This window comes from Clarias gariepinus, chromosome 16 (genome assembly GCF_024256425.1).
Source record: "Clarias gariepinus isolate MV-2021 ecotype Netherlands chromosome 16, CGAR_prim_01v2, whole genome shotgun sequence".
In the NCBI taxonomy this organism is placed as follows: Eukaryota; Metazoa; Chordata; class Actinopteri; order Siluriformes; family Clariidae; genus Clarias; species Clarias gariepinus.
The window spans coordinates 23,997,746-24,141,924 of NC_071115.1; the positions used below are offsets into that span (position 1 = coordinate 23,997,746).

Here is a 144,179-nt window from a genome sequence, read left to right on the forward strand (position 1 = left end):
GTGTTTCATTGCTTACTTATACAATTGCGAGGTAGGGTGCTCGAACCTGATTGGCTCAAAGGTTGTGCTGTATTTTTTGATATAACAACAAAGCCTGTTCTGTCCATAACTTAATTATTAATCGTGTATGCATACCCCTTTATCCTGTACATTCTATAATACTTGTGGCACGAGGCAGTGTACGGGGTGCCGGGACAGGGCACACACTATGGGCAATTTTGGAACACCAATTAGACTAATGGGCATGTCTTTGGACTATGGGAGAAAACAGGAATACCCAGGGGAAACCCACTATGCAACATGCCAAGACCATACACGCAGACTCAAACCCAGATTTTGTAATTACAAAGCAACAGTTCTGACCACAAAGCCACCGTGCCACCTTTCTGGCCATAACACGAACTTTAATATTAAATGATGTATAATTCTTTCTGTTGCAATGTGTCATGCATAAGGGCTAGTTCAGCAGTTAAAAAAAAATTAAGATTAATAACAAGCATATTTTAAAATATATTGCAGCATATATATATATATATATATATATATATATATATATATATAGACTATATATATATATATATATATATATATATATATATATATATACATTCGCTAATGTTTTGTTGTTGTTGATTTTGCTTAGATTTATTATGTTATTGCTAACAGTGCCAGAGGAGAGCAGATTAGAATTTTTTTTTTTCATTTTGTCCTTGATTCAATATTTATCTGGCAGCATCGGCTCGCGCAGTCCCTTGGGGCGGAAATACTTTCGGCGGCGGAAATGACGGAGGTCGTAATAACTCTTCGCCTGCTGCTGACAGCAATGCCACGAATGTAAAAACAAACCAAAAAAAGACAATCGGTGCAAACGCTATTTTATGTGCCCAACCACCAGTGTCATGAATGACGCGTGCACATGTTCAGATCCGAAAACGTGATTTAAAAAAAATGATAAAATAAAAATGCAGCGGTGCGAAACCAAGTAAACAGAGCAGGCGGAGAGACCGGAAGCTCCGGGAGCGACAGGGTTAAAGCGAGCGCTGTGGTGAATGTGTAGAGCTCTACTGTAGTGCACCACACACAGCCAATGGGATGCGCGCGCTGCATGACTCGAGCGCGGATCTTTGGCGTGGATTCACGGGAATAAATCCGACACGAGTACGTTAGTACGCGGTATAAAACGCGATGGAGCTGCGCGCGGCGACTGATGGAGGAAAGGAGCTGCTGGAAAGGTTTGTGTTTTATACCGAGTGTGTGTGTGCGCGCGCGCGCGATGGGAGGGAGGGAGGAAAGGGAATTCGACATGGCGGCATTTGGCGCAAACAAAGACCGTATGTGTGTGTGTGTGTGTGAGAGAGAGAGAGAGAGAGACCCCAGAAATGTGCGTGTAATTCTGCCGGAAATCTTGGTGCTCGCGCGCTCTTGTCACGACAGGTTGCTTGTGTTGTGTTGTGTTGGTGCTCTGATGTGACATGACCATAGTGCACTCAGCTGTAATGCATTACAAGTCTTAAGCCAAGTTTTACTCCCCCAGGTAATTAATTATGTCACCAATTGTATGTGAGCAATACATTTATTAGTAATGCAATATTTCTCTTAGACTTGTTCGTGGATGTCACTGTACTTGTGTTCCTGGGTTTGGATTGAATGATGTAGTAATAATATCAGTTGGAATTATTGATAACAGCATTCAATTATACCACAGTTTTTGTAGTTGATGCATCCAATTCAGAAACTATGGCAGTAATGGTCAACTATGTACACCATACACAAGGATGAATGTTTCATAGGCGTGTTTATGTGGAAAGCACAAACCTTGATTTGTATAATAATAATTATTATTATAATAATATATTATATTTAATCAGCAAGTAATGAATTCATTGACCAAATAAAGGAATAATTCAGTCAAGTTACCAAACTGTACTTTGTACTCAAACGGTACTACTACTACTTTGGAGATGGAATCGCCAAAGATGTTATTCAATTAAATGTATTTATAAAGGGCTTTAAACTGTGGTTACTATCACAGCTTTATGGAATCAAAAAGAAAATTATGGAAATGAGTATGAAATATGTAAATCAAAATGATCAATTGTCTCGATAAACAAGCAGTGGGCGACGACATAAAAGAAAAGGGAAAGGAAAAACTCCCTGAGATGGCAACATGAGGAAACATTGAGAGGAATCAACAGGGAACCCATCCTCATTTGGGTGATATCAGATAGCAGAGATTGAGCTTATACTTTTGAGTCATACTTTGATGCTTTTTTGGTAAAGGACAATAATTAATATAGTTGCAAAGCAATGATGATCGAGCCCAAGCATCTGAGCCATCGCCGCCCAGGCGCACCAGAAAGACTGTTTGAATTCTTGTTGTAAGAAAATCAGCACACATGCTGCACATGTAATTTGTAATTATATATAATTGAGATTTTTTTGCCACTTTTTGCCATAGGTTTAAGGCCTGGTCACCGCTAAACCATTTAAGCTATCAGAAATCCCTTTGCAATTTAGCATCCTCAGGGACTAAGATCATAATAGCCCGGTTTGGTGATGATCGTAGGGCTGGGCGATATGGCTGAAAACTGTATCACGATATTAGTGTTTCATATCGGTCGATACCGATAATTATTGATTTTTATGACCCATTTAAAATAAGGACCAGGAGAAAAATATATTACATTTAAATGTTTTATATTAAACTTAACCTTCCCCTTATCATAGTGCCCTCAGTTAATAAGACAGAAATGTCAATAACCATGGAAAACTCAAATCACGGCAAGATCACGGGCAACCGAAAGCGGACCAGAAGACTAGCAGTTAGCCTTTGTAGCGTGGACGGTAAATCCAAATGCATAAATAGCGCGAACAGGCAGGATAACCACGCGAGTCATTCACAGAACTCTCACGCTGAGAGCAAGAGTTTACACAATTATACACGCTGTTGCGGGAGAGAGGTTGATTTTACGGCAGCTGCTTACGGGAGTGTAGTCCAGTGCGATACCATGCGGCAATGCTTTGTGCGTAATGCAGTGCAATGTGCGTGAGCGCGGAAATGTGAGATGAGCTGGAATATAGAGCCTGAACCTGTTTCCTTTTGTAGTTTTTGGTTTGATTTAAGTACGGATTCCAACCGGAAGTTTGTAATATCGCCTGACAACGTAGAAAATACTCGTTTGTCTTTCTCATCACTGCATGGGTATGAATTAATGGGCTGTTGTGCAGCCGCGAGAAACGACAAAATAAAGCGGAGAAGCTAACACCGCGTTTTAGCAGCACACACTCAATCAGGAATTGGACCCAAAATCAAAGCAAGCACCGGCGAAGCGTCGGAAACGACATGGACAGACTCAATGACTGAGCGAAGTGAAGTGCCATCTTGTCTCCTTTTATACTTCCTGAATCGTGACCATACTACTTCAGGGTCCTAGTGCCGGTCGCGGAGCGAGTGCGCATGACAGCAACCAAAGTAGCTTAGCAACCTCTGTTTTCTTTCGACAGAGAATAAAAAATTATCGAACGTTTTATTGAACACATTTTTTATTGATATCAATCACGTGTCTATCGCGATACATATCGTTATAGTTTTATCGCCCAGCCCTTGATGATCGTAAAATTCCCCAGGAGGAGCATATATCAAAGTTCATTGCGTGTGTTTTGCAAACAGCCCAAAATAACTGAGTTCATGTTGATTAGAGCCCATGACGTGCATAGCGAAAGTTGTTTACCGCAATGAGATCTAAATGTGTACCGAGTTTTACATGTATTTGCGTGTGTTTGAGCTGTGCACTCAATCATCCTAATGGCCGTAGATTCTAGAACTTGTGTGCTGATTCTCATGACTTTTTGAACATGTTAAGATCTTCAAATTGAATTTTTTTTATTTATTTTTTTTTTATTTAGGGCCCAAGCACCCTGCGCCATCGCCACCCAGGTGCACTATACAACCTGTGTTATTTGCACTTCACACACCATATAGGGCTGATATCAGCTTGGGCCCTAAATATTTCTCACGTCAAGTGTGTGTGTGTGTGTGGCATAGGGGCAATTTTTTATTTTAAGACCTCCAAAAAGCTGGTGTGTGTGTGTGTGTCACATGTGAGAGTCAGAGATGTCTTTCTGTGTGTGTTAACATTTGTGATGTATGAGTGTGTTTGTGTGTGTGAGGGAGTGAGAGCTGTGAGTGTGTATGTGTGTGATATGTAGAATAGGGTTGGGTATTGATTGGGGTTTTTTCGATACCGGTGCCAACTTGATACTTTTAAAACGGTACCAGTGCCAAAACGGTGCCTGAACCGATACTTTACAAAAGCCACAAAATGATGGTGGATGACTCAAGAATACATTTTTATTGAACAGAAAATAAAAAAAATTCTTCTTAGTCAAATTAGCCTTCTTTGCAATGGTAAATGGGGTCACTGTTGTAGTACTAGCTGGAAAGCCATAATTATAAACAGAATTAGCATTTTGCGATTTTACATTAGCCTACTACTAACCTGCGGAAAGGCTGCTGTCGTAATCATAATCTATGGACTCCTTTTTGCTACGGTTGGTATGACTGGGACTGGGGTCATCCACACCGATAGTCCCAGCTGTTGTCCGCAGGCTGTCAAACACGGTTTATCTTGCTGCTTTTAAGTTTATTCCGTGTGCCCTCAAATGTTTCATTGGATTTGACGTGTTTCCCCCTTTACACGTAACGGCTGTAAATCATTTGCTGCACGTCGCAGTGTCGGAATCCTTTCTTGTGAAATATAGCCACACTTTCGACCGTTTAGTTTTAGGCATTTTAACGAAAGTTGTTTAATTTAGCAAGCTAAGCTACCGGTAGACTTCCTGCTCCCGTCAGAGCAAGTGTAACGTTAGTTGCGGCATTCATGCGCATCTCGGATGGTCTCATTTCCTGATGATTTGTGCTTTTAATTTTTTTATCTAATCTAATAAACTTTTAATCTACAAAAATAACATGGACAGTAACATTACTGCAACAATGTTTTGGATTTGGATTATCAAAATTTTCCGAAGTTCTCAAGATTTTTCGAATTAAGGAAATAATTTATTTTTCCGATCATTTCTGACACCCCATGAATGCAGTATTTAAATTTTACTAGCCATCATGTGTGTTGATGAATCTGATACTTCTTAAAACTGCGTCATTCAATCGACAATTCAGGCATTTAAGTGGCACCGACATTTGCGTTCTGTTTCGGTCCGGTACATACCGGTTATATACAGTGGGGTGTGAAAAACTATTAGCCCCCTTCCTGATTTCTTATTCTTTTGCATGTTTGTCACACAAAATGTTTCTGATCATCAAACACATTTAACTATTAGTCAAAGGTAACACAAGTAAACACAAAATGCAGTTTTTAAATGATGGTTTTTATTATTTAGGGAGAAAAAAAATCCAAACCTACATGGCCCTGTGTGAAAAAGTAATTGCCCCCTGAACCTAATAACTGGTTGGGCCACCCTTAGCACCAATAACTGCAATCAAGCGTTTGCGATAACTTGCAACGAGTCTTTTACAGCGCTCTGGAGGAATTTTGGCCCACTCATCTTTGCAGAATTGTTGTAATTCAGCTTTATTTGAGGGTTTTCTAGCATGAACCGCCTTTGTAAGGTCATGCCACAACATCTCAATAGGATTCAGGTCAGGACTTTGACTAGGCCACTCCAAAGTCTTCATTTTGTTTTTCTTCAGCCATTCAGAGGTGGATTTGCTGGTGTGTTTTGGGTCATTGTCCTGCTGCAGCACCCAAGATCACTTCAGCTTGAGTTGACGAGCAGATGGCCGGTCATTCTCCTTCAGGATTTTTTGGTAGACAGTAGAATTCATGGTTCCATCTATCACAGCAAGCCTTCCAGGTCCTGAAGCAGCAAAACAACCCCAGACCATCACACTACCACCACCATATTTTACTGTTGGTATGGTGTTCTTTTTCTGAAATGCTGTGTTACTTTTACGCCAGATGTAACGGGACACGCACCTTCCAATAAGTTCAAATTTTGTCTCGTCGGTCCACAAGGTATTTTCCCAAAAGTCTTGGCAATCATTGAGATGTTTTTTAGCAAAATTAAGACGAGCCTTAATGTTCTTTTTGCTTAAAAGTGTTTTGCGCCTTGGAAATCTGCCATGCAGGCCGTTTTTGCCCAGTCTCTTTCTTATGGTGGAGTCGTGAACACTGACCTTAATTGAGGCAAGTGAGGCCTGCAGTTGTTTAGATGTTGTCCTGGGGTCTTTTGTGGCCTCTCGGATGAGTTGTCTCTGCGCTCTTGGGGTAATTTTGGTCGGCCGGCCACTCCTGGGAAGGTTCACCACTGTTCCATGTTTTTGCCATTTGTGGATAATGGCTCTCACTGTGGTTCGCTAGAGTCCCAAAGCTTTAGAAATGGCTTTATAACCTTTACCAGACTGATAGATCTCAATTACTTTTGTTCTCATTTGTTCCTGAATTTTTTTGGATCTTGGCATGATGTCTAGCTTTTGAGGTGCTTTCGGTCTACTTCTCTGTGTCCGGTAGCTCCTATTTAAGTGATTTCTTGATTGAAACAGGTGTGGCAGTAATCAGGCCTGGGGGTGACTACAGAAATTGATAAACCACAGTTAAGTTATTTTTTAACAAGAGGGGCAATCACTTTTTCACACAGGGCCGTATTGGCACCAGTTTTCGGTACCCAACCCTAGTGTAGAATCGGCCGCAGATGCTGGAAAATAAGCATCAGACCATGATGTTACTCAATGTGATGTCACTGAACGTGATGTCACTGAAGATGTTACTGAATATAATCCCACTTAATATAATGCTGCACAGAAAGGTATTAATCACTTTTTAGCGTGAGTGTAGACAACGTCATGGCTGACCTGTTTGAGATATCCAAAATCCCTCTACAACTTTGCATCCTCAGTGTCTTTAGATCGCACAAACCTGCTTCGTCCAGCGATCGTATAAATCCTCTAGGGGAAGTTCATTAAATCCATTGTGTGAATTTTGAAAACAACCCAAAATAACTGATATCTGTTGAGTAGAGTCCATGGCATGCATAGTGAAAGTTGTTCCTTTCAATGAGATCTAAAAGTGTACCAAGTTTTACATGTATATGTGCATGTATGAGCTGTGCAGCAAAATCTCCCATGAGATAAGCACGATAAGACCCTCCCCCAAAAGCCCAGATACTGGGAAAAAAATCCTTAGAAAAACAATAGGTGCCTTTACACACTACGACGTCATAGGGCTATTGTCATAGTGCTTGGACCCTTAAAAAAAATAAATAGTTGCAAAGCACAATGATCAGGCCCATGCACCTGTGCCATCGCCACCCAGGCACACCACACAACCTATGTGCTTTTTGAGCATGTTAAGGCCTTCAAAATGCCCCGGTTCTTGAAAAAAAGCATCTGTGATGTGACTCATTGTGATGTGACTCATTGTGATGTGACTCATTGTGATGTGACTCATTGTGATGTGACTCATTGTGATGTAATTCAGGAAGCTATTAGCCGCTTCCGGGATGTTTAAGGCATTGCCATGGCTAAACGCTTGAGATATCAAAAATCCCTTCGCAATTTTGCATTCTTAATGTCTTGAGATCATACTAGCCCAGTTTGGTGCCGATTGTATAAATGCCCGAGGAGGAGTATATTAAAATCTATTGGGTGCACTTTGCCAACATCCTGAAAAAAATGGACTTTCTTTTGAATAGAGCCCGTGGTATGCATAGCGAAAGATGTTCAGCTCAATGAGATCTGCTGTTTGGGGTGGGGGGAGCATTGGATGACTGGGCCCAAGCACCTGCGGCAAATGCATTTAAGGGTATACACAATACCGTTATGATAAAATATATTAAATAACTATATAATTATATATAACTAAGGAGGTAAGTTTAAGGCATTGCCATGGCTGAACCATTTGAGATTCCTTCCAAATTTTGAATCATCAATATCTTTATCATAGTGGCCCGGTTAAGTGGCAGTCGTAAAAATTCCCTAGGATCAATTCTTCCCTGTGTAGCAGTAAAGTTATAAAAAGCAGTAATGTGTAACACCAACATAAGACAAAACACGAGAAGATGGGTGGGTTGGGTTAATTTGTAAATAATGGAAGTAGATCGCACCATCAGCAACTTTTATGTCATAATGTGGGCATGTCGTAGGTGTTTCTCACTGACTCCAACAGTGGGCACCATCATTGCCTGGTGTAGCAGTGTATGTAAAGCTAAAATAAGTGAAATGATGGAGCTGAAGTCATTCGACAAGGAACTACTGTGACACGATCCTAGTATGACATCACATTATGCATCACCTTACAGTCTCTAATGGAGCGAAGGTACAGACTCAACATACAAGCACCATCTGTGACACAGAAAATCGCCACCTCCCAGTCTCTACTATGATGTAACTATGATGTAACAGTATAGGGTCTGTGTATAAAAACCTGTGTGTAAGAGACTGCAGTAACATGTGAGACAGGGAAGCGCATCAGCTGCTGGTCATCTCAGGGACACTGATGGTATGATGATACCGCTCTTTACTTATACGCAGGACTGATCACTTAAATCGGAGTTACTTGATGTTTGATTTAATTACGTAGTCAGTACAAGAGAAAAGCAGTAACTTATGTTATGCTATAATTGCTATGTAAGTGTTTGCATGTTTTCTCAATAAATGTAATATGATGTTGTGTATTGCATGTTTCCTAAATGGTTTATGGAATAGTATGTGTTAAGCTTAGTTAAATAATTTTGTTGTATTTGTTTACCTTTTATTTAATTTTTTTTTTAGAAGTAGTGATTTAACTATTATTTATCTGAAATAGTGATGTACCTTTTTTGTGGTTTTACATTTAGTTGAATCCACTTTGAACAATTGTTGTGTAACCTGCAAAGCTGTCAGACACAAGAATTAAAAAGTGATTCCAGAGTTGATCCTCATGCCCCCTGTAATTGGCTAATAGCTTTTTTCGAGTTTTAAACAGATGCTGATGTGAAAATTTCCAGATAACTCGACTATTCCCATTTTTTAATGAATTTCTTTTATTTTTGTGAAGCTGCTTTGAGACAATGACTATTGTTAAAAGCGCTATATAAATAAAATTGAATTGAATTGAATAACTCGGTGTAGCGGGCGTCCCTCACTGTGTATCAGTAGGCGTTGTCATCAAATGTAAGAGTAGACCACATCATCACCTTGCTTGTCATACTGTGCAGTAATATCATGACCATTAGTAATATCAAGTACATCATGACCAGGTTACCATGAAAAAGGTCAAGGCAGTAAACAGCATCATCAACTATTATGTCATACTGTGAATGTGTTATAGGTGTTTCTCAATGACTGTAACAGTAGGCAACGTCATTGACAACTGGAGTCAGGATCTGCATGCAGACAGAGCAACAAATACCAATCTGCTGTGTCAGTAAAGACTTGAGAACAAAGTACTTTGTGATTCCTGGTTTTCTACAACGTGCTATTATTAACTTTAAAATGAAGTCTGTTCGTTTACTTTCCTGGGTCACTGATTATGGAAGAAAGTATTAATGACATTTATAAGGAAGATTGGCCTGGAAAATGGAATGGGCTTTTTTTTAAAGATCCAGGATGTCAGGAAGAAGGGGTACAGTGACACCAATAGTTGGTTGTAATGCAAGTTCCTGGATGCCACATGCTATAAAACAAGAAACAAAAACCAAGAATAAATATTGTTGTAAGCAACGATGAGCGGGCCCAAGCATCCTTCTGCATTGCCACCCCGGTGCTCCAGAAAGAAAATGGGCACACATGGCACATGCATTTAAAGGGGACATACAAATACCATTATGACACAAGTTTAGAAAAGGGGGAATCCTATTTTTTTATGGTTAGATCTCCAAAAAGCCCAAGATGATAGAAAAAGGCCATACTGATTTTTCTCAATGTGATGTCACTTAATATAATGTCACTCAATATAATGCCACACAGAAAGTTATTAACTCTTTTTCAGCATAAGTTTGAGGCATCGTCAAAGCTGACCGATTTGAAAAAGCAAAAATCCCTTTACAATTTTGTATCCTCAATGTCTTTAAATCGCAAAGATAATAGGTTTATAATTTCTGAAGCAAAAATAACTGACTTCCTGTTGAGTTGAGCCCATGACGTGCAATGCGGAAGTTATTTGGCTCAATGAGCTCTAAATCGTGTATTGGAATTTGCGTGCATACATGCAAGTGTGTATGATCTATACAGCAAAATCTCTCAGGCATCCTAATGGCAGCAGATTCCAATCTGTCTGCTAATTTTCATAGTTTTTGAGCATGTTAAGACCCCTTGTAAAAGCCTCAAATGAAGAAAAAAGGAAAACAATAGGGCCCATCACACACTATGATAACATAGGGCTGATGTCATAGTGTTTGGACCATAATAATCATTTGCCGCAAGATTGGAGCAGTGTGAGGAGTGGCGGTGGTTTGACCGCACACACCATACGCGGGCGGAGCCGGAGCCCTAGTTTCTAATACTGTAATATTAACGCGTGCATATTTGACTAGTGAATCCCAATCATGTAGAGGGTATGGTAATTGTAAGATAATGACACAGAGTCAATTAAGAGCTAGCCATCCCCTCAAAAGATCTTAGTTCTTTTGCTTAGGCTCACAAAATTATGCACAACCGTATGCAAATAAAGTGCACAATGTATGTTAAAAAATGCTAGTTTTATCTGAAATGACCTGATTTAATTTTTAACCCTATTTCTGTTTTTTTTTTTTCTGTTTGTAGAAAGCTGAGAAAGTGATTAGAATCCTGAATATACACTTTTGATTTCATCGGAAGGAAGATGTTGCTGTAGTTTGATTTTAACAGAGATATCAAATCCTGTAAAATAAATTTCAATGAATTACTTCAGTGGAGAAGCTTAAAGTTGACAACTCATAGTTACCATAGTGTGAATGAACGAAGCTAGTATTGACGTGCACATGAAGAAATGCTTTGTGTTGTCTAGCAATGCCTAGCCCTGTGCGAGTTCAATAGCTAAGTCAGTCAACAGGAATAGGGTTCAGCATGGAAAATGAACATGCAAAGAGAAAAATGCATGTTGTGTTGGTTATATAAATTTCTTGCAACGTTATGAACCAGACTTGACCCGAACAGATAAAGAGACAAAGTAGTCATTACAAAATAGCAGCATAGCTAACAACAGGATTGTAGAAATGTATCACCACTTTTATGGGTTATACTTGGCATAAGCGACAATTGTTTTGCAAAATTTGCTCAATCTAAATTAGCACGCTAAGGAACGTATCAAATTTGAGTGAAGAGTGTGCAGAAAGCCACAATGCATTGTAATCTACCCTGAAACTATACTATGATATATTTAAATCTTTAATTCCCACTCTTAGTGCTGATTCATATTATGCTTCACTATTGTGTTTCATAGTTTGAACTAAATCTCTATGTGAATAGGTTCAGGTTTGTTTTGCAACCACTGGAAGAGCTTGTTTAATGATAATAGGCTAATCCATTATCCAGAACAGTATACAAAGCGTGACAACTGACGTATCTCAAAAAAGCAGAAACCAAACAGAGAAGCGCACTTCTGATTTTTAAAGGCTGATTGAATTCGGAGCTGATTTAATTTTAGATACTTCAGCATAATGAAACGGTGTCTTTATTTGTAGTTTAAAACTTACTAAAAGTTACTAAAATAAATACCTAATGGTTATTACAGCACAGGCAGACCTGGGTATCATGCAAATTCCCAAAGTCAGACAAACAAATGTAAAGCCTGTACATGTAGAACACTTGTGGAAATTGTGTGGGAAACAAATTAGGATCACCGGCACTAGGAAGTCAGGGCCAGTGGTAAAAAGTCTCTGTACAGCAGCACTAACATGCAATCTCACAGAAAAGCAATGATTTTCAAGGGAATATTTACTGTATGTAAAGACAGGGATGACGGCACAATTGAGCCAAACCAGACATGAGGAGACAAAACATGATTAGATAAGGCAACAGGAGCCTTAACAAGGTCAGGGACTGATGTCTGGGGTGTTCAAGTTCATCACCTTGGTCGAGATGCTGGAACAAGTTGATTAATTTATACATTATTTATATTAGACTTATCCAAAATGTGTATATATACTTATATAATTTTCTTACTAGGGCTGGACCAGAATATTTGAATATTTGTTTGGCGGGATGGCATTCGATTTTTTGTTTTGAGATTCGAATATTTGGAAAAAGAGAAAAAAACCTAATTTAACCCGTGACTTCGATCCCTGCAAAACGGTTCTTATTCGCGCTTAAATGACTAGCTCTTGCGGCAAACTTGTGTCATGCACACTCGGTCCGCGACCGGCACTAGGACCCGGAAATAATACAAACAGAAAGCATGAAAGGAGACAAGATGGCGCGGCACATCGCTCAGTCATTGAGTTTGCCCATGTCGCTTCGGACACTTTTGCCGAGTGTGTGTTAATAGGACGCAGGTTAAATTGTGTTTATCCCTTGCTCCCTATTCGAGAGACTCCTTAAAACAATTGCGTGGTTATCCTGCCTACTCATGTTACTCCGCGTTTGGGTTTACCATCCACGCTACAAAGGGCTAACCGCTAAAGCTACTTCTTCTGGTCTACTCAGGTTAGTTCATGACAACTTGCCTGTATCCATATTACACAAAAATGCACTCCCTTGCGTCCGCAGCAGTTGGATGAACTGTTCTCGACATAAAAATGCAACAGACAGACACACAGAGATTCCTGCCTAAGAATATATTCAGCCCCCTCCCACCGAAGCTTCGAGTATTCGATGTTGATCACTACCGAATACTCGAAGCTCAAAAAATGGTATTCGGACCAGCCCTATTTCTTACCATTATTTATGTTTTATGGTTGGTTGTAAAATATTGCAGTTCCGCTTTAATCCTACAGGTGGTGCACTCTAAGCTAGTCACTCATTGGCAGGCAGCACAGCATCCTGTGTGGAAGTTTAAGCTAAGTTTGTTTAGAATTGTAACGAAATCTAAAAAATATAATATTGAGTCTGGATATTTACAAAATTGTAATACTTATAGAATCATATTACAAATCGAATCAGCACATGGATTCTTATTGTTTTTTTAGATAAAAATCAGGAAATCCACCAAATTTAAAGGTGTGTCCAAGTTATCTTTGAAATTTAATGTCTTTTGTTTAGTTTGTGTTTTGGCTTTAGCAGTAATGTTGCAGCACTGTCATTGTCAAGTGTGTGCCATAGTATTGAAGGACCCCAAAGAGCCCATAAAGGAAAAGAAGACGACTGTCTGCACAATAAAATGTATTGGCAGTTTATTAGAATCTTTATATGCAATAGCATTTGACTTTTTGAGCATGTTGTACTACCGTTGAAAAAAGGAAATGAAAAAGAACGTACTACCAAAGCGTCATGACTTTGAAGCTGAATAAACTCACATTCAACAGCAATTCACCACATTTGTTGTACTAGCAACATCAGCCCAATGTAGAGAGTCATTCTATATGCGTTCAACCGTCATAGAACAGCAGCAGGGAAATCGGAGCGCGCGCTTTAGGTTTGGGGCGTTCAATTTGCACATTGTCTTGTTCATGACTGGACGTGGTTTCTATGTCCCAATTCCATTGCAATTCCATTTTATTTTATTGTATTTAAATTTTTGTTATTTGTAATTAATGTAAATTTATTACAGCTAAAAGTTTTATATGTATATTTTTATATTTTTATATTTGTAAAATCTGTTTTTTTATTTCATAATTTATATTCCTATTGAAAACTCTTTTATTTTTCCTATTTTTTTAGGTCATCGGCGGTCATATAAGCATTTCATTGCATATCATACTGTGCATGACTGTGTATGTGACAAATAAAATTTTTATTTAAAGTTTTTCTATGTATATTTTTATATATTAAGGAGTAGATAAGAGTTCTGTTCTTGTTGTACTCTGGGGTAGTATCAAGAATTAGTATTTTCAATGGTATCAGCAGGTATCTGTACTGTAGAACTTGGGGGAAAAAATTGGATCCCTGTTTGAGAGTAAGGCAACCCTAACTACGTAAATCCATCACTGTTAATAGTAACTAAGAGAGTCTAAATGACAGTCTCACTAGATGTTGCGTTTAATACAAACCAACCAAAAGTAAAAAAGTAGGTAATTATTTTTAACAAAGTTGGACAATTACCTTAAATGAATCATGACTTTTTTTTCTTTTTTTCCTCATTGTTTAGGTCTGTTACAGCTGTCTACTCCCACAAATGGATCATTCATCTACTTTAAAAGCACTGACTATAAAAGTGTTTTGGCTTTTTTCTGCATAAAGGTTCTAACCATGAATTCAAGTAGCTTACAACAAAATTTCATCTTGTTCCTTGAAAAAGCAAAAGAGTTTAAAGATGCATCCAAAAACATTAATGAGCGTCTCTGTTGTGACAAATGCCGCTTTTCAACCAAAGACACTGCCCTGTTTGAAAGGCATGTATCTCAACACAAGGAAGTGACCTTTTCCTGTACTATCTGCAACCACATCTCATACTCAAGAGTTGAATCACAGCGACACCTTGTTAAACACAAAGGCTCGTTTCCCTACAAGTGTAACTGGTGCCCTTATGGAGCAGTCAGGAGGGACTACATGGTAAAACACATTCAGAGGATACACGGGAAGTCTGCAGATGGGATCTTCATGGCTGATTGTACTAAAACAATTGAAGGGACTAAAGGTCCTTGCCTGTCCACTCCAAGAACTTTGGGCGGACCTTCGAATGATGCAAAGGTTGTAAGCCATTCATCAGGAAATATGCCCAGTCTACTTTGCAGTGCAGGTAAGACGAGACCTAGTGCACCATATCATGTTACAAGTACAACTTGCAGTCTACCCATCAAGCCTCAACCTTGCATTGTACCCAGCACTACTAACACAGTATGTACACAAGGAATTTTTAATCCACCAAGCATCACTGTTAAAGAAGTATTGTGTCTATCTACTCCAAGAACTTTGGGCGGAACTTCTAATGATGTAAAGGTTGTGAGCCATTCGGCAGGACATATGCCCAGCACTACTAACACAGTATGTACACAAGGAATTTTTAATCCACCAAGCATGACTGTTAAAGAAGTACTGTGCCTGTCTACTCCAAGAACTGTAGGTGGACCTTCAAATGATGTAACGATTGTGAGCCATTCATCAGGAAATATGCCCAGCACTACAAACACAATATGTACACAAGGAATTTTTAATCCACCAGCCATGACTGTTAAAGAACTATTTCCAACAGTGGGTAAAACGATAGAGTATATTCAAAAAATGACTGAAAAATCTTCATTGGGAAAAAATGCTGTAACAAGTGCACTTCCCAGAGTTCACGTTGGCATAGCCGGAGATCGTGCAGTTCAACAAAAGTTACCGCTACAGAGTCAAGTGGTAGGTTCTACAGAGAAGACGGTAGTTCAGTCCAAAATAATTCCAAAAATTCAAGTTGGACTTCCAGTCAGTAATAATAACCATCTGAAAACACTTCTCAGCAACCAGCGTGAAGCTCCTGTAGCGCAAAAGTCAGTTACTTCTGCAACTGTACAAAATATTCCCGTGGCACATGTAGTACAGAGGTCTGCTCCATCTTCAGCAAATACCACTACCCCTGTTGAACGATTTCGACAGGTAGTACCAACCATAAATCGTGGGGCTCAAGCAACAGGAAAAAAAAGTCAACACAAGACGAGACCCAATATCCTTGTCAGGACACCACATATGACTCTTGAATCAAGTGCAAAGTCAGGTGTTCAACCAGGATTGTTGGCACCCTCAAACCAGCCTATCCAACACAACAGACCCTTGATGATACCAGGTTCAGAAGAGAGAAACCCTCCCCGGTCCAGTGTTCAAGTGGAATTGCTAGCACCTTTAAACCAGCCCATACAGCACAACAAACCCTTAACTGTATCGTGTCCCGAAGAGATTACAATTCCTGCTGGATGCCTTGTTGAATTGGTGGAAGTAAAAAATGTCAATGGCACGCGAGAATTGGAGCTTCGGCTAGTACCGCAGCAGCTCCCTGGTCCTCAGCCGGAAGACTTAAAAAACTCCACTATAGCTGCTACGGCAAGCAGATTGTCATTTAAATGTAGGGTTGCTACAGATGATAATCAACAGACAAATGTGAACCAGGAAATGGTGCCTAAGGCAAATGCCATTTCTGAGCATCTGGTACAGGAATCACATATAAAGAAATTTTCCTCAGATAACAAGTTAAATGTAAAAAATGAAGCTGAGGTGAACGAGAGAGTGCAATGTTCTAGGAAGAATGGGGCACCAGCATCAGGATCTTTAAGTAAATGGTTGCATGCTCCTATCTCAAAATCTATGGTATCTAACCCTTCAGAAGCATACAAGTTTACGCAACAACTGTGTTCCGGACACAAAAGTGTTGCAACAGACCCTGTTAAGCCACTGTCGCACATGCACTGCACAGTTAAAAACATTTCTCCAAATGGAAGTAACAAGAACCTTACAGTTGAAAGTCTTAAATATGAGCTTAGAGCTGCTGAACCATCATCCAACAAAATGGAAGATGCAGAATTGAGTCATCAAGGTCTCCCTGTCATTTCATCTGTATTTTCATTATGCCCCATTCCTCAAAATACTTCAAACCATATTCACACCAGAGAGGCAGAGGCAAGGATATCAGTAGTTCCAGCATCAAGTGAAAGCATAAAAACCGCAGGCAACCCAAAATTCTGTAGACCTACAATGAAAACAGAGGATGATGCAAGATTGTTGCCTGAAAGTGTTCAGAAATGTGGTCAATCTACCAAGCGGAATGATGATATTTTAGAAGAACCCAAGGCACCTGAAAGTATAGTGAAAGAGAAGTTTAATGCTATGGGCATGAAGACATTGACAAATGATGAGCAGGAAAAAATGACACCAGAATCTTTAACCAATGCTCTCCAGACAGATCCATCATCAAATGTGAGCACTTCATCAGTGAGCAAGAATGACTGTTCCTCAAAACCTGAAAAAATAGAGAAAACACAGTTGGATTCAGAGAAGAGCTTGCCCACAAAGAGCGACAGTCCTGTCACTTCGTCCATGAATCCCATAGTATCTTTGATCCGAATCCCGAACTTGGAATTATTTTCCGTCTCTGAATCTGTGAATAAAGTTCAAGAGAAACGGGATGGCGAGGAAAGCGTAACAGCTCGTCCTGTTATGTGCTGCACATCAAACCAGCAAAACCTACAAGAAAAAACCATTAAGTTGGTTTTAAAAAGAAAATGGTCTGAAACAAAAACTGATGAAGACCCAAGGTTAGACTTAGTATGCAATGATCTACCACCCACAAACAAAAAAGCTAAGAAAGTTAAGAGGGCAAAAAAACACAAGTCCTCCAAAGAACAGCAGTTGTTGGGGAATGGAACAATGTTCTTAATGCCTCTAAAAGATGATCAACTAGTCAAACTTCCAGGACCGAATCAACCTGTGGTTGTCCTGAACCATCCAAATCCACTAGTTCATGTGTTCAGTGTAGAAGGTCAGACTTTAAATGATCAGCACCCCAGGAAATCAGTTTCTGACCTCAGTAATCCAGATGGAGTCACTCTGTGCAAACCTGAGAGGACGTGTCCTGCGTTTAAACTGACACTGAAAAAAGTCCAAGGACAGATGTACCAGGTTACCGAGCTTCTTGTCAAAGGCGTCTCTGAAAGGACAATGTCTGACAAATTTTAGCAGACTGTTCATTTTGTGTTTCTCTTCAATCTGCACATCATTTGTAGTGTTTTACGTACCCACTCTGAAGGCTAGATGGAGATGCTACAGTTGGAGCAATGTCGGGCTGTAATTGGGTTTTCCAAAAACAGTATTGAAATTCAGTGAAATACTTTTTGCAGTATTTTTACATAATACACTCTCATTGAATTTTTTTATAATGGGGAGATGACACTTTTCCTGACATATCAGTTGTTATTTAATGTTATTCAAAATCTACTCCAAGGATTTAAAATTCCTAATCTGGATCTAAAGTAACTTGTACAGAACAATCTTTTTTGTATGTATAAAGGTTTAAAAAATGTTTTTGTACATTTTTACCAGTGTTCAACATCAGATATTAATCCAACAACACTTTTTTTTTTAACCTGGAGACTTGCCTCATCTTAGATGTTTAAGCACTCCCTAAATGCTTTATATGTATAAAAGACGTATGAATCCTATTTTGTCCAATGTGCCAACATTAATATTGATTGAATAGAATTAATTGAATTTTTCATTGATGTCAGTGTGTCATCAGAGCGTTTCGAAACCTCTTGGACAGTAGTAAATGCTATAGCAAACTGCCGTATCGCCATTTCCAGATCTTATTCTCACTGCATACTTTTTAATGAACCTAATGCTACATTAATGGATGCGTGTTTTTTTATTATGATTGCTAAACACCTCCCTAAACACATTACACGTTACACCAGTAACACTTGAGTTTTTTGTTAGTGATGCACCAATATCTTTACACAGTGAAATTGATCAGCCAAATCCACACTATACTATTAAATAGCAGAATAATCTCAATAATATCATTGAAATATGGAAGTAAAACTATTAGATTTTTTACACAGACATTGTTTCCCAAGGACTTTTGCACTAAGCTTTGAATAATCACTTCTAAACATTCTGATTAATATGTAGACATGTAATAATAAATTATTTTTATCTTTTTTTTATTAGTTTTATTGTATGTCCTGTCGTGTGGAGGCATTTCTTGGATAAACCTGTGATTTTTCCTTAACTTGTATTTTTTTAAATAATTGCTATTAATTCGTTATTAAACAGTACCATGCAGAAGATGACAGTTTTCCTATGACAGCATATCTGTTTTTTTTTTCTTACTCTTACCACAGTAGTTTGCCAGTGCTAATTGATTTTGCGTCAGTTATCACCAGCAAATTTCTCACCAGCCTCTTGAGCTTTTTTCCCTCTTGAAGTTATTTGCCTTAAAATGTCTGACCAATCATATTTGATTTGATAAATCAGCCAAGTTGTAGTATAAATTGTATCGAATTACATCTCGGAGATATTGTCGCCATGAATGAAATATCTCAAATCGGAGTCTGTGAGGCCTCAAAAACTTTCTAAAGTCTGCAAGTCAGTGGTTAGATGTTAAGTCATCAAATAAAGCATAAAGTATGCTAAATTTTATGTTTGGTATTTATGTATTTTTTTTTTTTTAACACAGGTCTAAATTTTGAAAGGATTTGTTGGCATAGTTATCTCAGAATTTAAACCAGTATCTGATTTAAATGAAAGTTGTCATCATGTCTCATGTGTCAGCTGCGCATAATGAAAAATGGAGGACTGCAGCAGTGCAATGCAAGTATGAATGAAACACTAACTTTATGTTCATCATAAGTAGATATAAGTGTAAGAAACTTTTTTCCATCCACACTTGTAAATGGTAATGGTTGATAAACAGTAAATGGGCAAGAATTTGCTTCATTACCATTTTTTTTTTTTTTTTTTATTAAAAATTTTAAACTATTTAAAAATAAAAGCTACCAGGGTTGTTTACTGGTAAACACTGTTTTGGGGGGAAAATGTAACCATGAAGCAACTTTATTTTTGTAAAATAATGTCAATAATGTAATTAAAATATGTAAGTAAAAGTATTTGAATTTTTTGATACAAATACACGTGTTACAAAATGCCCCATGACCGAGTGTGTCTGTAAAATCCAGCATGTCCAGTTTAAAGGGCTAATAAATGATTTGTGCATTTTCCATCCGTGCATTGACTGATCTGTATATACTGTATGTATATAGAATGTCAGATAAACAGCTCAAAACCTGAAGCAATCCTTGTTGGCATGCCCTCACCAAGTCCATCAATCTCATATAACCCACATCACCTCCTCTGGACATAGCGTACCTTTATTCTCCTCAGTGTCTAATTTGTTATCAGTCGAGGCAGGCAGCTGCTTGGGTTCCCTAAGAGCTGACAAACTTATTTATTATTTATAAGAATGGTAGTGAACACTGGTTGGAGACGCCCCCTGCAATTTTTTGCCTGAGACTGTAAAAAAACTTTAAAATAACCTCTACCTGAACATTTCATAACCACCTTCGTAAAACCTGCTTTTATCACCTCGAGAACATAGAGAAGCTTTGTTCAACTCTAAAACCTTTGCCTTTATCTAACCACTTTGACTCTATGCCCTTTGAAATTGGTCTAGAAATAATAATAACTGTTTAGGCTTTTTTTAATCAAATGTTCTACACGACTACACGATCAAATGTACCTGCTGTTTTTTTTTTATAATCACTGGTGCTAAGCCTTATTACTATAAGGATAAAAGTCAGTGGTCTTTATAGCAGTTCCCACCAGAATTTCTCTTCATGAAACTGTGTAAAATATAAAATGATCGGCCTTAAGGTTAAAACCACTTTATGGCAAAGTGAATAATGTTAAATAATATGGCGAGATAGTCATTTGTGGTCAAAGCATCTCCAAAACAGAAGGTCTTGGAGCAGCAGGTTTTTCTTGTATGCAGTGATTAGTACCTACCAAAAACAACCAGGGAACAGGATCGGTGGTGATGCCAGATATCACAGCAGACCATCCAGTGTCTTGCAGTGTACAGATCAGACCTGCACCATATTAGGCAGGTGCTTATAATATCATGAGTGAGACAATTCAATAGAAAACCTACAGTACACATTTATACAATTACATTTATACATCAGGTCAGCCAATAATAAGCCGGCAGTGCATGAAAATGTGACCTCAGTAAGTATGACCATGATAATATGGGTGGTGTTGTCAGACAGACTTGTTTAAGAACTGTTGATATGCAATTTTCACATGCATAAGTCTCAAGAGTTTGCACGGCGCACTGGGATAAACAGGAAATATGGTGGTTTTGGGGTGAAAACCTTGTAGCTGGGAAGGGTTAGGAGTTTCCGGCGGAAACCCACCAAGCAGGGAGAACATGCAAACTCCACACACACACAGACTCACAGACTCAAAATGTGAATCAAACCCTCAACGCTGTAGGTGCCACAGTGCTAACCACAACGCCACTCAGAATGTTTTAATGTCACCTGAACTACATTAAAAACCTACATTAAAAACTACAGCTCAAAAAAAAACTACATTACTAGTTTAACGAATAGTATAGCTAAAAATCTTGATGTTCATGAACCATGATGAGCTTAATTGATTAAAATGACTACAAGCTACTGTCTGTGGCTTCATCGTAAAATATAAGCTACAGTTCTAAATAGAATTAATATATTATACAAATTTTGAATTTCGAAGAGCTAGACATACATAATTTTTTTTTTATATATATAGTTTCCACCCAGTGTACACTTTTCCATATCACTTATTCTGTGTGGGGTTGTTGGGGGTCAGAGATCTCAGGGCACAATTCAGGGGAGATCCTGGATGGGGTGCCAAACCCATCCCTGGAAACAGGCACAAACACTCCCGTCTCTGAATCCGTGAATAAAGTTCAAGAGAAACGGGATGGCGAGGAAAGCGTAACAGCTCGTCCTGTTATGTGCTGCACATCGAACCAGCAAAACCTACAAGAAAAAACCATTAAGTTGGTTTTAAAAAGAAAATGGTCTGAAACAAAAACTGATGAAGACCCAAGGTTAGACTTAGTATGCAATGATCTACCACCCACAAACAAAAAAGCTAAGAAAGTTAAGAGGGCAAAAAAACACAAGTCCTCCAAAGAACAGCAGTTGTTGGGGAATGGAACAATGTTCTTAATGCCTCTAAAAGATGATCAACTAGTCAAACTTCCAGGACCGAATCAACCTGTGGTTGTCCTGAACCATCCAAATCCACTAGTTCATGTGGTCAGTGTAGAAGGTCAGACTTTAAATGATCAGCACCCCTGGAAATCAGTTTCTGACCTCAGTAATCCAAATGGAGTCACTCTGTGCAAACCTAAAAGGACGTGTCCTGCGTTTAAACTGACACTGAAAAAAGTCCAAGGACAGATGTACCAGGTTACCGAGCTTCTTGTCAAAGGTGTCTCTGAAAGGACAATGTCTGACAAATTTTAGCAGACTGTTCATTTTGTGTTTCTCTTCATCTGCACATCATTTGTAGTGTTTTACGTACCCACTCTGAAGGCTAGATGGAGATGCTACAGTTGGAGCAACGTCGGGCTGTAATTGGGTTTTCCAAAAACAGTATTGAAATTCAGTGAAATACTTTTTACAGTATTTTTACATAATACACTCTCATTGAATTTTTTTATAATAGGGAGATGACACTTTTCCTGACATATCAGTTGTTATTTAATGTTATTCAAAATCTACTCCAAGGATTTAAAATTTCTAATCTGGATCTAAAGTAACTTGTACAGAACAATCTTTTTTGTATGTATAAAGGTTTAAAAAATGTTTTTGTACATTTTTACCAGTGTTCAACATCAGATATTAATCCAACAACACTTTTTTTTTTTAACCTGGAGACTTGCCTCATCTTAGATGTTTAAGCGCTCCCTAAATGCTTTATATGTATAAAAGACGTATGAATCCTATTTTGTCCAATGTGCCAACATTAATATTGATTGAATAGAATTAATTGAATTTTTCATTGATGTCAATGTGTCATCAGAGCGTTTCGAAACCTCTTGGACAGTAGTAAATGCTATAGCAAACTGCCGTATCGCCATTTCCAGATCTTATTCTCACTGCATACTTTTTAATGAATCTAATGCTACATTAATGGATGCGTGTTTTTTTATTATGATTGCTAAACACCTCCCTAAACACATTACACGTTACACCAGTAACACTTGAGTTTTTTGTTAGTGATGCACCAATATCTTTACACAGTGAAATTGATCAGCCAAAACCACACTATACTATTAAATAGCAGAATAATCTCAATAATATCATTGAAATATGGAAGTAAAACTATTAGATTTTTTACACAGACATTGTTTCCCAAGGACTTTTGCACTAAGCTTTGAATAATCACTTCTAAACATTCTGATTAATATGTAGACATGTAATAATAAATTATTTTTATCTTTTTTTTTAATTAGTTTTATTGTATGTCCTGTCGTGTGGAGGCATTTCTTGGATAAACCTGTGATTTTTCCTTAACTTGTATTTTTTTAAAATAATTGCTATTAATTCGTTATTAAACACTTTTCCAGCGTTTGACAAATAGTACCATGCAGAAGATGACAGTTTTCCTATGACAGCATATCTCAGTTTTTTTTCTTACTCTTACTACAGTAGTTTGCCAGTGCTAATTGATTTTGCATCAGTTATTAGCAAGTTTCTCACCAGCCTCTTGAGCTTTTTTCCCTCTTGAAGTTATTTGCCTTAAAATGCCTGACCAATCATATCTGATTTGATAAATCAGCCAAGTTGTAGTATAAATTGTATCGAATTACATCTCGGAGATATTGTCGCCATGAATGAAATATCTCAAATCGGAGTCTGTGAGGCCTCAAAAACTTTCTAAAGTCTGCAAGTCAGTGGTTAGATGTTAAGTCATCAAATGAAGCATAAAGTATGCTAAATTTTATGTTTGGTATTTATGTATGTTTTTTTTTAACGCAGGTCTAAATTTTGCAAGGATTTGTTGGCATAGTTATCTCAGAATTTAAACCAGTAAAATGAAAGTTGTCATCATGTCTCGTGTGTCAGCTGCGCATAATGAAAAATGGAGGACTGCAGCAGTGCAATGCAAGTATGAATGAAACACTAACTTTATGTTCATCATAAGTAGATATAAGTGTAAGAAACTTTTTTCCATCCACACTTGTAAATGGTAATGGTTGATAAACAGTAAATGGGCAAGAATTTGCATCATTACCTTTTTTTTTTTTTTTGCTTTTAAAATTTTTTAACTATTTAAAAATAAAAGCTACCAGGGTTGTTTACTGGTAAACACTGTTTTGGGAGGAAAATGTAACCATGAAGCAACTTTATTTTTGTAAAATAATGTCAATAATGTAATTAAAATATGTAAGTAAAAGTATTTGAATTTTTTGATACAAATACACGTTACAAAATGCCCCATGACCGAGTGTGTCTATGTAAAATCCAGCATGTCCAGTTTAAAGGGCTAATAAATGATTTGTGCATTTTCCTTCCGTGCATTGACTGATCTGTATATACTGTATGTATATAGAATGTCAGCTAAACAGCTTAAAACCTGAAGCAATCCTTGTTGGCATGCCCTCACCAAGTCCATCAATCTCATATAACCCACATCACCTCCTCTGGACATAGCGTACCTTTATTCTCCTCAGTGTCTAATTTGTTATCAGTCGAGGCAGGCAGCTGCTTGGGTTCCCTAAGAGCTGACAAACTTATTTATTATTTATAAGAATGGTAGTGAACACTGGTTGAAGACGCCCCCTGCAATTTTTTGCCTGAGATTGTAAAAAAAAAAACTTTAAAATAACCTCTACCTGAACATTTCATAACCACCCTCGTAAAACCTGCACCTCGAGAACATAGAGAAGCTTTGTTCAACTCTAAAACCTTTGCCTTTATCTAACCACTTTGACTCTATGCCCTTTGAAATTGGTCTAGAAATAATAATAACTGTTTAGGCTTTTTTTAATCAAATGTTCTACACGACTTAATGATTCTGATTTCTGTGATCAAATGTACCTGCTGTTTTTTTTTTATAATCACTGGTGCTAAGCCTTATTACTATAAGGATAAAAGTCAGTGGTCTTTATAGCAGTTCCCACCAGAATTTCTCTTCATGAAACTGTGTAAAATATAAAATGATCGGCCTTAAGGTTAAAACCACTTTATGGCAAAGTGAATAATGTTAAATAATATGGCGAGATAGTCATTTGTGGTCAAAGCATCTCCAAAACAGAAGGTCTTGGAGCAGCAGGTTTTTCTTGTATGCAGTGATTAGTACCTACCAAAAACAACCAGGGAACAGGATCGGTGGTGATGCCAGATATCACAGCAGACCATCCAGTGTCTTGCTGTGTACAGATCAGACCTGCACCATATCAGGCAGGTGCTTATAATATCATGAGTGAGACAATTCAATAGAAAACCTACAGTACACATTTATACAATTACATTTATACATCAGGTCAGCCAATAATAAGCCGGCAGTGCATGAAAATGTGACCTCAGTAAGTATGACCATGATAATATGGTTGGTGTTGTCAGACAGACTTGTTTAAGAACTGTTGATATGCAATTTTCACTTGCATAAGTCTCAAGAGTTTGCACGGCGCACTGGGATAAACAGGAAATATGGTGGTTTTGGGGTGAAAACCTTGTAGCTGGGAAGGGTTAGGAGTTTCCGGTGGAAACCCACCAAGCAGGGAGAACATGTAAACTCCACACACACACACACACACACACACACAGACTCAAGATGTGAATCAAACCCTCAACGCTGTAGGTGCCACAGTGCTAACCACAACGCCAGGCAGAATGTTTTAATGTCCTTTATATCACTAGGTTTGTGCGAATGGACTTTGTGCTTCAGGTAGCACTACAGGATTTGTGTAATAGATCTTTCTCTTTCTCTCTCAAAACAGATCTCTCTCTGGCTCTCTTATAATTGTATACTGTATATTACCAAGGAACTACATCTAATAAAATATTTTTAAACCATCCATGTTGATTTGGTTGTACATTTGGCTTATCACCTTACATTATATCCATGACCAAGTTATGACCTCCTGTCCAAAGCAATCAAAACCTGATTTTGAGAAAAATGACCACAAAGTATTATCATACATTCTCTTCAGGTATTTTATGATGGGTCTTACATAACATTTCTTGTATAAATTTTTATTATTATTATTGGTTCTTGCCCAAAATGTTAATCAGACCATAAACACAGTTGTCAGTCTAATGATGGCTGGGGAAGTTCAGGTGAAATTTGCTTCTTGCTTCCAGACAGCTTGTTTTTATGAAAGTGGTGTTTATTAGATTGCTTTTGGTACTGAACAATGACTGCAATCAAAACCTTTAAAGAATCAAAATACAGTAAACCTCTGTGGTCCTTTGGCTGTTAACATCACCATCCTCACCGATGACGAGGACAGTGTGCCCATGGATCCGTTTCTGCTGCTTCACTTCTCACAAAAGTCTTCGTTGAAGAAGAAAGTACTTCGGAGGCTTTCGAGTACTGTAGGTGAACCCAATTTAACTTTAGAAGCACTTGCTTGTTCCTCCAGAAACTTTTAACTCGCACTGCGTTACAATAATTACATAATGTGCATGACTTCATGTTTTTTGAAAACTCTATTGTGTGTGTATTTTCTTTATTTATTATACAGTATTCCAAACAACAGATGGAACATATCTAGTTCTTCAGTATGAATTGTTTTGTTGTCATTTAGTTCAGAAGTCTCTTCATGTCCTCTGCTGTGACTGGGTACATGAGGACACACTGTCTTTTCGAACCAGATATAGCTGATGGGTTTCGTCCATCAATAAGCAGGATGGGGAATATGGAGTGGAATTTGATGATTTCAGCCACTGAGTCAAATGCCTGAAAGATAATGCAAACACTTTAAAATAACAGTGTAATATAAAATCAAGGAAAGAAATGTGATCAAGAAAACACACACACACACAGACACATACTTATGACCTGCTTCTCAAGCAATTATATTTATGATTATGCCCAAAAACTACATTACTAGTTTAACGAATAGTATAGCTAAAAATCTTGATGTTCATGAACCATGATGAGCTTAATTGATTAAAATGACTACAAGCTACTGTCTGTGGCTTCATCGTAAAATATAAGCTACAGTTCTAAATAGAATTAATATATTATACAAATTTTTAATTTCGAAGAGCTAGACATAGATAATTTTTTATTTTTTTATAGTTTCCACCCAGTGTACACTTTTCCATATCACTTATTCTGTGTGGGGTTGTTGGGGGTCAGAGATCTCAGGGCACAATTCAGGGGAGATCCTGGATGGGGTGCCAAACCCATCTCTGGAAACAGGCACAAACACTCCCAAACATTCATTCTGGTTATATTTATTATGAAAGATAAGTTATATTCGCCAGTCAGTTTGAAAATTTGAGAACACTAATTTACAATGTCTTTGGAATGTGGGAGGAAAGCTCTAAAGCCACATACAGACCAAAGGCCAGCTTCAAACCCACAGCTGTAAGGTGACAGTGTTAACCTTAGAGATTACAATGCTTGCAAAATGGTATTTTCTATTGTACATGTCTACCTTAACATATTAGATGGGGAGTTCAAGTCAAACTTGACTTTTGATGACATTTCTCGTGAGTGAATGCGAAAAAACTAATTGACATTTGGAAAATACTTTAAGCACAGTATGTTGATGAGACTCTTAGCTGCAGTAAAACATTTAAATGGTGCAAACATTTTAAAGACTGCATTTTTGTCCCACTGTAGTTCCCATGAGCCCACCATAGTCGTTTACTTGATACTACTTGAACATTCACCGAGTGGAACGCCTGATCCTTGAAAATTGACGGTTAACTTGCGGCCAACTTGCGTAAGAGATGCAGCGGTCTGTGCAAACTGTACACGCAATAAATCACGTCCTCCACTACACTGAACATTACAGAAACTTGGCTGCAACATCTCCTTTATAGTCCTGACCTAGCTCTAAGCCATTTCCATATGTTTAAATCATTACAGCATTACTGAGAGAACTGTCTACCTTAATGGTATCCAAGTGCTAGTGAAATGCTGGGATAAGTGTATTAGTGTAGCAGGGTATTAAATAGGAAAATGAAGGGAGTTTTTACTCTCATAAATGTTTAATTCTGACTTGAACACCCCTTGTTACAGGGTAGAATTGCCCTTTAGGACACAGCTAAGAAGACATACTTGCTGGACATATAATGCCATTCTGACTAGCATATCAGTGGTGTTTACCATTATCGTAAGTCACTGTGATTTAATAGTAATTTGCATTATTAAGTTATCTGGCTAACTAGGAAAAAATATATTAACATATATTTGTATATTAACATATACTTTAACACATTTATTACTGTGATTTGTTTGGTAGCTGTAACACCACTCACATCATCAGTCTTGATTCTGGTTCCCAGTCTGTACTTGCAGGTCTCCTTACAAAAACGAATCTGCACATTAAAGACTCGGTTGTCATGAAATACAGCCAGAACAAATGGCTCCTGTGTAGTGTTCCTGGAGCAGTCGCGCACTAGAAAAGCTCCCTCCTGCCAAGAAAGAGCACAGAATGCAATGAAGCATGAGGTAGGTGCTTCTCATTTTATATCAATAATAATAATAATAACCAATGAAGTGACCAAACGGTACATGTAAGTTTCTTAGGTTTAATGAAAAATCATAGGCACCGTCCAGACTATCGATGGCGACATCTGTGTGCCACTTAAAGTTGTGCAGACAAATTCTAATCGAGATTATTGATCTTGAAGGAGTGGAACTCCACGTGTTTAGTGTCGAGCACTAATATGCAAGGTCAGATGGACTCTTATAATAACCTGGTTACAATTTAATATAGTATTGACACACTAAAGGCTTAACTGATCTATTGAATGTACTGGAGTTGCAGCTGTTATACTCCAGATGTGGTCATTGAAAGTCTTGAAGGCCACCACAGCTTGTGATTTCTCCTTCCACTAAACAAACAATTTAAAATTTTGAAAAAATTCAACAGTAAAAATCATAGATTTATTTAAAAGTGAAAGTAAGAGCATTGCCATACACACACTGTGATGAAAACTTAGAAGATTAGGACTCAACAGCTGTGCCTGTTTTTTTTTTTAAACCACTAAAAATACAGTGCATCCTGGAGGAGTCAATTTTGAGCTTTATGGCAAAGGCTGTGAATACTTATGTGCATGTGCTTTCTTAATTTTTTTATTTTTAATAAATTTGAAAAAATCTAAGTAAACTTTGTTGTCGTCATGGGTGTTGTGTGTAGAATTCTGAGCAAACACTTAATTTAATCCATTTTAGAATAAGGCTTTGACAGACAAAATGTGGAAAAAGTGATGCGCTGTAAATACTTTCCGGATGCACGGTATGCTTCACTCAAAACCTTAGCTAGCAAAACAGAGTTCCTAATGTTGTTGTTTTCTTTTCTCATAAAAATTCAACTACATTTACGTTCTATCCACCATATTTGGGAAAAAGTTGAAGTTCTGTCTAGAGAACCGAATACAGTGGCCAACTAGTACTACATCTTACACATTAGCTATCCAATGCAATACTGTGTGTGTGTGTGTGTGTGTTTCTGTGTGTGTGTGTGTGTATGTGTCTGTGTGTGTTTGGAGTGGGAGTTTACCCGGTTCACCAGATGAAGTGCATGTTCTGCTTCCACTCTAGTAAATGTTCCTACATACCATTCCTGCTCAGCAGACACCTGAAACAGAGACACTAAATCATCTTTGAGGAACACAAAGCCACACTGCATCCACTCTATGGTGCTTTTCACAATGCAATTGTAGTAAGAAATTTACTAATTTACCTAAAAACCTAACACCGATCTATGAACCTGCCATTTTGTGTGTTTGTGTGTGTTACCTCTACTGGTTTGCTGTGTCCTGTGTAGCTGGCCTGCTCTGTGTCTGCTTTAACCTGAGGCCACTCATGATGCATATGTCTGGCTGGATCTGTAACGATGATGAACACAGCGTGGTGAGCAGAGAAAAAACAACAACAACACCCTACTGAATTTCCCACAGAGTGTATACTGAACTCACACACCTCGTTCGTCCGTCCCATCTGTCATGTGTCTGTAAGGGAAAGAAGGTTAAATACACCATTCTAAACAATTACACCACATGTAGGGTTTAGGTGATAGTATGTGCTGTGGAATTTAAACAGGGTTTGTTTTAGTGTTTATTAAATCATAGCAGTGTTGGATTCTTCATTCTGATGGGGAAGAAGGGGTTTGTTTATCCTGTTTGTAATGCAAGTCATAAATGTATACTAATGTGCATGATCTAAAGGAATATGGGATGGTAAAGGGATGTTGTCATTATTAATATAATATGCACATGGAGAGGGTTGGTGGTCCAAATGTGTTTGTGTGTGTGTGTGTGTGTGTGTGTGTGTGTGTGTGTGTGTGTGTTTGTGTGTAGAGTTTGCATGTTCTCCCCATGATTGATGGGTTTCCTCTGGGTACTTTGGACTCCTCCATAGTCCAGAGACATAGATTCTAGACTGATTGGATTTCTGTTTTGGCCATTTGTGTGTGTGTGGTGAGAGTGTGACAATTGGTTGCCACCTCATTCACGGAATTAATTAATATAATAATAATAATATAATATTATTATTATATAATAATTAGTACATTAATTTTAAAAAATGTAACTTGATGTTTAAAAAAAACTAACTAACTTTAGACATGCTGTTATACAAGTTTAATCAACACCTTCCAACCAATCCAATTTGAGAACTCAGCAGTGTTGTAGTATATAAATAACTGACACATTTCTTTTTATTTTGTGTGTCCAAATTTCATTATGAGCCTAGATAGTAATAGCAAGATTGTTAGTATTAATTATTCTAAGGTCTAGATACATTATTTTAATTAATGAATGTAATTGTAACAAAAAATCAGTACAATAACTATCATCTTTATCAGTACCTTCGTTCATGTTCATGTGTCTCCAGATCCAGCGAGTGTCGTTGACTCGAGCCACTTCGGAGACCTAAGGAGGGGGGAACAAGGGGCGTTCGGTCAGGGGTAGCTCAGTGGTTAAGGCATTGGACTACGGTTCGGAAGATCCCAGGTTCAAACCCCACAACCACCAAGTTGCCACTGTTGGGCCCTTGAGCAAGGCCCTTAACCCTCAACTGCTCAGATGTGCAATGAGATAAAAATGTAAGTCGCTCTGGATAAGAGCATCTGCAAATGCCTAAATGTTCAATTCAAACCGGGACTTTTCCATGAAATTTCTTTTTTATTATTATTATTTTTTTTTTTTCCAATTTTCTCCCTAATTTAGTCGTGGCCAATTCCTCCCCGTCACTAGGGGGCTCCCACATTAAGGCTACTACCACTCAGTCGGGAGGGCGAAAACTATCCCGTGTTTCCTTCGAACCGCGTGACGTCAGCCGACCGCATCTTTTCGAATTGCTTGCTCACGCACCGTTAGGGGCGGAGTAACACACTTGGAGGAAAGCGCTAGCCGCTCCTTCCGCGCGCAAGCTTACAGACGCCCCTGATTAGCTGTAGAGCCATGATTAATGTGGGAGCACAAGTACCTCTCATCCTTCCCCCCTGAGAGAGCTCGGCCAATCAGCTCTCTCTCCGGCTGTAAGAAGAAAACAGCATCACCCAGGGTTCGAACCAGCGATGAGACTCTTAAGGTAAACGTTAAACCATGTGATTGTTGTAAACGGTCTAAAGAAGGCTGAATGTCTGTGAATTACGATCCTGGCTGAGGTGGCTTGGTGCCCATTGCACTCATTCCTGTAATTTAAAAATTGTAACAATCAATAAAAAAACAGACTGTCATCAACTTGCGGAGGAGACGCATTTGTCTGTGGGAACCGTACACACTGTGCTGAACAATCAGTACTGAGAAATCTTTCTACCTTGATGGAATCCAAGCACTAGTGAAGTGCTTTAGTGTAGCAGGGGATTATATAGAGAAATAAAGGGAGAAGAGTGACAGGAAGTAGAGTGACTCAGCACTTACCTGTTAGTCTGCTGTTACTCAGCTGTGAGAGAAGAAGACTTTATTAAACACTGGACAGAGTGGAATACCACAGACGGTAACAATTTATAGGGAAATCATGACTTTTTTATTATAGTTTTGAGTGTAAGTGATAAAGGTGACTCACGCCCTCGCCGTCTGTCCGACTCGCACCACTGCTGACCAAAAAACAACACGACTCTTACTGGAGGGTTACGATCTATAATGTGTGTGTGTTTAGGTCAGTTATTGTACATGTTTCTGGTTAATGTGTTAAAGCTGTAGAGCTGTAGATGTTAGGCTGTGTGTGTGTGTGTGTGTGTGTGTGTATTTTCTTTTAGCCTACATAAGGTTTAACATTTTGAGGAAATAGGTGTGTGTGTGTGTGTGTGTGTGTGTGTGTGTGTGTGTGTGTGTATTTTCCTTAAGTATGAGTAAATGCATATCCTTAGGTGTGTAACTGTGTACTTTATGTGAGTCATTTAATGAATTGTGCATGAGTGTATTGCATGTGGCATAAGTCTGTGTGTGTGTGTGTGTGTGTGTGTGTGTGTGTGTGTGTGTGTGTGTGTGTGTGTACGTGCTTGTAAAGTGATTCTGTTAATACAAGTGCAGTATATGTGTATGGATGTGTGTCTTTATTTATGCATATACACAAAGGTGTGTGTGTGTGTGTGTGTGTGTGTGTGTGTTTGTGCATGTTTGCTTTTATCCTATGTCAGGTGTATGTAAATCATAACAGAGTTTGTGTGTATTTGCACATGTGCCTATGAAAAATGTATGTTGGTTTAAAAAGGTGTGTGTGTGTGTGTGTGTGTGTATACAGTATGTGTGTACTCACTCTGCTGCAGTGCGTGTCTGTATGTTTGGTGTGCGCACTGGAGCACAGGGTGGAGCTCTGGATGGAGGAGCATCGTCATTGTGATCATAACCATCCCGTGGCAGTGATTTCACTGGCCTAGCATGCCAACACACACACACACACACACACACACACACAGACATTAAAAAAATAAAAAACATGGCTGTGCCAAAATATGTGCATACTGATGCAGTGTCCTATTTAGGAGTCCACTACATCCTCCCTCACTCACTTATTCACACTAGCATGCCTGTGCTATACGTACACAAGTTGTGTACAATCTGATCCAAATGTAATTTTATGTGTGCATTAATTAAAGTCTACTGTGTTTATACATGGCATATATGAAAGACACCCAGATGTCTCCAATATCTGACAGGTTTAATTTTTTGGGGACCTTTGGCTGGTCCTCACAAATTGGATCTTTGATTAAAAAAATGAGCGACCTGTGCTTAGATGTTCAGGTGGGTCTCGAGAAAAAAGATGAGAAAAAATGCATTTCCTGTATGATGTTCTTTCCCCATTTTTGCCTTTGTATCTGGACTTAAACAAGGCAGTTAGATTTACCCCCCAGTGTGACCTCTGACCTTTGTGCTATAAAACAGTATTTTCCTCCTCCTAATAATTTTTTTTTTTTTTTTTTTGTGGGGGGGGGCATATTTTACACACTTCAGATCATCAAACAAATTTTTTTAATTTAAAACTACAATAACAAACCTGAGTAAATGTAAAATGCATTCATGCAGAAAACCAGTCCGAACCCGCCTGGTCCTATGTGAAACAGTTATTGCCCCTAAACCTAATAACTGGTTGTGCCACCCTTGATTGCAACAACTGCATTCAAGCTTTTGCAATAAGTGGCGATGAGTCTGTTTAATGACTTTGTTTCTAATATGCTCTTAATATTAGAATATATTTAGATTGCTGCATGATGTGTTGCTTTTTCACATCTTTTAGCATGCTTCACTTTGTCAGACAGGTTCTATTTAAGTGATTTCTTGATTCAGAAGGTCTGGCAGTAGAGCATGAAATATAACTAAGGAAATAAGTTTCCAAAAAAATGCGATTAATCCTGTAAAGTTCATTCAGGCTTTAGCAAGGAAGGGAGGCGATTAGGTTTTCACATAGCATCAGGCAGGATTGGACAGTTTTTTCTCCTTAATGAATGAAATCATCATTAAAAAACTACTAATCATCACAAAAAAAAAAAAAAGTATTTAGGTTATCTTTAATCTGTAACACTGCATCACAGCCATTACCTTGGTGGGATCTTTGTAGTCTGGAATAAAGAAGGAAGAATAACACACAATTATGTGTTTATTTATATACATAATAAACGAAATTATTTTAAAGAATATGCTCATTTTGTTTACCGGTTCGTTACAGCCTAAAGTCTTTGATTTTCGCTCTGCAAAAGTAACAGAAATGTCATTATTATCTTATTATTATTATTATTATGATTATTATTATTATGATTATTATTATTATTATTATTATTAGTAGTAGTAGTAGTAGTCAATATTTTTTTTAGATACTTTGTGTGTGTGTGTGTGTGTAATTTTGTGTGTGAAACAAAGAGAGACCTTGTGTAACCTTCGTCTGTCTTCCTGGTTTTAGATCACGGTTTACAATTGGCGCTGCACTTCCTGTGTAAGAAGACGTGTGTGTTAAATCTTTGAGGAACACAAAGCCACAAAGTCTGTGTTTTGCTGCATCTGCTGTTTCCACAATAATATTTAGCTGCAGTGATTACCTGGGGGCCTCCTTGGTAGTCGTGGAGGAGTATCCAGAATGTTCTACACACACACACACACACACACACACACACACACACACACACACACATTCACACACACACACACACACACACAGAATTCAAGGTGAGGTTATGCATAGTATTACTCTCTCTCTTACTCGCTCGCTCGTTTGCTCACACATACACACACACACACACACACACACACACACACAAGCACGCACACAGTGTACTGACCTTAAAATCTCTGGATCCGACAGCAAAAGGTCGTTCTCTTGGAGGACATTTGTCTACGTACAACACACATAACATCACAGTTTGTGAACATTCTGAAAAATACTTTACACAGAGAGAACATGAAACTCCACGCACACAGATCTGAGAAGGGAACTGCACCCTTGTCCCTGGAGGTGTGAGGGCCACTGTGCCACCATTTTTGAGCAATACAGAATTAAAAGCTGTATTTACCATGAATGGTCCCACAGGGATACACACTTGCCCAGTGTATGCCCTTGCATTGACTTGCTCCTTATTCCTCCTGCTATAATCATAACCTTTAAAGACTGTTCGGTGTTCATCCCAGGACTTCACTTCATCATGACATATTTATAACTGCTTATAATAAAATACCCAATAGCATCTCCACTTCCTGTGCCAACTCAGGAACTCCCCCTCTCCTCTGCACCACATTCTACACAGACGACCTGACCACAGGCTACATCACTCATCTGATACAGGAACTGAAGTATGTCAGACCACAAGACATGTGCAGCTGATATTAAACAGAACATCACAGGGGCTGACATATGACATCAACCACAAGTGCTGCCTCAGTAAAGCCACCGATATAGTAGCTGATGCCCCAGAACATGCTGGCACAGGCTTGAATGGTGGAACATAGCTGCCAACTTTTCAGTGAGATTGGTCCTGCACATACATGCGCATGAAGTCACTATTGTGCAAGCCCGTCCATTTTGTCTAGCACCAACCAAACATCTTACCCTCCATGACTCAGGTTCTGAATATTTTAGCACTGCAGTGTTAAAATGAAACAACAGATGCATGTACTTGTATTTATTCCATTCGGTACAACTGGCATTTTAATTATTCACCCACTTCCCCCAAAAAAACAAGATAAGAGAAATAGGGTCTACCCTACCCAACAGCCCAATGGCCTACAGGCTTTAGAGCAGACCCATGTAGGGCAGCCGGGGCGTGGCACAGAACTCTGGGCCCTGTAAGCGCTCTCATTGGGGCCCCCTTCCTTTCTTGATCCATATCTCTCACTTTTCCTTCCTGACTTAAGAGTCCCTCCCATGACTGGAACCCTGGGTAGTTAGGCGCAATCACACCTCACTATGACACCCCTGAGGCCGATAACATTATTTGTGCACATGGCAGAGAAAATTACAATACATGCATTGAGTTTAAATGTGTCAGTATTTAAACTGGGGATAACACACCTGATTAAGGAAGAATACCACAGCAATGCAATATTAAGTGAAATGCAGTAGTCATGCAGGAGATGTTGAACTAGAGAACAGTGAGCAGATGAAGGCAGTGAGAACACTTAAGCCATGCGAGAACAGGTAAAAAAAAGAAGAAAATCAGGTCTAAGAATGTGGATAAGCCACTGGTCCTAAGGGTGAATTCCCCAGATTGTGCCCGCTTCTCAGCCAAGTGCTTGGGCTCAGTTTGCCTAAGAACACAGCTATAAATAAAGAAGGGTACAAAAACATCCTCAGAGAGCAACTTCTCCCAGCCATCCGAGAACAGTTGAGTGGCGAACAATGTCTTTTCCAGCATGATGGAGCACCGTGCCAAAAGGCAAAAATGATAACTAAGTGGCTCAGGGAAGAAAACATTGATATTTTGGGTCCATTGCCAGGAAACTCCCCAGACCTCCATTCTATTGTGATCTTGTAGTCAATCCCCAAGAGGCGGGAGAACAAACAAAAACTCACGAATTCTGACAAATTCCAAGCATTAATTACAAGAATGGGCAGGCTCCAGTCAGAATGTGGCCCAGAAGTTGCTTGACAGGATGCCCGAACGAATTGCAGAGGTCTTGACTCAAAAAGATGAGTCAACACTGCAAATATTGACTCTTTGCATAAACTTAGAGTAATTGTCAAGAAACGCCTTTGACACTCACGAAATGCTTGTAATTATACTCCATTCAGCACTGCTCTGACTGTTACCGTTATTGTCTATTCTTTTGGGTTTGATCGCTGACACACGCAGCTGTAAATGTGTGTTTACCAGATTACAGAAATATTATTTCTCTTTAGTTGGAAAAAGAAAAAAGTGGCAGATCTGGTAAGGTTCCTGTGAGCTGTGGCCATAATACACCTGCGTATGTGAAAGAGGGCTGATGTAGAGAGTCAGCTTCAAAATAAAAGCCAATTATAGCTGACGTGTGAAAAAGTGGCTTGAGCTCAGTGACTTTGCATCTTTCACAGAAAATAGTTCTGAATATGAGAGCATGAGAAATTGGGCTTTCACAAAGGTGTGAAAGCATGTGAACATAAGTGATACCTTCTACACTGTGTGTTTTCTCCTGTCCTCATTGTGCTTGGTTTGTTTGTGGTCCTGTACTTCTGTGTTTTCTATAAGGGGCGTTCAGGTCAAACCAGGACGAGCATAAAACTGATTGAGATTTACAGAAGATCACACCCTTGTGTACCGCTAGAATGACAATAAAGGTCTCTAATATTAATCTTCTACTTTATAGAACAGTACACATGTAACTTACTGTATACAGGACACGTTTATAGGGTCACCCATAGTCTGGTTATATTCTTAATATTTCCTCTTTCTTTATTTGTTGTCCTCCTTGCTTTGTCGAATTACCATGAATAACTAAAAACTGTAGGGATTAACAAAGAGGAATGATACCCTTGAATGTGCTGTTATTGCACATGCTTCACTCTCATCAGTCCAGTGTGGATGTACCCCACTCCACACACTTAAAACTAATTTGTGTGTCCTGTATAGAACTCATGATTATTCACCGTAGGGATAAAGGGTGGAAAGAGCCATTTGAGACACAGAAACTAAATTTGGCCTGTTAATATTTTGATTCATGTAACAGCACAATGATTGAGACACTAGATGGCGATGTTGTAACACGCCTAGAGTCAGACCACTTCATTATCGCACTCATAACTCTTTAACTTAAATGCACTTTTTGGCGTTTGATGAAAAAAACACATTATTTCCTATGGACCACAACCATTTGCAAGAGACCACACAGGAAGTTTCTGGCATATGTGATGCTGTGTGTATGAGCCTACCAGTGCGAGCGGTGAGACACGTCCACAGTGGAAAATGTGTTACCTGCATACTCTGAAGCTGGCGGAAGCAGACTCGGTCTGGGAAAGCGCATGATTGGTTCCTCCGGCTCGTGGTAGTCTCCTTCGTCCGAGTCGTCATGGTGATCGGATCGTTGTCTGATCCCACCTCCTCTGTTCCAACGATCCTGATTGATGAACGTTTATTTTATGGCGTATGTGTAAAACAGAATGTGTAACTGAAGAGAGAGTAAGTGAAACAATGTTTGTGTGTGTGTGTGTGTGTGTGTGTGTGTGTGTGTGTGTGTGTGTGAGAGAGAGAGAAAGAGAAAGAGAGAGAGAGAGAGAATGATAAAGAAAAAGCCAATTCGACTCACCATGTTCAAAGGAGACACATTTCGACCTGCACTCTGTGTTCGACAAACACACACACATACACACACACACACACACACACACACACACAGTGACCTGGATTAATTTTCAGTGACCCATTTTTCACTTGAAGCACTCAACTGCAACGAAAGACCCTTTTACAAAGAAATCGCGCGTTTAAGTTGATAATCCGGCCCCCTCGATATTGTGCTTTCCCTCGCTTTTTTTAAATTCACACAGAACACACGAATGCAGTCAATGCTTTTAAGCAGCACATGGCTTTCCGCTATCAGACGGGGCATGGCGTTTACCACAACTGCAGCGGCATCAGGAGTGACGTGTACGACATGTGTCCTAAATATCGTGCAAACCATTGCTCTTAGAACATCAAAGGCGGGTGAACTGATAGCGTTGGGGTGCTATCAGTGCACATTTACATCGCTCACCAAACACAGTGCTCTGCTCCGACCTCACTGTCAATGTAAACCTCTTCAATCGCTGACTTGCCTTTAAGGTCCATCTTTATGCTTCTATTTCAGAACCAATCACAGATCCCGAGGTCTTCTGACCAATTATAACACAGAAGGCATGGTTTTTCCTTATTGACCTATACCTTACTATGCTAAAATGAGCTCAGTGCTATATATTGAGATTTAAAAATGAAAAATTTATTATTTAGAAACAGTTGAATATTTTAAATGTGATCCAAAAGATAAAAGCCTGGGACTGCCAATCAGTCCCAATCTCAATTGATCTTTCAGCAATGTTGCTATTGATGCGCTATGGCTAACACTAATTAAGCTGTGTGTTAGCTCGTAACAGTTTACTGTTACTGTTTAAACCCCCCGGGGACGGTATCTTGCACACATCACGTCAGACCCCCGTTCCACGTTGGAGGTTTCTCACATTTCACGCAGATCTCACAGATCTCGCTTTTGTTACTACCTCTGCTTCTGGATTAAAGGTGAATCAAAATGTTACGGCACAACGATGGCGCAATGTACCAGGCTTGAACCAGCTGTGTGAATGGAGCTAAAGAGTTGTTGGACTGTGGGTGGAAACCAGAGTACCTGGAGGAAACCCACCAGGTATGAGGAGCACATGCAAACTCCACACATACACACACCTGCACCCACCCACACACACCCACACAACTAAGGCAGGAATCGAACCCTTGACTATGGAGGCGTAAGGCCACAGTGCTAACCACTAACCACTGCTTTATCTTTCATTAAGAATTTAACATAGTGATTTTTTAATGGTTTTTATTAAATATATAAAATAAATACATAAAAATCCTGATTATTACCAATTTTTCCCACAAGTCGTTGAATCTTGTACAGCATATTTCACATGATTATATTTTTCCCGTATTGAAAAATTACGTGAAACCTAACACATGTTTTTCAAGAATATTGCGATTAAACCTATGCAGTTTTACCAGAGTTATATATGTTCTGAGTAACCATTTATATTGTAACAACCCAAATCTAGTATCATTAGTTTGAGTTTACAGTAGGTGACAGGTCTCTGCTAAAATGTCAGTTTGAAGATGGTATTTTTATGCAGATACTGTAGATATGGGAGGGAGTTTTTCTTTAAACCTGTAAGAAGTATATTATAAAACTTTGATAAATGACCTTTGCTATGTAAATTGTTCATGGTGACTTTTTCAATAAAGCAAAAAGTCGTTCAGAAGACGACTTTCTGTGTTTATTTATGAAACTCCTAATTTGAAGTGTTTTATAGGGAGGTTATATTTATAATAGTTGTCCAAAAGACATAAAAATTCCCTCGCTATATAAATTCTTCATTTTATTTAATCCTTTATTTGAACAGACTTTCTTAGTTCTCCACGCTTCCTGAAGGACTTTTTTGGCTCTTTTTTTTGGCAAGTTTCTGCTTCTCATTTTCAGTCCAGTCCCTGTACATGACCAGTTTTTGCAGAAAATTTCCTTGTTTTAAGCTACACAGTGACCTATGAATCATTCAAGCATAAAAAAGTAACTTTTTCTCACTGGTTCACAGGTGCAGATAATGACAGATGATCAGGCCGGGGATTAGTACACCCGTAATGCGGAATGCTGAGTGATTGGAACAGATGAGAGGGGAAATAAGGTTGTTGCTGCGATTGTTACATAAACATCCAATTTTTAAATCGTCTAAATCTTTAGAGACTTTGCAGCCTGACACAGTAAAAATATTTGCTCCAATTTCTTATTTTAATTGAATAAAAATTAATATAAAGAAATGATGGGTGGCTCAGGACCTTTAAACAGTATTGCATATAAAATGCTTAAACTTTGCCCAGGTGATTAATACTTTAATATTGTGCAAATCCACTTTTGCTACAAAACAACAATTAATGTACTCCGCTAAAAGTTTTCCATCCGGATAGATGATTAATGTTTTCATGCATGAATTTCTAGTGTATCACATATTCATACATCATTCAAGGCAACTCTTCTTTTCTTTATTTCAGAAATTTTCGTTTGTGTTTTCGTTTGCAAACACTTAATGTAAAAAAATAACTTTGGAGATTAACATGTAAACATGTAAAACCTAATTGTGTGGGGGAAAAATACGCCTAAGTAGAAAAGAGTGAAAGTAAAAGTGGAAAAATAAAAGAGAAGACACGAGAAAAAAGTGTTAGACATACTGTGAAATGTGCCAAAGCCACATCTAATTATTTATTTGGACAGGAAGTTAATCATATGTAAGATATCATATGTAAGTCTGCAAATGTGATAATCAAATGTGATGATCTTTGAGAGTTTTTACCTTTATCTTTGAAGGTTGTCCATTGTGGGACGATAGTCAGCTTCAAGGAAATACAACGTTTTACTGAAAAACAATACACAGAGGTATGTGTTGTAAATGTGTGTATTCTATTTATTACTGTAGAAAACGTTATAAGAAGGCCATTAAAATAACGTTCTCTCTCTCTTTCTCTCTTACACACACAGAAACACAAACACACACTTAAGATCACTTGATAGTCATGGGATGCACAAGGCTGTAAAACTTTCAAAACAAGAAAGAATTCATTCTCTCTCCCTCTCCCACTCTCTCTCTCTCTCTCTCTCTCTTTTTCTCTCCATTGCTAAATCGTAAAGATTTAAAAACCAGTTCATGCGTGAAAATGATTCCTCATGCTCCCAGAAGCGCTCTTACAGTCTGAGTTCTGGAATCTACCACCAGGGAAGAAAACCTCCATACTGTACAGTACATGTGATAACCTGGTCATTCAGTACTTTCAGGTCATCACCTAACTTTAATTTATTGCCACATAATATTGCTTATTATAGACCTGACCAACTAAAGAAACCTCAGGTCATAACACTGCTTCCAGAGGCTTGTACAGTGAGCCCTGCATGACGGGTGCATCACTCATGCACTTCAAGTCTCACCCTTTACGCACACATTGCTCTGGAATTGGATCAATCTGTACTCATCAAAACACATGACTTTTTTATTTGCTCCAAATTCCAATTGTTACAGTATGTTCCTTTGCAAACAGGAACTTTTTTTTTCCCTAATTAGTTACACTATCACATGATTTTCTTATAACCGAACAACTCTTAATCCCAATAATGTGAATTGAGCTCACATTGTGTGTGTGTGTGTGTGTGTGTATTTATGAAATTGCTCTTTAAAAACATAACTGCGATTTTTACTTTATTTTCTTTATGATGCGCCAAGTATCACTGTCATTAATTATCCATGAAGGTTGACAGTTCAGAGCTATCCTTCCAGCTTTTACTAATCAGTTGTTAAGCTAATTCCAATACCGTAAATTAAAGATTTTCGTAGTTGTTTTCTTTGCTTAATGCAGGCCAATAATGCTCTTTTTTACTGACATGTTTGTTATAAAAAATAGAAAAATGATTTACCGCAACAGTTAAGGTTTAAAGAATTATTCCCACCTGGTTCATCATCATCATCATCATCATCATCATCATTAACACACCAGCTAAGGAAAACCTTTTTTAGGAAAAATGGTGTTTATACCTCAAGTTTCAGCAAATTGTACAATTAATGGTAATTTCAAATATGTTTTTTTTCCCTTTAATTTCTCACCAGTTTGTCAGAACCTGTTTCCACATCTCTGCACATATATAATGTCCAAACATTTCATATTTACCACAGTTGTTGCAAAAAGACACTACATACTATATACTCTGCTATTCAGAAAGAAATCTGCTTAAAATTAATTTCTATTATATAATATTCTTACACACGAGTTGTAAGCTCTTCCTGTCTAATGTTTCTTTTTTCATCTGTGCTCGTAATATACAGATGTCTAGTTGCTCTAATTTTAGTGTTTCACTTCAGTGCGGTTTCCTGCTGCTTCCTTCTCGTGCTAGAACAAGGAGCAGAAGCTCCAAATACTCTGTCTCTTTTTATATCTATACATATTTATACAACGCGCAATATTAGAAACTGTTTACTTCTTCAAGGCAGACACATTTAATTTACCTGTACGTTCATCACAGCTTTTACCTGTATATGCTTTATCATATGTATTTCCACCAAGAGCAGTAGCTTTTTCACATGTTAAAAGGTTGTGCACTTAAATACCTGGGCAATCTGGATCATTATTTGTTGGTTGAACTTTGCAGTTTGTCTTTTGTGCTTCATGTTCATGCCAGGACGCAATACAGACCAGGCCACAAACTGCGGTGGCACCTGTACATGACACGATTCTCACTGATAAAAAAGTGAGACTGAATATTACAAAAGAAATAACACTCTGAGATTTTTTAAAGTGTTATTCAAATGTATCACCCCTGCCTTTAAAAAGACTTCCCTTAAAACCCTGTGGAAGAGAAAATATGGACTACTAAAGTAGACTGCATTTTCCACTTTGTTGTTAACTGTAATACACACTAGCTTTCTTTTGTGTCACCAAAAAAGCTCTGATCCTTTGAACAGAACATTGTCATCAAGCTGTTACAATTTGGTCCTTGTCAAAGAAGTTCAGATTGACAAACTCAACCTCTTCTATACTCATTTCTTAAAAGACGAATGTGCTTAAGGCTAAGCTACTGCCAGGTCGTAAGTGTGCGCTACTTCAACCAGAATGAATGCACAGAAAGCAGCTGGCCCTGATGGCAATCCTTGCTTGGTGTTTCAAAGCAACAGGCACAGGTCATAATGGAGACCTTTAATCTGTTCTTTGCTCATGCAGCTGTCCCCATCTGCTTTATATTCAAGTTTAAGCACACTGCTGCAACAGCACTCAATGACATTTGTCCTGTCGCACTCACCCGTGTCACCGCAAAGTGCTTCAAATGACTGATCCTCACCTACTGTGCAGTACCTTAAAACATCTCGAGCTCTGAATCTACAACAATTTGATAATCACCTCCATTCTTCCCTGTCTCACCTGGTCAACCCAAACAGTTATGCCAAGTTATCTTCATTTATTTTAGTACCGCATTTAATGCAGTCAGCCTGTCTAAGCTAATCTTAAAGATTATAAACAGCTTGGCATCAGTGCTCCCCTCTGTAACTGGACCGTGGACTTCCTTACAAACAAGCCACAGTCTGTTTGACTGGACAAACTCAATTCCTCCAGTCTCACCCTCAACATTGGGGTTCTTCAGGGATGCATGTTGTAAACTCTCTTATGTTCCCTTTTTACCCTTGATGACACCCTGGTGGTTTGTTTAGAGCTAATAAAGAGATGACAAGGAGATCGAAGTTGAATTTATATTGAATTGGCTGCAATAAAAACATTAAAATCACTAAAAGTGGCTCTCAACCTTATCATGGACTTACACTGCAATGCCTATTCACTGTGCAGCTTTGCACTTTACAAACTTACAATGCTGTCTTTGTACTACTGTAGACATTATTTTTTCTCTATATCTACTCTGCATTTACTGTACTATTTAAAAATGCCATATTCTGTACAGCATGTTATACTCTTATTATGGTGACACCTTAGCCTAAATATACATTACCTACTGTATATTTGTTAAATATTTTATTTTGCCAGGTTTTGCATCCATACCAATGTACATATGACCCCCCTTAGGCTTATATCTACTGTACATTCTTTATTTATTGTATGCACTTTTACTTTCTAATTTTTTCATTTCATTGGCATTGTATATGTATTTTTTTCCAATGACAATAAAGCTAAAACTAATCTAATGCTATCCTTATGCTTTCCCATTTTCCCTTCTTCCAACACATCAACTTCAATAATTTACTCTTAACTTGCTCCCTAATATATTCCACCCTTGGCAGGCTCACTGTAATGACATAATCACCTGACCTCTAAATAATTTTAATGATATGACTGATTGATGTAATGTAGCATTAAATCAAGGGATGAACAAGAATGCAGTTTAAAGCGGTATAATAATTTATTAGTAAGAATGTTGAAAGGATTCAAAATGTATTTCCTTGTGATATATTATTATTATTATTATTATTATTATTATTATTATTATCAGTCACTAAAGGCGGACTTAACCCTCTTTGGTCAAGCTGATTTCATCCAAAAAAACCTTCTTTGTTGAACTTAACGAAGAGTGACATATTAAAGGAAGAAAACTTTTCAATTTAGTTTCAGTTCTTTCCAGCATAGCTTGTTTGAAAGAAAGATCTTGATCTGAAACTTTGGGTGTGTTGAGGACGCAGCTCTGTGTAACAAACTCTCTTACCACAAGTTGCCTTATATACACACGAGAGAAAGTGTGTAAGCTGAAAATAGCAGTTACTAAACAGATAGAAATTTAGTCTAATACAACATTTTAGTGGGTTAATTCATATCGTAAACTTGCACCCAACCTGATGTAGACAGAATTGTAGGTTTCTTGTGCAATCTGTCTAAAATTGAGTTTGCATTGCTAGAATGCTCTTTTGTTGGCTAAGCACTTTCAAAAGATGTGGAAACACATCCTCAAACACCTGAGGGATCTACGTATGAAAAAAGGTTTCAATTCATTTTTTAAATTTCCAGTCTTAACTTAAAATTCACATCAGTGGTATTTTTAATAAACATTATTGTTTTTATGTTCTCCCTGTGCTTAGGTGTTTTCCTCCAGATTCCTCCGGTTTCTTCCTACAGTCCAAAGACATGCATGGCAATAAATTTCATGGACACAATTGGCCACCATGTTTCTAGATGAATTTATGGATGGATATTGTACATTATATATATGCTATAATGACTACTGTTACTGATAACATTGTCTAATACTGTAGCTGTCTTTTAAAAAATATTTTCAAACCACTTAAAGCATAAATAAAGATGAAAATTTTAGTGATAACTATAAGAACACTTACTAAAATATTGAAGTGAGTCAGTAATCATTAAAAATCCATAAACAGATGATCACAATGGTGTAGACCAAATTTAAGAGCGATTAGATTATATAGTTGCTCAGATAAAATGCTTTAAATCTAACTTCATCATCATAAATGACTAAATTTAGTCGCACTAGGCTTTCCTGCCATGCAGCCGACATTTAAAAATTTCAGATTTTAGATTCTGTTACGTAATGTGGCACTGATTGTGTATGAAATATGTTTTTCTTATTATAGAAACTGCTGAAAATGTTCAATTGGAAGGGAGGCATGGTGGATTAAGTGGTTAGAACTCAATCCTCCAGTGTTAGGGATTTTTGCTTGCATCTCAGAAAAGCAGGAGGTAGGACTATCTATTGACCAAATTTTACATCTCAAAACATACCTTTTTAGAGGAAAAAAATAATACATTAAGACTAAACTCAAGAACTTAAGAAAAACTCATGCGCATACAATAGAGTTCAAGATCAATTAAATAAAATGTCCAACTTCTGAAAAGAATGTTCATTTATGCACTATGCATACATTTAGCTTTCCACTCTGCTTTAAGTTCTCCAATATTATCTGACATGCCTGGATATATGCTCCTAGTCTCGGCTGGCCTCACAGGGCTCACATCCTTTTGCACGCGGGAAATGGTTAAAATGTTTGAGTCCATTATTATGAAGGTTTGGCTAAAACATAACAATTACCATCACTGATCTAATAATTTAGTTTACTATATATATATTTTTTTTAGGAATGCCACTGAAAATGTTCTGCATTTTCTAACCATAACAAACAAACAAACAAACAAACAAACAAACAAACAAACAAACAAACAAACAAACCATAACATATTTTTTTAATATACTGTACTGTAGGATGACAATTTTCTCCTAAAATTCAGTAGTTACGTTTTGTGGAATGGTGTGAAGTTTCCCATGCCTTTAACTTTTATATGTCTCTTTGAACTTTGGCCATAAAACACCCCCTTGTTGCGTTTCCTCATTCCTTATATGGTAATTCTTTGTGTGAATCGCCAAAACCCTTTTATCTCCCTAGAAGATGCTAGTGTGCTTCCTATGGTCTGTCTGTCTCTAGGACTATATACAACATTTTTTTCTTTCTTTGTTGACCCCGGACCATGTTAATGACTTTCGTTCTTTTGATGTGTGTTACAAATGTGACACGGGGTGTCTGGTGTAAAGCGTAGACCTTAAAGCTCAGAGCATTCCAGCCTTATTTGTTTCGCAGTTTGTTTTTTTATAAAATATATAGCTCTTAGGATTGTGCAGTATAGAGTGACATATCTTTTTTTTTTTTAGCACAAACTAGGCAATATGTTAAACTGAATTTGAGTTAATTTTAACCAACTGTTTAACATGACTGATCAAAAAATACATTAAAAAATGGGTCACATAGGCAATGAAATAGCTCAGATACCCATAATCACACTGATTTTGTGACTTCCAAAATTTTTGCAATGTCATTGCCATATGCTGGTGTTGGTAAAAATATATAAATTAATAAGGTAAAAGATTAAGGTACTTTCGTTTTACCTGAAATATCCGACAACCCCAATGCACGATTTGAAGTCTGAAGCCCCCGCTAACACAAACCGGCAACACTTTCATATAAGCACAATAAATTTTTTTATCGTCATCGACCTATGTTGTGTTGCTGGCACAGATCTGTGCTGCTCCAGTTTTTAAAAAAATATATTTTAAATATGCCCTCTTTGCTGACAGTAAACCAAAACCATCAGACACTGTGATCATGCATTCGTGCTGGTTACATAAGCGTATGTAGGCAAGGCGACACAAAAGCAATAATTCTTCCTGAATTGTGCTCAAAGTGTTTTAATGCATCTACTGAGCAGGCCAGCTTCTAGATGCATGGAAACACTTTGAGTGGCAACCATTCAGCAATGAAAAATGTTGGGTATGTAGACATTAGACAACTGATCCAGCTAAGTTTCTGCATTTGCCAATGCCGTCAAGCAATTATATAATAATGGAACAGCAGCTTCCTATTGCTTTTAAAATCAGTTAATTGCATTTTTCTTTATATTACACAAACCTAACTGTGCTACCTCCTTTCTATTAGAATTTTCATGCAACTGGTATAAGCAAGCTTCTAACGGAGAATATAAAACACCTGTGCACTTGACTCTGATTATATAATCTGCCAAATTCTCTGAATGTAATTTTTTTTTAAAGACCTAGAGTATAATCATGGAAAGTGGTTACTGTGGCATTTACAGGTAACTTATCGTACAGTGGGTGATATGAAAAGGCTGATTATTTCGCACCTCCCACGTCTAATTTAGGTGGTGCTGTGGGGAATGCACACTATGGGTCAAAAATGGACTTGTTCTAAAAATTTTTCGTGAATGAAGGCGTACAAGCGATTGATGTTTACAGAAGACTTTAAGCGCGGTACTTTTAGACTTTTAGCTACAGTTAAACATTTAAACGGGTGCAAACGTTTTAAAGAAGGCCGTATATCTGTAAATGGCGGTCCGTCCGAAGTGGCTCGGAACTCACTGCGGTGAACATTCTCGTCAGGACTCAACAAGTGAAACGGCTGATTCTTGAAAATAGATCTTAGAAAACTTGTGGAAGAAATGCATCTGTGTGTGGGAACCGTGCAATCATTCACGAACATCACTTGCACGTTGCAGGAGCTCGGCTGGGAGTTATTGCCACATCACCCGTTCAGTCTGAACTCGCTCCATATACTGTACTATATTATATTATATAGAATGTATGATTTATGATTCCTTTATGACATGAACATTTAGAAAAGACATGTCTATTGATACACCTGTGATTAAACACACCGATGACAGTTACTGCACCATGTTGCATTTATGTATAGTTCCGAATGTGTCTGAAGGTAAATGCACCACCTGAACGATCACGTGTCCTGTAGCTGCAGTTCCACCACCATGTGCTTAACTTTTCAAATTCAAAATGTTAAAAAGTAATAATAAAAAAAATATCTCACAGTAATTCTTTAGCACAGTAAACCATTAGTATTCACTTTCTCAATTTTTTACTCTTTATTTTTAGCAAAATGATTAAAGAGTTCATGACTAAAGAGAAATGATGTGTAAATTATGTATATTAAATTTGCAGAAATAATTACAAATTACTCCTATAAAATATACGCAACATGCAAAAACAACAACAACAACAACAACAACAACAACAAAATCCCAGCCAAAAGATTCTCTACATAATCACTATACTGTATATTTCACTGCTAGATTTTATACTTTTTAATGTATGACTGCTGCAATTTAATATCACAAGTCATTATAGTATCCCCATCACTCAAATCACTCCACGTACAAGAGCCAAGGTCTTTTTTTTCCCTCAAAATGGTGTGATGAGCCAGTCTCATGGTGGTTTCAATAGCAGTTTGGATCATCTCAGGCTTATTGTCATTGATCTTGGGCATTGGACTTGTTATAATTATGGTCTTGGTCTCAACTGCGACTTTTTTTCCCCATGTGTAATAACTAAGCGAAAATAATTCCTTCTTTTGGAGACCATAGCCAAAAATGCACAACACACAAATAAAGCAAACAATTGAATAGAATTTCATTCGTTTTACTTTTAACTGTTAAATCAGTAAAAATGATTTATATTTCAGTCCTGACCTTGACCCCGTCTCACTGTATTTTGAACTCAACATGGCCTTAACCTCAAACCCCCTTAAGATTCGGGCTTGATTCGGCTAGTTCTTATTTGGATTTGGCAATGACAGTTTTGGATTGCAGCGATACCCACAGCTCTAGGGACAAAAATAGCATGTTTTTTTATTCCCTCCCATGCTGTTGATCACATCATGCGACAGGTTCTGTCATGAAAAGGCCAGATTGCTAGCCCGACGCCTTTCTCTTTGCCCAGCAACGAGAGAGTGATATTTGTATGGGCACAGAATTTAGGGTCTTGTCCAAGGGCCCAACAGTGGCAACCGGGCGATGGCTGGATTTGAACCCCTCACCAGCAACTCGGAGTCTCGTCTGCCTGCGCCACCACAAAATAGGCATGTTAACAGCACAAAAAAGCAGACGTCAACATGACACCAATGGTAAGCGCAAGAAAGTTCCTCAAACACACACCAGTGTATGGACACACATACTGTATAGGCTGCACGAAAAGGCTGCACGTTTTGCAAAGCATACATCAGTTGTGCTAATTGTCAGCACACTAGTTCCACTAAAAAAAGGAAACAGTAACAACAAATAATCGCTAAAAGGAACTTAAATAAACAGCCTTAGCAATAAAAAGAGAACTGGGACAGGGCATAGCAAAACCCTAAAAAAGACATGCAATCTACACTTATACAGATAAAAATAGACACCACTGGCATTGAAAAAGCCTGACGACTAGGATAAGGAACTACAACATCACTTTAAGTCTTATGCTAATTGCACTACTTCTGACAACACAACTAGAAAGGCCATGCTAATACTTGTTCACTAGCTTCATTTTTGAATATATAATCAATCGTGGACTTACTGTACTTACAGGACACATTTTGCTCTAACCTTCCTGTATACGATTGCTGCTGCACAGCCGCAAAACGAACACAGATGGTAAGATGGTGAGACAGTTCTTACCTGCTGGGATGGAGACGTGTAGACTCAGCTAGACTGAGTTCCGTTGTGTGCGGAACGAGTGCAAGAACAGGTTTCAGTGTGTAGAGGATGTGGAGGCCAGAATATGCATATGTGTGTGCGTATGAGTGTGTGTGTGTGTGTGTGTGTTTGTATGTGCGTATGTGTGTGTTTGTGCAGTAGCAGCAGCAGCAAGGTCACTTTTTCACTCCTGTGGTATCTCAGCTCACTTCCTGTGTGAGATTAACATCTGAGCATTCCTCCACTTATAGATGAACACCACACACACACACACACACACACACACACACACACAGAGATACTTTGACAAATACATAAAAGATAAAAAAAAAAAAACTAGCTATATATGTCTGTATTTTGATCAGAACTCGCTTTTTTATGATATCTTTACATTTCATACTTTGGAGGACCAGAAACTATTCTCAGAACATTTTGTGTCTGTATGTCTGTCTGTATGTCTGTCCAGCCATATTTTGTCACAGCATCACACAAAACCGGCTGGACAGAATTTGATGAAACTTTGGCAGTACTTTAGAATTCACCTGAAGCTAAATCTGTGCCATAAACGAAATCAAAATGTTCAGTAGAAGTGAAATTATATGCAGTTATTTGGCAGATTAGAAACTGCAAGTTCTGAGAGCATACTGGACATGTGTCCAACTGTAGGCACATCTTAAATCAACCAATGAACAGAATTTAATGAATATTTTGCAGTACTTATATATCTGCCTGAAGTTTAATCTGAACTCTAAGTAAAATATAAATTTTGAATTAAAGCGATGTCATGAACAGTTGCTACTAATAAGCTACCTGCTATATGTAAACAAACATTCAATAGATATTAATAAAAAAACCTAGTTAATATTTTTACCGCTGAAATAATAGCGCTGATCCGGTATAAGTGGACCCTGGAGCTAAACAGAACTGGGTTTGTAGAGTCTTCTGGACTTCTTACAGAATACCTTCCATTGTTCTTTGTTAAACACGCTCATTCTAATTCATCACCAGCCAAGATAACCTAATTCCTATATTATAGTATATTACACAACTATGAGAATAAATGAATTTGAAAAAACAGTCTGTTGTTTAACAAAGAACAATGTAAGGTATTTTGTAAGAAGATGTTTCTTTAACATGAAAGGAAGGAGTCTCTAGCGCCAGTGTTCAATAACAGTCTGCCATGGGAAAGTCTTCTGGACATTGTGGTTTCTCAGCAACTTTAACAGCTTCTGTTTTTGACGGAAAGTAAAAATACACACACAAAAAAAATAGGTGATGAGGTAATATTTACCACGGTTAGTGTACAGTAAGTGTTAATGTGGGAACCAACTTGTTTTGCCGTATATACACATACACAATTTGTACACTACGGTGTTAATCACACATACAACAGGCCTAATGCAGAAGCTAATGCTAATGTGGTAATGTATTTGTGCACAATTATTTATTGGTTTATTTCTATGCATTATTATTATTATATTATTATTATTATAACTCAATGGCATACAGATGCAACTCAATGGCATACAGATGCATTATATATGTATAATGTATTTATTTATTTATTTATTTATTTATTTTTATGGGCTTACTGGGTTCTGGTTCTGGTGACTGGCTGGTGGAAACTATTTTGGTCCTGAAACAACTGCTATAGTCAGATTAAAAAAATGATATAGAGGCAATTATTTTAATTATACATTTTTTATTATATAAAAAAATGCATGTATATGCGTGTGTATGTTTGTGTGTGTGTGTGTGTGTGTGTGTGTGTGAGAGAGAGAGAGAGAGAAAGAGAGAGAGAAAGAGAAAGGGAGAGAGAGAGAATAACAGACTCCTTCACTTTTCAGATTATAATCAGTTTGATGTTTTTAATTATTCACATCATTCACATTCAAGTCCACTCATTGACCTTTTTATCTCTCTCTGTATGTGTGCACACACACACACACACGCACGCACGCACGCACGCACACACACATTTTGGAGAAAGGGCGAGGGTTTATGTTGTGTTAAAAATGACTTATTTGTTAAGTATTTAACAGAAGTCTTATAGGTGATATTAAGGTTTCCAGAAATTTAATTTAATTACATTTAATTACATTTAATTTAATTTAATTTAATTTAATGATGTTATTTACTAGTACTATTTTATGACATTTTGAATTAATTGCTATTGCATTTTAATCATTACCTGTTTGTTGTTTGTATATGTATCTACTTTTTTACCTACGTGTTTAACTTTTTACTGCTTTTAATTTTCTGTCTGGTAACTGTACTAATGTGAAAGCTTGAATTATTATTTATTTGATGTTAGAACGGTAAACATATTATGAATAGTTAAAAATAAAAATTTAAAAAAACTCTCTCTCTCTCTCTCTCTCTCTCTTACACACACACAGACACACACACATGCACATACACATACTCACAGAAATGCAGAACACACACACTCCTGAATGACACTCGCTACTTGTCAAAACCAAGGAGGATGTCGTCTGTGTCGTCTAATGTGTTTCCTGTTAGGTTCCTTCCTGCAAGTGTACACGCGCGCTATTTATAGCCCTATAACACACAGTTAAAGTGTATGGCTTATTCCCTACATTTATAACAACTCAATAATAGCATGAATAAATCGATTTACAAAAGTAGACATTTTATTCAGAAGAATGCTGTGTGTTTGAACAGTATAAATAAATATCAATAAATAACCTGAACGTAAACAACTACAATAAATTACACTAAATATGCACCATAAATTAATAAATGGATAAACATTAATAGATAATAAATAGAATAAATAATTACTATTGTGCTTAAATGCATACTGTACATGTACATTATATAAAAGAAATATATCAACTAAATTAATTGGAAATATACATATAATGCTGTAAAATAACAAAAAAAAGCCATTATGCTTTTTATTTCTCTACATTTAATTACTGTATAGTGCGGATTAGACAAAATCAACATGAGCGATCGTATATTGACTTGAGATGTTCGGGGGAAAAGAAGAAATGTTTGACTTAGATAAGATCTGATAACTGTAAAGGTCAATGCATACAGTATGACTTACATCATTTTCATCCTCATCAAAGCGCTTTCTCATGCAGCACTTGCGTCAAACATATTTCAAACATGGCACCAGGGATTTACTATAAATAATGTGGCACAGGGCAAATATTTATGATCATGCCCACTTGCCCCCTACCCTTTTTTGTCATAGATTTCATAGATCTAAGTAACTATCTTCTAGGCAAGCAAAATGAACTAGGATTCATATTGAAAAATAAAAGATTTATTTATCGAATTTCCAACAACAGATATAAACTTATAGATTTTATATAATAGATTTTATAACCGATTTCACAAAGCAGCACAAATGTTCAATATGTGCATTGCCTGTGAAACGACGCACATCAAGTCGATAGTCCAGCTTCTGCCAAACACGCTGCAGAATAGTTTGCTTGAATTCCTCTAGGCTTGTATGGGGGGATAAAAACCAGCACTTTCACGTAGCCCCATAGAATAAAATCTCAAGGTGTCAAGTCAGACAAACGTGCTGGCCATTTCAACCTTACATTGTCATTATCACTAAATGAAAAGGTAAAAAACAGTAAAACATTGAACTCAGTTTTTAGATAATTAAAATTTGAGATAATTTGAGCAAGAATTAGTTAAATTGTGAGTCTTTAGTTCTCACTCACTCACTTATTGTCTATATCGCTTTCTCCTGTATTCAGGGGGGTCTGGATCCTATCCCAGGAGACTTAGGGCACTAGGCAGGGTACACCCTGGACATGGTGCCAATCCATCGCAGGGCACACACACACACACACACACACACACACACACACACATGCACACACACACACTCACACACTACGGGCAATTTGGGAACGTCAGTTAGCCTAACCTGCAGATCTTGTGGACTGTGGAAGGTAAACAGAGTACCCGGAGGAAACCCACTAAGAGACAGAGAATCGAGCCTGGCCGAAAATCAAACCCGGACCCTGGACCCAAGGCAACAGTGCTAACCACTACACCACCAAAACTATACTTATATATACTATATAGTCTTTATAGTCTAATAGGGTGCTCAATAGGGTTCAGGTCTGGAGAGATACAGTACTTGGCCACTGACAAACACATGAACATGATAACCATATGACTTTGCATGGTTAAAGATGTACATCAGTTATCACTTAGAGTGTACTCTCAAACCCCTCTCCCTGTAAGTGGCAGTGCTGTGGAGACTGTAAAAAGTTTCTGGGAGTGCACATCACAGATAATCTGACATGGACCACTAACCTCACTTCCATAGTCAAGAAGGCACTGCAATGGCTCCACTTCCTCCAAAGGATGAGAAAAGCTGACCTTCTACCTTCTGCACTCATCACTATTTTTTGACAATAATGCTGTATGTTGAGTTATTTTCAGAAGACAGTAAATCTATGTTATACAAGCTGCACATTAACTACTCTAAAATATGTTTAATTTCTAAAGTATTGTCCTTTAAGAAGATATACCTAAATATTTGCTGAAATTAATATTAATATGTTAATACCAAATGTACATATATTGTATTGCCAAATATGATTTAATAATGTTTTAATCTTTATTAAATCTTACACAATTGTTTATGCATTTTGTAAACCGTAACCAGGCAATAAATAAATGAATAAATAAACACAGTGTTACATAAATTCACAAACTAACATTAATTAATTAATTATTTTTTATAAATACTATTTATAAAGAAATTTCTTTTTCTTAAACATTTCGGTATTAAATATAGACAGAGGTGGAATATAAATACGCACATTTGCAGTATTTGGTCAATATACTTAAGTACACTTAATATACCTAAGTCTTCACATATCTTAAATACTTCACGAGTAGATTTACTGTATACGTGCAAACGTTTTACTTTTTTCTCCATTACATCCTACAACAAGAATCTGTACTTTTTCTTCCCTAACATTTCTGCATGCCATTTTGTTACATTTTACCACTACAAATATCGCCACCTACAGACTGTGATATGTAATTGTGCTATTTGCTTTTCCACTCTGACACGCCCAATCATGTAGCAGGTGTTTAAAGCGGATTAAAGCGAAAGAGAGAGAGAGAGAGAGAGAGAGAGAGAGAGAGACTATGACAGTGAGCTAATCCAAGCTCATTACATTTAATACTTAAGTAAATTTGAAAGTAAATACTTTTGTCTTCTTACTGAAGTACAAATGTCTAAAGAGAAAGTCTACTTTTACTATAGTTCACCTAGGGCACAATTATAATATAATATACTATCTCTATAATATAATCCTCTGTCCTTGTAGTACTATGGAGAAAATGTTGCATTTCATAATTCTGTGATTTGTAAAATTCATATTAAACCTCCACAACAGTGACAGCAACTAATGTTACTTTTTAATCTAAATGAATCTGTAACCCTTAACACTTACTGTGGAATGTATACACTGGGTGTCATTTACTGTAGACCTTCACAATGTGTTACAGACTGGCACACAAGAACCATCGTGTATTTTGTACCATTTTGTGCCTGGTACATGTAGCACCATATAAATCGCACCCAAAAAAAGTTTATGTTTTGAGCAGATGTGCAGGGCAGAAGGTCATTCAGTGAGTGAGCAAGAAGCTTGCTGCAGATATACTGTATGCATGTTCAACTTCCTTTCAGCACCAGCTGTTACACTGAGCTAACACGTCTTTGTTTTACACTTGAAAGTGCTGAAAGTTCCTCATTTAGCTAACACATACTTCAGCCTGCTTCAGACTACTGTTGCAGTCGGTGTGTGTGTGTGTGTGTGTGTGCTCATGTGCATTTGTTTCATTAGATTGCCTCCTCCAGGGGGAGACAACAATCCTTGTTGCAAACAGGAAGACCAAAGGATCCACTCTCAATTCACTGAGTGGTTCGTTCACTCACTCTCTTTAGCACAGGGGAACAGGCAAACACTTATTTTCACACCTGGGGCATTTTATCATACTGTAGCTACTGTAGTTCACTCTGTTTTTGGGAGCCATTATAAACCCATACAAACATGGGAACTGCTACTGAAACTAAGAAACAAATAGAGGTACAGCAACTGCAGTTACAGTTTATTGAATAGAATCTTTAGATGCAAAACTATTCAGGCAATACATATAAATTATGGACAGAATTTCCACTAGTAAAATATGTAAGTTGAACAACCAAAAATTGGTACGTTTAGGGTAAACGAATTAAACAGAATTACACTTAAATTAGACATAATATCAATAGGTAAAAGCTACACAAGGCCAGGATCTTTTTGTTGAGTGTCAGTTGGCTATCGCTCTATCTCTACCGTCTCACATATAGACATAAAACCACCAAGTACAGAGGCTGAGAACCTCAGAGTTTGAAACGCAGATACAGTATGCTGATCAGATTCAGACTTCCGTGAAATGGGTGAATTTTAGCGTCAGCAGCTGAGATCATATCCTGACCACACACACTCATTAAACACCCAGAGTCAATTTGACACTAGAAAGAAATCACAATCTAACATGTTTGCTAGCAAAAATTTAACTTTTGAACTCAAACTGGGACTTTTAAATGTACAAAATAACAGAACCCAGTTATGCTAGTAAACAGCTAGCGCTAGGGCTAGCGCTCGGATACCATCATAGTAGAACGTTTTCTCCGTACGCTGCTACATTTCATCTCATCGTCACTGCTGAAATGCTGACATGGATGTATGGCCTGCTTTAAAATGTTTGCACCATTCAAATGTGTTACTAAGCACCTCATCACCGTACTTCGTTTGAAGCCTTTTGTAAATGTCAATCAGTTTTACACCTTCACGCTGTTTCATGCCTGCAATAATAAGATTGCATCCCATTTTGCAAAACTGACACGTTAGCGCCGCACAAGACCTGTCACCTACCAGCATGACTAACGTGACTCAGATCTCTTCTTCTGCTTCTGAGGTGACAGATTGACTTGAACATCCCGGTACAATGTCGTCTCCTTATATTAATTAGATACTTACCCAGAATCTACTAAAAAACAGTAAACACACAAGGGGAAATAAGGAAATGAGATTGTTACATGAACAACTACACTTCAAAATCGGTCTTTAGCAGCCTGCCGCAGTGAAATATTTGTTCCGGTGTCTATAATTTAATCTCCATTTTTAACTTAATACAATAAAATGAGGAGTAGCTCAACACTCGAGACATATACATTTACTTTATGTTGTGGAAGAAGAAATCAAGTTAGTTCCTGTTATGACTTAGCCCCTATTAACAGTCATTCCCTCACCAGACTATCTAATTTTCATTTTCACTTTTGATGTTAATAGGATAAGCCAGTCAAGCATCTAATCGTCAAACCACAAAAATTTCTGTTCTCATTACTTACTTTCAATCTATATCATATCGTTCAAAACAAGGAGGTGCTGGTGAGAAAACGAGGCTCTGTAGGTAAATAACAGAAGTTAACATCTATTGCATTACTTTTTTCTGCTGCCGGATGACCTTCCTGACCCAGCCATCCCATTTTATCTGGGCTTGGGGTTCATCTATTGCTTTACTACTAGACTGAAATTCCCATGAACAGTTCTGTACACGAGTCTCCAACAATGAAAATGGACTTCTCCCTATTCGTATGTTTTTCCTATCGTTATCTCAGGGAGGATTTTCCTTGCCACCATCACCCTTGGCTTGCTGATCAGGGACAAACTGACAGTTATATTCTATACGCCTTTTTTCATGCATGTTTTTATTCTGTAAAGCTTCTGTAAAACAAATGTCCCTTGTTGAAAGTCCTATACAAATAAAACTGAATTCATTTGAATTACTCCTCAATCAGACAGGCCTGATGGAATTCTAAGTTTAGCAGCAAGCCTTTTTGGACAATTTTTCTTCTGTAGCGGGGTCCTTGAAATCACCCGCCCTCCGTCCCTCCGCAAGCAAAGTGTCTGATAACTATCAGTTTTGATTGACAGTATCTGTCCAGTAAACTGATCTCTATTCACAACTGCGCCTGTGTGTGTGTGTGTCATTGTGTGTGTGTGAGAGACACTTCAAGAGACAGCGCAAACACACACATACTGTATACACGCTCACACTTACGGTACGTTCTCTTGTTTTCTTCTTCTGGACTAAGACAACTCCCGTTGTCATCATACACTTTTGTGTGTGTGTGTGTTCTTTAAACACATTTTTTATGAAAACCATGGAAAAGCATCAAGTTTTGCACAAAATCCCCGGAATTATATTGTTGTAATCTTTTATATACACTCGTTTTAGGTTTATACACTTGGGACAGTGTGTGAGAGTTGGCACTAGGAATCAGAGAGAGGTGGGAAGGGGGAAGATTAGAGAGATAGATAAGGAAGAAGAGATAACATTTGGTATCATCAGGGAAAAATTACACAGGTTATTCTATTACACATGACATTCACAGACAGAGAGACACAGGCAGAGATATAACCAGAGAGAGAGAGAGAGAAAGAAAGTGAGAGAGAGTTTTATATATTATTTACTGGCTCTAAAATTTAATATTCCCCTTAACCTTATGTGACAGCAAGACTCTGACTTTACTCTGACACTATCGTAAAGATGCTTAAAGTTTAAATAAGACTAAACTATGACCATTTTACATTCCCTATTTGTAAATATGCATTTATATTATGCCTTTATATTACACCATAATGTAATCACCTAGGTTTTGGAATATGTAATCAAATTTGTTTTCTTCCATTAATATGATGTACAAGTAATTATAATCTAATAGTATTATCATATAACTATATAAATAGAAAATTGTGGAAATGTTTTTTTTTTTTGTAATTTAATTCAATAACTGACACTATATTTTAGAGAGCAGTGAAATATTTCAAGGCTATTTTGTTTTAATGTGGGTGATTATGGTTAAAAAAAATAATCCAGTATCTCAAAATATTAGAATATTTAATATTTAAATTTACCATTCATACAGTATGAATACCATGTATTGCTTGGCTTAGTTCAGCAAAAGTAACCACAATCATGGGGAAAACTGCTGTCAGTTGTCAAATTCAAAGTCAAATTCAAATTTTATTTGTCACATACTTAGTCATACCCAGTACGATATGCAGTGAAATGCTCTCTAGCGCCATCTTGGGATCCAGACAATCAATAGTCACCAGTGAACGGGCCGTCTGTTCGCAGAAAACAGAAGATTATCGAGCAAAACTGTGACAAGAATTTGGAAGAGCTTCACAATGAATGCGGTGAGGCTGGAGTCAGTGCATCAACAGCCAACATGCAAACTGGCCAATAGGCCACAACTGTGGCATTCCTACCATCATGTCACTCCTGAACTAAAAGCAACATCAGGAGCATCTTGCCTGGGCTAAGGAGAAGAAGAATAGGATCATTTATCTAAATTCTGAAATGTAGGTAAATTTCGTACTTTATTTAGGAGGACATGTACATCTCAGAGGAACAGAATCCAAGTTGCTTAAAGTCCGTTGTAAAGTTTCCACAGTCTGGGATGATTTGTGGTGCCATGTCATCTGGTCAACATGGTCGACTTGTTTTATGAAGTCCAAAGTCAATGCAACAGTTTTTTAGAGCACATCAGGAACATCTGCTGGCAAGTTTCATGAAGATGCTGATTTCCTTTTCCAGCATGAGTTAGAACCTGCCCACAAAGCCAAAACTACCACCTACTGGTTTGCTGACCATAATATATGTGTGATGATTGGCCAGCCAACTCACCTGATCTGAACTTAAGATGGGGTAAAGCTACTGTAGATAGATAGATAGTTTCCGTTTCGTTGAGTGGATAAATGAACAATTTTTTAAAAAGTTGGACATTTTTGTATTGTAAATAATCTTTTCCAAAAAAAAAAAAAAAAGGTCAGCATGGTGGCTTAGGGGTTAGCAGTGTTGCCTTTGATGTTGCCTTCTGGTTCTATTCCCACATCTGGGTCTCTGTGCATGGAGTCTGTATGTTCTTGCAACTTGTCCAGGATGTATCCAGCCTCATGCCCTAAGTCTTCCGAATTAAGATCCAGGCCTCCCTCAACCCTGTATGCAGTATACAGCTGTGGCCATCAAGAATGCATGTTTTTTTCTCTGCAGAAATCTGCAATTCATCTCAAAAGAAGATGATTAAGAGAGTGATCTTAGGAAATATCCGAATATTTTGAAATACCAGATTTTATTAATGAGCTATAAACCTTTATCAGCAACATTATAACAATAAGTCTTGAAATATTTTACTTCTAGAGTTTTTTAATCATAAAAATAGCCTTTTCCATGATATTAATTTTTTTTGAAATGCAATGTCTATTGAACCTGATATCTAGTTTACTTTATTAATTTTATAATAACAAATTATTTTATTAAGAAAAAGCCACACACTGAATGGTACAGTCAATATTTATTATATTTATATTCACATGAATAACTCTTGTTTTACATTTATAGTATGTAAAAGCATAAATGACTGCACAATTGAAACATTTGGTGTAAAACATTTGCATAGACCATGGCGACTAAATAAAATACTAAAGTTATTCAATTAACAGAAATTGAAAAAAAAATGTTTTTTTTACGCACATTACTGTATAAAGTTGTTTTTAAATATGAAAAATAAAAAATCTACTGCTGTATAAAAATACAAATATAAATTTAGCTTATACAATGTAGCATAACCAAATATAAGCACAGTCATTTACTCAGCCTACAATGTACAGTGTTTAAAATGGAGAATTAATAATGATTAAAAGCTCGATTCAGTTTCATCAACTTGGATGTATCGAGCTAGCAAGAATACTAATCGATTAGCTAGTTTAACTGCATGCTAGATTATAACACTGCGAAAATGTTGAGAAATAACTTGTGACTCAAGTCACAAAGACATTTTTCATTGATGGAATTTTTTTAAATTAATGAACAATTTTAATTATATTTTTTTCAATTAAAATTGCTTTAAAATGCTAGTAAATTTAAAGAGCTTGAGTGGTATAAAGGATGTGCTTAGCTATTCCGGGTTAAGAGGTAGTCAGTTTAATTCTAGTCGAAATTTATTAACTGTTTAAGTGTTAAATATAGCGTGTGTCAGTGTGTAACCAGTGCCTTCATGTCATCATGTCGCAATTACGAGCTGAGAATTTTTGAAAAAACATTATTGAAAAAATGACTGGATAAACAAACAGCTGCTTCTGTAGTTATTACAGTATATCAGTAGAATATTGCCTATTATTTTTACGGTATGGAGTATAGACAGGACAACAAATAGCACAATATATTGTAGTTTAGATACTAAATGCTATATACAAAATAGTAAAATTTGGTATTGCATATATTGTTTAATTGTTATTATACTGTAGTTGGGCTTTCAACTTGTCACAAATGGCACATGAAAAAAAAAAACATAACAATAAGAACAAGTTTAAAAACAATGTGCAAAGTTTCCAGCATGCTTTATATAACACTGAAATCCCACCTTATAATTTGATCCTATTTACTGAGGTGTGTGTGCATGTGTGTGTGTGTGTGTGTGTGCATTCCAGGCATTTAATTATCCTTCTGTTTTTCCCGGACCAGTTTCAGTTGAATTTAACTCCTCTTACTTTTAAATAACCATCTGGTTTTAATTTCAATTAAGCCAGTTGTGTGTGTGTGTTGAGTGTGTATAGGTCTTCAGTCAGCCAGGTCTCTTAAAAAAAAAAGGTTGTTTTGTAATGAATAACATTGTACTATATTATTAAGCCATGGATAAATATACCGTTCATCTCGGCTACTGTTCTCCTGTGATAAAACCTCTTTCTAGTGTTCATACAATACTATTTGTGCGTTTTACAGTATGTGCTGAATTTTCCAATTTTCTTGAGGAATGTAATGAGGCTGCGGAGCTTTGCACAGGATTTCTCTTAATCCTTCACAGTTTCTGTTTGATTACTTATCATGAACTTCCCTGGGATTTGCAGGATTTTAACTGCCTTTTTAGTTTGAGTCAAACTTTCTTTCCCACACACACACACACACACACACACACACACACACACTTTCATTTCGGTATTTATGATTTCCTTCGAGTTTCAACAACGTTCCAGTTTTCTGTCTGTTCTCACAGTCTGGTTTTTGATTGCAACCATGAGAACCTGTGGCCTGGTTTTCACAGTATTTCACAAATGTTCTTCCTGAACTTCTTGTGTTTGCATACAACCATGTTTATACAAATTTTTCACTTTCACTTTAGCCAGTCAACAGAGTTAAGGTGGCAGTCTATTCCCAGTCCCACCCATTCTCACTTCCAATTAAACGTTCTTCGTACAAGTTCAAAAAACTTCCTATTTGGTTCCTGAAAGTATCTGCATAATTTCTGCAGGATTTCTGGGGCAACGTTTGGATGCGCTCGTCCCTTCGATTCATGTAGGCAGTGTTCGTGCCCACGGTTCATCAAACAGTAAAAACCTTTTGTCTGATTAAAGTAAAAGTTTTCTTCGGTTAGCTGTGGCTTGAGATGCAAAAAATGTTCAACTTTTTTCATTTCTGCTAACGGGTCTCTGATTAGCACATCACCGTCCACTATATAAATGCTATCCCACGGGAAAACTCGTAGCCATCGTTGCATGTGTGGGTAATATAAGCTTCGGTTCAAGGCTTTATAGCTGAGGTTGAGCTCCCCGTCTTGGAGCAGCAGGTCCTCTAGGCGTTGAGGAATTTTGTGTTTTTGAATCTGATTGTGAAAAACCTGTGTATAATCTGACAGAACACGATCCACAGGATCTCGGACTATCAGCAGGAGCCGGACGGACGGGTTCATGCGAAGGATTCGCTCCGGAGCGTCGTCAGATGTGAAGTACGCCGGAGTCTTTTCTACCGTCAACTGATCAGGTCGAGCCAGAGGCATCTGCGATATGTACCACTCGAGTCCCTGCTGGTAATGAGCATCCGAGTCGAAAAAGTGAACCTCACTCTGAGCAGTTGCAATGGTGTCGTGAAGGCTCAGCATCTCAAGCAACGCCCTCGTACCACCCTTCCTTACTCCGATGATAATGATGTCCGGGAGATGACGTGTAAGGTTCGCGTTGTTTTGGCTGGTTTTGCTGCTGTTTTGCTCTGCACCTGTGTTGCTTTGGCTATTTAGACCAGTTCTGCTTATGACATCATAATTTTGTTTATTTTGTCTGTTCTTGCTGACATTATTTGCATTCACATCCAGTTCTCTTTGAATGTCGTTGTTGCTGGATTGGTTGATTGTAACATGGTTGCCATTTTCGAGCACAACTTTTCTGTCCAATCCGATGGTCACTGGACTTTCTGCAAATGGACGGGAAGAAATGGATGGTACAAGGGGGAAGAAGAGGAACAAAGTGAAGAACATGGCTGGCATAAGGAGACTGGATGTCTGCAGCTTTCTGCTAAACAGATGTCTTCAGTGAATCATATTATCCAGTGAATCACACACACACACAAGCTGCATACAGAAGGGTGCTTTGTACGTCCCTACAACGAGAACAGCAAAGAGCAACATGATTAAATGGTTTAAATGGTATAATTAATTGAGGATTAATTAAAATCATGCAATGGAATAAAGGATAGTATATAATGATATAATCACACCATTTGTGTGGGATTAAATGATTACTCCTCTTTTTGCTGTATTACAGTATTCAAGCATACTAGAAAAATTTTCCCCAGAAGCAGCTCTCTACAGGACTAAAATAAAATGTAGCATTTAGACCTCGTCAGAATTCATTACAAATAATTAATTAACTAATAATTAATTTTATTTATTTATTTGTGGTAATTACAGCTTTACGTTCTCTCGGACGTGAATCTGTGCATGAGCTTTGCATGTTTTACTTTTGGCCATTTTCTCCCATCACTCAATGCAAATTTTGTACAGCTCTGTCAAATTGGATGGATGGCGCACGGGTGGATTTTTACGTCAGGCCACAAATTTGCCTTAAAACCAACCGGCTTAAATTATACCCTTTTTAGATTTTCTAAAATAGTCTTTCTTAGAATACCTGGACATGCCAAATCTGTGTAGATCTCATGTCATTGCTGATGTCTACACGGGTTTTCATATTTCATCCAGTGTCATAGCTCACCTTTCGGACTTGCCATCCTCCTTGCCCAAGAATGGTCCGATCTTTTAGTAATGACTGGGCTGTGCCATTCAGCCCCCTAACCCCCCTCCCCACCACCACCCCCACAACCCCCCTCTCCACTTTGTCATAATGGATTTCAGAGTGTTCAAAGCTCTGCTAATGTTTTAACACCAATCTCCAGGTTTTTTCCCTCTCATCACCTTTATCTCAAAGCTTCATGGCCAGCCCATTATTTTCAAGTCAATGTATTAATGTAATTTAGTGGAAGTGCTTAAAAAGAGTAAATATCTATTCTAATTTAAATTGATAAAAGTAAGGGGGAGATCTTTACCTATTAAATCCAAGGAATTTCTAGCATTTCCATGTCCCTTTTATCCATTTCCTCATGTTTAAGGTGTTTCCCCCTTTTTTTTATTCCCTACCTGTAAGAACACTATGATTTAGAAAATATTCACAGGACTTGTTTCTAAATAAATATGGTTACTGTGTAGCAGCGCATGCCTGTTTCCTTGAAGACAGTCTAAAGTACGATATAAGACCATAAAACATGCAGAAGTCTATTGGTGCAAACAGAAAGCCAAGATACATGTCACCATTTAAACTGCTTTATTTATTATTATTTTTAAATAGACACTCATTCCACTTTAAATATAGTATTTTAGGCTTATTTAAAAGCTCTGGTATAGCTGAAACTCCTGTGTGATCTATTATTTAAGAAAGAAAAACCTATAATTTTTGAGACTCTAAAATTTTTTTAAAGATGATTTTAATTTTCATAAAAAAAGCCTCCAATGTAAGCACTTTGTTAGAGTTAGTAAGGTTATATCGCTTCTGTTTTTAGTTAAGTGAAAAGCCAAGCTCTCTAATCATTTGGAACTGGAATTCAATCTGAAATTTCCTATGGGATCAATAAAGTATCTATCTATCTATCTATCTATCTATCTATCTATCTATCTATCTATTTCTTGTGCGATATGGAGAGGCTTTATGTGATATGACTTTAAATATAACTGGAATTAACTTTTTTCATCTATAAACTGATCAAAAGTATAAGATTAACCTTAAATGAATAAAGTGCTGTGATATTCTTGTAAAAAAGAAGAATAAACAATTTCTGGATGTGCAAAACACCTTGCTGTCCTTTTTTTGCCTATAAAGCCAAGCCCTGTTTTCTTTCTTCATTTAATTCTTTACATTTTCTACATAGAAAGTGCAATATACGGGCAGCCAAAATACAACGTGCACATTAAAAAATTTATAAGCATTATTAATTTTTATGCCTTTTTAGGAACATAATTATTTTAATGAACCTTATGCAATTACAATTTAATGCACTTTAATGCAATTTATTAAATGCTAATAAATGCCTAAAGCATACTGAAACATGTGAGTTACAGCAGGGGAGCATGTGTCACTGGGTGATCATTAACAATGCAAACAGTGTGCTTTGTAAACCTCGCTCTGTCTGTGAGACACCCACATGTGCACGCACGCACACGAACGCACTCACAATCATTTGTACTGTAAATACTAATGTTATGTGCATGTTAATACTAGTGATAATAGTTACAATAGCAGTTATAATATAAGTAGGAACGGCAGTAACAATAGTAGTAGTGATACAAGTGGTGATAGTAGTAGTTATTAACAGTACTAATAGTAATGTTAATATACTTGTACTATATACAAGTAGTAGTACTATTTCTGTTCACTGTATGGAAGTAGTAGTAGTGGAAGGAATAGTATTAGTAATAGTAGCAGCAGTATTGGACGTGATAGCAATAGTGGTAGTTGTGATAGTTGTACTGTAGTGTAGTAATAGTAGTACTGGTAAAAGTAGTAATAGTAGAGTAGAAGTATTGGTAATAGTAATACTATTATTGGTCATAGCAGTAGAAGTATGGTAGTGATAACTGCAATATCAGTGGTGGTATACTGTACTGTAGTATTAGGAGTGGTAGTACGAGTAGCAGCTGTATTAGAACTGGTATTAATGTTAGTATTAATGGTAATCTGGAGAATAGTAGTAATAGCAGAATAGTGGTTTTAGTAATACTGTAGTATAGTATAGTATAGTACAGTACAGTATAATGCTAGTAACAGAAGAAGTAGTTGTAGTAATAGTGTGAGCAGTATGAGCAGTGGTAACAGTAGTAATAATAGTAGTAGTAATATTGGCAGTATATTTGTTCAAAGTATTTAGAGTAACAGTAGTAACAGTGTTAGTAGTAGTATAATTAGCAGTTTTGGTCATAGTAGTGATAGTAGTAGCATTACTGGTGATGATAACTTTTGAACCAGTAGTAATAGCAGAAGTGGAATAAGGAAGCTGGTACAGTATTTACCTGCAGACTGGTGAGGTGTAGGAAGGCTCACGCGATTACAGCAAACGCATACCATCGCTTCACGCTGATAGATCCTTTACACACACACACACACACACACACACACAGAGAGACGCACACGTGTTTATCCGATCCGAATAAAGCGCTCTCGCTTTTCCTAAATCAAAGTTTTGTCCGTCGTCTTCTTCCACTCGGACTTTCATTTATATCACTCCGACACGCCCCTTGTGTTGCGCAATCACGTGACCACGCCCACTCAGGGAAAGGTCCGCGACTTTCCCCTCCCTGGCTACTTCCGGGATATAAAGCGCAGGTGCAGCCTTTAGGATTTCCTTGTCAATCAAATGCGAATGAACGAGTTGCTTGGAAATCCGGCGAGTCACAGAGTGAGTAACTGCGTCACTAAAGGAAATCGACTTCCAGATTGATCCAGAGAACAAAAGAAAAGTATTCCATGACTGTAGTTTGGTAAAATATCCTTTTTTGGTGATAATTGTTCAAACAACACCATGTATATTAATTCACACTGACAAATAGCCTCCAGTAAACATACCTGCATTAATATTACAATCCACTCTTATTGTTATTAAAGGTGCAACGTTTAATTTGATCTTATTCTTTGGGCGGTGGCGTAGCGGTTTGCACCTCCAGGGATCTGCTGCGTCTCTTACGCTTGCTGCGTTTGTACTCCAGTTTAGAAATGTAAAACATGATTTAAAAACTAACCTCAATGTATTAAAGCATCATTTTAGGAAAAGTGTCTAGCGTTCCTGAGTGTTGTTCGTACGTCAGGAAAATTGACAAGAATTATTACATTCTTAAACCAAACTGACTTTAGTATGGTGACTAAGACTTTACTATGGTGACCCTATAATATAAAACACTAATAAATGGAAAACAGAAATGCAACGAACACAACAGTATAAATAAAAGCCTACTCCTAAATCTACTTAAGTATTAATCTTATTATTAAACTTATCATTTACCCAAGGAAGACAACATTTTTATTGCCAGGATCCCCATCCCTTAAAGCTGGATCGGCTAATATATTATTCGTTATATTAACAGGGAGGCCTCAGACATCAAACTGTGCATTTAGGTTTTGTCAAGAAGAATGCAATATGATCATATTTATCTGTGCTATTTCTTTAACTATGTCACCCATTATTATTATTTTTTTGCCCAAATCTGTTTGTGAAGGTCACGCTCAAAAATAGGATGTCATTCTATATTGCACAATCCTAAGCCCTATATATGTTTATAAAAAATAAAAAATAAAAAAAAACTCTAGCTAACAGAAAATGCTAAAATACTTTTTTGTTTTAAGGGGTACTACCTGTAAAAACAACTTTCTTGGAACCCTCCTCAGTTCCAGTCTATTTTGTGAACATTATTTAAACATGTACATATTCTTCTTCTTCTTCTTCTTCTTATTATTATTATTTAATTATTTCATAATATTTGTTTAAGCCATAGAGCTGCTAATTAACTCATTCCATTAAATGTTTATTGGGCATATCCTTTTTGAGAGCAACAAGCTGATTCATGTCTGCATCTTCGACTGAGTGTTCGTCTTTAGGTGACTGTTCTGTTTCAGATGTCTGTAAAGTTTCCTAATAGACTGAGTAATGATGCCACGCAAGACAACACATGTTATTACTTTTACCTGTGAGTAGAAAGCTGCTCAAATCAGAAGTCCCACTCATTGCTTATTTTGAAACGTTTTCATTTCACTTTGTAAAAAGTTTTCATTTTTGTAATCGATTTTCAGATGCTTTCGCCTTAAAATGATGACAAATGAAATGATTTTTTTGACAAAACACAATTTTATTACATAATAGCTTGTGAGATTAAATAACTTTACCAGCTTTATACATATAAAACATACACAGACATTTACAGTCATAAATGGAAAGAAAGTTCACACTCCTTCAATTTTATGTTTTCATTTATCTGGACCTAAATTATATAATTGTGTGCTACTTACCAACTTCTATAAACCAAACAAAGAACTTTTTTCCCCAAAAAATGTTTTGGCATACTCTTCGTTTCTCACTCAACATTGCCTCAGCTCATTAATGCTTGATTGTATTTGTTTTCTGCACAGCTCTCTTAAAATTCCATCACAGCCATCACTGAGGATGAGATATGGACTTTGACTTGGCCATTCTGAAACATAGATTTTTTTATTTCTTTTGCCATTCAGATGTTGATTTTCTGGTCCTTCTGTTGCATGGCCTAATTTCAGGGCAGCTTAAGCTGCTGGACAGACGGCCTCACATTTGTGTGAAAAATATTCTATTATGCAGAAGAGTTCATTGTTGTCTCAATGACTACAAGTTTCCCATGTCTGGTGGCTGCAAACCAAGGCCAAATCATCATTCACCCCTCTATCATCACACATAACAGTCAGTACAGTATAGTGACGCAGTGTCTTAGATTTTTCATTAAATGTGCACTGGGCCTGATGACTAAACAGATCCACCTTGGTCTCCTCAGTCTGAGCATATTGTTTCAGAACATGTGGTTTGTTCAGACAATTTTTTGCAAGCCTACGTCATGTTGCCATAATGGGATTTTTTGTTTAGTCTTTTTCTGATTGTTTTCTGATCTGCCCTTGGATTGAATTTGTTGGGACACTGCTTTTCTCTCTGTAAACAGTCCTTCTCACTGCAGGATGGTAAATCTCAATTTATTTGGAGATGGTCTTATAACACTTCTCAGATTTATAAGCACAAACAGTTGTTTTTTAGAGACCATCCCCAATGTTCTGTCTTCTTGGAATGATTTCAAAACACCAAACTGCTTTTATAGACATGGTATTCTTGATGATTAACTAATTAATCCTTTAATGCATTTTATTAGTAATACCTGGCTGCTAATTGTGATTGTAGAAAAGGAGGGATGACCTTTTTTCCCCACTTGTTGGTCTGAAAGAAGAAAATATTGAAATCCATAATCAATATTTTATAATATTATAATGTTGCATGCAGCTTTTTCTTGGCGTTCAAATTCCAACTAACGCAAGGAAAACGCAAGGAAAACACTTCTAGTGCGTTTTCTTCGCTGTCATTTTACACTTCGGAGGACCGGATATATCCCATGATCCTACATGCTATACATAGGGAAATGCAGGAAATAAAAGCAAAAAAAAAAAAAAATGTCGGAGAAAGTTGATCCAGCCAATCAAAAGTGGAAACTGACATCCGAGAGTAATTGAAAAACTTGGGCGGAAATTTTCGCATTTCTTCATAAACCACAAAAAAACTTCCTTTAATCCGATGTTGTGCAGTCAGAGGGTGAACCCAGTAGCGGCGGCGATTTTTTTCTCACTACGTCGCCGTATTACGAGAATTTTTTTAAACAAGAAGATTAATGTCTAATACAGCAAAATGGTCCATATTAAAAGACAGAGGCACCTGAAATAAAACGACATGGGCTTTCATATCCAGTTTCTGACCCTGCCTCCACAGAACTACAATTTGGGCTGCAGGCTGGCGTTAGACTGAGCCAAACAAATGCCAGTGTAGAAGTCAATCGAGCGCCACTACAAAACGCAACATAAACGTCTAGGACATTCAGAGCGGGTTCGTTCATTCAAAAGTTCAACGCCTGTGTGAACAAGGCCTAAATGTTGGAAAGGGTGTTTAAATCAAACCGGGATTTTTTTGTGCAGAATAACAGAACAGAGGTATGAGAGTAAAAACTCCCTTTATTTCTCAATATAATCCTGTGCTACACTACTGCACTTATCCCAGTGTTTGACAAGAGCTTGGATACCATCAAAGTAGAAAGTTTTCTCAGTACACAGGCACAATATCTAAATAACTGGCCCCGCAGGAACTCATTTAATGATACTTGGCAACAAGATATTTACTCACTAAATGTTCATGGGGATGACTGCAGTGGACTCCGAGCCACCTGATGGGAATCATCATTCATGGACATACAGCCCTTTTTAAAATGTTTGCACCATTCAAATGTTTTACTGTTTTTTAAGAATCTTATCACTGAATCTTATCACTATGCTTAAAATCTTCTGTAAATGTCAAACTTCATTGAAGGTTTTACACCTTTATTGACAAGAAATTTCATCAAAAAGTACTAGCACACATGAAGCGTATGACAATAAGTAACTAACTTACATTACTTAGCTTTGATGTTTTGATCTCATCTTTACGAAGAATCTTTCAATCTAATGCATAAAGACATTTCTCATATCAGCAGAGCCTGCGCAAATGCTTTTATGGTGATATCAGTCATCGTTTAGTCTATTGTGATGATGACGCAGGGCTTCTGTGACGACCATGATGTCACCGACTCACACAGAAACATATTAGCCTTTGCACACATTTCAAATCACACAATTTAAAGTGGATGGGGATTTAAAGCTATTTTGAAAAAGTTTTGTCTCACACGCACAAACATGCACAAACATAGCTGACACTAGCCATCTGAACAAATGTGACCACATCCGTACTTATGAACTAAAAAGAGAGGGTAAATGCTGCACACTGGTGCGTCAATGTGCTGGAAGTGTGTTAGTGATTTCCTCTGTAAACATCATCAGTTCAAAGAAATTGGGGAGAAAGAGGCGGGACAATAGCGGGATTAAAGGTTTCAGTATGAAACATTTTTCACGGATTCAGAACCAGAAGCAAAGTCAGTGATCATACATAAAAAATAAATTGAGTAAAATGTATGTGATATGTGGAAATGTTATCATAAAGCTTATTGTGTAAACAATACTTTATTGAAAGAATTATATGATTTCGAATTCTTTCTGATTTTCTAATTCTAAAACATTAAAAACATTGCTGCAGTAATTGGTACAACATGGACTGCAGCAGAATAGTATATCACCCAGAATAGAACAGCTTCCTATTTCTATCTGAATACTCTCAAGGATGTCTTCTCAGGGAGTTTTCCTCTTGCTACTGGTTCTCTGGCTTCCTTATTTCAGATCCTACTCTATGTTTCTATAAGACTGCTCTGTGGCAATGTACAAATAAAACTGAATGGTGCTAGCAACACACAAAGTGACAATGCTGCCATTTTATCACTGTAATCAGTGACAGCATGTTGAGTCATCTGTTATCTAATTCCAGTTTGAGAATGGAACGTGGGAACAGAAAAGCATGACGTAAGCACACACCTGGCTGAGCGTGTAAAACTTTTGATTTTACTTGGGACATTGCCAAAAGGAGGATAAAGTGCAACACAAAGACATGCTGGATGATGGCCAATGAAATGCCATCATCCTCCTGGACCTGTCAGCTGCATTTGACACCGTGAACCACAAGATTCTATTATCTATTCTTACAAGCCTTGGAATTTGTGGAACAGCGTGGCAATGGTTTGCTTCTTACCTAAAAGATAGGTCATATGAGGTAACATGGAGGGGATCTACATCTGCCCCACGTAGACTCTCTACTGGTGTCCCGCAGGGCTCAGTACTTGGTCCTCTTCTGTTCTCCCTCTATACCCGGTCTCTTGGTAAGGTCATATCATCGCATGGATTCTCATACCACTGTTATGCAGACGACACCCAACTTGTTTTCTCCTTTCCTCCCTCTGACACTCAGGTTTCCACCCGGATCTCAGCATGTCTGGCAGACATCTCATTTTGGATGGCTGCTCATCAACTGAAGCTCAATCTCAGTAAAACCGAACTGTTGTTTATCCCTTGTAACTCATCTCCAGGTCAAGACCTTGTGATATCCATGGACAACAACCAAATCACTCCCTCAACCACTGCCCGCAATCTTGGGGTAACCGTGGACAATCATCTGTCATTTTCCCCACACATCGCTAACCTTACTCGCTCTTGTCGATTTCTTCTTTACAATATCAGAAGAATTCGCCCATTTCTTTCTTCACAGGCTACTCAGGTGCTTGTTCAGTCCCTTGTTATTTCAAGACTGGACTACTGCAACTCACTCCTGGCAGGCCTGCCTTTGTCCACGATTCGTCCTCTGCAACTGATCCAGAATGCAGCAGCACGACTCGTTTTTAACCTTCCCAAGTTCTCCCACACCACCCCACTCCTCCGCTCCCTGCACTGGCTTCCTGTAGCTGCCCGCATCAAATTCAAAACACTGATGCTTGCCTACAAAGCTAAAAATGGCCCAGCACCCACTTACCTCTCTGCGCTAATTACACCACGCACTGCACCACGTTCCCTCCGATCCTCCAGCACTGCTCGCCTCATCCCACCATCTCTCAGGGATCGAGGGCGGCATTCATCCAGGCTCTTTTCTGTTCTGGCACCTAGGTGGTGGAATGAACTTCCTCTAGATGTCCGTACATCAGATACTTTGACTATCTTTAAACGACGACTCAAGACGCATCTGTTTCTCCAGCACTTGGACTAAACCCCCCCCCCCCCCCCCCCCCCCCCAAAAAAAAAAAAAAAAAAAAAAAAAACCAGAAAAAACTTCAGATGTGTTGGACTAATGGTACTTAGTTATTAACCTAGTTAACCCAGTGTAAGTATGTATCCAATGTTGTAAACATTAAAGCACTTTTTGTAAGTCGCTCTGGATAAGAGCGTCTGCCAAATGCCTAAATGTAAATGTAAATGTAAATGATTATTGCTCTAAGGCCTTGTTCACACGGGTTTTTGGATAAACGAGCTTGCTCTAAACGTCCTAGACGTTTATGTTGCATTTTGTAGTGACGCTTGATTGACTTCTACACCGGCGTTCGTTTGTCTCTGTCTAACGTCAGCCTGCAGCCCAAATTGTAGTTTGTGTGTTAACCTGTGGGGGCAGTGTGTCGGGAATTGGATATGAAAGCCCGCCGTTACTGGGTTCACCCTCTGACTGCACAACGTCGGATTAAAGGAAGTCTTTTTTGTGGTTTATGAAGAAATGAAAATCTCCGCGTAGGTTTTTCAACAATTAATTTTTTTTATTTTGCCCTTTTCCGCATTTCCCTCTATATAGCATGTAGGATCATGGGATATATCCGGTCCTCCAAAGCGTAAAATGAACGCGCAGAAAACGAACTAGAAACGGTTTTCTTGCGTTCGTTGGGTTTTCAACGCCAAGAAAAAGCTGCATGCAACGTTTTTTTAATGCCGTATAAACGTGCAGCCGGACAAACGCACGTCACCAAAGCCCGTGTGAACACTCTCATTGACTCCCATGTGTAGAAAACACTCGCCGCTTGATCCGCGCTTACCGGACGCTACAAACGCAAAAAAAACCCGCTCGATTTTAACGCCCGTGTGAACAAGGCCTAAGTGTATGAAAGTCAGTACTCAAGGTACGTGAAGTGAGTCAGAATAAGAGGGTATGGATTATATGGTACTTTTAATTAAAATGTGCTTTTCATGCATGTGTGAGCACACACACACACACACACACACACACACAAAGAAGTATTACTGGTTTGAGAGAGAGATATACTGTAGAGAGAGAGAGAGAAAGCAAATGCAGCACTAGAGTAAATGTCAATTAGAAACAAGAATGCTATTAAAGTAGGAAAACAGGAAGTTGTGTGTGTGTGTGAAAAGCAAATTGCAATGGAAAGTACCCTATAATCCATATGGTACAGTGGTATACAGTAAAGAAGCCAATGTAATTTGTTATTATACATAAATGCATTCATCAAATATCTTTACTAAAATATAAGTACGTTTTACTTTTACTCCACCACATTTTCAAAGTAAAACATTGTATTTTAATATAATGTCTACCACAACATTATGACCACTGGCAGTTGAAGTGAATGACATTGATTATCTCATTACAGTTAAATCTGGACATGTGGTTGCTTATTCTCATATCCTGTTGTTTTCCAGCCTCTCAGCTCTCCTTAATGGAAATTGTTCACCTGAATGTTGGCTTATGATGATTTTAATTGACATCAGACTAATTTATTCACTTGGAGGACTTCTACTTTTACCAGAGTAAAATTTTACCACTCTGGTTTGTGTACTTCATCCACCAGTCTGTCTGTGTGTGTGTGTGTGTGAGAGAGAGAGACAGAGGAGTAGAGAGAGAAAGAAAGAAAGAGCATGTGGGAACATATGTTTCGAATCATTTAAACATATCAGCCCCGGCACATATTTCAAATCACAGAATTTAAAATGGATGGGGATTTAAAGCTATTTTGAAAAAGTTTTGTCTCACACACACAAATAGCTGACACTCACCATCTAAACAAGTATGACCACATGTGTACTTATGAACTAAGAAGAGATGGAAAATGCTGCACTTTTGTGCGTCAATGTGCTGGAAGAGTGTTAGTGATTTTCTCTGTAAACAGCGTCAGTTCAAAGAAATTGGGGAGAGAGAGGGGGGACAATGGCGGGATTAAGGGTTTTAGTATCAGGAACTTTGTGGAATTCTATCAAAAAAATTTAACATTATGCAAATATAATTTATTTTTCACATAATCAGAACCAGAAGCAAGGTCAGTGATCATACACTGAAAATTTTATCATAAAGCTTACTGTAAATGATATTTTATTTTAAAAATGATATGATTTTCCCAGAATTTTTTTTAGAATTGCTGATGTTTTTTTCCCCCCAGAAACTTTTGTTTTTATAGAATACATGATAAAGCTCTAATGTCCAGTATCTGTGTAAGTGGGATCTTTGTTTAAGCTTGGAGGGGTTCTCTGATGTAATGGAGCACATGTTAGATTATGGTGTTCAGTACACAAGGGAGTATACTACTCACTGTAAGTTGAGACATACTGTACCAGATTGGTCACTTATGTCTCTTTAAAACATGCCAGTAACAAATATTCAAGCAATGACAAAACATTTGATGCACGAAAATTGCACTTTGAGTAAGGCGACTGACTCGGCTTGTGAGATGGCTCTAAAGTGTTTGTGCAAACATCCATTCCTTCCTACAGTATGTACAGCATTAGCAAACTCTTCCAGTAATATCAATTCTCCTATTAGCGTCACTCCAGCTTAAAGCCACAACATACACAGACAAGCACAGCCTCATTTTATACAGCCGCATCTCTTCCTTACTGACTAGTCTTATTCGTCTTTCCATTACTTTTTTGAGTTTTTTTTTGCCCTCTGTATAACCACCACACTGAATGTGAAATGAAGTGATGTCAAGACTTTCAGCTTTAATTCAAGAGGTTTAACAAAAGTGTGCTATTAACCATTCAGGAATTACAGCTATTTTCATACACTCACACCTATGTTGGGTGGCTCATAAATAATGAAGAAACGTCCGACAAGCAGATACATGGCTAGGTGTGGCCTTTCCCCTATTACTCCATGAATAATCAAGCAGATAAAAGGTCTTAAGATGGTTATCAGTGTTACATTTTCATTTTGTAGCTGAGGTCCAAAAAGGTGTTTATGATAATTAAGGTAGCCACCATTAGGCTCCAAAATCAAATTAAACCCATCAAAGAGAAACTCTGAGAGTAGCAAATAGAACAGTTTTAAACATTCTTAAAAAGAAGCTAAGCAACAACAAAGGTTTCACAAAGTCAAGTCAAGAACACTCTTGAGGAGGAAGGTGTGTCATGGTCAATATCTACAGTCAACAGATGGTTTTTATGAAGTTAATTCAGGTGCTTCAAAACAAGGTGCGAACACTCACTCACTCATCGTCTATACCACTTTATCCTGCATTCAGGGTTGCAAGAGGATCCCAGGAGACGTAGGGCACAAGGCAGGGTACACCCTGGACAGAGTGCAGGGTACACACACTCTACAGGCAACACTAATTGGCTTAATCTAAAGGTCTTTGGACTGTGGAAGAACCGGAGAACCTGAAGGAAACCTACGGAGCCCGGAGAAAACATGCAAACTTCATGCACAAGGAGACAGGAATTGAGCCAGGCTGGGAGTTGAACCCAGACCATAGAGGTGCAAGGTGACAGCACTAACCACTACACCAGGTGCAAACAACTGGTAACAAATGAAAAGGCTGGACTAAAAAACTTTGCCAGAGTCTTTGGACTGATGAAACCAAAATTAACTTGTAATAGAATGATGGGAAGAGAAAAGTATAGAAAAAGAAAGGAACAGCCAGTGATCCAAAGCATACCACATTATCTGTCAAACATGCTTGAGGCAGTGTTATGGCATACGTGTGTGAGTGCCAATGGAACCAGGTCAGTGGTGTTTACTGATAACCTGACTGCTGATAAAAGTAGCAGTTCAGAAGTGTTTTGGTGTATACTCCCTGCTCAGATTTAGCAAAATGCTGAAAAACGGATAGGACACTACTTCATACTACATAATAACACCAAACATATACTTAAAGCTACCCAAGACTAAGAAATAGGACATACTTCACTGGCCAACTCAATAGAGCATGCTTTTCACTAACTAAAGACAAGCCTGACTACAGCCTGATCCACAAACAAGCAGCAGCAGCAGATAGCAGTAAAGGCCTGGAAAAGCATCTCAAGGGAGGAAACATCAGCATTTGACTGGAAAGGGTTTTCATCTTAATATGATGATCCTTGTGGTCAATCCTTGTGTTTGCAATTTAATATAATTTTTTTTATTATTTATGAGCTATGTATAGTGGCCAGAGGTGTCAAGTAAGTTACCTTACTTAAGTAGAAATTTTGGGTATCTATACTTTACTGGAGTAATTATTTTTCAGCCGACTTTTTACTTCTACTCCTTACATTTTCACGCAATTATTTGTACTTTACCTTACATTTTAAAAATAGCCTCGTTACTCCTATTTTATTTCAGCTTGTCATTCAAAAAACAAACAAAAAAAAACATCCGGATAAATTACGCCATTCGGATGGAGCGAATTTGATTGTGGTTGGATGAGAAGTATAAACATACTATTCTGACACCCTATTGGTTGGTACGCGATCCATCGCACCTGCACATGACGTCACATCACACACTCCAGCAAGGACGTTTGAATAAAATAGCATTTTCGGTTGATAAGGTTGTGAAAAGTAGACGAAGATGTCTGTGATAGAGACTCAAGATTCAAAGGAAATGTCACACCTAAGCACCAGCGATAAAGGTAACAGCACCAGGAAGGTAACAGGAATGATATATAATTATATTTTTTGATTAATCACTTGGATTAATCATTCATTCTGACAGCACTAATGTTTATTGTAGACAACCATACAAGGGTAATTGTTACTAAGCCTGCCCTGGGTACACTAATGTTCTTGTACTGTATGTTGCCCTCACAGATTCCTGCAGCTAAGCTTGGATGTACATTTACATTCCAATAAAGGTTACCGATGACATGCCTCTGAAGTTTGACTTTTTGTACCATCTGCAACTAGTTATCATATCTTCTCCTCCATAAAACATGTTAATGCTCAGTAGTACACATATATGGACATTTAATTTATTAGCATTGTACTAAAATGCATTCTTTTTCAATTACCATATACAGTATCTTAAATCACTATGGCTGTTAAAAAATACAACAAAAAAACAAAAACACATTTTTCTTTTTTTTAATGAGGTGTTAGTGCAGTATATAGGCCCGTGGCACAGCCTAAGCTTATGTTACTTTTACTTTTATACTTTAAGTAGTTTTGAAACCAGTACTTTTACACTTTTACTTGAGTAAAAAGCTTTAGTTGATACTTCAACTTCTAAAGAAGTCTTTTTAAATCCTGGTATCTATACTTCTACTCAAGTAATGAATGTGAATATGTTTTTACACCACTGATAATGGCATGATTTTGTTAAAATCCTTTAATTAAAGCTGGAAGTTGACTTTACTCACATCTTGAGTGTTTAATTTCATATATTCCAAATACGGTGGTGTACAGAGGCCATATGTCAAGGAACTTATCTTTGTTCCAAATTTATGCACCCAACTGTACTGTATATGAAGGGTTTGACTGAAATTAATTATAAGCTGTAGATGCTTATTTGAGTCACAAGGATATTAAAATAAAGACAAAATTACATACATACAGTGGTGTGAAAAACTATTTGCCCCCTTCCTGATTTCTTATTCTTTTGCATGTTTGTCACACTTAAATGTTTCTGATCATCAAACACATTTAACTATTAGTCAAAGATAACACAAGTAAACACAAAATGCAGTTTTTAAATGATGGTTTTTATTATTTAGGGAAAAAAAAAATCCAAACTTACATGGCCCTGTGTGAAAAAGTAATTGCCCCCTGAACCTAATAACTGATTGGGCCACCCTTAGCAGCAATAACTGCAATCAAGTGTTTGCGATAACTTGCAACGAGTCTTTTACAGAGCTCTGGAGGAATTTTGGCCCACTCATCTTTGCAGAATTTTGTAATTCAGCTTTATTTGAGGGTTTTCTAGCATGAACCGCCTTTTTAAAGTCATGCCACAACATCTCAATAGGATTCAGGTCAGGACTTTGACTAGGCCACTCCAAAGTCTTCATTTTGTTTTTCTTCAGCCATTCAGAGGTGGATTTGCTGGTGTGTTTTGGGTCATTGTCCTGCTACAGCACCCAAGATCGCTTCAGCTTGAGTTGACGAACAGATGGCCGGACATTCTCCTTCAGGATTTTTTGGTAGACAGTAGAATTCATGGTTCCATCTATCACAGCAAGCCATCCAGGTCCTGAAGCAGCAAAACAACCCCAGACCATCACACTACCACCCCCATATTTTACTGTTGGTATGGTGTTCTTTTTCTGAAATGCTGTGTTACTTTTACGCCAGATGTAACGGGACACGCACCTTCCAAAAAGTTAAACTTTTGTCTCGTCGGTCCACAAGGTATTTTCCCAAAAGTCTTGGCAATCATTGAGATGTTTTTTTTAGCAAAATTGAGACGAGCCTTGATGTTCTTTTTGCTTAAGTGGTTTGCGCCTTGGAAATCTGCCATGCAGGCCGTTTTTGCCCAGTCTCTTTCTTTTGGTGGAGTCGTGAACACTGACCTTAATTGAGGCAAGTGAGGCCTGCAGTTCTTTAGTTGTTGTCCTGGGGTCTTTTGTGGCCTCTCGGATGAGTTGTCTCTGCGCTCTTGGGGTAATTTTGGTCGGCTGGCCACTCCTGGGAAGGTTCACCACTGTTCCATGTTTTTGCCATTTGTGGATAATGGCTCTCACTGTGGTTCGCTGAAGTCCCAAAGCTTTAGAAATGGCTTTATAACCTTTACCAGCCTGATAGATCTCAATTACTTTTGTTCTCATTTTTTTCTGAATTTCTTTGGATCTTGGCATAATGTCTAGCTTTTGAGGTGCTTTTGGTCTACTTCTCTGTGTCAGGTAGCTCCTATTTAAGTGATTTTTTGATTGAAACAGGTGTGGCAGTAATCAGGCCTGGGGGTGACTACAGAAATTGAACTTTTAACTGTGATAAACCACAGTTAAGTTATTTTTTAACAAGGGGGGGCAATTACTTTTTCACACAGGGCCATGTAGATTTGGAGTTTTTTTTCTCCCTTAATAACATAATCTTCATTTAAAAACTGCATTTTGTGTTCAATTATGTTATCTTTGACTAATAGTTAACGGTTTTTGATGAGCAGAAACATTTAAGTGTGACAAACATGCAAAAGAATAAGAAATCAGGAAGGGGGCAAATAGTTTTTCACACCACTGTATACGACTATACATATACGGATTTTGTATTATTTTGCAAAATGCTATAACTACACCACAGTTTTAACACAATAGATAAATCAGTCTGCAATTATGTTTGTGGTGGGGAAAAAAGTGAATAAAGAGGATATATCTAGGTAAAAAATAACATAAACAACCCATGTATTTCATGTCTCTTGTACAGAAAGTGATCATGGAACTCGTCAGTGTTGTAACTTTATCTCTTGGCTTTTAAATACTACTGTGAAGTGCATCATGGCTCCCAAATGCAGCAAAACAAGTGCTAGTGCTAGTTCAAACCTGCTCTAATAGGAACACCTATTAATTATTAACACCCATTAATAAATTGTCCATTTATTCAAATATCAAATACCAATCATGTGGTAGCAGGACAATGCATAAAATCATACAGGTACAGATCAAGAAGTTCAGTTACTATATGAATTTGGGGAAAATAAACAGTAGCTTAAACAGAAACTAGAAAATCCTGCTTCCTGTTCCTAACTGTTGAGAGTGGAATTCAGCAAGGGCTCTCCTGAGGCATTACCGTCAGCTGGAACAGGTCTGGGCATTCTCTTGTGACCCCTCTCCAACAACGCTTTTACACTCACACACCTACCCATAGGTAGATTTTTATTTTTTGGTTGTCGAGCAACATTTAAAGTAAATTCCAGAAGGTCAGCTATGTCAGAAATAGTCCCACTGAGCTAAATCAAGTTGGTATCTTACAAAATTATAGTGTATTTAGTAGCTACAAGGATTTACACTTGTACTAAAACTGTAATTTTAAAAGCGACAAAATAAATTTAGCCTAATGGACTGCAAAAGCTTTACAATATATGAGTCTCAGCTCAACTTTGGATTTTTATGGGATGACAGTTGTGGATTTTGACCCTGATTACTTGCAGAACCTGTCAAAAGTTTGCACACACCTTCTAACTCAGTCTTTCCTAATTAATTTTTTCTACATTGTTAAACAATGCTGAAGGTGTCTAAAATATGCAATAATCTTCTTTGAACAGTTGCTATTGAGATGAACAGTCACCTTACGACAATTATCACTTGACTGCAATTGACCCTGTCCGTGGTTGAGGTCAGGACCAGTCAAGATCTTCCACACCAAATTCGTTCATCCATGCCTTTATGGACCTTGCTTTGTTTACCGATCTGCAGTCATGTTGAAACAGGAAGGATCTTCAAACTGTTCCCACAAAATTGGGAGCATAAAATTGTTAAAAATGTCTTGGTGTATTAAAGCATTAAGAGTTCCTTTCACTGGAACTAGTGAACCAAGCAGTTTTGTTGTGTTTGTCATCTAAAAAACAACCCCACAGGATAATCCCCCCTTCACCAAACTTTACACTTGGCACAATGCAGTCAGACAAATTACAGTACTGGTCTGACTGCATTGTGCCAAATATAAAGTTTGGTATAGAACACGTCCATAGAACATGTCTCCACTGCTTTAGAGTCCGGGATTCATGGCCAAACAGGTTCTTGGCCATGAACCCCCATTCCATAAAGTTCTTTAAGCACTGCTCTTGATTTCATATGAAGCCCACCTAAAGTTTGGAGGTCTGTAATTGATTCTGCAGTATCCACTGGCCCCGGCTTACCACTTTGTAGCTGAGTTGGTGTCGTTCCCAAACACTTCCTCTTTATTATAATATTGTGGACTGTGGAATATTTAGTAGCAAGGAAATTTCATGACTAGAATTATCGCAGAGGTGGCATTCTAACATGGTGCCATGCTGGAATTTACTGAGCTCCTAAGAGTGACACATTCTCTCACAAATATTTGTAGAAGTGGTCAGTATGCCTACAGGAGGTGCTTAAGTACTGTATATACATTTGTAACCATGGAAGTGATTGAATCACTTGAATTTAACGATCTGGCAGGCTGAGTGAAATACTTTTGGCAATATAGTATATCTTCAGTACTTAGGCTAATATTCAGCATGGATGTGATCGAAGGTATGAGGGTGCAACCTTGGTGTATGTGGGATTGGCCACCTTACAGAACAATAAAGATGGACATGTTCTTATTATTAGCTACAGTATAAAGTGAAATGCAGTGGTATTGTTAATAGAAAGATTGTAAAAATGTAATAAAGAACATGATATTTATTAAAATTATGGAATGTTTTTTTGTTGTTGTTGCTGTTTGTTTTCTTGTTTTTGAAAAATCTAGCAGAAAGGCTGTTTACGGTCTATGTGTCTGCTGGGGCACATGGTGCAAAGACTATAAAAATTTTATTCCTTTATTAATTTTTTTTTTTTTTAGGTTACTTAATCAAACCACTCTCTAAAAACAAATAACGGGTCTCTCTTTTAAATATTTTTTTACTTAAAATTAAAAAATTTTCCCAGCATACTGGCAACATTCTTCTTTGTCTTTTGTGTTGGGCAAATCTGTTTTGTTCATAGCACAGCACAGCACAATACAGCACACATCTGGGGATCAGTGCAGCTGTTTCGCACATATCTATAATCAGATACACCCCTACTGTTGTTGTCTGTTCATAGAGCATTATCCATATCACTAATAAACTGTTACATTTGTTGTAGTCATATTAGTTATAAATAATAATTATAAATAATTAACATAAACAAAATTCTCCACTGCCCAAATTTTATATTTGATTTAATTTTAAAAGACCCCACAATTGTTTGTCATATCTGGGAAAAGTCGAAATTTGTAATTGTTTTTTCAAATTAACAGAAATGAATCTTGTGGTTAATTAAAAAATTACCAGACTTTCCACCACACTTTCACACACATACACATGCCTGTGCTTTCACTTTCCTTCCCCTCCTTTGCTGTCCTTTGTTCTCCTCATCCATTTTAGATAAAGCAAAGTGTGCATGTTGGGGCCGGGGGGTTGTTTGTGTATCCTAATCAGCTTCTATACTCCAACAAGTAGACGACAGGGTGTCTGATGGATGTTGGTGCAATAAATCAGCTCTTTCATAACACAATGGGCCATAAATACAGCGTCTTTATGTGTACAGGAACTATACAGATTACAACACTCTACTAATAACACTAGTCGTGACCCATGTGCTTAAGTTCACTGCTTTGGCTGCTTATAGTTTGTTTGTACTGTACTGTAGATTGACTAGTTATATTCAAAATTCACAGTTTATTTAATGATTAAACTGTTTTAAATTCCTTTTTAAAGTTGACTTCTTTAAAAAAAAAGACTCCAATTACTGAAAGTTGACTTAATTACTCACTCCTACACTCACACACTCACTCATCATCTAAATTGCTCTATCCTGTGTACAGGGTTGCATGGAACCTGGAGTCTATCCCAGGAGACTTGGATACACCCTGGGTGGGGTGCCAATCCATTGCAGGATACACACACACACACACACACACACACACACACACACACACACACACACACACACCACGTTCATTCTCACACTACAGGCAGTTTGGGACTCTAATCTGCATGTCTAATCAACATGTTCAGTTGACGGTGTGAGGAAACCAGAGTACCCAGAGGAAACTTACCAAGCAAGGGGAGAACATGTAAACTCCATGCACACAGACCCGAGATGAAAATTAAACCCTGGAGGTGCGAGGCGACAGCGCTAACCACTACACACTGTGCCCATTGACTTTTGGATTAACATTTAATAAATGTTTTTTTTTTTTTTTTTTAACATGTTGCAACCTATCCACATAAAATCTTTGCTAGTTACCAACAGCTATATAGCCATAATAGCAAAAAAAAAAAAAAAAAAGTAGTTTAATTGTGCTTAGCACTAGGAAAATCAATTTCTAGTTTAAACTTATATTCTGATAAATTATTACAACTGATTATAACAAGTGATAATAAATACACATTTTCATACACAAGTTTGTTAATTACTTTATTAGCTAACCTGCTTGGAAATGACTAAAACTAAATTTACTTTCTGTTTCTCCGTTATTGATACAAGCTCTGATTTCCCAGAATGTCTTTTAGTTTGAATTTCATTTCTTGGCCAGTCCCTTTCTGTTTGTTTAACTAAATGATGAATTTATCCAGTTTATCTCTTTATCTCTTTGCTGCCATAAACTGCCGTGACTGCAGCAGGCATCAATATGACATGACTGAACACACCTGCTGTAGGTACAGTATGTAATGTGTGGCTAGAACTTTGGACTGGGAAAGAGAGAGATGAGGTAACATCAAAAAACTTTTCAAGCCTATTTTTCACACCTAGAAACCTTGGCACAATAATATAGTGTGTAAATATCATCAGATAGCAAACACAATGGCATGTTTTCTGATTTCCAAGATACACTTGCACTAAATCACATAATAATCCAAACATGGGATTAATCTGGTCACCCTGGAGCTGGACCCACCATGCCACCCGTATTAAGGTTTTGTAACATGATGTGAACTTTCCTATGGCACTATGCCCCTAAAAAACACCTCCTTGATCTGTTTTCAGATTCCTTACATGGTAACACTTCCTATAGCTCCTGTCCAGACAAATATAAATACATTACCAACAGCTTGTGTGGAACCCTTTTGTTTAACCGGAAAACACTGATGTACGAGATGTACTGTACAGTACGTGGCTAAAATGTTTATCTCACACCACCCTAGGGCAGTAACCCTTCGGCGTTTCCAAGTTTTAATTTTCTTTCACTGTTTACTTCCTGTTCTGGCTTTTATAGTGTTGAGGCCATAAAAAGTTAAACAGTAACACACTGATTGTATTTTTGCTTCTGTACAACACCACAACGGATTTGAAATGAATCGATCAAAATAAATAAATAAATAAATACAATTGGATTAACTGTTTCATTTTTAAACATTATCCATTTTTACCATTTCAAAATTAACTGGGTAAACTAAACTGACCAAAACATATTTGATTATTTTAAATACTTGGATGCAAAAACATTTTAGTTGATGCAATCTTTTTATGAGTTCTCATGAACAGTTACCAAACTTGGAATCAACTCCAGACCTTTTATCTTCTTAGTTTGTCAAGAAATAGTTCAAACATCACAACACAGCTTGGCATAAGTGTCTATCAATTAATTGAGCAAATTACTCTTAAGGCTGTGAAAATGGAGGGCCTGTTTATGTCAGACCGGGACTTTTGATTGTGCAGAATAACAGAAAATGAGAGTAAAAACTATTTATATTTTTCTATATAATCCCCTGCTACACTAATCCACTTATCCAAGCTTTTTTCTTTTTTTCAGAGACTGTGTACTTTATATCTAAAATGCTGGCCTCCCAGGAACTCCTTTAGGGACCCAAACAGCTCAAGATGATACAAGGACAATAACCCCCAGCTGAGTTTCTGTGATGTGCAAGTGGGCTGGATGAGGTTGCAAAAACAGAACGCCTTGGGTGATCAAACATTTTTTTCCATTAAATAAAAAGGTAGTTAGAGGAGATCCTGGGACATGACATGAAGGAGGCAGTCCGATCATGAGAACTTTCTATCTTGATGGTGTCCAAGCACTAGTGAAACGCTTGCAAAAGTGCATTAATGTAGCACGGAATTATATAGAAAAATAAATGGAATTTTTACTCTCATATCTCTGTTCTGTTACTCTGCACAAAGTCTTGGTTTAACTAAAAACTGTGTTTTTAACACTTACAGTATTTACCATCATTTACTTTTGTTTAACTTACAAATTTTAAGTGAATGGAAATACTGCCATTAATTTAAATATATTTATATATGAATAATTTTTGTTAGTAGAAAGAATAAACACACAGTAAACACACACTTGCAGTGTTAAGCCTCAAACTGGTCTGTGTGTGTGTGTGTGTGTGTGTGTGTGTGTGTGTGCACGCGTGCATCGGAGTATGCTCTTTCTCGTGCTCAAGGGTGGAATAATAACACAATGATGAACTTTTCACCCATTTAATACACTGTTTATTTATGTAAAGTAAAATTCAAAACCACAGCAGACATGCTGAATAGTGTTTATACAGCATCAACTTCTTCACACACTCAGGGAGAGGGAGGGTTAGATACATAACACTAGAGGGAATTGGGTTAGTTTACTTTATTTTGGTTTAGTTACCCAGAGCCACATAAAAAAGTAAAAACAAGACTGTTATATTAATTCTGGAAAGAATGTGAAGAATGCTAAGCTATCAAGTTATATATTTTATTTAAATGTACTATTAATAATAATAATAATAATAATAATAATAAACATTAAATTATTCCTTTAGTTTAGAACTAAACAGAATTAGACACGGGGGTGAAGAAAGGAAATGACTGGTAGAAAATACGCTACTGCTAAAAAGTTTGGGATCACTCGCAAATTTCTTTGTTTTTGTTTAATGATATATTTTCTACATTTTACAATATTACTATAAAATAACACATTTGTAATTAGGTAATTATGTAAAAAACAACAACAACAGTCAGTTGTTTTTTTAAGACATGGAGGTCAGATTTCCTGGAATATTTCTTGAAAGAACAGTATTGTTACTGTAAGTGCATTTGCAAAACCCATCAAGCACCATGATGTACCTGGCACTCATGGCAGGAAGGCAAGACCATAACTTAACTCTGCTACAAATAAGAAGTTCATTTGGAGTTACCAGAAATCACCAATTAACAACCAGCACTTCAGATTAGAGCAGTTATGAAGGATTACAGATCATGAGTAGCAGATACATCTCAACATTAACTGTTCAAAGAAAATTATTGCATATTTTGGACGCCTTCAGCATTGCTTTACAATGTAGAAATCTATCTATCTATCTATCTATCTATCTATCTATCTATCTATCTATCTATCTATCTATCTACAACTTAATTATGCACTGTAAACCCGCATAAGTTGGCAAAACTCAAAAAATTTGAGGTAATCAGTTACATCAATTTTTTTAAGTAATGATGTTTCCAGTTTTAAGTAAATGGAACAACTATGAGTTTTTGAGTTTGTTGTACTCATTTTTTTTAGTTGTTGCAAATCAAATAAATTGTTGTTGGTCTTTCGGCTGCTCCTGGCAATGGGTCGCTACAGCAGACAATCCGTCCCGCACACAAGCTTGGCACAGGTTTTACACCAGATGCCCTTCCTGACGTAACCCTTCCATTTTATCTGGTCTTGGGACAGGCACTTCATCCAGTTGTTGGGAATCGAACCCGGGCCTTTCATATGGCAGGTGAAACACCTACCACTGAGCCACCAGTGCCCCATTGCCCTGATGACGTCAGACACAAAATCGCTAGTCTAAAAGATTTTAAGTTGGTGGAACTTTAAGGTGACAGTTACTGTTACTTAAGTACTTAAAAGATACATGAAATAAAATTTGTTCAGCTAACTTGAAAAGTGTCATTTCTACAAACTCATAAATACCAAAAAGTTCTAAATACTCATAAAGGTCTATTAATTTGAACTAATTGTAATTATTTATAACTCAATATGTTTAATTACTTTGAGCATTAGGGTTTACAGTGTGCTTATAACCAATATATAGAATATGTAAAGCAAAGTGAGCAAAGTGCATTTTAAATGCATATTGAAATGGCCAGATGATTCCATGAATAACCCACATTTCACCCTTAGCCAAGAGACAAATAGAGAGAGAGGGAATGTGTGTGTTCACTTCACACAATATGAGGATGTTATCATAATGTACCAGCGCCCATACACACTACTGTATAACTACACTGTGGCTGTGGGCCAATAGCACACACAAACACACACCACACTTTGTGACCCCTAGCAGAGTGTACATCCAATAGGCAGAGTGAAAGTTTTTTTTCTAAGTAATACCTTGGACACACTATATGCTTTTGAAATCCCAGAATCCCTGCTCCATTCACATGTAACCTCTGGGTTCCTCTGTCGTATCCACAAAGGGCTGGTGTGGCTGCAGGATTTCATTCAAAACAAGTAAAAAACATCTGATTTCACTTGTTGTTTTTTTTCAGTTCATCAGAGTTTCCAGTCAGCTATTAAGTGTGCCTTATGCTTAACTGGAATTAAAACATGCAGCCACCCCAGGCCTTTGTGGATAAGAAGAAGACCCCTGCCTCACATGATACTTCAGCAGGATGGACCTCTGCCAAAGCAATAAGTTCTACAAGCCATGTCAAATGAACATTCCTGTGATCATAGCAACCTCATAAACAAATAAATAGTGAAACTTTTTTCTTTTCTCTGTTACTGCATCTATATACTGCATTGCCAAAAAATATATCTATGCAAAAAAAAACACATTTTACAGTAATATTTTGTTTAACTGCCCTTAGCTTTGCACAGTGTGATGACCAATTCTTTCGTCAAAACGATTCCCCATTATCCCAGGGCCACTCTTAGGGTTAATGTACTTAAGATAGTGCAAGGTCTAGTGTGCATGTCATTTTACTTATAGTTAAAACTAACAAAACATCTTTATTAAGTTAAAAAGTGGCCTGCGATGATGTGAGTCTGGTATAAAGTTTAGTAATTCAAGGTCAGACTCACATCAGAGCTGTCATGGACAGATTTTTTCGGAGCTTTACACTCATTTGTCATGCCCCAGCTGAGACATGTCAGACATGACCATATTATGCCAAAAAGACAATTGACTACATGACGTTGAGGCAAATGTCAACACGGAGAACAGGGAAAAAGAGAAAAAAAGAGGTCTTAAAAAGGTCGTCAGAGATGGAACAGATGGATTGGGTTTGAGTTTCTACGCTTGTGACTCACTTCCTGCTTTTTGCAGATGGTGTCATATTGATTACGTAAAAAGAACTGCATTTGAAAAACCAGTTTATGCTGAAGACCCAGTTCATATTGTGACTGAAGACTTTTATTCACTTTATAACTTAATGAGTTTTTAAGTAACCTGCAAAGAATTGCAGATATTATGAAAATTTAACAATTCAGAAGGGACAGATCTTGGGGTGAAGTCAGAAGTTATTATGCAGGTGAAATTAAATGGCACGTGTCATAATCGACATGGGCCCCAAATAAAAATTGTCAAGTTAAAGATGTCACTAGAGGAAAGGGAAATAGTTGTACAAGAGGTACTGAATTTAGGGCTAGAAGGTTATTCATTGATTTAATTATTGATTTTAGGCAAGTTATTTCCTCATTTCAGTAATAGTAGTGAGTCTAGAACAGTAAAACTGGATTAGGGGTCTGGGGCTGTTATGGAGAATAAAAATAAAATAAAATAAAATAAAAACCTTCTATAGTGCCTGATGATGCAACTGAAGGAAAAAGACTAAACAATAAACAAGAGAGGACTGAAGACTGAGCCCAGAGGAACACCTTGATTAGGGAGAATCTGGAGTAAATGAGTATGTAAGTAAAATGAGTAAAGTAAGAGAATGTAAAAGAGTGTTTTTAAAATATATATGAATAAAGTTAATTATCCTGTCTTCCTCATGAATCTGATATAAACTTGTTAAATCTTCCATGCGACTATATCCTGTCTCCTGTTCGATACTTGATATTAATATGATAACTCTCCCATGCTCTCTTTCTCATTCCTTTTATCTATCCATCTATCTATCCATCTATCCATTTATCTATCTTTATCATCCCCCTCCTATGAGCTAACCCCTCCTACCTGGTTTATTTCTGGACAAACAAAGCAACTTCCACTCTTTGTTCTTTAGGATTTCACCAGGAAATGTTAAAATGGTGTATGTTTCTTGTAGTAACATAGATATATAATACAAGGTCAAACATATAACAACTCTCTTTTAAATAAGCTATAAATACTGTCTTTTGCTGTTAATAAACAGAGACTTTTCTGACAGTAGTGTTTGTGCATTTGACTTAGTTTCTCCTGGAGTCAGTAAGCTTATCGAAGCACAGCGGACAGACCAAGCGACCCATTTATTTATCTACGAAACTTTAAAACTTTGCATAATGGGATATTAGTAATCTTCACTAGTGTGGGTTTGGTGAGGAGAAGAAGACACAAAAGTGTACACAAAGAGCATAATCTTCAATCCTTAAAGAATGACAAAATGACGGGAACCTATGATATGAAATATGTACAGTCTAAAATATTTTCCTGTGAGTAGCTTGCAGGAGCATTTTTCCAGCAAAAATCCAGCCTTCCAAAAGATAATATTGTTAAGTGGCAATGTTTGCATTGCATTGTTCTGTCATTCTCTCTCCTTTTTTACTTTCCATTGTTTGTCTGCCGGTGGTTGTCCTACTTTAGGTGGATCACATTATAAATCCCTTTGTATTTGGTCTACAGGATATAACCAATGGGGTGGACGGGACCTAATCTAAAGAGGCGGAGTTATATGTTAATAGCAGACTATTGAAGCCTTTTGGAGGCCTTTTTCATTGTCTGTTAGCTTGTTGCTCCTCTTAGCTTATTGCTCTCGTATATAGACACTTGTTTGGTTGTTAGGACCTTACTGTTTTTTTTTATATAGATAATCTTTTTCTGGTGACTTTTGTTGTTACTGTATATATGGTCACTGGTTAGGCTGTTTCCACCTAACACCTTCCTCATTTCCACACACGTACTAACTCCCTTGGTTTAAGGACAGCGAAGACGTATACACCTACGTCTACTTACACCTACATTCTATCACATAGTTTTTATGACTGTTTAAACTTACTAGTTTAAAGGGCGAGTACCACCCCCTGCATTCATAGTTAGCTTATTACAGTGTAATTAGGAAGTTTTTGTCTGAGGTTAGTTACTTGGAATACTGTGTATTCTAGTAGATTTTCTCTTTTGTTTATTCCTTTGGCACCGTTCAAGTTCTCCCTCCTTGGTCAGAGTAGTTTTTTCCTGTGTCTTGGTTTTCCATTCTGTTTAAATTGTCTGCACATCATCTTTAAATAAACACTATAACCTACACCTCCCCAGGCCTTAATTTCGCAAAACAAATATTGAAATGACATTTTACAGCGTGTTCATATTGACAGTCTAAATCAACGCCACACCAGGTTGATTTAGTGAAAAAGCTCCCAAACGCTCTTCTATGTGTAATACTCAGAATTACACATAGAAGATCTTGCCCAGCTAGATGGATGTAATTAGTTATGATGTGAATAAACGTTACTGCCAATAGATTCCAACATGCTTTTTTTTTTTTTGTGGCCATTACTAGTGAAATTTCCCCACTGAAGGAGTCACAGGTTGTAATTATAGGCTGAGCACTATACACTCAGTGATTAGTCCCCAGTTTGTGTGAGAAAAAAAAAAAAATCATGTCTTGTGCACTTAGATAATTCGAAGAAAAATTCTGTTAAACATCAACTACTCATAAGGGGAAAAACTAGTGCTAAATATGTACAGTATTTGAAAAGTGGTGAATTTTCTAAAGTTGACAATTGTCTATTTTTTTTAATGAGTTCATGTGTTTTACTTTTTCCATGGTCACTGACCCAAACCACCATATAACCTAGCTTTTCAAAATAACTTTTTTTTTTGTAACACTACACCGTCATAATGTTTAATACAGCAGGATGTAGGTTTTGAATTTATCTGCAGGCCATGCCCAAGTGCCTTGGTAACATAATAATAATTTTCTGTGCCAGTTGGTGGTATTATACTGGCACGCAACACAAGCCTTTGTGGTTATTTACAATTTAACCACTGACAATGATTCTATGTGTGTGTGTGTGTGTATGTTTGTGTGAGTTTGTATGCGTGTGGAAGCAGGTGTTTATCAAGAGGAAATGCTAGTGAGTAAAAAATATGTAATTTTACCCACTGAGTTTATGAGTATCATGCTGAGACCTGCAAACTAACACACATGCATACACATGCACACACACACGAACACAAATACTTATTATGAAGATGATCAGGGATGTGTACATATTCACTAGAAATAACACCAATTTGGTCCACCAATTTGGTACGTTAGCATCAATACGATACGATACGAAACACAGCAAAACAAAACCAAACAATACAATAATTTTTGATCATGGGTGTTTTGTGTTCAGTGTGTTATTAGTGTTTATGTAATCTGTGAAGTGTCACTTGAAACATGTCTCTGATGGAAGGGTGATGTAGATTTCTCCAAATAAATAACTTAACAGTTAAAGATAAGTACATGATAAGAATTAGAATCTAAAAAAGTTAAGCTGAATTTCATACAGTACATAGCACATGGCAGATTCATCATAGTTTATTGTGGGATGTAAATGTATTCAGGATAACATCAGATTACAATCCTTGTTTAAACCCCAGTCAAATGAGTGCATTTTGCATACTGATCAGTACCTGCAGAGATTTCATTACTGCCAGTACACTGCACGCTTCAACTGTCTCCATCTCTTTCTCACATGCACACACACTAACACAAATGACTAAAGAAGCTTGATCGTTATAAATCTAAGTGCTTGAGACCGAACCGATAAACAAAGCATAATGGTAAGTAAAGGCAAACATAAACAGATATAATTTACAAACTGCACAAAGTTTATTAGTTTTACTTTAATACCTTTTTAACCTACAGTTATTCACATAACTAATGAGCTATCTTCTGAACTCATGTCACCAGTGTACAGTAAGTCACAAGCTGTGAATATGGGACTTTATTTGTATTTCTTAGCTGCCTAGCAATCATGCTTTCCAAGGTTTACCACAATTTCCATTTATACATGCTCCACATTTGCTGTAAATAAAATAAATTAAAAAAATAAATAAAGTCACACATCCAATGAAAGCACTTTCACAGACAGCGATGTCATTAAAACAACACTGTCACTCTCCAGGACATCCTGTTACAACAGGTCTGGATTGTGTTTTTGTGTCACAAACGTGTAATTGTGTGTAGATTACAGCGTCTACAGTCATAGCACTATCATTAAGTGCAAACACTACCGACACACAATACATGACAAACAAAACACACAAGACACACAGCATCTGTTTATCATGTGTAATTATCCATCAGAGAAAAAAACCTTTCTCACAATACCACAAAAAAATGTAAGCTTACGATTAATGTCATATTTATAGGTGAAACGAGTCTACTCTGTGCGTCAACTCTCTTATGAAAACCCTAGAGTCGACTAACATATCCGAACAGTCTTAACAGCTGTTTTGAGGCTCTTGGTAAAAATGAAGCAGTACTCTTTAGTATACAGTAAACCACACACACACACACATAGTACACACTTGCTCCAGTGCAGGTTGTTCTCTCAGCTGTGTGTAAATGTTAGTTGGATCAGGTGTGTGAAAGCAGTCAGGCAAATAACCTGATTTAATTCCTGTGTGTGTGTGTGTGTTCTTTTTTTGCATGTGATAAAATTAAGCTGTGCTCCAGCAGTGCTGTGTGGGGAAAAACAGACACTAAAGAGACAGGAAGTTAAACTAGGTCAGATTTATATGTAAATGTGCAGCATGTTTCTTTAAAACTTATGAGTGCTGTCTCAAAACCATTGTACACACATAGTACTAAATGTTAAAATAACTTTAAAAAATTTTTTTATTTGTTAGCCAGCTAATTATTTTAGCAGCCACACTGTTTTCCTGGCTAACATACACTGTAGAATATGCTACAGTAGCATGTGCTCTTAGATAGCTAGTTTGAGCTAAATACTGTAGGCATTTTAACTCTAACATTTAAATGACTATGATACCTAATTGTACTTCCTTTGGTTTTGTTCTGTAACTGCAGTGGCCTGAGAAAATCATACACATAATCTAAACTATCCTGTTTTGCTAACAAGCTTTCACTTGAAAATTTTACTTCAGTTAGAGTAAAAACACCCTGTCCTCTCATAAACACTATGTTTTGTTTGTTTGTCTCTCACACATTGAGCTCTTCCACTCCAAATTCTAGCCTCAAAGCAGTGAAATTTGTCAAGCATACATGTTGTTTAGTTAGACTGGAAGCCCTTAATGCCTGTATTTCATTTAGATTATTCTTGTCAGGTTATTCAACGGTCATCATCCAACCAAAAACATCACTGACCAGCTGCTTGCTGTTTGGGGTTCAAGTATCCTGCCTAATGTCCTTTAATGAAGAACAACTACTGGGCAGCAACCTGACCTGGTACAGTACTTTAGTTCTTCTATCAGAAGTCAAAGCTGGTTGTTTTTGGTTATCTCTTGGGCATCACAGGAACTTGATACTCAACACTTTTATAGGCAGTATTGCATCTGCTACAGTATTTGTCTGAGAAGGAAGAACTATCCATATCTCTTTAACCATGTCTGAGAAGGAAGATGCATCCATATCTCTTAAACCAGCTTCCCAGATCATTGTTCATTCTTTGTTATCCGTGCAACTTAATTTTTTCATTCATTCATCTTCTGTAAGACTTATTTTGTGTACAGGGTCGCTTTAAACCACCCTGTGATGGTGGGGCAGCAACAGCCCAAGGAGGTCACCAGGTTTACCTCATTCATCTTCTCAATTATACTGTCATGTCAACTGCAATCTATGCCAGTAAAATTGTTGAAGACATCTGCCAGAATCACACAAAGATGTCACCCAGCAACGGTGACGGAGAATCTTACTGTACGTGTCTCATACTGGGACCACATCACCAATGAAAAAATCCGCCGCCAACTGGCATTGGACTAAGTGATGTATGCAATTTGCGAGCCATATACTGTACCCAGTCAACAACATGGTATTTTGTGGGACGATGACACTAGCCTCAAAGCGAACTAAAGAAGCTCCTAACACTAGGATTCTCCAAATTCTGATCAAGGGCACTACCTAGTGTGTGAAACAAGGGACTGTACTCCCTACACATCACACTAGCTTTCCATTTACGATTTAACCCTTAACAAAAGTTTCCACTACCTCCATGGTTTATTCTCTTTAGCGTTTATGATATGTGTTGGATAGGTCTTGCCGGAGCAAAATAAATAAATAAATAAACAAACCATAATCTGTTTTTAATAACTGTTTGTGCACTGTTAAAAAGCAGTATCATACTCAAAGTTGTACTGTTGTACTGAATATGAACAGTACAACAGCATGGGTATGTCCCTGTGTCTACGACTACTGTACATCACAGCTCTGCTGATATTCAGTACAGTAGCACTCTATACTATTTTTTTTATTATGTGTTTTTTGTGGTTGTTGTTGTTGTTGTCATTGCTGTTTTCCTCTTTTTTTGTGTTTGCACATCTCAACTACGTATATATTTACAGAAGATCTGTTAGAAACCAACATTTAGAATATCCTATATCATAGTCTGATTCTCTCTCTCTCTCTCTCTCTGTCTCGTGATTCTGTAGATGTTTTTTTTAATATTTTGGCATATCCATAGATACTGGGATACAGGGATACTGTTTTCTCGACACTTAAACAATTAACATGCAACAAATAGCTGTCAGAGACAGAGATGGATGAGGTGCATGTGGGGTTTTTGGCCATGTGGATTAAATCAAGCCTGTTGTCAAGGTAACATTGAAGAGATTGAGAACAGGTAATACAGTTTTGTTACTTCTCACTCAGCATGATGAAAGTTAATGATCTCAAAAATGAAGATAATAACTTTTGGCAACAGCTGCCAAGTACAATTAGTGGATTAGACACAATTACATGCTCTTTCTTTACACCTTTACCTTCTGAAGAATTGCTCTCTCTCTCTCTCTCCCTCTCTCTCTTTCTCCCATGGATTAATCATTTAACAGGTTCCAAAAGCCTGAAATCAAAACAAGCTGCAAAACTCACAGCATGTTGATCTGTATTAATCTGTATTGAAGAAAATGACAACAAATGGCATAAAGGAAACTTCCTAAACCAAAATGAAACAAGTATTGTAACAAAACATGTAATGCTGTGCTGTTATATGAAATAAAAATCAATGAAGATGTGATTTTGTAAGGGAATGTTAGACATGCAATGCATTTTTGGCAAAATGCCAAGTGAAAATCTAAAAAAAAGTTTGCTAATTATTGGTCTGTGTTTATAATATTTTGAATGAAATGTGCGTTATTTGTAAGAAAGTCAGGTGTCACTGACATAATTTACCGCTCCTCCTTGTCCGCTTCATTTGGGAGAGGTAAACTGTACTCTCCCCTCCCGACACCAAAAATTCCTAAAAAGCACATTTCAGGATTTTTTTTTCAGAAAGCCTGGTGAACTCTTCCTCAATAATACATTAAAAATATAAGGCAGGCTCTTTGGAAAAAAAATCAACAAGGCATTTTCACCCACAGGACTGCCGCATACTGGATGTTTTTCCCTTTTCACACCATTCTTTGTAAACCCTAGAAATGGTTGTGTGTGAAAATCTCAGTAACTGAGCAGATTGTGAAATACTCAGACCGGCCCGTCTGGCACCAACAACCATGCCACGCTTAAAATTGCTTAAATCACCTTTTTTTCCCATTCTGACATTCAGTTTGGAGTTCAGGAGATTGTCTTGACCAGGACCACACCCCTAAATGCATTGAAGCAACTGCCATGTGATTGGTTGATTAGATAATTGCATTAATGAGAAATTGAACAGGTGTTCCTAATAATCCTAGGTGAGTGTACAGTATGTGCTTATATCGAAGCCTTGCTGGTGTGTGTTAACGGGGAAGCTTCAGACTTCAAACTGTGTATTTTAGACTTCAAACTGGGTTGTTTAGTATGTGAAGTAGAACAAAAATTATCATTAATTTTATAAAGGGGAAATTTTACCACTACCAGAATATTGGACTGACATTGCAAAATTTAGAACTCTCAAACTGATTATTTTAATTATATTATAATTATGTGTATCTGTGCCATTCCTCTGCCTATGTGACCCAGTTCCTATTTTTTTGCTCAGTCATGTGAATACATAAAAAAAACAGCAAGACAAATAATAGCTAAAATGCTTTGTGCTTTAAGGGCTACAACGAAAGAATGGGACTGTGTAAATGGAGGATTTTTGTCTGTGCATGTATGCAAGCTGTAAACAAATGTCTCAGTTGATGGCAAATTTATTTATTTATTATTATTATTATTATTATTATTATTATTATTATTATTAGGGCTTTTAGCAAGGGAACAAAAGCTTAACTTTAATTTGACAAATTCTAAATTTGGAAATCGCGGATGCAAAAACTATAACAGTTCTTAGGACAGGTGCAGAATCAGGTCGGTGTGCAGAATCAGATGCGTCTTGTGTCACATTCAGGAGGTGACACATATGCATTTACCTTCAAGAGTTCTAATTATCATAGAGAACTTGGGTGCAACAGCTACAACACTAAGCAGGAAGCAGCCACCATTTGCGTCAACGTGTCAACTTAATTAAAAAAAAAGAAATTAACACTTTATTGACAAAATTATTTCATGACAGCCCTAATTATTAACATCATTTATTGTTAAACATTTTTTTGCCATAGATATGAGTCAAAATAATTTTAATTTCTTCTTTTCAGGTTTTAATTTTGATCAATTTTAGCATGGCACTGAAACGTATGGAATGTTGTTGGCGTGAATACATTTAAATCAACTGTGTTATGTAAGCGCTGGGTAACACATGATTAGTGTTCATACACAATTATGTAAAAAAAATCATGTATGAACACACACACAAACCCAAAGACACTTACAGTAACCAGCCTACACTTGGAACTGTGGTAGGAAATTGGAGTGCCCAGAGGAAACCCAGGTGATAGGGGTGAAATTGAAACCCCCAACCCCGGAGGCATGAGGTGGCAGTGTCACCCGCTAAGCCACCATGCCACTTACAGTATTTTTGGTTTTATAATACTAGTATCATTGTCATGGTAGTAACTAATAACCTCCTCTTATTATCAGTGTAATAATCAATCATCTCTGTATCTAACGAGAAAGTTTATGTTTCATTGGGATTTTATTTAACGTATTAAGGCAAGTTCCCAGATGGTTTAAACTTGTCCAAATGTTGCAATTTATTAGCAATAGCAATACTGTTTCTTTCTCTCTCTCTCCCCTCACTTATCATCTGTGGTCCTCTGTCTCTATCAGGCACCATTTATATGGTCTATTTCTCCTCGACGTATCACTCCATCTTATCTTTGCACCACCATTATTACTCCCTGTAAAGCTACAACCCCTAATGCTTTCCTCATATCAATCACTGTCCATTCATCCGCTAGTTTGTCCACTGCTATTTCTCGGCGTCTTTTTCTAGCCATTACTCTCACTTTAACCTGCTAGCTAAGCAGAATTAGCCATTTAACAATCAACACTAACCATCCATCAATCTGATAAATTTACATCTTTGACTCCCAGTATTACATATGCTCCTTCGTACTAACTACTTCTTTTCTTAACACTTTTTTCTTATTTTATCCTTTTCTTTTTTCTCATGCTATTTATTTCTCATGCTATTTTTTATTTCAGCTTTTTCCTTTGTATGATTTATATACATATACATTTGTTTTCTTTTTTCCCCTCATTAATACTTTTTATTCGTTTCTGGCTTATATATTTTTTATATCTATACATGTTCCATTAATGTTGCTTAGGCTTCAGCCCATAAAAAAAATTATAATAATAATTAAAATAATAAAAATAAATGAATAAATAAACCTATGGTTCTGCGTCATTTATATTTTTTGTGTAATTTGTACTTTAATTTAGAATTGTGTACTTTTACTTTCTAATACAAATAAATTTGCCCCCCCCCCAAAAGATAAAGAAAAGCAATCATCAGCTCCATCACTGTATTTCGCAAGTGGCTCTGCAGTCAGTGCTGATGACGTGATATGAATGTGTCAGTGGAGTGTTCTGAAATAATGTTTTCTGTTGAAATCATGAATGTTTTCTTTTTTTTTACTACAAGAGAAAGTGCCAAAAAAAAAAGCCTCCAAAGGGCTGGGCAATTTTAAGAAACCCAAGACAGGAAAGGGCAATAAAAAGGACTGTTAGGAGATTTAAACAGGATGCATGTTTTAGGGGTAGAACTTCCAGCTTCCAGAGAGCAACGAAGGTAATGAAGAAATAAATGGACTCAGTATTGTTTTTTTAAAAGCTAAAGTGTGACTCATTCATGTTAGACTCTTTATGATCCTACAGAATTAATACAGTTATACATTTCAACAGGTCCAAAACATTCTCTAATCTAGGCCAGTGTGTGGAATTTATAATGAACTCATTTTTTGTCTAAGGCCTGCAGCAGTTTGTGAACAATTGTGATTTTATTATACAGTATACTTTATGTATATTTTTGATATTCTAAATAAAATGTTTAATCCATCTCACTGACGATACAACTGTGAGCATCAACTTGATGCCTACAGAATTCATATAATATTGTATACATTGTCTATGAGAAGCCTTACTTAGGATTCTATCCAAAAAAAGATTCACAATGCCTCAGATGTGATTTGCATAAATAAAGAGCAGCATGCAGTAATTAGTTTTTTGTGGTCTGAGGATGTACCTGCTGATGAGACATGGATTTCTCACTACAAGCCTGAGATTAAACAACGTATGGAACAGAAACATCCTTAATCGCCGACTGATAAAAAGTTAAAAAGTCAACCATTAGCTGGAAAATTAATGTTTACAGTTTTCTGGGATTCTCGAGGACCAGTAGTGGAACATTATCTGAAAAAACGTTCAACAATCAATAGTTCTCGTTACATTGAGATGCTTACTTAAAAGCTGAAGCCTAAACTTCGGATTAAACACAGAGGACTGATATCCAAGGTTGTTGTGATCTTGCACAAAACTTTATGTCTGCACATTTCAGCCCACATTTCCCGACACACTGCAAAAACTTTGTCTTTGAGGTAGTAGTTAAAGCATCCCTATAGTCCTCATCTTGATTCATGGGATCCATGGGATTTATCCATTTAAATAAAATAAATTCTGCAGCCAGAGTGCGGATCATTTTTAACTCACCCTCGTAATACACACATATTTTTTGGCAAACCAATTCGGGAACTGGTGTAGCATAAAAAAGCTCTTACTCCTGTTTTAACCCATTGGTTATTCAGAGCCTCTGAACATTAATGTTATTCCATCTGTGGGTTTAGGAGGCCTTGCAGTTTGCTAGAGGCTAGTGAAGCACATGATCCCCTGGATGAAGGGAGACGTCGCTCTTCAATGTATCAGTGTTCTCACTCACTAGGTTTTCACATTATTGTGTCACACCAGGGATTTTTGGGGGTAGCAGAGAATGAGCAGGTAATAGTCAAGTGTTTACACCTGTGCTATTATAACGCTGATCATGCCTCATGTGTTACAGTAAGTGTCTTTTGTCCCTATAAGAGAGTCAGTGCTGTAAGAGATGGCAGTTATGTTGACTGGGAACTGGGATTGTGTGTGTTGTTTTAATTTTGTTTTTCAAAAATGAAATAAACAACAATTAGATAATTGTACGTGGCTACGTTTAGTAGTATAAACCCTATTTAAACTGCAGTTTTATGGTAGCATATACAGTACATACTGTATAAGTGTTTACTAAATAAATGCATGGACTTTCATTATTGCTTCACTGTGAGCTTTTGTACAGAATATTTAAAGAAACATTATTGGTGACTTTAAATTCTGTCAATGACACCACTTGTGAAGTATATCAGTCAGATCTTATTGCGTAATTACTGCAATATAAAGCTTGTGCTCACATTACTGCCAGACTCACATTCTGGCAGTATCTCATGTGTGAAGTGGGTTTATGGTGTTATCTTCTGTGAAACAGTACTGTAAGAGTAAGGAACACAAAAATAATGAAACAGGAAAGGAGTGGCTGTATAAGTTTTTTTAGCCCTGCGTTTGGGGTGTTCAAGGTGCTATCCTGAATAACATAGGGTCATTCAAGGTCAAATGGCACACTTTCCTGTGCTATGAAAGAGGGGATAAAACACACACAGACCTGAGAAAAAAGTTATTGTTCCCCTAAAGAGCAACACAATTAGTAAGTAGTCCATGCACTGGTATCTTTTCTTTCTCAATGGTCTAGCCCTGACAGACAGAAAAATATATATATATATTAACTAGTATAACCAGTATAAGAAATCTAAGAGCTACACATGCAAACCAGAAAGTACTCATGCACTCAAGAGCAGTCGTGAACTCTAGAAATAGACCAGGACTTGTGATGAGGAAATGGCACAGCAAGAGAAAATTTAAGGTGTCGTGATATGTAAAGGTCCTACACATCCCATTTTTCATTAAATGTTAATATGATTCTTTAGGGTCCTAATGAAAGGTTTGTAATATACTTTAATTAAAAATTCTCAATGGTTGTGTAAAAAAAACGCAGTGCTTTGTGGGTAATGTAGTCCAAACTGGAAAACGCTGGAATATAGTTTTTGGTTTGGTTTAAGTACAGAACCTACCCGGAAGTTTGTAATATCGCCTGACAACGCAGAAATTAAAAGAATGGACATGCATCGACTCAATTTGTCTTTCTCATCACTGCATGGGCATGAATTAACGGGCTGTTACGCTGCCGCGAGCAACAACAACAAAAGCGGAGAAGCTTACTGAGAGAGATACGAACAAAAAGGGCATGTACAGTAGGCCCGTAGACCCCTTTAAGGCGTTCTTAATGAGCTGGTCATGAGCTTTATATGAGATGTGAGTTATCTGGTGAAGTCAAACCCTGAGCACATGCTGCTGAAGCCAGACTCGTCATTAAGCTAATTCGAGACACTGAAATTATTACAGAAACTTACAGGTCTTTAGCAGATGCTCAATCAGATTTTTTTTTTTCAAGAAACTAAGCTAAGATCACCCCCCCCCCCCCTTTTTGTTTGTCTCTCTGTTGTTATGCATATGAAGATTCCCAGACCTTCCCCTTGCATCAAAATCAACACCATTTATTATTGCAGAACCTATCTTACAAGATAAGGTTAGTGGCTGTTAGCACAAGTAGAACAGGAAGTGTGTGAGTCAGGAGGATGAGTGGATAATGGCATTCTAAGCCTCACAGCACAGTTACACTTACAGTCTACAAAGTAATTTGATTCAATTCAATTCAGTTTTATTTATACTGTATAGCACTTTTAATAGTGGTCATTTTCATGAAGCAGCTATACAGACTCAAAAGTACAGTAAATTATAGAAATGTGTTTGAAAAATGTGAGGAAATATGTATAAATCATTGTCCCTAATGAGTAAGACAAGGATGATGGTGGCAAGGGAAAAAAACTCATTGAAATGACAATAGGAAGGAACCTTGACAGGAACCAGACTCAACAGGGAACCCATCCTCATCTCAGTGATATCAGATAGCAGTATTAGAGTGATAATGGTAAGAAGATTGGTTATGATGCCTTGTCAGATGTGAAAGGTTGCGTGAAGTTCTCATTCAGACAGAATGTCTAAAAGGATGTAGGGCCGAAATAATAGAAGACATTTAAACATAAGGGTTTCCGGGTTATAGTAGGTACTGGAATACCTGGAAGAAGTATGGTGATATGAAATCATTATGGATCTGTTAAGTGTATACAGCAAAGAAAAATATCTAGACATCTGAATGGAGGCCTCCAGTGAACTTCCACTAGTAATCCAAATGACTCAATTTTGACACATTTTTTGACACAAGTCACCCCATTTTAGACAATTGCGTATTAAGTACTGTAGGGCTGTCAATTTTAATATAACACGTGATTAATTTAGGAATTTTAACACATTACTATTTTTTTTTAAAGCAATAAGTCATATGACCAAGTTTGATAAGATGACCGAAGAAACATCACCAGTGTTGCTGAATGGCAGATTTCATTATAAAACGTGTCTAGATGGAAATTTGGATAAAACGAAAAAATTTAAGCTAGCTTGAAGGGGAACTATTTTTAGAAGAATACATTAAATATTAGCAGTGGGAGTGGTGGCTCTGACGGATAAGGCTTTAGGTTTGTTTTGTTTTTTTCGGACCTAAGGATCCAGATTCAAGACCCATCGTCAGTGGGTTGCCACACCCAGTACTACACTAAAAAAAAAAAACTTTTAGGTGAACGTAATAAAATTATGGAAAGAATTTCCACCTAAATTAAATGCTTTAATTTAGCGAAAATTTTTTTTTCCTGACTGACCTAAATGTAAATATGCTGGCTCAACCTGATGTATTGGAGTTACTGTTAGTTAATTACCATGGTTCAGTCCAACTACATTTGTAAGGGTTAATGTAACATATTTACAAAAGTAGGAACTGACTTGATTTTATTGGGGCATCTTAACTTACGTATGATAGGGATATGAGTTTCTTAATTTAATTAAGTAGTTACAACTATATTTTAAAATAGTACAATTACATGAATTGATTGTGCTAATCCAACAAAAAGTTATGCTTACTCGACAGCAATACTTTACTTTAAGAGATGACTTTTTTTAAAGAGATTTTAATCATAAGAACACACAAGTTTTTGACAGTGTTTATATAGTCAGGAATTTAAACAATGTTTATCTAGTCTACCCACAGCTGGTGTAAGATTAGGACAAGAAAAACACAAAGCAAACTCAACTTGTTAGAATACAACTTTACTAGAAAAGGAAACTGACTTAGCAACTGCTTGAAAACATGTTGCTTTGTAAACACAACAAAGAGACATAATGAGGGGCACTCGTAATTTGCACATTACTGCCACCCTCTGCTCTGGAGGTATAAAGCGCAAGTGATTTGCAAACTAAACCCTTTAGCATTATGTTGTGTTGACATAAATTATTTTAGTAAATTTTAGGTTGTTACATAATGTGCTAAAACTACATGATTTAAAACTGTTCAACTTCAAAACATGATTTTATGTAATAGAAGCTATATTTTGTACTTAGGATAATGTAACAGACACCTAGTTTCCTTTTTTTTAGTGTACACAGCCACTGCATTAAGTAAAGAATTAAATTTAATGCTGAAGATTTATTTACAATGGTGAATTATATGTTTAAAAATTTATTAATCAAAGGATGAGATCAAAACATGTGCACGAATGAACAGAGCAATTATGAGACAGGTGCAGAGATGAATTAGTTCCATCGAAGACAAGTGGCAATATGAAAAAAGCACACGGAGTGAACTCCTGTTATGCTTTGAACTGCGCCGAGTGGGTAATTTGTGACAACACATTCTATGTATAATGATTAAAATAAATCTGTAAAATATCTTTAAAATGTCTCAGTAGGTGTCTCTCTACATTCAACCACAATACTGTTATTCTGTCAGAATAAATGAAAATGGTTCTGTGTTGGTTCTATGTTTCTAGATTCAATTTTAAACACTAAATTTGTGAAAATTTTCTCTATATGACTTTTGCCTATTTTGCAGAATCTTGATTTCATACCTTAAAATGTAACACTTGTTTCTGCTCTGTTTGTGGTGGAGTTTGCAAGTTCTACCTGTGCTTGGTGAGTTTCCTCCGGGTACCTATGGTTCCTCTCATATGTCCAAAAACATGCGGTATATTTTCTTTTACATTAAATAAACCTAAAATATATGAGAGGAGGAGGTGGCTTAGACAGTTGAGGCACTGGGCTGCTGATTGGAGGGTCTGGGATTTGAGATCCACCAGCATTTAGTTGCCACTTAATTGCCACTGTTGCCTTGGGCAAGATACTGCAGATACTGCAAGTTCCAAGCACAGTTAGACAAATGGAAGTGGTGTGACAGGAAAGCCATCCAGCGCAAAACTGTGCCAGATCTGATTTGGTGACCACTAGGATAAAAAAGGGACAAAGCCCAAGTTTTTTTTTTTGGAGTGTAATGCATTATATACATGTACTGTAGATAACACAGAGAGTCGAATGTGATGTTTTGTTAGTATGTTTTTTTGGCAAAGTAAATAAATAATACTTAGCAAATCCTTATGCTTTAGTAAACATAATAAATAGTTGACTAGTTATTACTCAAAGACTACTACAATAGCCCTTTACTGTATTATTGTATTATATACTGTTAATAATAATATGTTAAATAACTATATACTGTATGTTAATAACTAATTAATTAAGAAACCAATCTGTAAAGTGTTACCAGTCAAAAATCCTTATTATGTATAAATGCAGTGTACTCTGCTTCTGATTTATTTTTACACTGTATTTGAGATGTTAAGAGGAACCAAGTTTAACAGGGAACCCATCTTGTGACTTACCTGTTGCTATTGACTTGCGAAGCCCACTGTTAAACTTAGCCTTTATGACTAGTTGAGTCAGGAAGAGTTGAGTTGAAGTTATTAAAAGGAAGAAACATAGATTACAGATAATTTTAGGTTCGTGTTTTCAGTGACAACTTCATGAATCATTCGATTTAAAAATTTGACTTTTGCATGCCAAGATAGTCTCACTGTCAAAATATTTACAGCCTGTGCTGGCTCACGGATTACATAATTTGTCTGAATAATGGATTACATTTTTTAAAAAATAACTAAATAACTGAGTACTTAAATAGCGTACCTAACACGTTAGATTACTCGTTACGTAAAAAAAGTAGCCTAAGTACTCTGACGCGTTACACCCAACATTGTTTACAGCACTGCAAAAAAAAAGTAATAATAATAAAGAAATTACATTCAAATGCAAAACTGCTGTAACTGTATATATTTCCAGATGTAAAGAGCAGGGTAAAGTAAGAGGGCAACATCTACATTTGGATCTGATTAGCAGAGCTGTCAACAGCAGGAACAATGCCAATTTCAAATCTATTGACAACATTCTACCAACTCTGCCATTTAAGATTTATATAATAATAATAATAATAATAATAATAATAATAATAATAATAATTATTATTATTATTATTTATGAACAAAATTTAAACTGCTTATTCCTTAATTTTTTTCTAAGTTTAAACATAAATAGGACTAAAAATCTTACTATTGCAATTGTATGAATGTTCCTGCATTTGTTTTTATTACTTGTTAGTTACGTAATCCTTTCTGTAACTTTGAAACTTTCTGTAAAGTTGATTATTCTATTATTCTATAATACTCTACATGTATTATATAACTCTTTCTCTGATGTTTTTATCGTTGTCCTTGTAAAATGCAAAGCAGATATTATCATATTTGAAATGGTTATAGTACCCTTTGTCAGATTTTAGCCAGAGGAAAAAATATGGTTTGTTTTAGAGCGAAATTCTTTACATACCATCATACAATACCCACAGGCTTTTGGGAAACATTCCAAAGCGTGCGCGCACACACACACACACACACACACACACACACACACATATTATGAAATCACTGTGATTTACAGTACTGTGCAAAACACTTTAGTCCCCCTCATTTTTTAAGATTTAACTTCTAAAGAACCAGACATTGTCATATTTTAAATGTCTTGAGGAATAGGTCTAGGCTTCCTGAAAATCTTTTTGGCTCTCATTTTTAGCAAGTTTATGTCTCTCATTTTCTGTCCAGTCCCTGTACCTGACCAATTTCAGAGAAATGTTTTTTGTTCATTAAGCCACACCGTGACCTACAGTGGTGTGAAAAACTATTTGCCCCCTTCCTGATTTCTTATTCTTTTGCATGTTTGTCACACTTAAATGTTTCTGCTCATCAAAAACCGTTAACTATTAGTCAAAGATAACATAATTGAACACAAAATGCAGTTTTTAAATGAAGATTATGTTATTAAGGGAGAAAAAAAACTCCAAATCTACATGGCCCTGTGTGACAAAGTAATTGCCCCCCCTTGTTAAAAAATAACTTAACTGTGGTTTATCACAGTTAAAAGTTCAATTTCTGTAGTCACCCCCAGGCCTGATTACTGCCACACCTGTTTCAATCAAAAAATCACTTAAATAGGAGCTACCTGACACAGAGAAGTAGACCAAAAGCACCTCAAAAGCTAGACATTATGCCAAGATCCAAAGAAATTCAGAAAAAAATGAGAACAAAAGTAATTGAGATCTATCAGGCTGGTAAAGGTTATAAAGCCATTTCCAAAGCCTTGGGACTCCAGCGAACCACAGTGAGAGCCATTATCCACAAATGGCAAAAACATGGAACAGTGGTGAACCTTCCCAGGAGTGGCCAGCCGACCAAAATTACCCCAAGAGCGCAGAGACAACTCATCCGAGAGGCCACAAAAGACCCCAGGACAACAACTAAAGAACTGCAGGCCTCACTTGCCTCAATTAAGGTCAGTGTTCACGACTCCACCAAAAGAAAGAGACTGGGCAAAAACGGCCTGCATGGCAGATTTCCAAGGCGCAAACCACTTAAGCAAAAAGAACATTAAGGCTCGTCTCAATTTTGCTAAAAAACATCTCAATGATTGCCAAGACTTTTGGGAAAATACCTTGTGGACCGACGAGACAAAAGTTTAACTTTTTGGAAGGTGCGTGTCCCGTTACATCTGGCGTAAAAGTAACACAGCATTTCAGAAAAAGAACATCATACCAACAGTAAAATATGGGGGTGGTAGTGTGATGGTCTGGGGTTGTTTTGCTGCTTCAGGACCTGGAAGGCTTGCTGTGATAGATGGAACCATGAATTCTACTGTCTACCAAAAAATCCTGAAGGAGAATGTCCGGCCATCTGTTCGTCAACTCAAGCTGAAGCGATCTTGGGTGCTGCAGCAGGACAATGACCCAAAACACACCAGCAAATCCACCTCTGAATGGCTGAAGAAAAACAAAATGAAGACTTTGGAGTGGCCCAGTCAAAGTCCTGACCTGAATCCTATTGAGATGTTGTGGCATGACCTTAAAAAGGCGGTTCATGCTAGAAAACTCTCAAATAAAGCTGAATTACAACAATTCTGCAAAGATGAGTGGGCCAAAATTCCTCCAGAGCGCTGTAAAAGACTCGTTGCAAGTTATCGCAAACACTTGATTGCAGTTATTGCTGCTAAGGGTGGCCCAATCAGTTATTAGGTTCAGGGGGCAATTACTTTTTCACACAGGGCCATGTAAGTTTGGATTTTTTTTCTCCCTAAATAATAAAAACCATCATTTAAAAACTGCATTTTGTGTTTACTTGTGTTATCTTTGACTAATAGTTAAATGTGTTTGATGATCAGAAACATTTAAGTGTGACAAACATGCAAAAGAATAAGAAATCAGGAAGGGGGCAAATAGTTTTTCACACCACTGTATGATATATTCAAACATAAAAAGTGTCAAATTTAAGGCATGGATCAGTGATAACAGATGATCAGGCCGGTGATTATTATACTGGTGATGCTGAATGCTGAGTGGTTGGAATAGACAAGGGGGGAAATGAGGTTCTCGTTCTCATTAGGCTTTAGGCTCACCATACTTTTCCATTACACTGGTTTATGCTATTCCTTTAAAATGATCTAAAAACAGGATGTGCTTGTACTTGTTTGTGTGCAGCATGTTAATACTCAAAAACTCTTCTATTACACACTAGGGCTTGGCATATAGCCAACGTGTGTTAGGAATTGATAATACTGTCTCTTTGCCATCAGAAGCTACATTTCCATTAACATTAATAAGCAGATCCGCTTGTCGGACACCAGAACCTGCTATTTAATACTTTTTGGGCCTTGATCAGTCAGTTTCTTGAAGATAGGTTGTTCAAAATCATCTCCAAAAGCATCAGGTTTCAACATTTTCAAACGAAAAAGGCAAATTTTGATACACTGTGAGCATTCATATGACTATTTATTTGACCACCGTTCTCCATTTCCCTCCCAAGAGCTGGTTGCTATTGTTTTGTATAAATTTGCCACCCTCTCTAATGTTGCTTTATTAGTAATACAACCATCCACTATTGTGTTTATACAATGGGTAAAGCTATTATGGAAAAAATTATATGCAGATATATCAAGTAACCAAAACATTGAACAGGCAAGCTTAACTGCATACCACGAGCGTCAGATATGTATGGCATGCTACATGGGATGCGTATCTCAGTTTTTTCCACAGATACATGGCACTGGCAGCCCTAATCCTGTATGCCCTGTGGGTACACATTTTACACAAAGCAGTAGTAGCAGCAAATTTTATCATTACTTAATGTACTGCAACTTGTGGTGCAGGCTCATGTTTGAGTGTTCAATGTGCGTTTTATTAAGACACATAGACAGGTTTTATTATATATTTATATTATTATTTCTTTTGTAAGTTCATGAGCAAGAGAAAAGAGTTTTAAAATACAGTTACATCTAGGCAGAACTGCACAAGTGGTACAGTTACATATTATAATAAATATGTATACAGGGCTTATATATGTACAGGGGTATAGGTGCCTGTCACGGTACGCCAGCAGAGGGCGCCAGGCGCAGAGACGCCATTTTGTATTTCCTTTGTTTTCTTTTGAACTCAAATTCCCAATGTGCACCTCAGTCAGGTGATTGGAGCGCTCACCTGAACCGAGGCAGATAATTAGGAGGGAACTTATGCTGGTGATAAATAGTCTTGTCCTCAGTTTCCCCTTGTCGTGCATTTGTTGAAGTTACTTTTGTTAAATGACCTAGTTGAATTATCTCTGTGAATACCTTAGCTCTGTGTCATGCAATTCTCCTTGTTTTCTGGTCTGTGGTTTTCCCTGTATAGTTTGATTACTGTTTAGCTCCTAGTCTTCTTTAGCTCCTGGTTCTCTTTAGTACTTCGTTTTACTTAACTCCTTGACATGTTCAGCTCTGTATGCGTGGCTCTCTGCTTGGTTTAACTCCTTGTTTAGTTTAGCTTATGTTCTGTTTAGTTATTTATAGTTACCTCCTAGCCATGTTAGTTTTTGTGTTTAGCTCTCTAAGTTAAATCTCCCAGTTCTATTTAGCACCTTGCCTTGTTCAGATCTAGGTCTTGCTTAGGTTTAGGTCTTGTTCAGCGTCCTGTTTAGTTTCACCATTGTTAGTTTAGCTCCTGTTTACTTTAGCCCTTGGTTATGTTTAGCTCATGTTATGTTTTGCTCATTGTATAGCTCAAGTTATGTTTAGCCCATAGTTTAGTTTAGCCCTTGATTGTCTGCTCTTGTCTGATGTGCTATGGTTTTGTTTTTGTCATTAAAAAGACTCTTTCCAAGGTTTTACATTTGCCACTATGTCTCATATCAAGTCCTCACCCCCGTTTTGTAACAGGTTCAGTATTTATTATGAAAAGAATATATGTGGCAAATGTTTATGTACAAACATTGCTTTTGCCATCTTGAAGACATGTTAAGGGAATATACATACAGTATGTAGATGTATCAATGTGAACAGCCATGGTAAAAAGTTTTAAGAATGACACAAATATAATCTTTTACTTTTTTTTTTTTTGTGAATAAATGACCAGAATGTGTGGGAAATTTCCCAGTGATATGAGTGTGGGCATGCTGATGACGTGAGGGAATCACCACAAACCATGGACAAGATATTATGGGTCCTATCTGGGAGACATGGAATGAGGGGTTAATGTGTCGCATAGTGGAGAGTAAGAGCAGTCTGACAAGGATTAATGATCTCAGAGATGGTGAATGGGCCAATGAATCTACGGAGGAGTGTCTGAATTGGGATGTTGCAGGTGGTAAGCATGACTCTTTGTCCGACGCGGTAAGTAGGGGCAGTAGAGCGGTGGCAATCCGCTTGATGTTTTAACAGAGATATTAGCTCTCGCCCATAGCCAGGTCCTTTTACAACTCCGCACAAAAGCTTGAGCTAAGGGAACTGCCACCTCCTTCTCTTGAGGCGGAAATAAGGGAGGCTGGTAGCCCAGACTGCATTGGAAAGGTGAGAGACCCGTGGATGCTGTGGGTAGGGAATTGTGAGCATACTCTATCCATGGTATCATTCAGTTCCAGGATCATGGGTCCTTAGAGGTCATACACCAAATTATAATTTCCAGGACCTGATTGGCTCTTTCAGTCTGGCCGTTAGTCTGAGGATGATAGCCAGAGGACAGGCTGGAAGTGGCTCTGACCAATTTGCAGAATTCCATCCAGAACTGAGCAGAGAACTGGGGTCTGCGATCAGAGACAATATCTACAGGGATGCCATAAATGGCGAAAGACGTGTAAAATAAGCAGGTTGGCTGTTTCTTTGGCAAAGGGAAGGTTAACCAGGGGAACAATGTGGAAGGCTTTGGAGAAGGGGTCAACAATGGTCAAAAAACAGGTGTAGCAATCAGAATCTGGGAGTCCTGAAAAATTGCTGGGGTGTTGGCCAGCCTGAACGGCACAACCAAATACTGTATTCATAGCGGCCTGATGAGATGTTAAAGGCTGTCTTCCATCTCCCTCCTTGATTCTGACGAGGTAATAGGCATTACAGAGGTCGAGTTTGGTAAATAGGGCCAGGGGTAGCTCAGTGGATAAGCATTGGACTACGGTTCGGAAGGTCCCAGGTTCAAACCCCACAACCACCAAGTTGCCACTGTTGGGCCCTTGAGCAAGGCCCTTAACCCTCAACTGCTCAGATGTGTAATGAAATAATTTTTTTTTTTTATTATTTAAGTCGCTCTGGATAAGAGCGTCTGCCAAAATGCCTAAATGTCAATACATTGGCTCTCTGCAGGAGGTCAAAGGCTGTTGACATTAGGGGAAGGGGGTAACGATTCTTGATGGTTATCTCGCTTAGTCCTCAATAATCAATGCACGGAGATACTGTCTTGTCTTTTTTAGTCACAAAGAAGAATCCAGCCCCGTCAGGGGACGAGGATGGCTGGATGATTCCTGCAGCTAGAGATTCAGCGATATATCTTTCTATGGCCTCCCTCTTATGTGATAAAAGTGAATACAATCTTCCCCTTGGAGGAGTAGAGCCAGGGAGGAGATCAATGGCACAGTCATAAGGTCTGTGGGGTGGTAAAGAGAGGGCCCGCAATTTGCTGAAGACCTGCTTGAGGTTGGCATAGTCAGGAGGAACACCTGAGAGGTCAGGGAATTCCTCCTTGTTAGAGGTGGCCGAGCTGACTTAAGACAGGACGACGGACACAAAGGACTCACAAGGAGAAATCGCTAGGGAACAGGACAAAAGGCACACAAGTAAGATACATTGGCGATGAGTGGAATTTTCGACTCACAGTGGTGGTGTCCTTTTAAAGCCGAGAGTAGAATGCCAGATGAGTAGCAGGTGCACTCAGGTAATCAACTCAGGGAGCATGAAAAACCTTGGGTGGAGTTATGACCTGGATCTACTGGGTTGGTTGTGCTGGCTCATAACATTATTGGCAAATTAAAAGTTTAAGAAAAGAGTTATTATTTTTAGTGTTAACCCTTCTTTTTTAAAATAGCTCTGCTATTCGGCCCGACATGCTGCCAGTCAGCTTCTGAGCCACATCCTGACAGATGGCAGCCCATTTTTAATTAGTGCTTGGAGTTTGTTAGAATTTGCGGTGTTTTGTTTGCTCAAATCTCTTGAGGATTGACCCTACTGTAAGTTCACAATGGGGTTAAGGTCTGTTAAAGTTCCTTGCCATGGACCCAATATGTCAACGATTATTTCCCTGAGCCACTTAGTCATCACTTTTGCCAAGTGCTCCATCATGTTGGAAAAGGCATTGTTTCTAACAAACTGATGATGTTTTTGTACCATTCTTTATTCATGGCTGTGTTCTTGGGCAAAATTGTGAGTCACTCCCTTGACTGAGAAGCAACCCCACAAATAAATAGTCTCAGGATGGTTTACTGTTGGCATGACACAGTGGTGGTAGTATACCATAGTAACATCTGACAAAAAGAGCTAAAAACACTAAAGCAGCAGACCTTTTGACCTTATTTGTCATTCTCAAAGCTTTTGCTATGGTTGTAAGGTAAGGGTACAGTATATACAGAATAAAAAGTAAATGTGATCTGTACTAAGTGCCAGGGATAGCTGAGTGCCGGGGGTACGCAGAGTATTGGTTTGGCACTGGAATAATTCTGACTGTTTTAAAGCAGGTAGGGTCACCTCCATGAGCCAACAACTACAGTACTGTAGTTAAAGATTTTTGTAAGGAATGACAGTAGCTGCTTATCTGATAAAAAAAATCATAAACTTGACATAATTGTCATGATTGCTGTCCCACAGTTTACTGTCAAGTGCTATTTTTTGCTAGGTTTGCTCTATTAGCTAGTTTATTATATAACAACTACCAAAGGCGGTATGGTGGTGTAGTGTTTAACACTGTGGCCTCACGCCTAATGGGTCAAAGGTTTGATTCCTGCCTTGAGTCTGTGTGCTTATAGTTTGCATGTTGCTTGAACTCTGGTTTCCTTAGTGGTATAGAGACTGAGTGTCTGACCACTGGCATAAGTTTCATTCATCATGAAAAATTGCTTTGCCTTTCCTTTGTCTATGCATTTTTGTTATTTGGCTGGTTTGATTCATTTCACTGGAGAGATTTGCTTTGTTAATCTTGCACTTGCATCTACACCCAACCTTGCATCTCTTACAGATGATGCAAGGGCTCGATCATCCCTTGTTATCTTAAAAAAAAAAGTCTGATATATCCAGCTAAGTGTATGGCAATAAGGACTGGAGGTCTCATAAGAGACAGTTGGTGGTTAAAACCGACCTTTGACCATTATTTCATATGTACTTATGTATTAATTCATTTATTTATTCATTCATCTTCAGTACGTGCTTTATTCTGCTCACAATAAATGCTGTGTTAGGATAAAACACAAATATGTAAAAAAACAATAAAAAGACAATAAGCAAATCTACTTGCCCAGGTTGTGAGAAAATAAGACTTGCAGATGTGCTCAAACACCAGCAGGAGGAAACAATTAAGGTGATTCATTGCTTAACAAGTCTAGTTAACGCATAATTAAATAGAAACTGCAGTTCAATAAATCAGAAGGACAGGGAGGCTGACAGGAAGGAAAGAAATACAGAGATGAGAGAAAGAAAGACTGAGACAAAGAGGAAAGGAAGAAGGAAAGAAAAACAACCGCCACAATCAGACACACACAGACGGACAGAAAAAGCTCTCTCTCACACACATTCTATTTGCATTCTTCTTTGTTATCCTTACTTACAGTACCACTTTTTGATGTGATTGTATGTTCGGATTCAAGAGAGCTGTTAGTGAAAGTGAGTCTAAACTCAAAGGTTAACCCAGTCCAACCTTCCACAAGTAAATCAACCAAACAAACTCAAACTGAGACTACACAGTGCAACCAAACATACTTTCATACTTTGACAAATTTATTTGCCAAATTATTTTTTGTTTATTCAATACATAATTTGTGTTGATTGCACATAACAGAATGATCCAATACATGTATAAGGCTGAAAACATAATTGCTCAGCAATAATTAAATAAAAAAAATCTGATGATTCTGTAAGTAACTAGTTTTGTCAAATGTTATCAAATCAAATATTATTTATTTATTGTTTTTGTTCGAGGGTTTAAATGTTCAGATGAAATCGCATTATTGTGGCACTTGGCTCAGCGTAGCTCTGAGGTGTGTGCAGGTCAAACTGGGACTGATGACATTTCTATTGAATAAGGGCATAAAACTGATATATCTGGTTTCAAGTGAACATTAGTGTGGTTACAGTAAATGAGGAACGTGGATTTTAAATTGCAGGCAGCATTTTTAAAGGATGCAGGGACAGGGGGTGTTTTAGTCAAATCAGGACTTTTGGGTGGGCAGAATAACAGAAAAAAATTATGAGCGTGAAACCACCCTTTACAGTATTTTTCTATATAATCCTTTGCTTCACTAATGGACAGAACAAGGATGAGACTATTAGCCACAATAAAACATTTAAATGATGCACACGTTTTAAAGAAGGCTGTATGTCTGTGAACGACGATCCTGGGCTGCGTTGATCGGAGCCCACATCATTAGTTCTGATGAACGATCAGCGAGTTGAAAGTTTGATCCCTGAAAAATGACAGGTAACTTGTCACCAACTTGGGTACAGTAGATATGGATCTGTCTGTGGGAATTGTACACACAATCATTCGCCAATGCCACTTTCACATTATAAGAATTTAGCTGGGAATTATTGCCACATCTGTACAGTCCTGATCTCACTTCAAGCCATTTCCACAATGGGCCAATAAAGCAGTTCCTGGGAGGCCAGCAATTCAGGCGTGAAACAAGCAGTCCTATTATGGGTCTGATGCATTTGATGGTATCAGATGGTCACAACTTTCTACCTTGATGATATCCAAGCACTAGTGAAATGCTGGGATAATTGCATTAGTATAGCAGGGATTATACAGTATAGAAAACTAAAAGGGTAGTTTCATGCTCAGAATTTTGTTCTGTTATTCTGTACAACTAAAAGTCCCTATTTGACTTGAACACCCCTTCTACTTGCATCCTTTAAAAATGCTGCCTGAAATCCAAAATCCAGGACTTTTGTTTACGTTCCTCACTGCAATCCAACCACACTAGAGTTCACTTGGGACCAGATTCAGACAATGTTATTCGGATGACCACATTTGTTTTGTGTCGTCCTGTTATATATTTCTACCCTTGTGGGTACTTTTGGTCCACACCAAGGAAAAAAAAGATTCACCCCCCCAACGTTTCCCACACACAAAGGCAACCATAAATTACACTGGCACTGGGATCCGCTATCCACTTAAAGTGGTGGTTTCCCTGCTAAGACACACACACACACACACACACACACACACACACACACACACACACACACACACACACACAAAAACATTCCTTTTCTGGGTGTTCCACAGAAAAACTGAGTATGACATAAAGCTACTTTCCTTTCACATATAGAGCCAATAAATACATGCACACACACACATACACACATCATTGAACTGTTTTTATAAGATTCTTAGCAGGAGTTACAAAAAGATTAAAAAATCATACAGTGTGATTCCATATTTCACATTTTCAACATTTTTAGTTAAAATGAACTTTAAGTCAACATGAACGACATTGAACTGAAGTATAGTTAAGTAATCATGCTGCACGAGCAAGAATGTGATTATACTGAATAACGTCAGTGGTTAGGTAACAAAATGTCAAGTAGAAATGTACTGTACGTAAATAAAAAGTACAGAAATATGTTGTATCTTTGAGTGGAGTAAAAGTAAAAAGTACTGTATCCTCTCTTAAAAATATATAAGTGAATAACTGCCACGTAAAATATGTACTTAAGTATGGTAACAAAGGACATGAACTCAGTTACCTTCCAGTTCTGGTCTTAACATTATACTTGTTACACGAATATGAGCACAACAGCATTTCTTAGACATTACTCTTATTCATGTAGGCTAAGTTATGTGCAGTACAGTACAATCATTGATTGTGCAATAGTGTATGAATTTTAGTTCATTAAACTTGTACACCTGTTCACCACCCATGTTAATGCAACTATCTAATTAGCCTATTACATGGCAGCAACTCAATTCATTTAATCATGTAGACATAATCAAGATAATCTGCTGAAGTTTAAACTAAGCATCATACAGTAAAGCACTATGACATCAGCCATGTTGTCATAGTGTGTGAGGGCCCTCTTGTTTTATCAAGCATTATTACAGTATTTAGGGCCCAAGCACTATGACATCAGCCATATGTCGTCACAGTGTGAGGACCCTCTTATTTCGCCTAAGAATTATTATTATTTGTTTTATTTTAGGGGGGGAGGTTGGAATCTGCGGCCATAACGATACCTGAGAGTCTGGGCCCAGGGCGTGGCACTTACACAAGATTTTGCTGCATAGCCCATAAACACTTGTATATATGCATGCGAAACCTGGTACAATTTTAGAGCTCATAAGCTAAACAAGTTTCACATTGCATGTCATGGACTCAACTAAACAGAAAGTCAGTTATTTTGGGTCGTTTGCAAAATGCACCCGATGGATTGTGTTGTACTTCTCCTAGGGGATTTATATGGTCATCACCAAACCAGGCCTATATTCGATCTCATGGCATCGAGGATGCTGAATTGCGGAGGGATTTTTAATATCCTAAATGGAGCAGCCATGACTATGCCTTAAAATTATGTTGAAAAAGCAGTTAATAACTTTGTGTGTTATTAAGTGACATCACATTGAGTGACATCATAGCGTGAAGCTTTTTTACCAGCATCTGGGGCTTTTTAGAGGTCTAAACATAAAATTTCCCCTTATCTAAAATTATGCCATAATGTTATGGGTGTTGTTGTTGGTCTTTCAGCTGCTCCCGGGCAAGGGGTCACTTGGCACAGGTTTTATGTCGGATGCCATTCCTAACGCAACCCTTTTATCTGGGCTTGCATCCAGTGGCTGGGGTTTTGGCACTGGCGGGAAATTGAACTTGGGCCTTTCACATGGCAGGCGAAACACATACCACATAATGGTATTTGTCTCCTTTAAATACATGTGGCCACTGTGCCCATTGTCATTCTGGTTTGCCCAGTTGGCAATAGCGCGGGTGATGATGTCATAGTGCTTGGGCCCTAAAAATCATTAGGAAAACAGTAGGGCCCTTCACACACTATGACGACATAGGGCTGATATCATAGTACTTGGGCCCTAATTGGGTTAACTCAAATCTACACAAATGCCAATGAGTCTGACTAACTAAAATACCTAAAGATGGCAGATATTGCTGTGCATTAGACGACACTTTCCACCACTAAAGTTAAAGATAATAATACAACCAACCATTGTTGACCATATTGCAGTCCTTTAATGTTTTTCAATAACAACTACATACATGTAAATGCAAAAAACAGTATTAAACCTAGTATAAAACAGGACTTGGGGCAGAGTTTTATACTGTAAGTGTTTGTACAATGAAGCTTAAATGATCTGTCCACATGGAACAGTTACATCACGTTTAACGAGTTTTATGTCCGTCCAATCCAATGTGTACAGTATGTGTGTGTGTGTGTGCATGTGTGCGTGTGTCATAAGGACTTTAAAGTCCTTCCAAAACCAGCTCTAAATTTATCAAAAAGTAAAAGAACATAATGTTCACATTATGAAGGAATTTTTTTCCTTCAAGGAAGAATGGGTTTGATCATATAAAACAGACTACAGTGAGTAGTCTGGGATGTTATGTAAGGAAATTTAGTTCTCTGACAATCACTTAAGAAGTCCTAAATTAACATCTAAAATTCTCTTACATTAAAACAAAATCACACTGCCCGGCCAAAAAAGGCACCACCACCACAACTAAATAATTTTATACCACTTTAAATATATTTCTTTTAAAAATTAGTCATTCTTGACAACTGGGACAAAACTTTTTAAAAAATTGGAAACTTTATTATTTCTAAAACGTAATATACAGGGGAACCAAGTAACCCTTGTTTGTGAGTGTTCCGCAATGCGAGCAAAGATTTTTAATAAATTTTGACTTGGAAAACAAACAAGTCTTGGTTTACGAGTACCGTGTATTGTGTATCACGCATGTGTTTCTTGTTTTGATGCCGAGCGTCACGTGATCACAACTGAGCCAACGGTTTTTCTCTCTCTTGCAGGGGGTAATCGTCTCCCCTGCTCGGTCTTAATGTGCGTCTCTCACTGGTATAATTAACATACTGTTAACTATAACACTGTGACCACGTGTGTGCGCATTGTGTTTGTATGTGTGTGTGTACAGCCTGTGTGTACTGTTTATTATAACACGTGTGTGTGCGTGTGTAAAGCAAAAGAAAGTCTCATTAGAGAAGATGAAGATCCCTTTTCTTTCTCTTCCTCAGCATACCGTTATCTGTGTGCGCGCGTAATTTGATACCATGCCCCATCACACACACACCCCTCATCTCGCCTTCACATACCTCTTCCCCTTCCTCCTCCCACCTTTACACACACTTTCTGCTCTACACAGAAATACTGCTCTGTCGCAATTCTTTTTAAAGGTAAAGTGCAGGTTAATTTGTTTTTTACTTTTACTATACAGCAGTGATTCCATTAGCGTGTGCTCATGCGAGAGTTGTTAGCGATGTTCCTTGCTAATTTTTTCGATAAAACAGTCTTTCATTTAATGTGTGTGTGTGTGTGTGTGTGTGTGTGAAACTCAAATAAAAAAGGAAGGAAGTGGTACTGTGTAAGACGAGAACAGGAGAGGGACTGATGCCTCCTCTTCTCTTACTTTAGCTTCACGCACACACACACACACACACACACACACACACACACACAGAGTGCCTGCACACAAACTTTTACTCACATACTTTATATGTTGTATTAATTATTTTTATATATTAATTTTTTTGGGGCTGTGAAAAGAATAATTTGAGTTTCCATTATTTCTTGATTTACGAGTGTTTTAAAATATGAGCCCACTTCAGAAACTTTAAGGTTCCACTGTATATTGTTGAACAGTGAGGAGTAGGTTCTAAACCCTGTTTTGGAGCAACCAGATGTAACATTTTTGTAAAAAAAAAAAAAAAAAAAAAACCTTTTCAGTGCATTACTGGATTTTTGTGACATTAAAAGATGTATTTAAGTTATATCCATTTTCTTAAAAATATAGTTTTTTTTTTCTAATAAAAATCAATAAGTTCTTTTGTTTTTGAATCAAAATTCAATACAGAAGTTTTAAATAGTATTTGATCAGGATAAAAACTGGCTTCGTCTTTTAAAGTTATTAATAATAAATCCATCCTTGATTACCTAAAAACAATATAGTAGTAATCCTTTTAATAAGATGTTCCTTAAATTGTGGAAAGAATTTACTAGATATACTAATATGGTAAATTCTGTCTTGGCAGGTGGCACACGGTTGGTGGTGTTTGCACAGGTAGTCTGATTTAAAATGTGATGCCACCCTGTTAATCAATAAAAATTTATATTTTAATCTCTCTTTTTGATTGATGACATTTTAGATGACATTGGCCCTTTTAAAACCTTACGCCCTAGATCTAAAACTGTACAGTACCTTGTAAATGATACTATACGTGCAGCTTGGCATAAATTTAAGAGAGCCAAAATGAATTGGAAAAAGGACAAGCTGCAGGGATGCTCTGATATTTTAAAATGTAGTCTAAAAAATTACCAAAATACTCTGAAAGCCATAAATAAGAAATATTTCTTAAATATCATTTCAAAACATAATTCCATTCCCAGTGTTTTGTTTAGTATGACTGATGCAGCGTTACATTGTCCACAACACAATAATTATGATGAATCTCCTGAGAGATGTGAGCAATTTCTCAATTTTTTTAAATAAAATTGAGAACATTAGGGAACTTATTATGTCCACTCCCTATAAACCTTCTGTTATTGTTACTTGTTCAGTTGCTTTTAATCACTTCGAACTCCTTCACTTTATAGTCTAAAAAAAGACTACTGCTTATCTGAATTAGTCTTCCTGTTCAATTTTTAGTCATTTCACCCAAATTCTTTAAGATTTTTTTTATTATTATATTACCTCAGTGCTTCAAAACATTCTTAACATTAGTCTGAACAATGGTGTAGTCCGAGCAGCTTTTAAACATGCAATCATGCAACCGTTAATTAAAAAAGCTAACTTGGATCCTTTTATGCTGTATAATTTTTATAATTTTTTAAAAATTTCCATTTCTGTTGAGAAAATTGTGTATACCCAGCTGAAGTCATATTTAAACAAACATGTCCTTCCATAACACAGAGTCTGCACTTTTGAAGGTCTGCAATGATCTCTCGCTCATGATGGAACGAGAGATCATTGGGATCATTATCATGCTGAGATCATCATGCTGGGATTATTTCTGGATCTTACAGCTGCTTTCGACACTGTTGATCACAGCATACTCTTAAAACGCTTGCATTATGATATAGGAATATGTCAGGAACTAACCCGAGGAGACCAGGGTGAATGGTAAACCCAAACACGGAGTGACACACTCAATCTGAAAGTAAACCCAAGAGGGTGAGTACTCACGGTTTGGAGAAACGATCCGAGGCGACATGGGCGAACTCAAATGACTGAGCGGAGTGTAGCGGCTTGTTTAACCTTTTTATACTTCCTGGTTCGCGACCGCATTACTTCCGGGTCCTAGTGCCGGTCGCGGACTGAGTGTGCATGACAGTACCCTCCTGTCCAGGACCGGCTCCTGACGGTCCTGAGGTAAATGATACCCGACGACGGTAGTCCCGGGCTGGAATCCAAGACCGCTCCTCGGGGCCGTAACCTTCCCAATCGACCAGGTACTGGATCCCTCTACCCCGAGGGCGCAAATCGAGGATCCAGCGTACGGTGTAGGCGGGACCACCGTCGATGATCCGGGGAGTAGGAGCTGGTGGGGTGGGTGGAATCATAGGTGAAGTGATGAAAGGTTTGAGTTGGGAGATGAGGAATACTAGGTGGGTTCGGAGCGCCGCAGGCAGCTGGAGCCGAGAGGTGACTGGGTTTATCCGAAGAGAGAAATGCGGTAGGGGCCGATGAATCTGGGTGATAATTTCTTGGATTCAGTATGAAGGTGGAGGTTTTTTGTGGAGAGCCATACTTTGTCACCTACGTGGTACAATCGTCCCGGAGGGTGTCGGCGGCAATGTTGGGTGGTGTAACGGGCGTTGGCTTGGTGGATGGCCTGATTGGCGAGGTTTCACAACCGTTGACACCTGCGGACCAACTTTTGGGCTGACGGTACGTCAACCTCCGGTTCTTGGTTCAAGTTCAAGTAGGCCTTATTGTCATTACAACTATATACAGTTAGTACACAGTAAAACGAAACAACGTTCCTCCAGGACCAAGGTGCTACATGCAACATATATTTACAACATAAATTAACATAGACACTAAACTAGCTAACCAAGGGGCCTAGTTAGCTGGCTAGCAGAGACAGGACAGAGAGACCTAACATAAATTACAACATAAATTAACAAAAACTAACTAGCTAAGTATAACATTTTTACAGACAACATAAAGTGCACGTGCAAATGTTGGTGGTTGTTGGTTGAACACCGATGGTTGGAAACCGTAGCATACCTCAAAGGGGCTGAGCTTTGTGGCCGATGAGACATGGAGATTATGTGAAAGCTCTGCCCAGATGAGGTAGCGAGCCCAGGAGCGCTGACGATCGGCTATGAAGCATCTCAGATAGCGCTTCAGTTGTTGGTTGGCTTGCTTCGTCTGACCGTTGGTCTGGGAATGGTATCCAGATAATAGACTGCAGGTGGAGTCGATCAGACGGTAGAAGGCCTTCCAGAACCTGGCAGTGAACTGGGACCCTCTGTCCGAGACGATGTCCTTTGGGAACCCATGCAGATGGACTACGTGCTTTAATATCTGCTCAGCTGTCTTTTTGGCTGATGGGAGTCCGACGGGGGCCACCAGGTGCACGGCGTTAGAGAACCGATCAACGATGGTCATGATGGTGTCTTTTCCTTCAGAGGCCGGCAGGCCTGTAACAAAGTCGACGGCAAAGTGCGTCCAGGGCCGACGAGGGACGGGGAGAGGTTGGAGTTCACCGGAGGTGGGTTGGTTGGTGTCCTTTGCCCTGGCGCACACCGGGCACGCCTGAACGAACTCCCAGACGTCCTTCACGATTCTCATCTGTTCCTGATGTCTATCGATGATGAGGGTGATAGATTGAGTCTGGGTGGTGATGGGACTGGTGGAGAGGGGCCGACCGTCGACAAATGTAATCCGAACCCCCAGTTTTTTGGCATAAGAGAAGTCAATGAAGTTACCTGTGGCACCGGAATCGATGAACGCAGTACTCCTAATTTGTTTGTGGCCAAAATGGAGGTGTACTTCGACCGATTCCTCCCGTCTCACGGTTCAAGTGGAGGAGATTTGGATACGACCCGGTGAGTGGTCCTCACGCCTCACCGGGTCTGGGCGTTTCCCGGCCGAATTGGGCTAATAGCTCGGTAGTGCGTCGCTGACCCACAGTAGGCACAGAGTCCTCCTTTAAATCGTCGTGCCTGTTCTGCAGCGGCAAGGAGGCACATGCTAGTTGCATGGGTTCCCCGGCTCCTGTGTTCACCATGGCAGGAGGTGGAGATCCGACAGGTCCAGTGGTAGTAGGAGTAAAAGTAGGTTGGGCATTGGGAACCGGGGCCTGGGTGAAGAGGGAGAAAGCAGGCGTTGGTCTATCCGGAGGGCCAATTGGATGAGACCCTCCAGGGTCGCGGGCAATTTTTGTCCGGCTAGTTCATCCTTAATGCAAGAATGCAGGCCCTCGTAGTAGGTCGTCCGGAGAGCAGCATCTCCCCAGGTGGTCTGGATGGCTAGGGTTCGAAAATCTGCACTGTAGCGACTCACGGACAACCCTCCCTGCCATAAATGATAAAGTTTGGTGTCGGTCTCCACCTTGCCGGGAGGATGTTCAAAAGTGAGCTTTAGTTGGCGTGTGAATTCATTATATGAGTGCGCTGTGTCTGAATCGGGGCGCAGAACCGCCGTGGCCCACTCAGCTGCCTGCCCAGTTAGCAACGAGAAGAGAAGAGCAATGCGTAGCCGATCGGTGGAGTACTTGGTGGAATTGAACTCAAACACCAGATTTAGCGATGTCAAAAACACACTTAATTTCCCGTCCGTGCCGTCCCATTTATCTGGAAGCGAGAGAAAAACATCAAAAGGAGGGAGGGGGCCAATCTGAAAGTAAACCCAAGAGGGTGAGTACTCACAGTTCGGAGAAACGGTCTGAGGCAACATGGGCGAACTCAAATGACTAAGGGGAGTGTAGCTGTTTGTTTACCCTTTTTATACTTTCTGGTTCGCGACCGCATTACTTCCAGGTCTTAGTGCCGGTCACGGACTGAGTGTGCATGACAGAATATTACTGATTCCGCCCTAGTGTGGTTCAAGTCCTCACATATGGTCTATTCTTGGGCCCTCATTATTTTCACTTTACCTGCTATCACTGGACTCTATTATTAGGAAGTATGGCATCTCCTTTCACTGCTATGCTGATGATATCCAAATCTATCTTGCCCTAAAACCAAGTGACTCTGGTAGTGTTACAATGCTACTGAGCCATCTTGAGGATGTAAAATTTCCTGAGCTTTAGTGAAAGACAAACAGAAATCTTGGTCCTTGGGCCTAGTTGAGTTCTTATTTCTTTAGCTTTTAATGTAGATTGATTGATTAACCTTAACAGGTTTTAATTTACGCCTTTTTGTCCAATTAGCAGTGAGACATTCATTTGTCTCTTACTTTGTTTTATTGTTATAATCTATTGTTTTTGTCTGTTATTGTTTTTATTTTGTGTTTTTGATTTGTTTATTACTTTTATATTTAATTTATATTCTGAGTCATTGTGCACTATTGTACAGCAGTTTGGGCAATGGTGTTGTGTGTAAATGTGCTTTACAAATAAAACTAACATTTTTTCTTGTGTATTTTAAGCAGTTTTTCTTTTTTTTTGTAAATTCTTTTTCAGGACAAAGACTTTTTTTAGGTCTAGTAGAGAGAAATAAAAATAAAATAAAGATAATTTTAAATAGGATTTAAAAAATATTTTGTAAACATATATAAATATATATTATATAGACTCATTAACCTGATATATCTCAAGTCTTGATATATCTTTTAATTTTGATTATTTTGACTTGCAGCCAATAAAAAGCCAAAATTCAGTGTCTCAGAAAATTAGAATATTACTTAAGACCAATAAAAAAAATGTAACAGAAATTCTGGAGTACTGAAAAGTATAAACATTTACAGCACTTCTACTACTACTACTGCTGCTCCTTTTGAATAAATTACAGCAGCAACGCAACAAGGACAGGAGTGTTGTTTAGTGGACCAAGATCCTCTTTTCAGATGAAAGTAAATTTTCCATTTCATTAGGAAATCAAGGACCCAGAGTCTGGAGTAAGACAGGAGAGGCACAGAATCCAAGCTGCTTGATGTCCAGTATAAAGGTTGCAGTCAGTGGTGTTTTGGGAGTCATGGCATCTGCTGGTGTTGGCCCACTGTGTTTTATCAGAACTAAGGTCAGCACAGCCGTCTACCTAGAAGTTTTAGAGCATTGCATGCTTCCATGCTTTAAAGCAGTGCATTTCTGAACAGGTTTATAAAAATGCTGGTTTCATTTTCCAGCCAGCCTTGGCACCTGCCCACACTGCCAAAATTACTAATACCTGGTTTAAGTACCATGGTATCCCTGTGTTTGATTAGCCCAAAAACTCACCCAATCTAAACCCCATTTATATATTGTTCATATATTCTTTAACCTGTACAGTATATTCTTCATATATTTTCTATATGGTGTATTTTTGTTGTACAAATATTTTATTTTTAATTTAATTTTATATTACTATTTTATCCTTTCCTAGTTAAATTTTTACCTTTTATTTTATTTTTCAATATTTATTTACTATTCATAGTCTTTTATTTTAAGGTCACAAGCAGTTGTCTAAGCATTACACTGCATATCGTACTATGTATTACTGTGTATGTGACAAATAAAATTTGAATTTGAATTTGAGAATCCATGGGGTATTGTGAAGAGGAGGAGGCAAAACACCAGACCCGACAACACAAAAGAGCTGAAGTCAGAGCGGCCCAGGCTTTCATAACACCTTAGCAGTGCCACAGTACCTCCATGCCACGCCTCATTGCTGCAGTAATTCATGCAAAGTAAGCCCCGACCAAGTATTGAGAGCTGTACAGTACAACCGTAAAGTATAGTGAAGAAAACATTATGATTTGGGCCTGCTTTGCAGCAGCAGGGATTGGCCAGCTTGCAGTCATAGAGGGGAAGATGAATTTCCAAACGTATTAAAAATGTCTTCAGGGTAATGTGAGAATGTCTGTACGTCAGCTAAAACTCTGTAGAAGTTGGTTGATGCAATAGGACAATGACCCAGAATGACTTCAGGAAAAAAAAAATCCACCCCTTTTCGAGTGGCCAAGTCAGAGCCCAGACAAATCTAATAAAGCTTCTACAGAATGATTTAAAGAGAGACATTTACATAAGACTTCCAAAGAATATGACAGAGCTAAAGAAGTTCTGCCAGGAAGAATAGGGTAAATTTCAGGATACACCCGGTTGAGGTTTTTGCTGGTCAACCCCACTTATTAATTTCAAAGGTTCACTTACTTTTTCCACTACTGTTTTGAAAGTTGCATACATACAGGCCTGACAAATTTGCACTGATCACCTTAAAAAATGCTAATAAAGATTGGTTTTAAATGAACAATGCTTAAAATTGCTTTCTTGTGTATGTCTCATTTAATGTTTCCAGATGTAAATGTGATTGATATTGATTATATCAATGAATAGTAGTTCTGAAAATTAGATGCAAAAGACACATGACTTTTATTTTTTTCTAGCACATACTGTACAGGTACTTACTACTTAATAATAATATGTTAGACATGACTTTTGCTATGGTTTCCCAGTTTATGGAAAGAAAACATACCCTACAAACCAAACATACAGACTTGACATATAAGTTGTTTACTCCCAGCTGGGTGTTAAAGTCAATGGCCCAGATTTACAAGTATTCTGCCCAGACAAGTTTGATCACAACAGGGTGTACTATAAAGGCTTTACAAGAAGGACCACTGTGAGCAGAAAAAACATTACATGTTTCCTCTGCTACACACGAAAGCGCTGTTCAGAATCCCAACCTTTAAAGAAAAACAAGACTTTATAAGTGTTTTTATTTCACTTGTGCAATCTCACCTCAACCATGAAACAACCTTGCATTTTTGGATTAGATCAATATTATGTCATGATTAGCTCAATGTTACAAATGCTGAGGAGGAGCTGTTGTAGTGCCTTTGTAATTATTGTCGAAACACATGCTTTTGATTAAATCAAGACACACATTAGGGTGGAAGGTCATAGCTTCTGTCACAGTGTCTGTCACATCCATAGTCCATAGTGCCAGCAAACTAGTTTGAATCTTGTTGTGCCATGCTTATTAACCAGTTTCTAATTATCTTTTTTTTTCATATTCCTATGAGTCTTTATTTTTCTCAATATAAAAAAATACCAATTCCTTATTTTTTCTTTTTACATCTGTGTAAAAAACTGTCCTTGAAAATAACATACTCAATCACTCCCCACCACCTCAAAAAGAATTAAATAGGACCATAATATGTGATCATTAAAATGCTTTAACGTCAGTCTAAGAATGTGTTTCTGTTCATCTCTTAATTTTCCTTGTTTAACTTTCTCTTCATAGTTCCCTTGTGCCCTGTTTGCCTGCCTAGTTCGAATTTAATATTGGATTGTTTTATGGACTTCCGTTCTTGGTACTGGATGTGCTTTGGCTATTGTTCACTGGTTGCCCCTCAGTCCCCTGTGCATTTTATATAAAAATTCACACACAGATCCTTTGTATAAACCAGTGGCATACTGTACACTAACTGTGGTGTGCCCACCTTGTGTAGGGGAAATAACTGTTTGAATAAGCAAGCTTCACTGAACTTGCATTTGCAGTATATCGAACACATGATAACATTTATTATTTGACCCCAAAAAGGGGGAAAACATTTAAAGATTCTATTCTGTTTCCGGCATAGTAGCAATGTAGTTACAAACAGAATTTTTCAAGCTTATTTTGATTTTGCTGTGACGCATATCTAAAAAAGATTTTTTTTTTTTTTTTTTTTTTGGCCAATGCAATCTATGCAGGACAAATGCTGTTTTGGAGAAATAAAATTATGATTTAGCAAAGCAGTTAACTCCCTTGAGCTGTGTATCTTCATTATACACACACCCAGGCGGTTAAAGGTCTGTGTTGCTGAAATGGGGTTCAAGCTCCTCACTTTTGGAAAGGCCCTTATTAATAGTTATTATTGATAGCATTATACTTCCTTCACCATCTGGCTTTGACATTGTAAATATGGTCTCTATAACCACAGCTTCAAGAGCATCATGCTGCCTCCCCCTCCAGATTACTGAAATATCATGTCTGCAGTGCACCCCTGCTTAAAGAGCATCATGCTGGCACCAGTTCCTGGATTTAATCTGTTATACCAGAAGTGTATCCTAGCTTTGACAGAATTGTGCTGGCATCCCCACTGGATTTTGAAGATGTCATGCCCACAGAACACCCCTGCATTATAATCGGTGTGCTGGAGCCACCGCCTGGCTTCATGAATGCATTGCTGAAATTACCACCTGGCTCCAGTTTATCTGCTGGTTTATTTGCTGACTAAAGAACTGGAATTGATATAAAAATTAATATAAATTAAAAAAAAAATAGTTTTTATTGGAACGTAGAAACTGAAGAGCAGTAAAAAAAGCTTTTTGTATATTTTTTCTCAAATATTAAATAATAAAATTATATCAGCTGTTGGCTATTTGGTACACCATAACAGCTTGAAATTCAGAATAATATTCTTTGGATTTATATATTTAAATCTGAACCTAAACACAATTGACAGATGGATGTCTGGCTGCACAATGGCTTACTGGTTAGCACTGTCGGCTTGCACGTCCAGGGTCAAGAGTTTGATTCCTGCCTCGGCGTCTGTGTGCATGCAGTCTGCATGTTCTCCTTTTGCTTAGTGGGTTACCTCCGAGCTGGTTTCCTCCCACAGTTCAAAGACATGCAGATTAGGCTAATTGGTGTTCGTAAATTGTAGTGTGTCAATAAATGTTGACTGGAGGTTCTACTGTGATCGTAAAAATGGGAATAAATACAATGGTCACCGCTGGCCTCCATGGCTGTATCATCAAAATCATGTGACGTGTAGTGTAGGAGCACAGGCTTAATACTGCATCATTTAGTGCATACAATTTAATTTGGTGAGGCTTGTTACTGTAAAACATACAATGTTTAAAAAATTTGAAATACTTGTATATGCCTTCATCATTTACTCACCATCCTAAAGGTCTTACATGCAATCTGATATGTTGTTCAGATCCATACCAAATATATTTTTAATTAAATGCAATATTTTTTAACGGTACTTCTTTTAAAAATGTATATAAAATATTTGTTCATACTATATTGTATATCCTTTAGATGGTCACAACAAGATATTTGTAGAGAATTGTCAGCTTGTGTGCTTATAACTTAAGATAAAAGTTTGACTTATCTCTATGTAGTTATTTATTTTCTTTTTTCTTTTCTTTTGTTTTTGGCCTAACATTTTACACTAATTCTCTTACAATGTTCTAACCCACTTGAACCCATTCTCTTTTAATCTTCACGAAGGATGTGCACTACTCATATATTCATGACTTTATTCACATTGTGCTTTACAGCATTCACAGTATTAGTCACCAGGTCATTCACAGCATTAGTCGCGTTAAATCAACATTATTTATGAGCCTCTGTCTCCCCCTGGTGGTAAGATATAGCAAACGTCTCTTATTTTTGCAGTCTACTGTAATGAAATGTGAACATTTATCCGTCGAGATATTTTAAGCAATCGTGAAAAAATATATAAAATTGCAACAAAAATATACTACAATCATTTATTGGTCTTTACGTCTTATCCCCTGTATGGTCACATGCAGTACCTCAGCTAACAGAGCAACATCAATTCTAAATGCCTGTTTACAGCGTCAGACAGAAACTAAATAAAACTTCAAATTCAAATTCAAATTTTATTTGTCACATACACAGTCATACACAGTACGAAATGTAGTGAAATGCTTACACGACCGCCAGTGACCTTAAAAAGAGAATTCAAGCTTATAATAGTAATAAATATGAATAAAAGAAATACGATCGAAAATTTAAATAAAAAAATAAAATAAATAAAATTTAACTAGGAAAAATAGAACTAAAAATAGAAACTAAAAATAGAAATGTACTGTACAAATAGAAATATAATGGTGTGCAAATATGCATAGAAAAAGTGACTTTGTGCTAAGGTTATTAAAGTGTCTTTGTGCAATGGTCCAGAGTGTAAACGTAAACATGTAGTGTAGATGTGCGTGGAGTTGTCCATAGTGTCCATGGAACTTTCCTGTATTTAAATGAATTAATCTTCAATTATATTGTATATAAAATAATTAGATCTTGCTCAATCAACATACATACATGCCAATTGTTTAATCTGAACGGTTTGCTGTTTTTAAAAGTTAAATATACATTACTTAACCAAATTACCTGCCTAGCATGTTGCAAACAAAATTCAAACATCTAGTTTCCCACGTGTTCTGTTAAACAAGCTGAAGTCATCAATTACATAATTCTGAATGGCAAATTAGCTCTTAGGATGGAAGGCTAAATTTGAAAAAAGTGAATCTATTGGTGCAGGTGTTGAGCAAGTATCTTATTAGTAGGCTATTTTACGTAGATTATTAAATCTGCCACATACTGTAAATGTTCATAACATCACTTTTACTCAACATTTTGATTTGACTTATTGTGCAGATATTTATGCACTGCAAAAATTTCATAAATTTTGTCCAGCCAGGTTTGCATGATGCTGTGACAAGCATGTGACAGACAGACATACAGACAGAACATATTTATAACTATTATGAAAATGTATTTAAATATCTACATTTAAATTAATTTAAATATCCGCAGTGTGCTAGACTGTATTCACTCGGATCGTTGCTAGATAGACCTTCTATTAAATTTTACAGTAGTCCAAAATTATCAGGAAAAAAAATAATTCATGGTCTAAACCTGCAGTCAAAATTTATAATGGCCGCTTATGACACTTATCATTTAACAATTTTTCTCTCACATAAGGCATAAATTATGTGGGCAATACGAAAAACGCATGTGAGAGAAAGAGAGAGAAAGAGCGTTCCATTTCAAAAGCTACACTTGATGCTGCGTGAAAACGCTATGGGAACGAGAATACCAACGCCGCTGCACTGCAAGGTTGTGTAGCATGTGCGCACGAAGGCCAAGGAGGTCTCAGAGCTAGCTTTGGGAGGCTGACTCGAGGACCCGTGAGCCCGGAGTAGCATGAACATCCAGAATAAAAATCTGACAAATGTGTGCGAAGAGGACCAATCCGCTGTATGACACACTTGCTGCAGGGGGACACCTCTTGCCAGCGCAAAAACATGAGGCAATTCCCCCTGGTAAGATAAGCCCTGATTCCTAGAGGCGAAGTGAGACCGCGCGCCTCATAGGCTGGGCCAATAGCATCTCTCACCCAATGTGACAACTTGGCGGCCGCCCCCCCAGTTGCGGTCCCCGTTGCATATGAAAAGCTGCTCTGACTTACGCCACTGGCTAGTGCGGTGGATAAGTTCTTCTAGGGGAGGGAGCCCTAGCACTTAAAATAGTTTCAATTACACTGGCTGGTTAAGACCAGTATCTCTTAATTGGTCCCATCATGGCAGGGGCCAGATGTGAAGTTTCCAGATCTCGGGCCGGGAATGAATTATTGTCCCCTGCGCCTGAGACAAAAGATCCTTCCTCACTGTAGTCACCTACGGTGAGCCGTCAAGGTAAGATGAGATATTTGATCCGAGAACCACACTTTGGTCGGCAAAATTGGGCGCTATCAGTCAGAGGCGCAAACCCTGTTGACAACCCTCGCCAAGGCTGCCGGGAGCAGAGCTATCAGGGAAATGCATAATGGTGTAATCTGGGCCACGTATGGACCAAGGCATCCAGACCCAGGGGGGCTGGAAGAGTCAGAGAGTAGTAAAGGGGACATTTGCTGTTTCCTGCAACGCAAAGAGTTCCACTTCTTCTACATGAAATCTCTTCCAGATAGACTGACTACTTTGGGTTGGGGTTGTGCTTGACTGGACAGTAAATCTGCTCCCACATTATATGCCCTAGAATGTAAATCGCCCTGAGGGACAGGAACTTGTCCTGTGCCCAAAGCAGAACCTGGTGCGTTAGCTTATTCAAGCGGCGAGAGCACAGTCTGCCCTGGCAATTTATATATGAGACTACTGTAGTGTTGTCCACCCGCACTAGGACCTGGTAGCCTCTCAACTGCTGGCGTACTTTAGGGCCAGGAATAGAGCCATCATTCGAGGCAGTTGATGTGCTACGTGAAAATGACGACCTCTCCAGCTCCCTTGGACTGGATGGCCATCTAAGACTGACCCCAGCATGTGAGGGAAGCATCTGTCGTTAGCATCTTGCGACGACTAGACGGACTTAGAGTGGGACCCAAAGTCAGAAACCAGGGTCTGAACCACATAGAAAGGGTACGAAGCCCCTGGCGCGTAACCCTTATTGGGGATTGGCCCTGGAGTGATAACCCCTGGTTCTTAGCCACAACTGAGATGCTCTCATGTGCAGAAGGCCCAAAGGTATCACTGTGGATGCAGCTGCCATGAGAGCTTAAGATCTCTGAAAGTGATGAACAGTCACTTTCTGGTCTAGCTTGTGTTTCTTGAGGGTGTTGAGAATGCGTTTGACTCGAGCGGGAGACAGCTGTGCCCGCCTTACAATCGAATCCCATGTGACACCCAAATATGTTGTCCTCTGAACAGGAAAGAGCACGCTTTTCGTGGTGCTGGGTCTCAATCCTAAGGAACAAAGATGAGCTAGGATGACATCTTGATGTCAAAGCGCTAGCTCCTGAGACTGGGCCAGCCAGGCGTCTATGTGCGGGTAGAGAGTTAGACCAAATGGAAGGACCCGAAACTGGTAAGCTTCGCCCCCAAAAGCGAACCTCAGGAACCCCCTGTGTTGTGGCATGAAGGCGTCGTTCAGATCGATTGTCACAAATCACTTTGACAGTCAACATTTTTGAAGCTGTATTTATTTATTTTTAGATAGCGGTTTAGCCCGCAAAAATCTAAAATTGAAAGCAGCCCCGTTCCTCTTGGAATACCAACTGTAGTAGCCTGACTCTCTATCTGGTTGGAAAACATGTTCTATGGCCCCTTTTCCCAGCAACTTCTGTAACTCCAGAATCAGCAGATGCGCCCTTTGCGGTTTCACGGAAGTGAAGACCACGCCGTTGAAACGGGGAGGGCGATGTGAGAACTGAATCCTGTAGCTTCTTTCTACAGTGCTTAGTACCCAAGGAGATATACTTGGCAGTAGCTTCCACGCTGCCAGTTTCTCCAAAAGGGGCAAAAATCTTGGCTTAGTTAGATGGGGGGGGGGGGGGGGGGGGGGGGGGGGTGTTAGATGTTCGGCATCCTGAAACATGGCAGGAAAAAACTGAAGAACTAAAATTTTATTGGAGACCGGTGTTGCCCGAAACACCAGTGGTGGCGGAGCATGAACACCGACCCCCTGGGGGTGCCAGGGAGAACACTTCATTCTCGAAAGGAATTCTACGTGCCTCTCCCCATTGGGGGGCCACCTCCATGGTCCTGGGCACATGAGCCTCAGGACTTTTTTGTGAAGGAGACAGTATGCCGGTCCGACTTCTTTGAGGCGGATTGCGAAGTGCGGCGCGTCACACCCCAATCTTTACAAGGGGGTAACCGGCTCAAAACACTCTCCTAGTGTGGCTTATGCCTCGCGAGAGTCAGACCCGGTTGAGACTGGGTGGCCGACAATCCCGACTCTTGAGCACGGCGGGGAAGGAATTTCCATAGGCTTGTTCATATAACTTCGCCTCACTAAACCTAGTGGCGACCAAGTTAACGGTGTCGCCAAACAGGCCTGAAGGCGAGATGGGGGCATCAAGGATGAATGCATGATCCTTAACCTTGATGCCCTTAAGATTCAGCCACAAGTGCCTCTGCGCAGAAGCCATCGCAGCCATAGAATGGCCGATAGCATGAGCTGTCTGAGAGAAAATGTCTATTCTGCCCATTTCACAAGAAGCGCAAGGCGCGCTTAAAAAGCAGACAGATGAATTTCCCGATCCAGCAAGCGCCAACACCCCACTTTTCAGTTATTTATTTGTGAAAAAATGTTTGGAATCATGTATGATTTCTGTTCCACTTCTCACGTGTACACCACTTTGTATTGGTCTTTCACGTGGAATTCCAATAAAATTGATTCATCCAAATTGATTGTCGCTAACCATGCAGAAAAACTAGTTCATGCTTTTATCACCTCTAGGTTGGACTATTGTAATGCCTTACTGTCTGCTTGTTCAGCTAGATGCATAAATAAGCTTCAGCTAGTCCAGAATGCAGCAGCGAGAGTCCTCACTAGAACCAGAAGATGTAAGCACATCACCCCTATCTTATCTTCACTGCATTGGCTCCCTGTGAAATTTCGCATTGATTTTAAAATACTACTCTTGACATATAAAGCATTAAATGGTCTCGCGCCGCAGTACCTGGGCGAACTGCTAGTGTCTTACGAACCGCCACGCCTACTTCGATCAAAGGATGCAGGCTGCTTGTCAGTACTGCATATTATGAAAAAATACAGCTAGGGGGAGAGTTTTTTCTTACAAAGCCCCAAAATTATGGAATAGTTATTCAAATAGTGTTCGGGACTCAAACACTGTCTCAGTGTTTAAGTCTAGGCTAAAAACCTATTTATTTAGCCAAGCATTTTTATAAATAGATTTGCCTTAGGTAAAGGAGCAGATCCAAGGAACTCATGGACGTAAAGTAATATGGTGAACTGGTATCTTTAGATGCTGTCTTCCTCACTCTCATTGATCACTCAGGTTTGCTGACGGTGGGGTGATTGTTTGCTTTATATCTCAGGAAGCCCTCATGTTTGTGTTTCCTTCTGGCTCTCCCTTTTAGTTATGCTGTCATAGTTAGTCCTGCCGGAGTCTCTGCTTGCACTTTACAGTTAATATACAGTAGATTCACATTATACATTGTGTGACTGTGACCATACCTAACTGCCATCTCTCCTCTTCTTCTCTTTTCCCCCTCTTTCTCTTTCCTCTCTCCCCCTATCTCCCCCTTTCACTCTTTTTCTCTCTCTGTCAAGCTACACATGTCGTTCCCGAGCTGCCAGTGATCCAGACTCCCTCTGCTCTCCGGACCTGTCTGACCCATCCTGGTGCCCCGCTTCTGGTTGAAGATCTCGTCACATGGATGCCCCGTGTGTCTCTCTGGGATGCGTCTGGTGTCTGGGGATTATTCTCTCTACCTAGAAGATGGTTCTGGCCTTGACTGGTGTTGGCAACTGTTTCTCTGGGAACTTGACAGTTTGATAGTTCAGGACTGGAACTTCCTACAAGTCTACCTGGGTCTTCAATAACTACCTGGACTCCATATTAACATCAATTTACATCGCTATTATAGCTGAACTGCCTGCCACTTAACACATATAAACACTGTATAAATGCAGATCATTTACTGCTTTCTGTTTCACCCAAATGATTATGGGTTCCCTGTTGAGTCTGGTTCCTCTTAAGGTTTCTTCCTATTACTATCTCAGGAGGTTTTTCCTTGCCACTGTCGCCCTCAGCTTGCTCACCAGGTACAAACTGACCATTTTGATTCATACAAATACACATTTCATACAAACTTAAATAATTCTTTTGATTGTGTAAAGCTGCTTTGCGGCAATGAAAATAGCTAAAAGCGTTATACAAATAAAATTGAATTGAATGTAATCAGACTGCTCCTGTTTGTAACCTGTTTGTGTGGGATTTCTGCAAGTTAACATAAGACATGGTCATACTGCCACCTGTACCGACCTGGTGCCAATGCAGCCTGTCAGCCTGGGAGGATATGTTGCAGGATTTGCATTTTGCAGTTGCACAGACAGGAGGCCTCCTCTGTTATGTAACACTTGTGAAGGTTCTTGAAACATGCCAGTTTGTTATGCTCTGATTCTGTAGCAGTCCTCCTCTATCTTTCCAAACTCAGATATCTCCATGTCTTTTTGTTCTTTCTTTGTGACCTTCCTTTGTCCCTGGATTTCTTGTTGTTCACCACCCAAGGTCAGTCCTTCCTGGCTGTTCCAATCCACTGATCTCCTGATGCTTGATGCCACTTACAACAGGTACAGATCTACTGTAAGCCTTAGCATCTATTAAGTTTCTTAGTTCAAACACCAGTAGTACTTTCTCCTGCTTATAGCCCAGGAATATGGATTTCAGTAGGCACTTTAAGATGTTTCTTACCAAACAGTCCCACATTAGACAAGCAGCATAGGCAGCCCAGACACTTTTAGATTTAGATTAAGCACTAGCTTTAGTGGCCACATTACCTATTCAAACAAGGTGAACAGGAATCGTGCGTAAAACAAGCTCTAAACTAGTGCGTATACCAATAGTCGTAAGCACAAGAGAGTTGGGAGTTATCAAACATGAGTACGCACAGCTGTATGAAATGACTGATGATAAATTGCACTCCTTTTAAATTGTGTGCGTGTGCATAGTAATTTAAATTTGCATACAGAAATGCCCCCAAATTACCTTATTTGGCAAACAACCTTTCTTATAAAAACCCAATGCCGCCAGGGCACATAGAACTGTTATCATGGATTCCGTGAAGAGAGAAAAGAAAAAAAACAACGAAGTGGGAGTGCTTTTAAATTAGGTACAACGTGATAAGACAGTTTTGTTTGCTGCTTTTTTTCGGCGTAATGTCAAAGAAAAAAAAGACATGGCATAGGGACAGGTTACTAATGCGGTAAACGATGTTTCACCTGTATGTAGAACTACTGCAGAAGTCAAGAAAAAGTAATTTGATTTAAAAGTGTCCTCTAAAAAAAGAACTGCAGCCCACCAAAGAGACCACGGTGCCACGGAAGGAGGCCAGAGTTTTATTTCAGTGTCACCATTGGATAACAAGATAGAGGCAATTATTGGTGAAATGTCAATGAGCGGAGTAATCCCTGATGGTAACACTGAAAGTGCAATCCCATCAACTGCAGGAGAGGCCAAGCCATCCGAAAATGGTTAGAAGGTTTTCAAATGTTTGTGTTGCGATAGATTATTCATAGATATATTCTCCTGAGACCTAAAAGAAAAAAAGTTTTCATATTTAAATTTTTTTAACATAACATAAGTCTGTGAGATGTCAGAAACATGTCTCACAGATTTTTTTTCAAAACTGTCATCTAGTTATTAGTTATAAGATAATAATTGTAATGGACACTGGGTCTTGCTTGCCTATAAATTTCAGTTCTATTTAGTAATATATAATATAGTTAAATAATTATAATGTAATATAATAAGTAATAAAGTTGGAAGCAACAATGAGGACGCAATGAGGAAGCAACACATTGAGTGACATCATACTGTAGCTTTGCCCCTTCACCACCTGGGCAAACCTATGATGTCAGTGAATGTGATGTCACTGAACGTGATGTCACTCTATAGGATGTTCCACAGAAGGTTCTTAACCAATTTTTGGTGTATGTTTAAGGCGTCAGCATAGCTGACTAGTTTGAAATATCAAAAATTTGCATCCTTAATGTCGTTAGATCACATATGCCCGGTTCGGTGTCGATTGCATAATTCCCTAGGAAGAGTGTATTGAATTCCTTCAGTGTGTTTTGGAAGAGTTGAGAGTTTGGAAGAATTGCATGATATGCAATTTGAAATTGGTTAGGCTCAATGAGCTGTCATTCATGCAAGTGTGTATGAGCTATGCAGCAAAATCTCGTGTGAGGGTCCCGAGCCACGCCCGGGGCCCAGACTTTCTGGCACCCTAATGGCAGCAGATTTCAATGTCTGCCAATTTTTTGAGCAAGTTGATACCCCCAATAAGCCCAAAAGGGTAAAAAAAATAATTCCTAAAAAAACTGTAGGGCTCTTTACACACTATGATGACATAGTGCTGATGTCATAGTGCTTGGGCCCTAATAAGGTACATACGTATACAAAAAGGCTGGTCTTTTGCTAGTTTCCCAGAGGCCTGGTTGTCTGATCTAAACTGGATCCAAGTGTTTGTGGCAGCCAGATCAAAGCAACATAGGATGGTGCGGACAGTCCATTTGCTTGTGCAGCTTGACATTGGATTGAGGCTGATCATGTGGTCCACTCCGCCCATGTTTTTATTAAACAGATGCAGTAACATGGCGCTTGTCTTTTGTTATTCAACTTGGGCAAATACACTGAGGCTCTATTCCATGGATGGTATATGCCAAATGACTTCTCTTGTTGTCCAGCCATTTTGTTATAGCAATCTCTGAGTGTTTCCTGATTATTATCTCTGATGCGCCTCTTTTTTGTTTATTGTCACTGGACATTTAAGACTTACAGATCTAAAAAAGATGAAGACTCCTTTAATCGATCCGGCACTTTGATAGAGGTGAAATACTGGTGGGATCCTCCTGGTAGTGACCCTGCCATGCAAACAACAACAGCATTTCTTCCAATCCCCACCTGCTTGTCTTGGAATGTGTTTTGACTCCTGTAGACTTCAAAATTAAGCACCAAACCACTGGCAATGGCAATTACAAAGGCCCTGCGACCTGTAAGATTTGGTTTCCCAGGCTCACATTGGCGCACATGAGACTGACCTGTAAAAGAAATCATTTGCTCATCTTTGCCAGCTTTGAGGGACCTTGATCAATTGAGGCAGCCTTGTTGACTGTTGGGTTATGTTAAAAAGAGACCTGATCTTTCAAAGAGTATCCTCTTATTTTTGGTCATCCAGGATGGCAAGGTCATTTGATAGACTGGCGAAGTTTAAAAAATCTGTCCCTGATTATTGCATTGGCAGTAATGGACACCATTGTCTTTCCTGCCCAATACATATGAAGGGTTGAAAATAGGATAAAGCAAGTCCCACTGTCCCCTACAAAGCACATGGAGTAAAATGTGTATTTTGAAAGGATTGAAATTAACATGCCTTTATAAAATTGTAATATAATGTTGTTAAAATCTTCACAAATAAAAAACAATATCATAAGAAAAAATAACTACATGCTGTATTTAAAAATTTTATCACTCAAACCTCATACTGCCATAGAATGTGCTTGCTGCAATTGCCGCCAATTTAGAAAGACAGAACATGTGATCTGTTGGGCACACCCTCACTTGTGTGACATCAATAGAAAGCCCAATATGTACTCTTTAGCGCCACATTAGGAAACAAACACACTGCATGCATGTACATTAGGAAACAAACGCACTGCATGCATGGTGTTTGAAATAAATACCACAGTATCATGTCCCCCACAGAGGACAAAAATGAATTGCTGGGTTTCAGGAGGATATAACACTCACATTGCAAATTATTTGGATTGTTCATTTAACATTTATTTTATAGATCTGCCAGTGGTGAAGTATAAGTACACTGGGTTTATATGTGATTACAGTTCTCTACCACTAGGGGATTCTGCTTACGCACAGTCAGGAGTTCTTCTAAATGTGCGCACATTTTCAAGCACACGTACAAATTAATAAATTGCATTCTATTAGTAGAATTGTGTATACGCATGATGTACACATAAAACAGTGCGTATGCACGCTTAATAAATGAGGCCCCTTGGAGCTCAAGGTAAAATTTAATATTGCAAGGGCATAAGGTCAGGGTCATTAATAAAGGTTTTGATAATTGCTAGTTTAAAAGATTTATGTACATTGACAGGGTAATCGGAAAAGTTGAGTGATCGTTAAGTATATAATTTTAATGAGGAAATTTTACCAATTTAATTTGACACCATTGACATTCTAGTTTTTGAGTCCACATGTGATCGTTATATCAGGACACTAGTTTGTTTCCATCTAGTGGCTGTATGTTTCTTTAAGGTAATCATCAGGAGTTTAATTGAATATTCACTATACTGTATGCATTCAGTTGTCTGATTTAGCTATGTGGGGTTATACAGTGAGCCACAAAGGTGGAACATGAGTGCAGCTAGCAGACACTCAGGTTAACCTACAATTAAATCTTGGATTGCAAGCATAATTCATTCCAGATGTGTGCTTGTATATCAGTATTATATCACTCGTATATAAAATTTCCCCATAAGAAATAAGAGAAACTCTGATGATTTGCTCCATAGCCCAAAAATATTCAAATAAAAAGAATTAATACTAAATATAAAATAAAAATAAAACAAATTAACCTGCACTTTTCCATTAGAAAGGATCCTGACAGAGCAGTGTTTCCATTAGTGGCGCACGCATGTGTGTATCAGTGTATGTGTGAAGACGAAAGGAGAGGAGGAGGGAGAAGGCTACTATATAGAATGACTCCCTCCCTTAAATACGAGAGGAGGGAGGGCGCTACTGTACAGGTAGAATGACTTTTACACACACACACACACACACACACACACACACACACACACACACACACACACTAACGGAAACGCGGCTCTGTTGTGAAACTCTTTAAACAAGAAATCTCTCTAATTAAACTCGCCCACACACACACACACAAATGAAAGCAGTGCTGTAAAGTAAAAATAAAACAAATTAACCTGCATTTTACCTAAAAATTAAAGAATCCTGACAGTGTGTGTTAGTGTGTGTATTTGTGAATGCGAGAGGAGAGAGGAAGGAAGGGGGCTACTGTGTGGGACAACTTTCACAAACTGTTACGTCCAGAGCCATGAGATTTTGTTGTTGCTGCTCTCTCTCTCTCCCTCTCTGTGTTTCCCCGCAGAACCAGTGACTCCACCTGCTGCTGATAATTGGAGTTCTGCTGTGATTGGCTGATATGAGAGGAGAGCGTGCATTTAAACCGCAGCTACCCCCAGATCAACTGTTGGTGGTGGCTAGACGTGGTGTGATGGCTAAGAACTCATTCTTATTAACCCAATTTGGTGATTTTGGTGTATCTTTCTCTCAATTGTGTTGAGATTGGTCAAGTTATGCTTGTGCCTTTTTTATTGTCTCTTTGACTTCCTCCAACCTGAAGTGAATGTTAATTTTAGTTGTCCATCATAAGTTTTAGTTTCTAATATTTTGCTTTTGGGTTAAGTAGGGAGGTGGGTGCCATTTCTGTTTTCAAAATACTTTTCTCTTGTTTATGTAAGCTTAGGGAGTTAGTTTAATCCTTTGTATTTTTGCTTTCTTTTCTTTGGAGTTTAGGAAGCTGGGCTAACAGTTAGTTGCCTTATGTTTGTTATTTTGGCCTTGCTTTTTCTTGCAATTGGTTGTTTGGGTCTTGTTGCCCCATCTTGGGGTCGAACTTTGGAGTTGTTTTTGCCACCACACACCGTCTCACCACCAAACATTTTATTTCTGCTGCTGTCTACCCTAGACCTACATTAAGGCCGTAACAAAACATACACACACACACACACACACACATAAAAACACTGCTCTGTTAGGAAACTTCTTTAACAAGTTTCCAATGACACTCGAGACACACACACTAACGGAAGCATTGCTTTCTGACATTAAGTCAGAGACTTTGGAAACTGGATCGTTAACAAGTGTCATTTTTTCTAATGACAAGGTTTCAAATGTAATTTGAAATACAAGGTTCCAATGTATTTGTATGGTCCCTGGCTTGGGCTTTGGATAGCAGTTTAACAAGGCCTGTGGAAGATCTGTGCAAGAAATAGGATAGGTACTGTCCTGCCTTTACTACAAGTCCAGGTTTTTGTTTTAGTGAAACAAAGAAAAAGAAAATCATTTTAGCAGTTAGCTAATGGGAGATTTTGCATGGCTTGAGGAAGTGGATTTTCAGGTAGACGTTCTGGTAACATGTGACCAAGACGTATATCAATAATTATATGACAGTATTCTCTTATAATAAAAATAAATAAATAAATAAAATAAAACCCCATAAGCATGAACAAAAATTGTTCTTATGAATGTGTTTATGATATAAATAGTTTCTTTGCCCTTTTCCTCAGCAACAGTGTGTGGCTAACTTCTGGTGCGTATGTATGTGTGTGTTCTCTGTAAGCATTCCACTTTGGTATGATAATATTTGTTCCTTCAGGAAAGTGAGCATTTGCATTGATCCGAGACCAGCACTGTATGACTGCAGCTCAGTACATCAGCACACGCATCCATCACACACACACACACACACACACACACACATGCACACACACACACACAGTGCCACTTAAGGATTCTAGTCTATTCATCATTGCAGTTCTATTATTTCAACTGATTAGTAAATGAAGAGCTAATTTATCAGTCTCTCTGCCTCTCTTTCTTTCTCTCTCCCCCCCCCCCCCCCACACACACACTCATATAGCCATACCATTATTATGTCAAAATGAGAGATTCTTCATAGAGTGTAGTCTATTATACTAAGACCATTAAAAGTGTGTTTGTGTGTGTGTGTGTGTGTGTGTGTGTGTGTGTGTGTGTGTGTGTGTGTGTGTGTGTGTGTGTGTGTGTGAATTGAGCTGGGGTTAAATTGCCCTGCTGGGATGAGCAGAGTCACTAGTTGAGTTTGACATTGTGTTTGTTTGAGTACTATGTTAAAAGGACCTGTGTGTGTGTGTGTGTGTGTGTGAGGTCCTCTGATATGCAACATTTATGTTTAGCATGTCTCCACTCCGCAGATTCTAACAGAGAATGTAAAAGGAAAGTGGCAGTCAGAGCCAATGTGAATAGTTTTGTTTGGGAAAAGAAAAAGGAGTTAGCTTGAACGTGAAAGGATTTTCTTATTGTGGTAAATCACAGTAAACCCAAAGCAAAAATATGCAATCTTATTTGTAAAATTATTAATTAAATTATTAGCAAGTAATAATATGTCCTACAGGACCCAGCATAAAAAATTTAATAAAAAACACTGTTATAATACCAGCAGTACTGTAGGGAGTCCTACAGTAACATCAGTATAAGCATTAACAGTATTGTCACATTTAACAGCTGTAATACTCATTGTATTATAACTCTTGGTTAGCAACAGAAGTGTATTTTGCATGATGAGCAGGGATAGCGTTGGCTGCATGCTGGAGGTCACTCGAGTTCAGAGCCCAAACACAGAGGTGCTAAAGAGAGTGGAGTGTTTTGCTTTCTCCATCTGTTCTCACTCTGGAAAACTGCTCTCCCAGGCCTGTGTGTGTGTGCATGTGCGTGTGGTATTCCTATTCTGTGTGTGGTAGCCCTCTCTTCACTGCTGTTCATGGTTCAGTTGTGATGACTCTTACCAGCAGGCCATCTCACCATCTACCTCTAACTCTTTCCTTTCTCTTTTGGCTAATCTCCGCTAGCATGATGTTGGATGGCGGGGGGTAGAGCACATTAGCGATGGAAGATTAGCAGAGGAAAATACCAATACAGCGTATTGCTCATCAATCTGAATTATCTATGGTAAAATATTTTAAGCAAGTAATTCCTAAGAAAACTTAAAAAGTAGAACTGTTTTTAATAGAAGATTAAGAAACAAGAATTTCTGACCAAGTTGTGTGTGTGTGTGTAAAAACATTTTATAATTATAATACCCGTCCAACCATTGGCGATCATCTCGGCTGCACTCCTACAGTAGACAGTTATTTTAAATCCTACAAGACCAGGGCTCTCACTGAACAGCTATCCTATGCCACACACTATGATATTCATTGATACAAAATCACTGTTTATGTTTGACATATGTCTGTGAAGAAGTTCGAAACCACCAGGACTCTTCCTAGAGCTGGCCGGCCATCTAGACTGAGCGATCGGGGGAGAAAGGCCTTAGTCAGGGAGGTGACCAAGAACCCGATGGCCACTCTGTAAGAGCTCCAGAGGTCCTCTGTGGAGAAAGGAGAACCTTCCAGAAGGACAACCATCTCTGCAGCAATCCACCAATCAGGCCTATGTGCCTTTTACTAAGGAGTGGCTTCCATCCGGCCACTCTACCATATAGGCCTGCTTGGTGGATTGCTGCAGAGATGGTTGTTGTTCTGGAAGTATTTGAAGGTGGTTTGTAGTAGTTTGTAGGTGGCGTTTGCCTCTTTGTTATGAATTAGAGGCAGAGAATATATTCCATGTTTATTGTTGATATGGAAAGCTTTAAATTGTCACTACTAGAAACCACTGATTATAGAAAATCTGCCATAATGGGTAAATATAACCCTGTGGGTTAGATTTGATATAGTTTTTTTTTTTTTTTTTTTTTATCAGATTGCTTTCATGTATTTAAACATAAAAAACAAACATTTCAACCTCATCCGCAGGTGATTTGAAATAAAATTCAGATCTAATTCCTAAAGATGTGTCTGCAATGCAATGAAAGTCAACACAATCACATGGTATGAATGTGGATCCATGTGGGAAGATGATAGGAAGAAAATGGAATAAATGGAGAAGGAAAAACTTTAGTTAAGCCAGCTGCGCTTCTAATTTAAGTTGCTATGCTATACAAGATTACGGAGTTTCCATACTTGGCTAGTACTACTAAGCATGTAAAAGCCATGCCTTTGAATTTTAAATACAGCTAAATTAACCATATTTTTAAAATGAGTGACTGGCCTAACTGCAGTATGTAAATGGAGAACATTAGTCCCTGCACAGAGGACAAAGTGAAATGTCTAATAGCACTTTGGGGGGGAATGCATCTGTACAGGCAAAGCTAAAGGGAATGTACTGAAATTGAGATATATGATGAAATATTGTGCTGCCTGCAAGGCTCTGGTGTCGGCAACGTGTCAGATCCAATTTGATCACTTTCAAATAACAGTGTGGATAGTCAATCCACACATAAACACCAAATCCATAGCTAAATTTGTCCCTGCATTTTATTATCTGGTATTACCGTAAAGCGGCATACTGTATAAGATTTGTGTTATGAAAGATGAGATGAACTAGATTTCTTTTACAATGAAAAGTATTATGACTCAACAAAAATAAATTTGGTATGGTTAATGTTAGGAAATTATTTATTTTTCTTTATCAAATAATGATAATGCTTTAACAACCACGGCTGTAAAAATGGGAATAAAAACAATGATCACCTCTGACCTCCTTACAACATTATTAACACCAAGATTATTATCGCATTTAACAATTGTGATACTCACCAGGGTTAGGTGATCTGACACGACATCTTCTCCATTCTGCTGTAACTGTAGCCACAGAAAAAAAGTGATAAATATTTATTTGTGATGTGTTTACATTTTATTACATATCATTATATTCATCCACTTAATG

The 144,179-nt window shown here is 38.0% G+C and overlaps 3 protein-coding genes across 7 annotated transcripts; 1 reads left to right on the forward strand and 2 right to left on the reverse strand.

The window, feature by feature from the left end:
- The first annotated feature begins 850 nt into the window (after positions 1-850).
- LOC128544057 (uncharacterized) lies at positions 851-18,801 on the forward strand. The gene is made up of 2 exons (XM_053514002.1): positions 851-1,232; positions 14,217-18,801. The coding sequence occupies exons 1-2, from the start codon at positions 1,208-1,210 to the stop codon at positions 17,711-17,713; spliced, it is 3,522 nt and encodes a 1,173-aa protein (XP_053369977.1). The 5' UTR covers positions 851-1,207; the 3' UTR covers positions 17,714-18,801.
- A 6,937-nt stretch (positions 18,802-25,738) lies between these two features.
- On the reverse strand, positions 25,739-50,042 carry LOC128544133 (cytokine-dependent hematopoietic cell linker). Of its 5 annotated transcripts, none has more exons than XM_053514116.1 (18): positions 49,863-50,031; positions 40,706-40,768; positions 37,927-37,959; positions 37,596-37,737; positions 34,494-34,546; positions 34,254-34,296; positions 34,084-34,146; positions 33,874-33,908; positions 33,760-33,779; positions 32,480-32,596; positions 31,787-31,817; positions 31,642-31,663; positions 30,585-30,648; positions 29,699-29,727; positions 29,516-29,604; positions 29,277-29,354; positions 28,030-28,185; positions 25,739-26,494 (listed from the first exon to the last, which is right to left on the reverse strand). In XM_053514116.1, the coding sequence occupies exons 3-18, from the start codon at positions 37,927-37,929 to the stop codon at positions 26,339-26,341; spliced, it is 1,101 nt and encodes a 366-aa protein (XP_053370091.1). In that variant the 5' UTR covers positions 37,930-37,959; positions 40,706-40,768; positions 49,863-50,031; the 3' UTR covers positions 25,739-26,338. The 5 variants fall into 5 exon arrangements, with proteins under 5 accessions (XP_053370091.1, XP_053370092.1, XP_053370093.1 ...); XM_053514117.1 differs by lacking the exon at positions 49,863-50,031 and adding an exon at positions 49,771-49,846; XM_053514118.1 differs by lacking the exon at positions 49,863-50,031 and adding an exon at positions 49,762-49,795.
- Positions 50,043-60,288: 10,246 nt separating this feature from the next.
- On the reverse strand, positions 60,289-66,516 carry hs3st1 (heparan sulfate (glucosamine) 3-O-sulfotransferase 1). Its single transcript, XM_053515096.1, has 2 exons — positions 66,331-66,516; positions 60,289-63,374 (listed from the first exon to the last, which is right to left on the reverse strand). Exon 2 carries the CDS (start codon positions 63,259-63,261, stop codon positions 62,173-62,175), a length of 1,089 nt encoding a protein of 362 aa, XP_053371071.1. The 5' UTR covers positions 63,262-63,374; positions 66,331-66,516; the 3' UTR covers positions 60,289-62,172.
- Positions 66,517-144,179: the final 77,663 nt, after the last annotated feature.

What these genes read in the sequence shown, in the direction of transcription:
- hs3st1 (XM_053515096.1), bottom strand. Translation starts at nt 63,261, where the DNA reads ATGCCAGCCATGTTCTTCACTTTGTTCCTCTTCTTCCCCCTTGTACCA.
- LOC128544057 (XM_053514002.1), top strand. Translation starts at nt 1,208, where the DNA reads ATGGAGGAAAGGAGCTGCTGGAAAG. An exon ending in GGAAAGGAGCTGCTGGAAAG is followed by an intron (nt 1,233 to 14,216) that starts GTTTGTGTTTTA and finishes CTCATTGTTTAG; the next exon opens with GTCTGTTACAGCTGTCTACT.
- LOC128544133 (XM_053514119.1), bottom strand. An exon ending in TCGGATCCAGAGATTTTAAG is followed by an intron (nt 34,297 to 34,493) that starts GTCAGTACACTG and finishes GTGTGTGTGTAG; the next exon opens with AACATTCTGGATACTCCTCC. An exon ending in GTCGGACAGACGGCGAGGGC is followed by an intron (nt 31,664 to 31,786) that starts GTGAGTCACCTT and finishes CTTCTCTCACAG; the next exon opens with CTGAGTAACAGCAGACTAAC.